Source organism: Zalophus californianus, chromosome 14 (assembly GCF_009762305.2).
Source record: "Zalophus californianus isolate mZalCal1 chromosome 14, mZalCal1.pri.v2, whole genome shotgun sequence".
NCBI classification, from domain to species: domain Eukaryota; kingdom Metazoa; phylum Chordata; class Mammalia; order Carnivora; family Otariidae; genus Zalophus; species Zalophus californianus.
In genome coordinates this window covers 43,735,393-43,857,288 of record NC_045608.1, presented here as the reverse complement: position 1 = coordinate 43,857,288, position 121,896 = coordinate 43,735,393, and the positions used below count along the sequence as shown (strand labels likewise).

The 121,896-nt window shown below is 37.0% G+C and overlaps 2 protein-coding genes across 4 annotated transcripts; one reads left to right on the top strand and one right to left on the bottom strand.

The window, feature by feature from the left end:
* The first annotated feature begins 2,042 nt into the window (after nucleotides 1-2,042).
* Nucleotides 2,043-49,989, top strand: USP14 (ubiquitin specific peptidase 14). 2 transcript variants are annotated; one of them, XM_027575285.1, is made up of 16 exons: nucleotides 2,043-2,260; nucleotides 6,433-6,578; nucleotides 9,105-9,137; nucleotides 19,970-20,074; nucleotides 21,127-21,230; nucleotides 28,122-28,180; nucleotides 31,237-31,367; nucleotides 32,558-32,638; nucleotides 33,014-33,099; nucleotides 34,646-34,760; nucleotides 37,211-37,276; nucleotides 37,427-37,519; nucleotides 39,177-39,305; nucleotides 45,994-46,054; nucleotides 46,580-46,687; nucleotides 47,310-49,989. In XM_027575285.1, the coding sequence occupies exons 1-16, from the start codon at nucleotides 2,245-2,247 to the stop codon at nucleotides 47,459-47,461; spliced, it is 1,485 nt and encodes a 494-aa protein (XP_027431086.1). In that variant the 5' UTR covers nucleotides 2,043-2,244; the 3' UTR covers nucleotides 47,462-49,989. The 2 variants fall into 2 exon arrangements, with proteins under 2 accessions (XP_027431086.1, XP_027431087.1); XM_027575286.1 differs by lacking the exon at nucleotides 19,970-20,074 and having other exon boundaries at nucleotides 2,102-2,260.
* Nucleotides 49,990-50,265: 276 nt separating this feature from the next.
* THOC1 (THO complex 1) lies at nucleotides 50,266-104,283 on the bottom strand. 2 transcript variants are annotated; one of them, XM_027575282.1, is made up of 21 exons: nucleotides 103,868-104,278; nucleotides 101,655-101,728; nucleotides 101,501-101,561; nucleotides 100,005-100,071; nucleotides 96,498-96,616; nucleotides 96,018-96,066; nucleotides 95,528-95,623; nucleotides 89,264-89,346; nucleotides 86,766-86,839; nucleotides 81,530-81,638; nucleotides 79,361-79,492; nucleotides 63,628-63,728; nucleotides 62,143-62,209; nucleotides 61,894-61,944; nucleotides 61,734-61,804; nucleotides 61,223-61,318; nucleotides 60,586-60,651; nucleotides 55,165-55,248; nucleotides 52,020-52,167; nucleotides 51,194-51,269; nucleotides 50,266-50,671 (listed from the first exon to the last, which is right to left on the bottom strand). In XM_027575282.1, exons 1-21 carry the CDS (start codon nucleotides 103,919-103,921, stop codon nucleotides 50,376-50,378), a joined length of 1,974 nt encoding a protein of 657 aa, XP_027431083.1. In that variant the 5' UTR covers nucleotides 103,922-104,278; the 3' UTR covers nucleotides 50,266-50,375. The 2 variants fall into 2 exon arrangements, with proteins under 2 accessions (XP_027431083.1, XP_027431084.1); XM_027575283.1 differs by lacking the exon at nucleotides 79,361-79,492 and having other exon boundaries at nucleotides 103,868-104,283.
* Nucleotides 104,284-121,896: the final 17,613 nt, after the last annotated feature.

The window sequence follows — 121,896 nt, the reverse complement described above, 5'->3', positions numbered from 1 at the left end:
TTTCCTTTGACACTTCCTTTTAGTTGCTAGTACTGGTCCACATACTCTGTTCCATTTGTCTTAAATTCAGGTTCTTGATCCTGCAGCCAGGCTAGAAGTTAATCTTACTGAAACGTTGGTCAGTGTGAGCTGAAAACAGACTTGTTCTGGAAGACTCTCTGGGCATGTATAGCATAAGTAAGTTCAAAATTGGTTGCTCTCACATCCGGTTCTCACAGCATCAGATAAATCCAGAGTGCCTACTGGACAGCCACGATTTCTGTTTATAGTCTGGTGGGGGAATACAGACATTAAAGAAACATAAGTTTGATGAAAGTTACTGGAGGGGAAAATAGGGTACAATAAGAGCCCAGTATAGAGGATGATTTGCAGGGTCATCCTTCCATCTTTAGGGCCTCCCTTACTGGGAACGTGATACAGGGCAACAAAGATTTTTCCCATAGAGGATCTATCCAATATGTTTTTAAAGTTATATTTTAGGAAAAAGAAGCCAAGAAAGGGACTCTTAACTATAGAGAACAAAGTGATGGTTACCAGAGGGGAAGGGGGTCAGGAGTGGGTGAAATAGGTGATGGGGATCAAGGAGTACACTTGTGATGAGCACTGTGTGCTGTATGGAATTGTTGACTCACTATAGTGTACATCTAAAACTAATACAACACTGTACGGTAACCATACTGGAATTAAAATTAAATAAAAAATATTTTATAGAAATATATGACTGACCATTTGGAAAATAGAGAACAAAGCTACCCATAGTCTGCTCTAACCATACCCTACAAAATCCCTCTGGAGTTTTTATTGTGTAATCTGTAATAGCTATTTGTGGCATACTAGGTGCAATGCTCTGTGCTAAGCATCTTCTATATGTAATCCTATTTAATCTTCATAGGAATCCTATAGATATTCTTGATTTCATAGAGAAGGAAACTGAAGTTGAGAGGTCACACAGCTAGTAATAACTGGATTCAGACAAATCTTTATGACCATTAATTTTAATTTTATGTACTTGCAATCATAATGCTCAGTAAGTTTGATACACCCTTTCCACTTAATATTACATACATCACTTTGAAAAATATTCTACAGCATCGTTGTGCTGTTTCCGTCACATTTTGGATCCTATTCTCATAGGTCTTGACGTAGTGAAGGGTGAAAACGACTCCTGATGTATATTCATGAAATCGGTCTGAATGGGTTGTAGCGTTTTGAAATGCGGAAAATTTTTGTCTTGAAATATGGACAGTTTCAACACTTTTGCAGCATTTGGAATCAAAATAAAGCCTCTATAAAGCAAGAAAGTACCTCAAATTTGACTTGAATTTCTTTGAAATTTCTTTCACTTATAGGTTCTACTTCTCATCTAGAATGCTTGACTTTACCTCTCCCATGACAACTTAGAGTTAGAAGAGGCCTCAGAAACCATCCAGTTGAAATCTCTCTTTTTCCAGATTGGGGAAACAGGTCCAGGACAAGTAAGTGGAGGGCTACGGGCAACACCCACCAACGCAGGGCATTTTTTTCTGCTATCTTACTAGCTCCAACCTAGAGTCTGACTGGTTGTTAGAAACGACAGTAATACATTACAATCAAGGCAGGCCTATCTCTGCAGTATTCAAAGCCTTTTGATACGCATTTTGTCACAAAAAAGAGCTGGGTATCTTTTGGTCAGTAGACAGACCCAGTGAGGGGTGGAGCAGGGCCTCTCTGAGCTCTTCTACTGGCTATATTAACAAGAAAAAAAAAGCCCAGCTCGAACTGAACCACTCTTTGTAAAGAAAGACTTTTTTAAAAAGACATCTGCGGGGTACCAGGTTCGCATCCAGCGGGGCCGAGGCGGAGCACGGCCAGGCCCACCCGGCGGAGGGAGCGGTCCAGCGCAGGGCATTGCGCAGGCGCAGGCGTGCACCTGTACTGGTGCAGGGGCCGCGCGCCCGCGCCTGCCGGCGGTCTCGCGCGGCTTCCCCTCCCACCTCCCTCAGCTCTCCACCCTCCAGGCCCCGCCTCGCCCGCTCGGCGCGCCGGGTTTTCTCCTGCAGTCGCCCTGTGGCTCCGCGGGCGGGCAAACTGCGTGTTGCTGCGTCATCGCCAGTGGCCGGTTTGAATGAGACTCTCGTCGCACCCGTGCTGCCGCCACTACCGCGCCTCTGCCTTGGCTGCCGGCGCTGCTTCATCGCGTCCCTTTCCCTTCGACGCCCTTGCCAGGCCCAGCCTTCCTGCATCGCCGCCGTCTCTTGTGCCGCCATGCCGCTTTATTCCGGTGAGCTCCTTCCTCGCCCTGCAGTTCCGTCCTGCGCTAGGCCTCTGAGGAGGCCGGGCCTGCAGGGCAGGCACCCGGCTGAGCACGGGGCGGGGGAGGGGACCGGTCAGGCATGGGTGGGGGGCACTGCGGCGTGGCGACGACTTGGCCCCTTTCTCTCTGCCCGCTATTTCCGAGCTCTACAACCTGAGGGATCGCTGTCCCTTCTGGCCCGGGTGGGTGGCGAGTGGAGATGGGGAGCACGAGTCAGCTCCTCGGAGTGGTGACTCTGCAGAATAGTTTTTGTCGCTGTCCTAGTGAGCCACGAGAGGTGAGGGTGTGTCCTCCTCAGGTACCCGGGACCAGGCTAGAGGTGTAGTGGGATTTTCTTGGACTCCTTAGTGGTAGCTGTGGAAGGGGAGGGTCAAGGAGGGGGAAGCCTGAGGTAAGGGAGGGATGGAAGGTTAGCTTTCATGGTGCTTGGGGTTTCTCTTAACAGCTCCCCATAGCTTACGCCTTGCTGCCTTTGGCTCAGACACCCATTTTGTACGAATTTCAGTTTTATCCCGAGGTAGACTGTGAACTTTATGCTTTGTTTTCATTTCATCAAACGTTATATTGGGTTTCTACGTCTGAATCAATAGTGTTAGCTTCGAGACTTAGGTGAATGCAAATACCCGCAGGCGTCATTTCCTTTTAAAAGGCGTTTGACAGTTTTTATTTTATTTTGCTTGAGGCAGTCCAAGGTATTAGCCGGGGATCACATTTGCATTTAGTTAATGGACCTTGCTGTTCTTAGTCTTATTCAAAATGGCACCTAAAACGTATGTGTTGACTTCGGTTCACTATGGATGTATGATTCATTGGCCATTCCTAACTCTATCATAATTCCTTTATTGAAGATTCAGCATTTTCAAAGAATGATACGAAACAAAGGAGTAATGTTTAATTTCGAGGTGGATTCTTGGTGTTCTAGAATCTTGAATGGAATGCTTTAATGATTGCTCAACCTCTTTGTAAAGCCAAGATTAAGAGTAGAATGGTACTTGAAATTTTCTATTTATGCACTGTAGAATTGAGGGGTTATTAATGAGTGATGGCGATAAATACCAGTGTATGCTAATACTTAAACACACTGGTAGACTCACATACAACACCACTAACCCCCCTCTTTGTTCCCCTCAAAAAATACTTATATTCACCAAACTATCTATCTTAACATTAAGTTTTTTCTTAAATATTTAACCGTATCTTTTCCTTATTTCCAAAATGAGAGAATTGGAGTAGATGTCTCAGGTTTCTTCTTTGACCTCTCCATATTCAGAATTTATATTTTCAGGATCTGCAAAAATCCCTATATTAAAATGAGAATATTTTAAGTACCATTTCATAAGTTTTAGTAGAAAATTAAATAGTCCGATTTGTATATGGTTAAGGATAAGTGCTGTAAAAATTAATGAACACCTGTATATCTGGCACAAAGCTAGTGTTTTTATACATGTTGCTTTGTGTTAATCTTCAACATAATCCTGTGATACTGGTATAATTCTCTTTGATGGGTATGCAGAAAGTTTAAGTAACTTGTTCATGGTGACACAGCTAAATCAATTTCAGATAGGTTCCTCTTCATTCCTTTTTTTAAAGATTTTATTTATTTATTTGACAGAGAGAGAGAGAGAGCGAGAGCAGGAACACAAGCAGGGAAGTGGGAGAGGGAGAGCAGGCTTCCTGCCGAGGAGGGAGCCCGATGTGGGACTTGATCCCAGGACCCTGGGATCATGACCTGAGCTGAAGGCAGACGCTTAACGACTGAGCCACCCAGGCGCCCCCCTCTTCATTATTTCTGATACTGTTTTGGTTTAGTCTTATCTTTTACTTGTACATTGTTCTCTGTTCCTAGTTTATTTAAAGATTACAGTTGTGCCCTCTTCAAACCCATTTTTCCCAGCTGCTGCTAGAGTGATCTGATGTTCAAACCAGACTAAAGTGGCCTTTATGGAAACTTTTCACAGATACTGTACTTCTATAACATTAAAGCCCAAAGCCTGTATGTTTTACCATGACTTACGTTATCTTTTGTGACTTGATCATTCACCAGCTTCTAGTTTCAGCTTCCTTCCCTTTTCTCAAGGAATTACTTAAATCTCAGAACACGTAATGTTTTATGCTTTTGATGTTTTTCTTATCTTTTCCAGGAATGCTTATATTTTAAGTGTCTAACACCTAATATTTTTCTTTGAGACTCAGAGTTGATAGTTAGAACCCAAAGTTACCACTTCCTCCAGGGAATCCTTCACTCATGAAGCATTCCTTTGTGATCCTGTAGCATTTATAATATTTATATTGTTAATTATTTCAATCCTTTCTCCCCCTTTTCTCTCTCTTATTAGATTCTAAGGTCATAGCATCTTCCCAGTGCTTGTCCTGGGGCTTATTGAATGAATGCTAAACACATTAATTGAACTAGTGAAGGAGTTGGGATTTGGAGTAAGGATTAGTTTTTATATTTTGGTTTTATTAGGAAAACAGGGGCACGTGGGTGGCTCAGTCTTTGAGCATCTGCCTTCAGCTTAGGTCATGATCCCAGCATCCTGGGATCGAGCCACACACTGGGCTCTCTCCTCAGCGGGAAGCCTGCTTCTCCCTCTCCCACTTCCCCAGCTTGTGTTCCCTCTCTGGCTATATCTCTCTCTGTCAAATAAATAAATAAAATCTTAAAAAAACCAAACCAGACAACTGTTAGTTGTGGGATTCTCATTTGCGTAGGTATGAAGTTTTCAGTGGAAATAAGCTATGTATATCCTTATGTTATTTTATGTATTTCAAAAGTTGGCTATTTCATGAGGCCAGTTGAAATTTTTTTATTATATGGTAAAATATATGTAACAAAAAAGTACTATTTTAACCATTTTTAAGTGTACATTTTTGGTGATAAGTACATTCATACTTTTGTGCGACCATCATCACCATCCACCTTCAGAACTTTTTCATGTTCCTACACTGAAATTCTGTACCCATTGAACAGTAACTCTCCATTTCCTCTTCCTCCCAGCCTCCTGGCAACCACCATTCTACTTTATGTCTCTCTGAATTTGACTACTGTAGATACCTCGCATAAGGGAAATCATAATGTTTGACTTTTTGCATCTGGCTTATTTTGTTTAGCATAATGTCTCCAAGGTTCATCCATGTTGTATAGCATGTATAAGCATTTCATTATTTTTTAAGGCTGAATAATGTCCATTTTATGTCTGTACCACATTTTGTTTATCCGTTTATCTGTTGATGGACACTGGATCACTCACATCTTTGAGACTTTTGTGAATAATGCACTATGAACAGGGGTATACAAATAGCAGTTTGAGTCCCCGCTTCACACTTTTGAGTATATACTTAGAAAGGAATTGCTGGATCATATGATAAGTTTAATTTTTTGAGGAACCACCATACTTTTTTCTGCAGTGGCTGTACTGTTTTATATTCCCATCAGGAATGCTTGAGGGTACTAGGTTTTCTACATCCTCACCAGCACTTGGTATTTTCTTCTTCTTCGTCTTCTTTTTTTAATAGCCATCCAAATGACTGAAGTAGGATTTCTGTATTTTTTAATGATTTAGTTATATCTTTGGATTCTTAATATTTAACCACCTCTTGCTTAGGAACCACACCTTTCAATTCTCCCATGGAACGTTTCTTATAATTCAGTATAATTCAGTATTCCTTAACCTGTTTTAAATATGCTTTATTTTTCCAAAAAGTTTTTTTTATCTTTCTGATTTTTCTTTACTCTTTCTATTCCAGCAGTATGTACTGATTTTAATAATTGTTAAACACATTTTGAAGTCTGAACCTTATTCTGGGAAATATTCCAGAGTGATCATATTTTTCTGAGAGTATTAGAGTAGGATTCAGAAGGCTTGAATATTTGCCAACTAGTTTTGTGACTGGTAAATCAATCATCTTCTCTTAAGTCTCCGTTTATGAAATGAGAAGTTGGATTGGGTTCAGTTAAGTTTTATTCAGGACCTACTACATTCAAGTCACTCCTGATGAGGTAGACAGTATGAGCATATAAAGAGGAATGACATAGGCTAGTTCTTGAAAGCCAAACTAATGGGTCCTCTAGGGATCTTCTAAATCTGAAGTCCTTTTATTTTATAAATGAAAAAAATAAATTATGGTTTTGCTTGCAGTTACCGTGAAATGGGGAAAGGAGAAATTTGAAGGTGTAGAGTTGAACACTGATGAACCTCCAATGGTATTCAAGGCTCAGCTTTTTGCACTGACTGGAGTCCAGCCGGCCAGACAGAAAGTTATGGTGAAAGGAGGAACATTGAAGGTAAAATTTAGTCCAGATTTTCATTCTATACTATTATATAATTAGTGGAAACAAACACCAGAAAATGTAGCACTTGAGGTTTTGTTTTTTTTTTTTTTTTTTTGGTGAGAGTACGTAGTCTATATGAATTTAAAACTGTCTTACTCATGTTAGGGTAGGAAAAAACATTGTAGCCATTTCAAAACACTGTGTTATAAAAGCATCATTAAAATTTTCATTTTAAAATGCTTTGTATCAGTGACTACTCCTAGGAGTCAGGGGAGTGAGGAACTTTCCATTATCTCTGTTGTTTGGATTTTTTTTTCTCTGAGGGTGTGTTAAAAGTATTTTATTTTGTTTAGATTAATACAAAAATCTATATATCCTTAGTAGTTTTCTGTTATGGGGCGGAGAAAATTTTATCTCTGTTAAAAATACGGAACAGTATGGTAGATTAAAAAAAAAATACAGAAGGTATTTTTTTACATGTATTCAAATGTTGAAATTCAGAATAGTTCAACATCTTTATCAAAGCCCCACTTCTGGAATACTGGAAAATTGTTAATTTTTTCTTTTGGCCTGTTTCATATTCTACCCATTAAAAAAAGGGCTCCTATCATTTAGGGTGTATCACTGTGTAAAAACTGTTTGGAGGTGGGAGAAAAAAATTTTTGTTTAAAAGGAGAACATAATTTTTCCTTTAGTTTCCTTGGAATGGTCATATTGACTACAGTTAGGAGTCTGTAAACTTACTGGCATCATTGGTGACGGGCCACAACAAGGTGCAAGTATTATTGTTTGTAAAACTATGGAAGTAGAGTTTTAAAAAAATATTATCCTCAAGAGTTTGGTGTGAAATGCCAAAGAGCTGTAGTTAACTTTAGAGATATGGCTTGGTTGCCCCTGTCAGCTGGGCAGTAAAATTGATGTTGGTGAAGAAAATATTGTTTCTCCTCCAAGTTGCAGTATGAGCTTTTTAGTCATTAGTGAACTTGATAATTGAATTTGTGATGAGCTGTGTACTGGTGATGTACTGTGGAGAATTAAAGAGAAATGGTATGTAAATGAAACTGACTATTAATAGCTATCACTTACTGAATAATTTTCTGTGCCAGGCTTTTATTTTCTTCAATTCTCAACTCTTTGTTTTCTAAAAATGAACGTAAATATATTTTAAAATTTTCATAAATGAGAAAACTTAGCATCAGAGAGATTTAAGTAACCTATAGCAAGGTACTGGAAGAGCCTGTGATTTATAAGTCAAGCCGATCTCGGTTCATTTTTCAGCTTGGTGTGACCTTAGATAAGTGATCTGAGGGAGCATATATAGTTATCATTCCTTATGATTAATAGAAATGGCCCTTAGACTGAGAAGGACATTTAGGAAGTTACTGTTGCACTTTGAAGCAGGATGTCCAAAGAGATAATTAATGGCACCACCAAATGGAAAAGCATATTGCATGCCTGGCATCTTGTCTAAGAAAGAAGTAATGTGGAAATGACTTTATCCTGTGAAGGGAAAGGGCTTAGCTGCAGTAGGCCAAGATATCTGGGGGCCAGTCATGGCATTAAAAAAAATTGTTTTAACTGAATATATTGAAGTGAAAGTAATTACTTCATAGATATGAAATTTAGGACTTTAAAAACATTTGTGGACACAGCAAATGTTATTAAGGGTTAGTTTGCCTCTGGTAGTCCTGGTATAACTAAAAAAAATTTTTTTTTAAAGAGTTTATTTATTTGACAGACAGCAAGAGAGGGAACACAAGCACGGGGAGTGGGAGAGGGAGAAGCAGACTTCCCACTGAGCAGGGATCCTGCTGTGGGACTCGATCCCAGGACCCTGGGACCATGACCTGAGTCAAAGGCAGATGCTTAACAACTGAGCCACCCAGGCATCCCGTCCTGGTATAATTTTTAATAGCACTTTCATTCTCAAGAATCTTCTGCTTTGGAGGCACCTGTGTGGCTCAGTTGTTAAGTGTCTGCCTTCGGCTCAGGTCATGATCCCAGAGTCCTGGGATCGAGCCCTGCGTTGGGCTCCCTGCTCCGTGGGAAGCCTGCTTCTCCCTCTCCCACTCCCCTGCTTGTGTTCCCTCCCTTGCTGTGTCTCTCTCTGTCAAATTTAAAAAAACAAAACAAAACAAAACTCCTGCTTTGGATAGTAAATTATATAATCATTCTAATTATGTAGACCTTATTTCATAAGTTACTCTTCATTCCTGTCACATAAGCTAATTATTAGTTTTGCTGGTTCCATACATGTAACAAACATGCAAAAAAATTAGTATCTGTCATTGTTTTTTAGTCCTTTTGGTACAGTTAGGTTTATTGTCTTTTAGTTTGTGTCTTTTGTAGTTTAAGCAACTGTAAGACTTACTGACTTTAAGACTGCATTTTTAAAGTACTTTTGATTATAGTAATTTTAAGTAAAATCTGCAAACAAAAAATTTATTCTATTTTGGAGTAGCTTAAATTCATTGATTACTAGAATATGTTCAGATTATACAGGAGTGGTTAAATGTTTTTCATTTGTTTTTAAAACAGGATGATGATTGGGGAAACATCAAAATAAAAAATGTAAGTATTATCATAAGAGCACTTACTATATTTCAGTTTCTTAATTATTACAAATGCAGTCCAAATGCCTTTTTTCCGTATATATATCCAGTTGTTCCAGCACTATCCTTTGAAAATACTCTCCTTTTCCCATTGACTTGTCTTGGAATCTTTTTTGAAAATCTGTTATAGGTTTACTTTTGGACTCCTGTTTCATACAGGATACATTTCATTATAACTTATGCTGGTACACATGGTCTTAGTGATTAAAGCTTTATAATAAGTCTTGAAATGAGATAATGTAAGTTCTCCAACTTCTGCAAGAATAGTTTAGCCGTTTTAGCTTCTTTGCATTTCCTTATAATTTTAGAATAAGTGTCAATTTTTACAAATGGACTCTTGGAATTTTGAGATTGTATTGGTTCATTGTTCAGTTTGGGGAAAATGGGCATTTTAACAGTACTGAGTATTAAAATCCTTAAAATGTTGTACTCTATTTAGGTCTTTATATTCTCTTAAACTGAGTTTTGTAGCTTCTTAGTGTAGGATCTTCATGGTTTTTGTTAGAGTCTCTGAACTTAAGGTTTCGTGGCTGTTAAACGATATTTTAAAAAATTTGTGTTTTCTGGTGTTCATGGGTAGATTATAAAAATACAGATCCTTTTCATCCTGTAACCTTGCTAAATTCACTTAATAGTTTCATTAGTTATTTTCTAGATTCCACTGGAGTTTTCTTTTTATGTACATGAGCATGTTATCTGCAAATAGAGGTATTTTTACTTCCTTTCCAGTCTTTATGACTTTTATTTCTTTTTATTGCCTTGTTTCTCTGGGCTATATTATTTTTAATAATACAGTGTTGAATAGAAAGTGGTGAGAATGGGCATCTTTGTCTTATCCTAGCTCATTCACTAAGACCTTTTAAATTATGAATGGCTGTTGAATTTTGTTAGGTTATTAAAAAGATCATATGATTTTCCTACTTTCTGATAATCTGGTTAATTTCATTTTTATTTTTATTTTTTTAAAGATTATTTGAGAGACAGAGCACGGGTGCATGAGCAAGGGGGGGGGAGGAGCAGAGGGAGAGGGAGAAGCAGACTCCCCACTAAGCAGGGAGCCCGATGGGCTCGATCCTAGGACCCTGAGATCATGACCTGAGCCAAAGGCAGACGCTTAACCGACTGAGCCACCCAGGTGCCCCTCATTGATTTTTTAATTGTTAAATGGTACATTCCTGGGATGTGCAACTCTCAGTTTTTTTGGTTTTTGCAGCCCCATTTATACTCTTAAAAATTATTATTTTTAAACCCCAGAGTTTCATATATATTAGTTATATCTATTGACGTTTACCATATTAGAAATTAAAACTGAAATTAAAAAACCTATTTATTTAGAAATAACAATGGCAAACCCATTACATGTTAATTTTATATTTTGAAATGTTTTCCCAAAAATATCGTGAAAGGACTGGCAGTGTTCTGTATTTCTGCAAATCTCTTGAAAATCTAGCTTAATAGATATAATTGAATTCTCATATTTGCTTTTGCATTCAGTCTGTTGTGATATGTTGTTTTAGTTGAGGTATATATAAGAAACCTGGCCTCACATAAACAGTTGGAAAAGGGGAGGTATCCTTTCAGATAAAATTGTGAACATTTTTCTTTCATAGTATATCCAAACTCAACATATAATAGCTTATCATTGGTTAGTTTGTGGTAGAAACCACATCAGTGACCTTTCGTGCATAAAAATCTATTTGTAACAGGGAAGGTGCCAAGTACATAGTGACAGATATAAAATTCTAATTTTCTCTCAAAAGCTCTAATTTTGTCATTGGCAACTATATGTAGTCAGTTTTTCCTAAGGCAGCAAGCTCACTTCATTTATTTTTGAGAAAATGTTGGCTAAATACTTGAGTATAAAAACCCATAATTTGTAGTTTTAAGTAAAAATGATATTCCATTGAAAAAGCAACTAGTCCAGTTTGCAACTCAGACATTTACACAAGCTTATCCTGAAGAAAATGATCATATTTTGGTATGCAAATGTGTTATTTCTTGATTATTTTCATATATATTTTATTGATTGGTTGATTTTTTTTTAGAGAGAGGGAAGGGGTAGGGGCAGAGCGAGTGAGAGAGAGAATCTTAAGCAGGCTCTGTGCCCAGCAGGAGCCTGACACAGGTCTCCATCTCACAATCCTGAGATCATGACCTGAGCCAAAATTGAGTCGGACATCAAGAGTTGGATGCTTAACCAACAGCTATCCCGGCGCCCCACTGATAGATTTTTAATAGACTTTATTTTTTAGAACAGTTTTAGGTTCACAGCAAAAACTGAGTGGAAGAAACAGAGCTTTCATAATATATCCTTTTCCCCACACATGCAGAGCCTCCTCCATTACCAACATCCCCTACTAGGATGGCACATTTGTTATAATTTTTCTTTTAAAGAGTTTGTCAGAGAGAGCATGTGTGCTTGCGAGTTCACAAGCAGGGGGAGCGGCAGGCAGAGGGTGAAGCAGGCTCCCTGCTGAGCAAGGACCCCCGATGTGGGACTTAATCCCAGGATCCTGGGATCATGACCCGAACCGAAGACGGAAGCTTAACCGACTGAGCCACCCAGGTGTACCACATTTGTTATAATTGGTGAACTTATATTGACACATCATTGTTGCCCAAAGTCCGTGGTTTACATTAGGATTCAAATCTTGGTGTTGTACATTCTGTGGGTTTGGACAAATGTATGATTACATGTATTTACCATTATAGTGTCATACAGAGTAGTTTTATTACCCCCCCAAATTCTGTGTGCTCTGCCTATTCATCCCTTCAGCCCCCTGACAACCATTGATATTTTTACTGTCTCCATTGTTTTGCCTTTTTCCAGAATGTCATGTAGTTGGAATCCTACAGTATGTGTCCTTTTCAGATTGACTTCTTTCACTTAGTAATATGCATTTAAATTTCCTTCATGTCTCTTCATGGCTTTGATAGTTCAGTTCTTTTTAGTGATGAATATAGTCCATTTTCTGAATGTACCACAGTTTTATTCACCTACTGAAGGAGATCTTGGTTGCCAGGACAAGTAAGTCTTTTTTGAATGGGTATTTCCCATTTCATAACACAGAATATCACAAAGAAATGTATTCAGAGGTTGAGATTTAATAAAATTAATCATTTTAACCAATTTATTTGATATCATTACTTTGATGTGTGCTAAACTATTAAAATTTTTAGCCTCAAGTGATTTTCCACCATTAGTGCAGATGTCAGCACAGTGAAAAAGGGACAATAACATCTTAGCATTATGAAAATAGTTTTGATCTTGCCCTGTGAAAGAATTTCAGAGACCAACAGGGGTTCACAAACACTTTGAGAACTGGGACAAACCCATTGAGTCATGATGTATTTATCTCATTTATGCATTGCTGGATTTAATTTTCTCATTTTTTATTTTTTTATTTTTTTAAAGATTTTATTTTATTTGAGAGAGAGAAAGAGAGAGAGCACACGAGAGGGGGGAGGGTCAGAGGTAGAAGCAAACTCCCTGCTGAGCAGGGAGCCTGATGCGGGACTTGATCCCGGAACTCCAGGATCATGACCTGAGCCAAAGGCAGTCGCTTAACCAACTGAGCCACCCAGTCGCCCTAATTTTCTCATTTTTTAAAAAAGATATTTGTATATATGTTCATGAGGGGTATTGATATTTTTATTTGGGGACATATTGCCCTCTTTTTTTTATTTATTTATTAGAGAGCACAAGCAGGGGGAGCGGCAGGCAGTGGGAGAGGGAGAAGCAGACTCCCCACTGAGCAGGGAGCCCAATGCGGGACTCGATCCCAGGACCCTGGGATCATGACCTGAGCCGAAGGCAGTGCCTTAACCAACTGAGCCACCCAGGTGTCCCTGCCCTCTCTTTTCTAAATGAGTTTGTGTAAGACTGGTATTATTTCTGTAAATACTTGAAATAATTTACCAGTGAATTTTTTCTGGACCTGGATTTTCTTTGTGGGAATTTGATTGATATTTAATTCCTTTACTAGATACAGGGTATTTAGATTTTCTGTTTTTTATGTCAGTTTTGATTAATTTTCTCTTTTGAGAAAATTTGCTTAAATATATTGAATTTATTGGCATAAAGTTGTTCATAATATCCAGACTTCATTAATCTTTTATATCTGTTATCTTTATTTGTTGAAGTCCCGCCTCTCCCCCCCCCCTTCCTGATATGCTTTTGGTGTTTTGTTTTTGGTCAGTGTTGCTAAGGATCTATCAATTAATCTTTTCTATTTTTTATTTTATGTATTATCCGTTTTCTACTTTACTGATAACTACTCTAAGTTATTTCCTTTTTTTCTACCTTGGGTTTAAATTGACTTCATTTTCTTTTTAAGGTGTGTGCTTAAATCATTGATTTTTTTTTTTTTTTAATAACTTCTTTCCTTATGTAGGTGCTTAAAATTATTACTTCTCTTTAATCACTTGTAGATACAACTTTAGATGTGCTATGTTTTTATTCAGTTAAATATTTTCTTATTTATGTTGTGGGTGTTTTGTTTTGACCCATGGATTGTTTAGAACTGTGTTGTTTAATCTCCAGTTATTTTGGTCTTTTTCTAATATATTTGTGTTACATAGTTCTAATTTGATTCTGTTGTAGTCCCATAACATATCGATATTATTTTGGTCGTCTGAGATTTATTGACCCTTTTTTATGGCCCAGAAAGCCTATGTTTATTATATGGTCCTTAATAGGAAAGGTTTGCCGACTTTTGGTATAAAGGGTGCTAAGACGATGTCTTTGAACTGCTGCTCTAGGATTTATATTCTATATCTTTAACTTATCATCCTCTGCCTTAAATGACAAATGACTTCAGGTATAGTGTAAGATTCTTAAAAGAGTATACTTCCATTTCCCTGGTCCTTGGTGCTATTGTTACACAGTTTACTTCCACATGTTAGAAATCTTAGACTTCATTCGTATTTTTGCTTTAAATAGTCAATTATCATTTAAAGAGATTAAAAATGTTTAAAACTCATATTTACCATTTTTGGCATTCTTCCTTTGAAATCCGAATATAAATTTCCATCAGATATCCTTTTCTTCTGTCTCAAGGACTTACATATTTCTTGCAGAGCATATCTATGAATTTTCTCTGCTTTTGTTTTTTGAAAAGCTCTTTATTTCACCTTTTTTTTGTTGTTTTTTTAAGATTTTATTTAGTCATTTGATAGAGACACAGCGAGAGAGGGAACACAAGCAGGAGGAGTGGGAGAGGGAGAAGCAGGCTCTCTGCTGAGCAGGAAGCCTGATGCAGGGCTTGATCCCAGGACCCTGGGATCATGACCTGAGCTGAAGGCAGACGTTTAACGACTGAGCCACCCAGGCACACCTCACCTTTATTTATGAAAGACATTTTGGTAGGTATAGAATTCAAGATTAACACCTTTTCTTTGAATACATGAAAAATGTCTTCTGATTGCATAGTTGTGGTCATTCTTTGTTCCTTTGCATATAATGTGTTTTGTTCCTCGTGATGCTTTTGAGATTTTTCTCACTGTTGCTTTTCAGCAATTTAATTACATGTTTTGGAGAGGTTTTCTTATGTTTATTCTGTTTGAGCTTCTTGGATTTGTGGGTTTATAGTTTTTACTAAATTTGGGAAAGTTTCAGCTATTTAAGCTTTTTTTCTGTGTGCCCTTCTCTCTCCTCTTTTTTGAGACTACAATTACAGATGTTGAGTAGTTTTGCCCATTGTAGAATTTTGGTCCCTTTTATTTGTGTTGCGTGTGGGTGTGCTGCGTGTGGGTGTGTGTTGTGTGTGGTGTGAGTTGTGTGTGTGTGGTGTGGCGTGTGTGGTGTGGGGGTGTGTGTGTGTGGTGTTTGTGGGGGTGTGGGTTGGGGTGTGTGGGTGTGGGTGTTTGGGTGTGGGGGGTGTGTGGGTGTTTGGGTGGGTGTTGTGTGGGGGTGTGGTGGGTGTGTTTGTGTGGTGGGTATTGTGTGGGGGTGTGTGTGGGGTGTGTTGTGTGTGTGGTGTGTGTGTGTGGGGTGTGTTGTGGGTGTGTGTGTGTAGGGGGGTGGTGTGGGGGGGTGGTGTGGGTGGGTGTGGTGGGTGGTGTGTGTGTTGTGTGGGTGTTTGTGTGTGTGTGGGTGGGTGTGGTGTGTGAGACTTCTGTTTTCTAAAACTTTTACAAGTTTTAGTTATACTTAGGTATATTATCTGTTTTGAGCAGACTTGTGTTTTTTGTTAAGTAATGGTGGAGGTGTATTTTTTTTTCATATGAGTGGTCAGTTGTATGAGCACATGTAAGTTTGTTTCTGGATTCTGTTCTTCTCTTGATTTGTATATGTACCTTTACATCGATACCCACTCCCACTGTCTTGATTATTCAAGATTTGAAATCAAGTAGTAGGAGTCTGATTGTTCCTCTTTTTCAAAACTATTGGCTATTCTAAGATCTTTGCATGTCCTTTGTACGTTTTAGACTCAGCTTATTTTCTACAAGAGTCCGCTGGGATTTTGATTGGAATTACATTGATACTATATATCAAATTGGGATGTCTTTTTAAAAAATTTTTAAACATTTTTTAATTTTGAGAGAGAGCCTGTGTGCATGAGTGGGGGGAGGGGCAGTGACAATAGCAGCAGGAGAGCGAGAGAGAATCTTAAGCAGGCTCCACGCCCAGCATGGAGCCTGATGGGGGGCTTGATTTCACAACCCTGAGATTATGACCTGAGCCAAAATCAAGAGTTGGACACCTAACTCAGCCATCCTGGACCCCCAAATTGGGACATCTTAATATTGAGTCTTCTAAAAAAAATTTCTCACAGCAGTGTTCTATATTTTTTTTCTTTTTTTTTGAAGGTTTTATTTATTTGAGAGAGAGTGTGTACATGAATGGGGGGCGGAGGGGGAGGGAGAAGCAGACTCCCTGCCAAGCAGGGATCCTGATTCAGGGCTTGATCCCAGGACCCTGGGATCATGACCTGAGCCAAAGGCAGATATTTAATTGACTGAACCACCTAGGGGCCCTGTTTTCTTTAATTTCCTTTGCCTTTCCCCTTTCTCCCTTTTCTCTTCAAGATTTATTTATTTGAGAGAGAGAGAACGTGTGCGCACTGTGCGCGTCAGGGGAGGGGCAAAGGGAAAGAATTTTAAAGCAGACTCCCTGCTGAGCATGGAGCCCAAGGGGTTTGATTTCACGACCCATGAGATCATGACCTGAGCTGAAACCAAGAGTTGGATGCTTAATCGACTGAGCAACCCAGGCACCCCTTTTATTTTCAATACAGGATCGTACACGTTTTTTTAAAAATGTCATTAAGTATTTCATGGTATTTGGTGCTATCACAAATGGTGTTTTTTAAATGTCGTTTTCTAATTGTTCATTGCTAACATATAGAAGTAGAATTAATTATTGTATATTGATCTTGTATCCTGTGATTTTGCTGATTTTTACATATTTGTTTAGGATAACGTAGATAGGATACAATCATGTTGCAAATATGAAAAAATTTTTTTTTTCTTTTTCAGTCTCCATGCCTTTTATTTTTCTTTTTCCTTGCTTTATTTCACTGGTTAGGATGTTCAGCACAATATTGAGTAGAATTGGTTCACAGTAGGATTTTTCCTGATCTTAGGAGAAAAGTCTCTAGATTTGGTTGGAGTTGTTTTATAGATGTTCACCATTAGTTTGAAGAAGTGCTCTATTTGTAGTTTGTTGAGAATTTTTATTCATGAATGGGAGTTGAATTTTTCAAATACTTTTTCCATATCTATTGCAAAGATCATTTTTTATCCTTTAATCTGTTAATGTGAAATACATTGACTCTTTTGAATAATAAACCAACTTTTCATTCTTGGGATAAACCCCACTTAGTCATTATGTATTTTCCTTTTTATATATTGCTGGATTCTATTTGGTGGTATTTTGTAAGGGATTTTTGTATTTCTATTTGTGAGAATTACTGGCTTATAGTCTTCTTGACTTGTCTTTGTCTGCTTTTGCTATCAGTGTAATCCTGGCCATATAAAATGGGTTAGGGAGATATCCCCCACCTCTCCTCTTTTCTGAAAGAGATTTTCTTTAAATGGTTCATAGAATTCTCCAGTGAGGCTTGGAGCTTTCTTTGTGGGAAGACTTTTCATTTAGGAATTTAGTGTATTTAATAAATGTAAGACTATTCAGATGTTACATTTTCTTTGACATCTGTTTTGGTAATTAGCATCCTTTAAGGATTGTCCATTTAATTACAGTCTTGTCAACTTGATTGGCATAATGCACTCTTATTATCCTTTAATTCTGGAGTCTCTAGTGGTGTTTTCTCTCCTTTTTTTCCCCCTGGAATTGGCAAATTGTGGTTTCTCTCTCACTTTCTTCATTATCTACCCAGAGGTTTGTCAATTTCATTGATTTACCCCCCTCGCAAAGAATCAACTTTTGCTTGTTCATTTATTATTTTACTGATTTCACCTCTTTGCTTTATTTCCTTTTACTTTGGTTTTAATGTATACTTTTTCTAGCTTCTTATGGTAGAAGCTTTATTTTAAGCCTTTTTGTTTACTGTTTATATCTTTTGTCCAGTTTTCTATTGTGTTCGCATTACTGATTTTTTTTTTTTTTACGTGCTTCTATATAGTGTAACCTTTTTTCCATTTTTTCCTTTTAAATTTGACTGGTAATGTTTTGCAGACGTTTTCAAGGTATATGTGGTAACATTAGTCCATTCATCTTTTATGTCAATTTTAGAAAATATTCCAGCAAAGCAAGATTCTTTTTTTTTATTCACTTACATGTTTTGGTAATTATATGTTTTACTTATTTATTTTAAAGGACTTTATTTTAGAGAGAGCGTGAGCTCATGTGTGCAAGTTGGGGGAGGGGCAGAAGGAGAGAATCTACAAGCAGACTCCTGGCTGAGTGTGGAGCCCATTGTTGTGGGGCTTGATCTCCCCACCCATGAGATCATGACCTGAGCTGAAACCAAGAGTCGGATGCTTAACCCATTGAGTCACCCAGGCGCCCTTTGTTTTATTTTTTAAGTCTTTAATTTGTAATTCATTTTGGGTGCTGAAAAGCAACAGTGGGGTGGAGAACTGATATTTTTTTCTAAATTATCCAGTTTTTCTCAACATTCTTCATTGTATAATCTATTTTCTTACCTTAAATGGCATTATTTTAGTCTTTATTCTTTTTTAGAAATTTCTTAGCTGTTATTATGGGTGTAAACTTGGTACATGAATGAATCATTTTGTAAAGTTTCAAAAAAGAATTAAATTTATTAATTTGGAATCACATCTTTACAGTAATTTTTCCTGTCTAGAAATTGTTCATGACTTTTCAATGTATTATTTAGGTGTTTTTTATATTCCTAAGTAAAACTTTATAGTTTTCTTATTAAAGTATTACATATTTTGTTACGTTTATTCTTAGATATTTACTGATTTTCTTTTCTATCATATTTCTAACAGACTATTTGCTAGTACATTGTTTAAATATTTGGTTTTTCTGAGAGAGTAGTCTTTGGAAAAAGATTCTTTAGTGATGGTTTAGTATTCCTTTGCTATTATCTCACAGAAAGTTTAAGTAAAAATAACAGGTGATAGAATAAAGGTTATTGGATTTCAGCATAGGTGCTCTCAGGACTGAGTTTGTTATCCTTATTTTCTTCTAAAAAATTTTTTTTTAAAGATTTTTATTTTTAAATAATCTCTACACCCAAACATGGGGCTCAGACTTAAAATTTTGAGATCAAGAGTCCATGCTCTACTAAGCCAGCTGGGCGCCTTGACCTTATTTTCTAATTTTAATCCTCATCTGGAAATTTTTATCTTCTCTTTTTTCTTTTTAAACTTCCACTTCTGGCTCTTTTTTTTTTTTTTTTTTAAATCTCCCTACTTTTCTTTGTCTTCTACACAGATCATGTTTATGTCTTCCAGAGTAAGTTATTGTTAACATTTCAGGATTATGTGATTTAGGGGACAGTATCTTCATTGTTTTTCTGTTGTATGGAATGTTACATATGTGTTGAATATGAATATTCCCTTAGGTTAGTAATGTAGAATTATAAAATTGGATATTTTGAGCTAATTTATGTGTTTGGTGTGATGTTTTCCAATAATGGAGGGTTGGGTGCTCTCAAAATAATTCTATTCATTTGTAAGTAATTGTTACAGTTATACAATAGACATTCACAGAAAGAATGCTATCTGCATTTTGTTTGTTATGGGAAGAAGTGATTCCACTAAATGTTAATGATCATTTCGAGAATGCCCTCCCCTCCAATATTATAACATTCTCAACTGTCTTTGTGACAGTATTTATTTTTCCCCTAGCTTCATTGAAGTATAATTTATATGGATTAAAACTCACCTATTTTTCGTGTACAGTTTGAATTTGGTTAGTTTAATACAGTCACGTAACCACCACCATACAATCAAGATACAGAATATCCACCATTCTGAAAAGTTTCCTTGTGCCCCTTTGCATATAAGCAGGTGACCTCTGGCCTGGAGCAGCTACTTTAGTACTTTTTTTTTTTTTTTTTTTTTTTTTACTGTTAGTGATTTTTAGTATATTGACAAGATTGTGTAACCTTCACCACAATCTAATTTTAGAACATTTCCATTACCCCAGAAAATAATAGGTGTCTGTTTAAAGTCACTCCCTCTTCCCACCTTTAGCCCTAGCAATCCCCAGTCTCCTTTGTGTCTCTGTAGATTTACCTTTTCTGGCAAATACAAGCATACAGTATGTTTTATTATTCTGTGTCTGGCTTCTTTCATTACACATAAACATTTTCAACTTTTGAGCATTTTTATGAAATTAAATTTTTTTTAAAACAGGGAATGACTCTACTAATGATGGGGTCAGCAGATGCTCTTCCTGAGGAACCCTCAGCTAAAACTGTTTTTGTAGAAGACATGACAGAAGAACAGTTAGCATCTGCGGTAAGATATACCACGTTTTATATATTTGATTGCTACAGGTACCAAGATGCCTTTCAGAAAGTAGCATCTAAATGTTTTAAAGATTTGGGGCGCCTGGGTAGCTTAGTCGGTTAAGTGTCTGACTCGATTTCGGCTCAGGTCATGATCTCAGGGTTGTGGGATCAAGCCCTGTGATGGGCTCCACCTCTAAGAGGAGTCTGCTTGAGATTCTCTCCCTCTCCCTTTGCCCCTTCCTTCCGCTCAAGTGCACACACTCTCTCCCTAAAATAAATAAATCTTAAAAAAAGTAAGTGTTTTGAAGATTTGATTGGTAATATCAAGGTGTATGCTTTTGTTTATTTTAAAGATTTTATTTATTTAGAGAGAGCGCATGCATGAGTTGGGGGAGGGGGCAGAAGGAGAGGGAGAATTTCCAGCAGACTCCACGCTGAGTGTGGAGCCTGACCTGAGGCTCCCCAATACGTATGTTTTTAGAAGTAAAACGTTTTATTTTTGAAATTGGCTTTTGAGGAGTCCTTGTCAGTGTAAAATCAGTGTCTTTAAAAAGTATCGGGCAGTGCTAACAGTGCTATTATTTTATGGGAAAAGAGGCTTATAGAGGATAAGTAGTTTAAATGCTGGGATGTTAAGTCTTAAAACTTTGCTGAAAATACATACAATTTATCTTTAACTGCAACATTGGTTTAGAAAACTGGTCAGCACACACTTGTCAAATGTCATTTTCTTACCATCCAGCATTTTTATAGTATTTTCTTTTTTTGAAGTGTTCTATGTATACTTTGTTACCCCATTCTAATGATAAGCTTTCAAAGGCAGGGGGCAAGACTGATTTGATTGATCACATTATTTTTGAGAAGGGAATTAAAACACAGAATGTTTCTCAACATAATGCAAGTGAACATTTCTGTTAGGAGTATAAAACATTGTTACTTTTGGGTAAAGTTGGAATAAATTGGTAAGAGTTGGTAAATTATACTTCAAAGTGTGAACTTTAATGATTTTATATATGCTATGTCATTTTATAAAAATGTGTTAATCCTTGTCCTTATCAGATGGAATTACCATGTGGATTGACAAACCTTGGCAACACTTGTTACATGAATGCTACAGTTCAATGTATTCGTTCTGTGCCTGAACTCAAAGATGCCCTTAAAAGGTAAGACAGAAGATAAATGTTGTGAGTCCTTTTGGTGGGTAAGGGAGGCTCACATTTGGATGAATAGTGTTTTGTGTATAAATGTGTGTATAATTTTTTAGCAGCTTTACTGAGATACTCATTTATTGTACAATTCATCCATTTAAAGTATTCAGTTAAATGGTCTTTATTCAAAAGGTTGTACAACCGTCACCACAGTCTAATTTTAGGTTCTTTTCTTACCCTCCGAAAGAAACCTTACATTCACAGTCACTCATTTTACCTTTCCCACCTCCAGCTCTAGGCAACCAATTTTAGTATATGTGCTGCTGAAGTGAGCAACCATTTATCCACTTTCTGTCTTAGAGATTTCCATATTCTGGACATTTCATATAAATGGAATCATGCAGTGGGTGACTTTTTGTGACTGGTTTCTTTTACTTAGCATAATATTTTCTGGGTATAGTCATGTTGTAGTATGTATCAGTACTTATTTCCTTTTTATGTCTGAATAATATTCCAGTATTAGTGGACATACTACATTTTGTTAATCTGTTCATCTGTTGATAAACGTTTGATTTGTTTCCATTTTGTAGCTCCTTTAAGTAACTTTACTGTGAACATTCAAGGACAAGTTTTTGTGCAGACCAGTTGTTTTCATTTCTTTTGGTTATGAGTGGCTTGCTTGGCCACATAGTAACTATGTTAAACAGCATTTTGAGGAGCTGCCAAACTGCTAGGCACCATTTTCTGTTCTTACCACCAATGTAAGGGAGTTCTAATTTCTCCACCTCCACGCCAGTATTGTTATTGTATGTCTTTGATTATAGTCATCCTAAGGGTAAAATGATCTCTCATTGTAGTTGTCGTTTGCATTTACGTAATGACTAGTGATGTTGAGCATCCTTTCATGTGCTTACGGGCTTGTATATCTTCTTTGGAAAAATGTTTAAGTCCTTTGCCTGTGTTTTAAATGGTTCCTCTTTTTATTATTCAGTTATAAGTGTTCTTTATATATTCTGGATACAAGTCCTTTTTCAGATAGATAATTCATAAATATTTTCATTTTGTGAGTTGTCTTCACTTGATGTCATTGTTTTGTAAAAAAAAATGTTTATTTTTTGATTAGTTTAATTTTTCTCTTGTGTTTTGTGTGTGTATCTTTTGTATGAAACCATTGCCTAATCCTAGGTCACAAATATTTACTCCTATTTTTTTTAAGAGCTCTATAGTTTTAGCTCTTAAATTTAGGTCTCTGATCCATTTTTATTCTGATCCATCTTCAGTTAATTTTTATGTATAGTGGGGAGTTGATATCCCATCCTCTTCTTTTGTAAATAGCTATCCGGTTTTTTGAGTACCATTTGTTGAAGACTACTCTTTTCCCTGTGGAATTGCCCTAGCACACTCATTGAAATTCATTTGACCATATGATGTATGTAATAAGATTTATTTCTGGACTCTTAATCCTAGATTGGAAATAAATACATTGATTTGTACTGATTTGTCCTAGTGCTAGTGAGTAATGGTTTTACAAAGAAGTAAAACTTTTATACCATTATACAGACGAAAAAAGAATAATTATCCATGTTTTGATAGCCTATGAAATAGTCTATAAATGAGAATCCCTTCTCAGTGAGTATAAATATGTAACTTAAAATATATAACTTAATTCTGACTAAATTTATTACAGCTGTCTTGGTATATACATTGCCACTTCTTAATGTAGGGTAGAATTGTAAACTACAATTTGGATTCTTAGCCAGCTTTATGAATGTTTTTTTTTTTTTTTTTCCTTAGTGGCTTGGGAAATGCTTTGATAGAACTGAGCAGTAGAGAGGAGAAAGGATTTTGCAGAAACCTGAGAGTAACTGAAAGTTTTCTAAATTTCTCTGAAGTGAATACTTGTCAGGTACCTCCAGAGTTGCCTAGATTGTAGCTGATGTAGTTATTAGTGTACAAGACACAGGACCTGTGTTCCAGGCACTTACAGTCTTAATTGAATTGAGAAAGGCTGTCAAGTTTGGGACTGTTTCAGAACTGCTTTGATGGGAAATGTTCCTCAGAGGTTTATAGTTATTTCTCCACTATTTTCACATGCCCATAGTTACTGATGAGAGATCTAATATCATTTTCATTTCTTACTCTTTTCTGTTAATAACTTTTAGGATTTTTTTTTTTTTATTTTTGTTTTTCAGTTTTCCAACAGGGTAAGTGTGGGGTTTTCTTTCATTTATCTTAGTGCTGAGTGAGCACTTTTTTATTTTTTTCCTTTTTAAGATTTTTTGAGAGAGAGAGAGCGCACCAGTAGGGGAGAGGGGCAGAAGGAGAAGTAGACTCCCTGCTGAGCAGGGAGCCCAATGTGGGGCTCTGTCCCAGTACCCTGGGATCGAAACCTGAACCGAAGGCAGATGCTTAACTGACCGAGCCACCCAGGTGTCCTGAATGAGCACTTTGATTCTAAGGACTCTTGTCCTAAACTGTGGACATTCTTGACTGTTATTTCTTGAGAAAATGCTTCTCTATTTTATATAACTTCCCTAATACTCTGAATAATAGAATTTCTGGATCTATTTTTCATGTTTTTTTTCTCTGCACTTTTAATTTTTTATTTTTATGTGCTGTGTTCCGGGAGAGTGCCTCAGTTCTGTTTTACATTTCACTGATTTGTGCATTAGCTTTGTTTCACAGCTGCTTATTTATCACAGCCTTTTCTTTAATCTCCTGTTCTTAATTTTGGATGATTCCTGCTTTTATTTCTCCGAGGCTCTGACGTACTCTTATTTAACCACCGCCACCCCCCCCCCCCCCCCGGCCAATTTGGTCCTTTCAATTTTAACTCTGTTCTCTTTAGATGTAAGGATTGATCTCTCCATTTGTTTGAAGATTGTGTACTTAGGCAACCACTTTCTCTTCCTTATGTTCCAATTGCAGATGATCTATGAGCAGCTTGCTGGGCAGCTCCCTGCCCTAGAAGGTAGCTACTTGGGACAGACTTGTCTTTATTCCAGGATTTCCTCTGTACTTTTTTCATCTGGGATACCTTCTAGCTTCTATTCCAAAGAGAACTCTTTCATGTTTTGGAGTTATTTCTCTGAGTTTTCTTTTTTTTTTTTTTTTTAAGATTTTATTTATTTATTTGAGAGAGAACGAGAGAGAGAGAGCACGAGAGGGAAGAGGGTCAGAGGGAGAAGCAGACTCCCTGCTGAGCAGGGACCCCCCGATGCGGGACTCGATCCCGGGACTCCAGGATCATGACCTGAGCCGAAGGCAGTCGCTTAACCAACTGAGCCACTCAGGCGCCCTCCGAGTTTTCTATAAGCAGAGGAGATTTCATCCTGTTGAGTTTTCTTGAAACCAGATGAAGTATTTTTTGAATGCTAAGTTTTTACAAGAGGTTGGAAACCCTTCTACTAAACTAACTTAATACAAGAGGACATGGATGGGTTGTATGTCTTTGGAAAAATGGCATTAACTGATAAAATAGGAAGGAAAGAAAATTTCCATGGAAGGTGTTTTACAGCTGGTGATGCTGAAGCTCATCCTTAAATACTTAAGGATTTTTATTTGGCAGGTTCTGGAGAGTGGGATGTATTTTATAAAGGCTAGAAGGAAAGTAGACTGGGTTAGCTGAAGAGGCAATGAGGGCCAAGAACCAGAGCTGCAGGTGAAATCTGGTTTGCTTGATGCTGCCCAATAGTGGAACCTCATGATAATGTAAGAGTTCTGAATTTAGAACTTAAAGTGAAAAATGTATATAATAAAAATTACCCTTAAATTCTATGAATTACTTACAAAAGACAGCATCTCATGGCCATATTTTTATCTAACTGGAAACTGGCAAGGCACCTTTTGGTAAGAACCACATAGTTTTTCATTAGCAATTACTAGGTTGCTGTTTTACTTGCATTTTCAAATTTGTATGATTGATCTGTTCTTGATAGAACTTAACTATAAAATTGGTGGGACCCAGCCCTCTTTTTTTTTTTTTTTTTTGCATTTTAAAGGTACATTTTCTGTGTCTTTTAGAGTAATTTTTTTTTTATTTATTTTTTTTTTTTAAAGATTTTATTTATTTGACATAGCGAGAGCAGGAACACAAGCAGGGGGAGTGGGAGAGGGAGAAGCAGGCTTCCCGCTGAGCAGGGAGCCCGATGTGGGACTCGATCCCAGGACCCTGGGATCATGACCTGAGCTGAAGGCAGACGCTTAACGACTGAGCCACCCAGGTGCCCTTTTAGAGTCAGTTTTTAAAATTTGTTTTCCTATGAATTTGTCCTTATGTCTTTAAGATATTTTAGCATAAGAGTTCTCTATTTTGGACCTGTATTTTCCCCCATTTTCATTTCTTATTTGGTATATGTATAGAAATTTATATATATAAATTTCCCCTTGATTATCTTGCCAGAGGTTTGTATATTTTATTTTTCACAGAAATCAGCTATTAGATTTATTCAGTCACTTCTTTTCATTGTCTGATTCATCCTACTTTTGATTTATTTGTTTTCCTTAGGCTGCTTTATTTTCTCAAGTTGTACACTTAGGTCATTTATTTGTTCTTGTGTATTAATGAAAGTACTTAGTTTTGAGTTTTTGCCTCTATTCCCTATTCATTAGATAAGGCTGTTCAGATTTTTTTTTTAAACACTATAAAATCTCTTCCTTTTGACCCCAAATTTGTTTTTAATTATTGATACAGCCATTAACATACAGAGAAGTGTGCGAACGAATTATCCCAGAGTGAACACGTATGTGTAACCAACACAAACAGAACCCTATCAGCTTCTAAAAATCCCCTCACGACTCTCCCTTCCTGATCGCTACTCCACCTTTCTGTTCAAAATTGTTAATACTAGTGTGACTTTTAACCTCATAGATTAATTTTACCTATTTGGAACTCTTTATGAACAGAAACCTAGATTGTGTTCATTTGGGTCTAGCTCATTATTTTTGTGTGTAGTTGTACATGTTTATGCTATATAGTGTACCACTGTACACTGTACTACCAAATAATTATCCATTTTTCTGTTGATGAATGTTTGGGTTGAGCATGGTGTATGATTGATGTGAATATTTCACAGATGATAGAAAAGTCAAGGCATACTCTTTTTGTAGGTGATAGGTATTAATAGACATTAAGTTGATGAATTATATTCGTTATATTCAGATTTTCTATATCATTCTATATCATTACTTAATTTTTATATATTATTGACTTGATAGAGACTAGAAAAGGTACTCTTTTTTGGGGGGTGGTCTGTAAAACCTCTCAGTATTTCTGTTATATATCTCAGTACTCTTGTCAATTCCTCCTTTCTAACAGTTTTTCTTTGTAAAGTTCAGTTGTTAATGTTATTTGGTTTATTGGATGGTTTTATTTTACTTAGGAATTAAATGTTGGCGTAACGAGAGTTTTTTGTGGGGGTATGGTATTAAATCACTCATGATTTTCCATTCTCAGTTATTAAAAAAAGATAATTCATTAGTGTAGCCTTTGCCATAAATGTAGGAATAGTTACTTAGCAATGTCACCCTGTAACTAGAAGGAGAATCAGTAACAGCGGCAGTTGTGTCATTCCATACTTCACTGATCTTTTGGGGTACACTTGCTTTATTAGTGCTTTATTTCAACTTCAGAAATGCCTTTTAGGTAGTTGTAAACTGAGTGGGAAACTGTTATGATTTTCACTTTTTAAAATGAACATATGTAATTTAGACATTGTTATGAATTGTATATTGAAAAATTAAAAAAAAATTTGAGCCATAGCAATTTCTAAAAGATCTAAAGAAACGAAAAAGAAAAACAGAACTTCTTAATTGGATATAATTTAACATATTTTCTCTGACCTCTTTCATTCTACTTAGCGCAGAGGTTTTTTTGTTTTTGAAATCAAAATATTTACATATAGTAAATACCAAATATCTTGTGTTTGGTGTGATCAGTTTTGATAAATGCAAATTCTGTGTTACCCATTTTACAAACTGTAGGACATTTCCCTCACCCCAGGATGTTTTTGTACTTGTACCTTTTCCCAGTCCTCATCGCCTCCACCACCCAGCTCTGCAAGCAGCTACTGATCTCTTAATAGTTTTGTGCATTCTGGAGGTTAAATGTACAGAATGTAATTTATTTTTGGTTTGGCTTAGTTCATTCAGCATGGTCTTTGAAGTTTACCCATGTTATTGATGGTGTGGATAGTCTCGTTGCTCCACATTCTTGCCAGTCTTGGTTGATTTCAGTTCTTTCATCTTAGTCCCTCCAGTGGGTGTATTAATCAAAGTGAATAGGCAGTAATTCCTCTGCCTCTCAATGTTTGATACTATCTGAGTGATAATTTCTGATCCTATGTCATAAGACATTGTATGAGTGAATACTATCGTTTATTTCCTTTGGATGGCCAGTCCTTTGTGCTGTTGTAAATTAAATGAGAATTATAAATTGAAAGTGAATTTAGAAGTCATTTAATAGAAACACTCCAGTATATAGGTAGCAGACGGACTTGAAAATTAAGTGCCTTATTTAATGTTACATAGCAAGTTAATGCTGAATGTAGGTGTATTGACTTTGATTTAATGTTTTTGACCTAAGGCTTTTTTTTATTTCTGAAAGCGTATTTTCTTTGTAATAATGGACATTAAGAGTGTACTTTTTTGTTTGACACTGTTTTCAGGAACTTTTTTTTTTAATAAGTTAGGAGAAAGAATTTAAAATAGGCTTCATTTATCTAAATTCCCTTTTTTTCTTAGTCATGCTTAAGGGAATAAGACCAGAAGAGAAGAAAATAGAAAGATGGGAACAACTCTGATAAAGTTGCAGTTGAAGATGTCATCATAAGCTCTTTTAATTAGTTTCTTCCCTTTTGAGTTTCAGAATGAATTAAATCCTATTTAATTCTGCCTTAATGTTCCCAGGTATGCAGGTGCCTTGAGAGCTTCAGGGGAAATGGCTTCAGCACAGTATATTACTGCAGGTCAGTATCTTAAATATACTCCTTTTTTGACAGGGCAGTGTAGTATTCAATAAATGTTATTTTTCACTTACAGTTTGTTTAGTAGCTTTCTGTTTACAAAATGTGTTTTGTAAAACATCTCATTAAAATTGGAGTATTTATACTTAAGCAACTTAAAGACTTAGTTTATTGTTCAAATTATAAACCAATGATATCTGTCTTTTCTGAAAAACAGTCTGGATGTTTTTGGATTAAAGTTAATTTTGGCTTTGGGTTCTATTAGTAAAATATATCTCTGGGGACATCCAGAGATAGATTTTATTGTAGTTGATGCAATCATTATAAGAGAGAGTCTTAGTGTAAGGATATCATGAATGAGGTATTAGGAGAAACTGAAATTCTTAAAGGCTAGAAATAACTTATTTCTTCATTGCATGGGACCATGTATTCTGTCCCCATTTGTTTTGGGCTAGTTTTACAAATGAATACTCTTAAGGGTTAGGTCGATAGGGTATTTTTATAGCCATGCCTTCTTGGGGGCAGGGGTTAACAATTTTATTGAGATATAATTCATAGCCCATATAATTTACCCACTTAAAGTGTACAATTCATTGTCTTTTAGTATATGCAGAGCTATGCAGCCATCACCACAGTCAATTTTAGAAAGTTTTCATCAACTTGAAAAAGAAACTGTAACATTTAGCACTCATCCTATTTTCTTCTCACCACTCCCAGCCCTATGCAACCACTAATCTACCGTCAGTCTCCATATATTTGCCTATTCTAGACTTTTGACATAAATGGAATTATACAGTATGTGGTCTTTTTTGACTGGCTTCTTTTACTTAGAATGTTTTCAAGGTTCATTCACATTGTAGTATGTATTAGTACTTTATTCCTTTTTATTGCTGAATGAGATTCTGTTGTGGATATATCACATTCCATTTGTCCTTTCATCCTTGATAGACATTTGGGTGGTTTCCACTTTCTGACTATTACAAATATTGCTGAAAACTTGTGCAAGCATTTCTGTGGACATAATGTTTTTATTTCTCTTGGGTATGTATCTGGGAGTGGAATTGCTCGGTCATATGGTAACTATATTTAACCTTTTGAGGAACTGCCAGACTGTTTTCCAAAGCAGTTGGCATCATTTTATATTTCTCCCATGAATGAGGGTTCCAATTTCTCTTGATAATACTTGGTATTGTCTGTCTTTGATTATAACCAGCCTAGGGGTGTGAAGTGGTATCTCATTGTCAGCTGTTAATTTGTAATACTATAAACAGTAGGTTTCTCTGTGTCATTTGGAGTTAGAGATTTTCCTTTGACCTTTGTTTCCTGAAACTAGATTTATTTGTTGAAGTTTTTAATGAGAAAAATATCACTTATATCTAGTTTACTTGATTGCTTGTGTATCTGAGAGTGACTCAGAATTTCAGCAATTCTCCAGTATCCTATGAGTCTTGTAGTGAAGGGATGAAAGATACTGTTCTTCATTTTTAAATTTTATTTTGTGCTAAATTATAAGAACAGTTCCAAGGATTCACCAGTTATTAACTTTTTGTCACATCTGGTTCATCATTCTCTATAACCATGTTCTTTATTTTCTGAACCATTTGAGAGTAAGGTACAGACATCCTGTCTTATTCCTAAATACTTCAGTATGTATTTCCCAAGTATAAGTACATTGATAACCACAAGAAAATTACCATTTTTCAAAATCTAGGAGTTTAACATGGATAAAGTACTCTAAAATACAAACTACTTATATTTTGGCAGTTGACCCAATATTGCCCATTATAAAGTTGTTTTTCTTTTTTGCTTTGGGAGCCAGTTTAGGATCACATATTGATTGCAGGTTGTCATGTCCTACTAGTCTCTTTTAATATACAGTGAGTGCATTTTTGACTTTATTTCAAACTAATGAAATACTTTGAGATGCTCTCTTTATGGGATATGTTAAATCTTAAATCATTTATTTTGAGTAATGTGTACCTTAAAGTGTTATTACAATTTAGCCTTTTTTATTTTAAGAAACATTAGATTGGTAGATAACGTGATTTTTAGCTGTCCCTCCCCCCCAAATTTTTTTTTAAAGTTTTTTTTATCTGTCAGAGAGAGAGCACACATGCACACAAGCAGTGGGAGCTGCAAAGGGAGAAGGAGAAGCAGGCTCTCCATTGAGCAGGGAGCCCGATGTGAGGCTCGATCCCAGGACCCTGGGATCATTACCTGAGCCGAAGGCAGACACTTAATGACTGAGCCATCCAGGTGCCCCCTAAAAATATTTTTAAACACCATGTTTAGTTGATTTATTTGGGAACATTTTATTAAACACTGGCTTTGTGTTGGGATATAATATTTGCTGGGCTTCAGTTTGTATAATAATGGTAGATAACATTTTACATATTAGCTAACAAAATAAGTCAAGCTAGGCTAGACTAGAATTTTGCCATACATGAGGTAAGGGCAAGGTGTGATAGCTAGGAAGCCAGCAGAGGAAAAGTATTCTGAACGTCCAGAGCGGGGCTGAGTCTATGAGCATGAGATTTATGAAGGTGAGAGAGGACAGTGAAGGAAAGATTTTGAAGAAGGTTTTTAGCTCTCACTAGAGTCAGGAAGTATGTTTAACAGATTTTAAAATTTCAGAGTTGAGTAGATGGGAACCAAGTACAGGCTTAAAGGGAGGTGGGTTGAGCGTGGTAACCTGATGGCCTGATAATGGCATAGTAACAGAGCAGTAACATTAGCCTATTTGATCCCTAGACAGAGGTTATGTGTTTTCTCTGGTGAATGAATATGCCCTGCTTTGTTTGGGAGACAAAGGCTGGCAAGGAGAGAGACTGAGGGGCAGGACTCAGAAGTTGTTCATAGTTAGTGATTACGTTATAAAGTCTGGTCAGTTCTTCAAGATTTAAAAACAAATCTTATTGGGAATTTGACAACTACAAAAGGAGTAGATACGCTTAAAAATATTCCTCAGCAGTTTTGTTTGTATTAATCTAGAATTAATTTACAGTAACATGTATTAAATATGTCACATTTATTAAAGCAGTGTTTGCTTTGTTTTTAAGCCCTTAGAGATTTGTTTGATTCCATGGATAAAACTTCTTCTAGTATTCCACCTATTATTCTACTGCAGTTTTTGCACATGGCTTTTCCACAGTTTGCAGAGAAGGGTGAACAAGGACAATATCTTCAGCAGGTAAACAGGGCAAGGTTCTGTGGTTTTCATTTTGTAAATGTAAAACCTAGGTGCTGTACACTTAACCATGTTTATTTGTATTTCCAAACATACTCCCAATTATCAGTCCTTTCTAGTTCACAACATCATTGTTTCTGGCCTAGAGTGGTCTGTTAACTATTACCTTGCTTCTGTTTTTGTCCTGCAGTGTTTCTCCACACAGCCTCCAGAGTCCTTTATAAAATGTAAACAGGATTATGTTGGTCCCTTGTTCGTTACCTCTAGTGATTTTCTTTCCCTGTCCTGAATAATCTAGCCCCTGGCTTCCTATCTGAGCTCCTCATGTGCCACTCTCCCCCTTGCTTACTTCTTTGGCTCTCAGACACACTGGCTTCCTGGTTATTTTTTAAACCCTTCAGTATCCTCTTTCGCAGGGTCTTTGCTCTTATTTCTGTGGCTCTCAGATAAGTGCATGGTTTGCTTCCTCACCTCTTTCCGGTCTCGTAGCTCAAATGTCAAGGCATCACAGAAGTTTTCTTGACTATCCTATTGAAATAGCACACTTCTTTCCCCTCATCACTTTCTGCTCCTGTATTGCTTTTTTTAATTCATAACTCTTCTCTTTAGATGAATTTGTTATATTTTGTTTATGTCCCCATTGAGAACTTTTTCTGTGTTGGTTACTGCTATGTGTCTAAAAAAGAGGATAGCAGGAAGGGCAGAATGAAGGGGGGGGAATTGGAGGGGGAGACGAACCATGAGAGACTATGGACTCTGAGAAACAAACTGAGGGTTCTAGAGGGGAGGGGAGTGGGGGGGTGGGGGTGGGTGTTAGCCTGGTAATGGGTATTAAAGAGGGCACATACTGCATGGAGCACTGGGTGTTATACGCAAACAGTGAATCATGGAACACTACATCAAAAACTAATGATGTAATGTATGGTGATTAACATAACATGAAAAAATAAAAATAAAACAGTGGTTAGCATAAGGAGGAGCTCAGTAAACATCTCTTGAATGAATGAATATTCTCGAATCCTCACTGTTTTGAAGATCCTATAATATCTAATTTGACTTAATATTTTTAAATTAAAAAAAAAAACAGCTTTCTTCCCCTTCCCTAAGGAAACAGCAGTTCTTTTGGAAGGATTTTGTAGATAAAACAGTATCAACAGCCAGGATTATTTACTTTTGTCATTTTTAAATTACAGGATGCTAATGAATGTTGGATACAAATGATGCGTGTATTGCAACAGAAATTGGAAGCCATAGAGGATGATTCTGTTAAAGAGGTAATTGACATGTTTGTGATTATAGATTTTCATTATACCTTGATAAGTATACCCCCCCGGCCCCAAAACTTGAAATAAATTCATCCTAATAGACATGTACTTGAATACTTTAGATGCTCAATCCGTAGTTGGAATTTGAAAGCTTGCATCTGACGCTTGAATTTATTGTATTATTTATTAAACTTAATTGATATTATTGAGCATCTGTGGTCTTTTGGTAATGTTTTTTGAACAGTAGAAGGATTTTACAGAAAGGGATTACATTTTAAAAAGCTTAAAATATGTATTTACTAAACTGGATTGTGTGAGGAAAAATATACATTAGTACCTATATGAAGTGAAATTGGAATTTTTATTTCATTTTAATTTTTGCAGACAGATTCTTCATCTGCATCAGCAGTGACACCTTCTAAAAAGAAAAGTTTAATTGATCAGTTCTTCGGAGTTGAGTTTGAAACTACGTATCCTTATGAGCCAAGATTTGTAGAGACTACTCATAACTTAGTAGAAGTGAATTGGTATCAGTAACATTGTTGACTGATTGGAGTGGTTGGTGGGGTATGTAGAAAAAATCTTCAGAGGCTTTTATGCCTAAAAGATAAAATGAAACTTTAGGAATTTGGAAAAATACCTCATCAGAGTAATCCTAAAGTTTACATAAATGTACACTTTAAGGGTATTATTTTTTCCTAAGAATATCTTTAGCAGAGTCAGCCTCATTAATTCACTTCATAGGGAATTAATTTTTAATTGTATGAAAGAGTATATCAGCCAGATTATATACATGAGATTGAACCAATTCATAAAACGTGAATTCAGAGGAGGACTATTTTCTAGGTCATGGGTAGAAACTGAAAGATTTCTGTTTATATATCTTTGTGTTAAAACCATTTTAAGACTGTGTAAGTACCAGCTTATATTTTTTTAGAGTTTATCCTTTTTTATTCATTACTCATATTGTTGGTAAGTGCATGAAGCACTTTATGTTGAGACAAATGTGGGGAACCAAAATATTTAAAATACCAGTGAACGATGCTAATTAATTCTTTTAATTCCAGTATGGTTAATATACAGTGTTATATTAGTTTCAGATATACAATATAATGATTCAACAGTTCCATACATTACTCAGTGCTCATCACAATCAGTGTACTCTTAATTCCCAATACCTATTTCACCCATCCCCCACCCACCTCCTTCATTCTTGTTGAGAATGGAATCATATGGTATTAATCTTTCTCTGACTTATTTCACTTAGCATTATACACCTTGGATCCATCCATGTTGTTGTAAATAGCAAGATTTCATTCTTTTTTATGACTGAATAATATTCCATTGTATATACCCCCCATGATCTTTATCCATTCATCTGTTGATGGACACGGGTTGCTTCCATAATTTGGCTATTGTAAATAATGCTGTAATTAAACACAGGGGTGCATATGTCTTTTCATATTTTTTTTTTTTTTTTAAAGAGAGAGGTTGGGGTGGGGGAGAGGGAGAGGGAGAATCTTAAGTAGGCTCCATGTCCAGTGGCAGAGCCTGACATGGGGCTCAATCTCAGAACTCCCAAGATCATGACCTGAGCTGAAATCAAGAGTCAGATGTTTAACCAACCAAGCCACCCAGGGGCCCCTAACACTTGTTTTTTGTGTTTTTGATTTTAGCCATTCTGACAGGTGTGAGGTGACATTGTGGTTTTGATTTGCATTTCCTTGAGGATGAATGACGTTGAGCATCCGTTCGAGTGTCGGTCATCTATATGTCTTTGGAGAAGTGTCAGTTCTCTTTATGTCTTCTGCCCATTTTTTTAATTGAATTATTATTTTGGTGTCATATAAGTTCTTTATATATTTTGGATACTAACCCTTTATCAGATATCATTTGCAAATATTGATGCTATTAATCTTAATACCATTAGGATAATTTATTTTATTCAACATACAATTTATTATATTAGCGCAGATTGATTACCTGTTGGTATATTCCTTATCTTATTTCTCAAAGCATGAAATGTACAGAATCTGAAGAAGAAGAGGTCACTAAAGGAAAGGAAAATCAACTTCAACTTAGCTGTTTTATCAATCAAGAAGTCAAGTATCTTTTTACAGGACTTAAATTGGTAAGATCAGTTACAGTTGATCCTCATTATAAATAGATTCTCTATTTGCAGGTGTATCTACTTGCTAAAATTTATTTGTAACTGTAACAACAGTACTTGGTGCTTTCATGGTCATTTGTAGACATGTTCCGAGTGGCAAAAGTTTTGAGTTGCCAGACACAGTCTCACCTGAGGTCCAAAAAAGTGATGCTCTCCCTTCTTGTTTCAACTCATACTGTTAACAAGTGTCCTTTTACTGTAATTTTAGTACCACAACTTTCTGCAATTTTGTGCTTTTTGTTGATTTGCTGTTTAAAATGGCCTTCAGGCATAGTGCTGAAGTGCTATCTAGTGTTCTAAGCCTGAGAAGGCTGTGTGTGAATGTTTATTAGATAAGCCTTAAGGAGAAAATAATGTTTGTTAGATAAGCTTCATTTAGGGATGGGTTATAGTATAGTTGGCTGTGAAGACAGAGTTATCATTAAATAGAAACACACATGACACAAGATTGTGTATTGATAGGTAGACAGAAGTGTTGTGACCAGAGGCTTGCAGGAGGCCTCTGAGGGTATTATAATGAGAATTTATTAGTAATGATGAGGTATCAACTGGGATTGTACTGTGTAAATCAGGCCACGTAGGCCCTCTGCCTTTGCACCAGTATTGCACCTGAGGCCCTGGAATGTAAGTGACTTCATTGCTTTGTCACAGAGCTGTGTCTAGAACTTGATTCTCTCATTCGCCAGTTAGTACTCTTTCCCCAGTTTCATACTACAGAATGCACTCTAATGAGCCGATTGATAAAATATAAGTTTTGCTTGCTAATTTAGTACTTTGATATGGTTTGGGAAATATGTACATGTTTTGAAGGATAGGCAATGAATTGGGGCAGGGAGTGCATTGATAAACAAGATAATTTGTCATCAGGGAGTTCCCATCTACAACTTGGGGTAAGATCAGTTAGGGGAGTGGTTGGTAAATACATAAGAGGCAAAGAGAGAAAGTAATATTCTCTGTCCTGTGATACTGAGGGGGAGTGTAGTGAGGCATACTGGCTTTTGAGAGAAGTTCATTTTAAAAGCTTAAAAATAATGGCTAACCCCTGAGAGTCCTATAACAAATTATGATGTGCAAATTTCAGGACATCAGAACATGAAACATAAATGTAATTGGAGAGTATTGAATGGAATGTTTTGGCAGGGACTCTTCAGGATGATATTTTTTTCTTCATAATTTTATAAAATTCCAGAAAAACTAAATGTACTTGGAGCTTCTAGGTGATAGTGGATTGGTGATAATATGTATAGCTTACCTGACGAATAACATCACACCAGATATGTGTTCTTGAAAAGCATGTATTTATGAGATGTATTGTCTTGCCCATTGTTTAGATGCTTTATCATCATTTGTTCTGATTATTCTAGAGTAATTTGGTTCCATATTTCTTTACCCTTTTGCTGTCGAACAAACTTGATTAAATGTTAAAAAGCTACATGGATGGTGATTCCTTCTGTAATGAGATTAGTAATTTTTGGAAATTAAAAAAAATTTTTTTACACAAGTAACATGCTTATAGTGAACATTAACAGTAGATTTTTAACTCTAATTTCTTGTGTATTAATGTTCTTACAAAGCAGAGCACATTAGTTGTGCTTTTTTTAATATTAGAAATAGTAGCTTATTGAATTCATTGAATGTAGAATGTATGCAAAATGGTTGTCCATGTTTTTTTACATGTACTAACTTATGTAGTTCTCACAACAGCACTATGATATAGATATTATCATCATTTCTATGTGATGCCCAGAGGGGATAACTGTCTTGCTCAGTGTCACATAGGCTGTAAAAAATGGAAAGGCAGACATGATGGTTAAGATATGTATAGTGGCTAAAGGCTTTTCCACATTTGTTAGATTAACAGGTTTTCTTTGTGATGACTTTTCTCAAATTTGAGAACAATTGGCTCTAGAAGGCTTTTATACATAAAGGATAAAGAACAGGGGTTTCCTACATTCTCATAATTGTCCTCCTGTGTGAGTATTCTAATAATCTGTATGTAGGCAGAAGCCATAAAGGCTTTTTTACAGTGTAAACTCAGAATCTGAGCAACATTTGGGTCACAATTTAAAACTTCAGACATTATTTACATTCTGAGGAGTTCACACCAGTATAAATTGATACCTTTTAAGGACTGAATCGTATCTAAAAGCCTTCCTACATTGTCTTCATTGAAATTATTTTTCAGTGGCATGAATCCATTGACGTATATTGTCTATTAAGGAGTACTAATTTTTAAAAGAATTAAAAATGTGATTCTAGGGGCACCTGGCTGGCATGCAACTCTTGATCCTCGAGGTCATCAGTTAAAGCCCCACTTTGGCTGTAGAGCTTACTTTAAAAAAAGTGTGATTCTATATTGCAGAAAAAATACTTTAAAACTAAAAACGTTTGGTCTTCTGTTCTTTTTTTAGCGACTTCAGGAAGAAATCACTAAACAGTCTCCAACATTGCAAAGAAATGCTTTATATATCAAATCTGTAAGTTTTGCATTCCTTTTGAATTTGAATCCATTTTGATGAAAGGTTTCAGTTAGTTAATTTTATGCAGTCTTTGTTTTTTTACCAAACATTAAAAACTTCTGTGGTATTTGCATGTGATAGGATTTCTTGCATTTTCTTTCCCCTCAGTCTAAGATCAGCCGACTACCTGCTTACTTGACAATTCAGATGGTTCGATTTTTTTATAAAGAGAAGGAATCTGTGAATGCTAAAGTTCTTAAGGTTAGTAATGAACTTCAGTATAATAAAATATTGTAATTCTTTGACGGCAATCCCCAATTCACAATAGGTTTCTTTCTTCCTTTAGGGATAAACTTTCTTTGAAATATTGTAAGTAGGGACGTTATTAACATTAGACAAGTGGTTCTTTTTTTTTAAGATTTTTATTTGTTTGTTAGAGAGAGGGACAGCATGCACAAGCAGGGAGAGCAGGAGGCAGAGGGAGAAGCATGCTCTCTGCTGAGCAAGAGACCCATGTGGGACTCGATCCTAGGACTCTGGGATCATGACCTGAGCTGAAGGTAGACGCGTAACTGACTGAGCCACCAGGCGCCCCTGTCCTTTTTATTTTAAATCATACACATGCCTGACTTTCACTACCAGCCCACCCCTAGCAGTTGATTAAGTAGGACCTGAAGTCCTAAAAATTTTTCATAAGATTCCCAATTAGTTCTGATGGATGCCCTCCACTCCCCAGAAATCCTGCTCTAGACCAGATCCTCAACTCCACAGATACTGACCCCAGCAGGTTTAGAGGATGGAAGTGTGGGGTAGGAGGCATGCTGCACTCTCTCGTGCTGTAGTTGTAATCTCTTGAGTAAGAGCCAGCCTTATGATGTAGCTGTTCTGTAGAACTGTAGCTCTGCTACATATCCACAGTCCGTGATCCCTGGGAGAGGTGTCTATAATTCTATCCTCTTGACCTGAAATTCATAATACACTTTCAAATATACTTACTGTTACATCAAAAACTAATGATGTAATATATGGGGATTAACATAACAATAAGAAATAAAAAAACCCCAAAAAACCCAAAAAACACAAATATACTCACTGTCATATGATAAGGTTAAATGTAGTTGGAGTATTTACAATGTTAACTTTATGTATTAATATTAGTTTTGAACCGTATCACTATTATTTCTTTGTAAAGGTGTATTTCGAATTACAAAAGTCATTAAGTGACCCCATTTGTAAATTGATTCCATTGTCAGTTTTAGGTATCCATTATTTTCACAGCAACTGTTGTGCTGTGTTTCTGAAATGCTTCTTTTGTCATATAAATTTGGTGACTCTTCTGTGGTCAGAGTCTTGGGTTTAATTGGAAAAAAAAGCTAAACAAATGTTTTTAATCTTAAAAAGTTAGAACCAGGTGCCTGGTTGGCTCAGTCAGTAGAGCATGCGACTCTTTAAGATTTTATTTATGTATTTTACAGAGAGAGTGAGAGACAGAGACAGAGCATGAGCAGCGGGGAGGAGGAGGCAGAGGGAGAGGGAGAAGCAGACTCCCCGCTGAGCAGGGAGCCCGATGTGGAGCTCCATCCCAGGACTCCTGGGATCATGACCTGAGCTGAAGGCTGATGCTTAAGCAACTGAGCCAACCAGGTGCCCCCCCTGACTCTTGATCTTAGGGTCATGAATTCAAGCCCCACACTGGGCATGGAGCTATTTAAAAAAAAAAAAAAAAAAAGTTGGGACCACATTGAAAATAAGCACTATGATGTTTTCAGCTGCATAGATTTGCAAGTGATTTTTATGAATTTTATTTTCAACTTCATTTGAATTATGAAAGTACTACTATAAAAGTATGATAGATATTTTAAATAAGTACCTTTATAAGGGTGTTTACACATATTCTTTCTTTTTGGTTTGTATATAGGATGTTAAATTTCCTCTTATGTTGGATGTGTATGAACTGTGTACCCCAGAACTTCAGGAGAAAATGGTCTCTTTTCGAACAAAATTTAAGGATCTAGAAGATAAAAAAGTGAATCAGCAGCCAAAGACAGTAGGTTCTTATTGCTGATTTAATCAGTGTTCAACAATTACTGTTAATCTCTTAGTAATTACTTTGTTAATCTCTTAGTAAAAATGGATGAACCTTTATTTTATTTAGCACATATACAAAGTTTTAGGTGTATTTTAGCATAAGAAAAAGAACTCTAGTTATGGTAAATAGGCCCTTTATGGTAGAGTAAGCTTAATATTTTCTTTTTTCCTGGATATCTGTAGCCTATATTTCTTTTATATTTATCTCCTCAAAGCATTTCACATAAAGTGTTGTCTAGTCTTTTCAGTGTATTTTATTTTCCTTGTAAGTCATGGAGTTATTTCTATTTTTAGATGGAATTAGTGGTATAGAATATTGGCTCATCTATGCCTATAGTGACAAATAAGTTGTATCTTTTTAATTTTGTATTTAATTTTTATTTAAATTCAAGTTAGTTAACATAGAGTACAATATTGGTTTCAGGAGTAGAATTCAGTGATTCATCACTTACATACGACACCCAGTGCTCATCATAACAAGTGCCCCTCTAATGCCCATTGCCATCTAGCCCATCCCCCACCTGCCTTGCTCCAACAACTCTCCATTTGTTCTGTATGGTTAAGAGTCTTTTATTGTTTATTTCCCTTTCTCTCTCTCTTCCCCCCCCCATGTTTATCTGTTTTGTTTCTTAAACTCCATATGAGTGAAATCATATGGTATTTGTCTTTCTCTGACTGACTGACTTCACTTAGTGTAATACACTCTAGCTCCATCCATGTCATTGCAAATGGCAAGATTTCGTTCTTTTTGCTGGTTGAGTAATATTCGCGTGTGTGTGTACACACGTCTTTATCCATTCATCAGTCGATGGACATTTGGGCTCTTTCCATAGTTTGGCTATTGTTGATGGTGCTGCTGTCAACATCAGGATGCACGTGTCCCTTCGAATCTGTCTTTTTGTATCCTTTGGGTAAATACCTAGTATTGCTGTTGCTGGGTTGTAGGGTAGCTCTATTTTCAACTTTTTGAGGAGCCTCCATCCTGTGTTCCAGAGTGGCTGCACCAGCTTGCATTCCCACCAACAGTGTAGGAGGCTTCCCCTTTCTCCACATCCCGCCAACATCTGTTTCCTGACTTGTTAATTTTAGCCATTCTGACTGGTGTGATAAATTGTATCTTTTAATAAGTGCTGCTTGTATGCCTGCTGTAGCTGCTAAAATCACAACCTGAGGAAACTTTGTATTTAATAAGTTGTATTATTTTAGGTTCAGATAGGGTACAGCTGAACTGTTGGATTTTTTTTTTCCACAATGAAAAAGATCTTTCCTGATAACTAGAAATATTTCCAGTGTGATATTATATATCAAATTTAAATTCTGCAAATTACTGTGTGTGTGTAGTGCGTGTGTTAGTTTTTTTAAACATTAAAATTTATTTTGAGATAATTGTAGAATCACATGCATTTATAAGAAATAATATGAAGAGGGGCATCTGGGTGGCTCAGTGCATTAAGTGACTGCCTTCTGTTCAGGTCGTAATCCCAGTGTCCTGGGATTGAGCCCCGCATCAGGCTCCCTGCTCAGCTCCCTGCTTCTCCTCCCCCTGCCTGCCACTCCCCCTGCTTGTGAGTGCACTCTCTCTCTCTCTGTCAAATAAATAAAATCTTTAAAAAAAAAAGAAATAATATGAAGAGATCCAGGTACCTTTTACCGTTTCCCCTGTGGTAATAGCTTGCAAAATAATAACACAGTATCACAACTTGGATATTGACTTTGATGCGGTCTAGATACAGTACATTCTCATCACTACAAAAATTCCACATACTGCCCCTTTGTAGACAAACCCACTTTCCTTTGGCCCCTGCCTCCTCTTCAGTTCCTAGCAACTGTTAACCTGTTTCTCCATTTCTGTAGTTTTGTCATTTTAAGACATGAAATGGAATATATATATATATAATACTATATTATACATATACTATATATATACTGTATAAATGGAATCCTATCATATATAACTTTTTGGGATTTTCTTTTCTCAGCATACATAATTCTCAGGAAATTAGTCCAGGTTATTTTGTATAGCAGTAGTTCCTTCTTTTTTGTTGCTAAATAGTATTCCATTATGCATATACCATATTTTGCTCAACCATTCAGCTATTGAAGGACAGCTGGATTGTTTCTAGTTTCATTTATTTTGAATAAAGTTGCTATATGTATTCATGTACCATTTTTTTTTTTAAAGATTTTTTATTTATCATCTGAGAGAAAAAGCATGAGCCAGGGGGAGGGGCAGAGAGAGAGGGAGAAGCAAACTCCCTGCTGAGCAGGGAGCCTGATGTGGGACTCGATCCCAGGACCCTGGGATCATGACCTAAGCCGAAGGCAGATGCTTAACCGACTGAGTCACCCAGGTGCCCCTCATGTACCAGTTTTAGTGTACACATAACTTTTCATTTCTCTGGAAATAAATACCCAGTAGTATAATTGCTAGATTGCATGATAGTAGTATATTTAATTTTTAAAGAAACTGTCAAAGGTTTTCCATAGGGACTATACCATTTTAAATGCTCATTAGCAGTATATGACTGATCCACTTTGTGCATTCTTGCTAGAATTTGGTGATGTCAGTATTCTTTATTTTAGCCATTTGTTTTTTTTTGTTTTTTGTTTGTTTTTTTTTAAAGATTTTATTTATTTATTCATGAGAGACAGAGAGAGAGGCAGAGGGAGAAGCAGGCTCCCAAGGAGCAGGGAGCCCGATGCAGGACCCGATCCCAGGACTCTGGGATCATGACCTGAGCTGAAGGCTTAACCATCTGAGCCACCCAGGTGCCCTATTTTAGCCATTTGATAGGTTTGCAGTGATATCTCACTGTGGTTTTTAATTTGCTTTTTCCTAATGGCTAATAATGTTGAGTGTGTCTCCATGTATTTATTTGCCATTTGTATATCCTCTTTGGTGAAATGTTTCTTCTTGTCTATTCATTTTCTAATTGTGCTATTTTTCACTCTTGAATTTTGAGAGTTCTTTATATTATAAATACTAATCCTTTGTCAGATACATGGCTATCATATATTTTCTCCTTGCCTTTGTCTTTATCTTTTCATCTTTTTTAGGGTCTTTTGCAGAGGAAAAGTTTTTAATTTTTAGGTAATCCAGTGTATTTTTCTTTGGTTGTTCTTTTGGTGTCTTATCTAACAAACCATTGCCTAGTCAAAGGCCACAAAGATTTATGTCTGTTTCTCTTATAAGAGTTTTAAAGTTTTAGTTCTTCCCATTTAGTTCTTCCCTGGTTTTTGATCTGTTTTGGGTTAATTTTTGTGTGTGGGATGAGGTGCATATCCAAATTCATTCTATTGCGTGTGAATATCCTGTTCTTTGCCCACTGAATGGTCTTGGTACCCTTGCAGAAAATCAGTTGACTATAGAGATCTATATATCTGGACTCTGTTTTATTCCACAGGTCTTTATATCTGTCCTTATGCCAGTACCACAGTCTTGATTACTGTAATTTTGTAGTAAGGATGTAACAAAGTATGAGCCTTTCAGCTGTTCTTCTTTTCAAGGTTGTTTTGGCTCTTATGAATGCCTTGTATTTCCATTTTTTTAGGATCAGCTTATGTATTACTTCAAAAAAAACAATTGGAATTTTGATAGGATTGCAGTGAATCTGTAGATAATTTGGAAAGGATTGCTATTTTAACAGCATTAAGTCTCGGCAGTCCATGAACTTCATGTCTTTGTATTTATTTGTATCTTAATTAATTTTTTAACAATGTTTTATAGTTTATAGTATATAAATCTTATACTTTGGCTAACTTTATTCTTAAGTATTTTATTCTTTTTTGATGTTTGAGTAAATGGCATTGCTTTCTTAATTTCATTTTTAGATTATTCTTTGTAATTGATTTTTGTATATTGATCTTTGCTGAACTGGTTTATTAACTGTTTCTTTTTTTCTTCTTTTATTTTTTGAAAGATTGTGTAGAATTAGTGTTAATTCTTTTTTAAAGGTTTGGTAGAACATTGGTAGAAAAAAAGCAGCCTGGAGATTTTTTTCCAGGCATTTTTAAATTAAATATTTGACTTCCTTTGTAGTTATGGGCTATTCAAATGATGTATTTCATATTAGGTTTGTTTTGGTACTTTGTTTTCATGGAATTGATCTGTTTTATCTAGCTTGTCAATTTTGTGTTGTAGAGTTGTTCCTTGTATTTATTTATTTATTTTTGATGTCTGCAGGGTCTGTAATATCTGTCCCCTGTTTCATTCCTGATATTGGTAATTTGTCTTTTTTTTTTTTTCCTTTGTCTTGTTAGAGGATTGTCAGTTTTATGATCTTTTCAAAGAACTGGCTAAATGGATTTTTCTCTTTTTCTGTAATATTAATGATTTCTACTCTTCTGCTTGTTTGGGGTTTATTTTGTTCTCCTTTTTCTAGTTCTTAAATTGTGGGAGCTTAGATTTTTGACTTCAAACTTTTCCCTAATGTATGCATTTAGTGCTATACATTCTCTCTCAGCAGTGCTTTTACTCTGTCCTACAAATTGTTATATTGTATTTTCATTTTCATTCTGTTCCTTGTAATTTTTTTTTTAAAGGTTTTATTTATTTGAGATGGAGAGAGAGCACAAGAGTGAGAGCATGACCAGGGGTTGGGGAGGGGCTGAGGGAGAGGAAGAAACAGATTCCCCACTTGGATCAGGACTTGAGCTGAAGGCAGATGCTTAACCAACTGAGCCACCCAGACACCTCTCTATTCCTTGTATTTAAAAAAAAAAATCTCCCATGGGACTTCTCTTTGAATTTGGATTATTTAGAAGTGTCTTGTTTAGTTTCCAAATATTTGGAAATTTATTATCTTGCTGTTACTGCTTCTAGTTTGATTTCATTGTGAGAGAACACACTTGTGTGATTTAAATTCCTTTAAATTTGAAGTTTGCTTTATGGCTTAGGATGTGATATATCTTGGTATATGTTCTGTGGGTACTTGGAAAAAAAATTGCATTTTATGGTTGTTGAATGGAATGAATGTTCTGTAGATGTTGATTAGATCCAGTTGGTTGATGGTGGTGTTGCATGTTCCTGTAACCCATGCTGTTTTTCTGTCTAGTTCTATCAGTTTTTGTGAGAGGAGTGAGGAAGCTAAAATTGTGGTTTTATGTGTTTCTCCATTCAGTTCTGTCCACTTTTGCTTTGCATGTTTTGTAGCTCTGTTATTTGGTGCATACACCTTTAGGATTGCTAAGTATTCTTTTTTTTTTTTTTAAGATTTTATTTTATTATTTATTTGAGAGAGAGAGAATGAGAGATAGAGAGCACGAGAGGGAAGAGGGTCAGAGGGAGAAGCAGACTCCCCACAGAGCAGGGAGCCTGATGTGGGACTCGATCCTGGGACTCCAGGATCATGACCTGAGCTGAAGGCAGTTGCTTAACCAACTGAGCCACCCAGGCGCCCTAGGATTGCTAAGTATTCTTAAGTGGAGTGACCCTTTTATTATATGTGCTGCTGAAGCGAGCACTGGAGTGACCGTTTTATGTTATGCAACGTCCCTCTCTGTCCCTGGTAGTTTTCTTTACTCTGAAGTCTTCTTTTCTGATACTATTGCCAATGCTGCTTTGTTTTTGTTAATGTTTGCATGATGTCTTTTTGTATTCTTTTACTTTAAATTTGCCTGTATTATATTTGAAGAGTTTCTTATAGACAGCATAGAGTTGGTCGTGTTTTTTAATACACTGTTAATCTCTTATTGCTTTATTTAGACCATTTACATTTAATGTAAGTTGATTTGTTAGTTAATTGTGTTATATTTTGCTTTCTCTTTGTTCTGTTTTTCACTTCTTTTTATTGCCTTCTAGGTTATTGAACATATAATAGAATTCTAATTTGACTTATCTACAATTTTTTAAAGATCTTTTTCTTTGTATGCCTTTTTCTATGGTTACTCTAGGTGTCAAATTTTAATACAAAAAGGAATGGTTGACTTAATTGCCATTTTTTTGTTGTGGGAGCCTTTGACTTCTTGTCACTCTAGTGATCTTTAAACTACTTGCATTGTGTTCATTACCATTATAGTTTTCAAGAACTTTGTGCCCATATGCCTAGATAAGTTTAATTTTTTTGTATTACACACTGAAATGGGTTGAGGCAGGGAATTCCCACCAAAGATCTTTGTCTAAAATAGTGAATCATCTCTTTCAATATTAGGTAAATATTTGCTGAATTAAATATTTCAGCTCATTTAAGCTAAGTTCATTCAGTTCATTTGAGCAGGTGGCCATGTCTTAGTAGGTTTAATGTTAGTTGCAGTAATTCCACTTTTCTGTTTCATTGAGGTATCTTTTTTTTTTTTTAATCCTATGTGGTCTGATAGGATTTTGGTAAAAATATAGAATTGGGTTTTCCTTTCCTACCCTAGAGCATTGTTTGTACTCTTATATTCACTGATATGCTGTAGGTTTAGAGGCTTATAGTTGGTCCTAGAATCAGAGGGTCTGTTACTGTGCATACAAGATTGTATATTGTTGAAGTATAGCTCCTTTGGGTTTACAGTTTTGTGTTAACTATAGTTATATCGTTTTAGTAATTTGTAAGGTAGTGTTTTGTATTGTAGTCACTAAATATTTGTGGAAAGAATATTTATTGAATAGAATACAAATTTTATTTCCAGTATCATGATTTAAAATTAATTTTTTTTCCTCTCAGAGTGACAAAAAGAGTAGTCCCCAGAAAGAAGTTAAATATGAGCCTTTTTCTTTTGCTGATGGTAAGTGGAAAAAAAATCATTTCAATTGAGTTACTGTGTGTGTGTGTTTAAGGTAAAATTATTGTCTTGGCACTTCTCTATTTTTTTTCAGATATGCTTTTTTAAAAAGAATCATTTTTTTAATTAAAGGTTTTTTTAAATTTATTCATTAGATAGAGAGGCAGAGGGAGAGGGAGAAGCAGGCTCCCTGCTGAGCCGGGAGCCCGATGTGGGGCTCAGTCTCAGTACCCTGGGATCATGACCTGAGCCGAAGGCAGACACTTAACCATCTGAGCCACCCAGGTGCCCCAGAAAGTCAGATTTTTAAAATACAATTTACCTTAATTAGACACACAGTAAAAATCAGTCTTTTTAGGATGTAGTTCTATGAATAATATCATACATCTTAAAATATCTTCCATAAATCCTTAACTTTGAACTGTAGTATCTTATTGAATTCTAATAATAGGCTAACCTATTGCTACCTAGCTGGAGAAATCACGTCTCTTCATTATCTAATATTGTTGGATTTACATCTTTCTTCAGACATTGGCTCCAATAATTGTGGATACTATGACTTACAAGCAGTGTTAACACATCAGGGAAGGTCTAGCTCTTCAGGCCATTATGTATCATGGGTGAAAAGGAAACAAGGTAAGGATTGTTTTTTTTTTTTCTTTCCCAATAGTTAATTTAACAGTTTACTTAGTACAAATTTTTTGCACAGTGGTTTTCAAACTTTTTGGTCTCAGAACTCTTTTACATTCTTAATTGTTGAGGTCCACAAAGAGCTTTTGTTTGTGAGGATTTACTATAATAGAGATTAAAACTGAGAAATTAACTCATTGGAAACTGACAGTAATAAACCCATTACATAAATAACAAAGATAACAGTATTTTCCAAAACAAAAAAATAGCAAGAAATAGTATGGATTTGTTTTTGTAGGTCTGCTTTGTCTGGCTTAATAGGAGACACCTGTTTCTGCACTCAGTCTCTTGCTTTATCACACATCCTATGACTTCTGGAAAATTCCAAAGCACACTTGAGAGAATGAGGGAAAAAGGCAAATAATACTTCAGTAGTGATATAAAAAAAATTGTGACCTTCATGGTACCCCTGAAATGGTCTTGAAACCTGAGTAGTCCCTGGACCACACTTTGAAAAATGATAGTATAGCAGATGGAATACTGCTGTGCATAAAATTACTCAGTACCTTTTTTGAAATGGAACTGAGAAAACATGTATGATATTTCATTTTCTTCTCTTGTTCTTTAGATGAATGGATTAAGTTTGATGATGATAAAGTCAGCATCGTGACACCAGAGGATATCTTACGGCTTTCTGGTGGTGGAGACTGGCACATAGCATATGTTTTACTCTATGGGCCTCGCAGAGTTGAAGTAATGGAAGAGGAAAGTGAACAGTAATCTTCATTTTAGCTATTTATGTTTAGGTGTGAAATAAATGTTACTTGTTGATCATTTCTATAATTCAGAGCTGTAGAGGAAGATATTTAGGTGGTTTTATGTGTTTCCCCTCTCATGTGGAACAAAAGAGGGTGAAGCAGACCACTTTGTGGATCAAACTAAAAATTACAGAAAAAAAATTGCCTTTGGACTGTGTGGTTGCAGGAAGACATTTTTAAAAAGCTTATTTCTTGCATTAATTTTTAAAAATTCTGATTTGAAATGCCTTTCAGCCATTACCTTCCGTGATAAATTTTTTCTCCCTGCCTTTTTCAGCCCAGGATTCAGCAATTAGATGTTTATTGCACACCTATTACTCTCTTTGTTGTTGTTGTTCTTGCATGGTTCAAACCACCGGTGATTCATAGCTGCCCATCCTTTGCCTTATCTAACAAAAATTTTGCCAGGAAGGTGGAAAGGAAGGAAGTGTTGCTCTCATTGTGTTACTCAGTGCTGCTGCCCACATCCCATGGAAACATGGGTACAATCAAGTATTTGTCCAGCCTGACTGTTGCTGGCTTTTCATGACTTTAAAATAAATTGTGATCAGTAATAGTACATTTGATTATACATTCATTATTGTGTCTCTCTGATGTACTATGGTTTGTATATTTAACTTTGCAATGGTTTTGTAGTAATCAACCTTAAAAAGTTGACAAGCTCTCATTGCTTATTTTTAGAAAATGAGGATATTTAATAAAAAAAAAAAAGAGGGACTAACAGCTTCTGACCTCAAGTCTTTTGTCTACTGAGTGTTGGAGCTTGGGTTAAGTTTAGGTATATTTAATATCACACAGTTGCTGCAGGTTGTTAGTTTTACTCTGCTGTTAAGCATCCATTTAAAAATGTTATCTCTTCTGCCTCACATTATGTTCTGTTTAAAAGAAATATAAAGTTGTAAAAGTAACGGAGTTCTTTGGATGCTGAATGCAACGATGTTTATTGGTCTATCTTTTCTTTGGCTCAGTTTTTTACTCGTCTGTTCCCAAAATCTTGTGTATCTCAGAATTGAATAATAGCAATGATTTTTAAAGTGATGGTAAAAGTACCAAGAGTAAGTGGTGTTTCAGTATGGTAGGTTTCTTACATTTTAATATATTCTAATTCCTCATCTTTGTTTCAAGAGCCTTGATTGCTAGACAGAGGATAGGAAATTAGCTCATTTGTCTCTGATTTTGAGTTAGGTATATAAAATGAAGCTTGGGGGATTATCATGAAATCACCTCTCTTAACCCTGTTTTCATGCTCTGCAGAGCATAGCACCGGTAACTATTAAATTCCTAGAGAATAATGGCCAATTTCCTCTCAACTTTGAACAATGTGATAAAACCTGAGAACCCTAGGAGATAAAATAAGCATTTCAGGGAAACTTATTTGTAAATAGCTTCTTCAGCTAAGTGGTGATTACTGGCAATCATTATTCCCTTCGCCTTGGCGGAGGGTGCAGAATAGAATAAGGAAGAGGAGACCATAAGAAGTGTAATGATTCTTAGATATTGCTATGATGCTTGTGACTCTGCATTTTTTACTTATGGTCTTACTTGGTCTGAACAATTTGGAGGACATAAATTTAGCGATTAGAATTGATTTCTGACTTGCAGGATGCTGTAGCTAGTAGATGAGGTAGGTTTAGAACAAAGTGTATGTCTTGTATGGAGTTAAGATTTTTAAAATTGTAATTCCTTGTTTTAAAGATGGATTTCATTTTATTTGACCCAAATAAGCATTATTCCAAAGATTTTTTTTTTTTAAGAAATTGGACTTATACCAGTATTTTAAACTACTAAGGCTATTTGAGTTCAGCCTTGCATATAAGGTCTTTGAGAAGGGAGAGTGATCAAGAAAATGTCTTGATTTTTGTGTGCCTTATATGCTGTGCCATGAGCACTGAGGCCCTTTTGATATTAGAGCTGTGGTGTATCACTGCTGGACTAGCCAGTGAAGTTAAGTCCAAGCAAGAACATTTATGGTGTAATAAGCACTTAGGTGTATTGCGCACTTAGTAGCCTTTCAGGATACAAAACATACAATGATAACCTAATGTTAGAGCCCTACAGGGTAATTATGCTTATGTGGGAATGGGAAAAGTAGATGGTACTGTCTCCAGCCATTATTACATAGTGCTTTACTGTTTATAGATAGCTTTCACCTATATCTCAAACTTCACATCAATCCTGGAAGTATGTCTCCCTATTTAAGGACTTAGGATTTTAGACTTCACCCTGTTTTTTTTCAAGTTGGGGGCTGGCAAACATTTTCTGTAATGGGTGGGGTGGATAGTAAATATTTTAAGTTCCGCAGGCCACAGTCGTTGTCACAGCTTTTTAACTCTGCTGTTGTAGCATGAAAGGAGCCATAGATACTTAAATCAGAGCTGTGTGCTGATAAAATTTTACTTGTAAAAACAGGTGGGAAATGGGCCAGTGTTTACTGATCCTCTGCTTTAAAGCATAAATAAGAAAGACTAGAGCAGTCATGTTTCAGAAAGTCATTCTGGGATTTTTAGAACAGCAAGTTAAATTTTGTAACTATTAATGGCATGTAGGAAATGAAGTTGGCATAGTGTATCTTAGGAAACACCATGCTCCCTAAATATTGCTTACTGACTTCATTATAAGTATTTTAACAAAAAATATGTGACCTTGAGGTCGCTTTATTTTGTCCATTTTCTCAACCTACTCCCTTCGCCTGAAACCCTGAGGTCAGTTATCAAGAGCCAATACGCCTTCTGTTGTTCGTGGAGCACCAGCCAACTGTACAACAACTGTTATAAAAATGTTTATTGTTTACCAAAACCATTGGACCTCTTATCAAATGCTGCTTGGTAACAAAATCTTATCACAGTTTTAATAAAAAAAAGAAAGAAAGAAAGAAGCTAACTATTTGTCTCATTGTCATTAGTTAGACTTTCTGCAAGGTCACTTAATCCGGACTTATTCAGTGCGTTCATCAGATTCTCAGGTGTTGCATGTATTCCCTCTTGATCTTGCCAGGCGACCAGTAGCTGCTTAGCTCTCATCTTCATGTCTTCGCTGTCACACTCAATTTGTCTAATTTCTGAGTCTTTCATTTCCAAATAGGGAGCCAGGATCTTCCATTGCTCACCCAGTTTACTGGCAAACACCTCTATTTGTTCCCCTGTTACAGGTTTGTCTCGGCGAACATCAGGGCCTAGAAAACAGAGGAGATGTAAATTATGTACAAAGCGTGAGGACATGTACAATTCAAAATATACAACAGAACAGGGAAGAAACAGGGCCACTGAAATACTAATTACCTTTCATAAGCTTTATTTTAAAAGTAAAAATTCCTTTCTATATTTTTCATGGGGTGAATATTGTTCTTATAGTCATGATCACTAGGTGTCAATACTTCTAAAACTAAAGCTGTTGGCTCTGTTGTAATTATGAAGGCCTCCCCTGAAAGCAGGTGCTCTCTTCTACCCCCCCCCAGCCATTAACAAACAGGTGAGTCACCTTCAAATCTAAGTACTTTCCTTCCCATCCCTTCCAAATTTTATTGCATAAAGTATAATATTTTAAAAGTTGTCAAGCAATGTTTAAAATTCCTCACTATAAGAAATAGCGGAGATAAATGGTAGAGGTTGAGAAGTAGATCAAATAACGTACCTCTCAACAAAGAACCCCAATCTTTTCCAATTTTGTAAAATAGCCAAGAAAATTCAATTCTTACTTTCATTTTCCTTCAGTAAAGCATCATTATCTTCCTCATCTTCATCCTCACCTGTTTTTATTTCTTCAGAAGGAGGCTAAAATGAGGAAGAAGAATGTTTAAAAGAATGCCAACTTGTAAAATAACGGGATACTTTTGGTTTAGATATGAGTGGTTGAGATTCCACATTACAGGGCACAGAACTTGATCCTTGAGCGTGTTAAATGTGAATGTCCGGTAAGGATCACAAATGGGATGGTGTTAACCTGGAGAAGGAGTGGACGGGAAAGACTCCCCGCCCCCCACACATGGGAAGAAGGGAGAGCCAGTAAAGAGTATGGTAAGATGATTTGCAAATATCTAGCATATAGTAATGATGGGCTGGAGAAAACTAGGGGAGCAATTGGGTTCTTAAAAAATTTTTTTAGTAATTTTACAATATAGTTATTACCATATTGTAGTAATACAATGAGAAAATTGTATTGGAAAGGAGAACAGAGTAGAAAGGTAGGTCAAGGTACCTACTGCTACCCGTTAGAGATCCTGTCTGATAAAAGACAACACATTGGCAAATAGGAAAAATTCATGTCTGAGTTTACAGGTGAGATGATTGTTTAACCAAAATACTGTGGGCTTTAAAATTAAATTACATGCTTTATAAGAAATTTATCAACTTATGTACTTCCTGTAAATCTACACTCAAATGCATTTTTCCTTATTCTTAAACATGAAGGTTTGTGGATTGTTTTTTTCCACACGATAAACTGTAAATTCAGCTTAGTGATAGTAGATAGTAGTTTTAAATAAGATAACGAAGAATATGAAAATGTTGATCTACATTACTTACTGGTAATTCCTTTGCTAGCTTTATTACCATGTTTTCGAGATATTCTGGCAGACTTTTAAATTGCTGATTGGTTGGCTGGAAGAAGTGAGGGCTTCTCCGTGCTAATAGTCTCAGGGCTCTCCAACCATAATTGGAATTGTTCACAGCCCTAGGAAAAGAAATGTCAGTCTTGTAATTTATGGTTTTTTATTTCTATATGCCTTCCAGTTAGTGTATAGAGTGTCACATGGCAAATTACATTAAGTAGCTGAAGGCACCATTCTTTTCATTCTGATCTTATTCCTAAAGAACCTCTGAGTGTGCAGTACACTTATAAATTAACACTAGAAACAGCAGAATCTGATGAGGCAGGTTCATATGCAGCAAACACATCTGAAAAGTTTAATACACATTTTACTTAATTTAAAAAGTCAATTAGTATGTGTATAGTAATAACTAGGTGTTCTGTGTGTAGGACAGTAAACATCTACGTCTTCAGAAAAAAAAAATTAATAGGCTTACTATATTCAGTGAGCTGATACCCATACTGGCAAAGCCACCTGCAGGTGTGAATTTCAGAATATAAGTTCAACACTGAGTTTTGACCATATTCAATCAATACATCATTCTCCATTTATATAAGCATCTCATTTTAGTTTAATTCCAAACTCAATGAATAAAAATGGTTCCAAAGCTAAAAGGGAAACCTCCAATAGCCACCCCAGTGAGCAGTGATACAGAGTGATACATAGTAAGATGAGAAATGGAAACCTCACAAATTCTAAAGATAATGTTCCAGAACCAGCCAAGCTGGAGAAGAATCCAGAGCACAAATTTACTCTGTGAATTTTTGCAAGTCATTTGGAAGATTCCCCCTAAGTTCTTAAGGGTAGCAACCTGGTTTATTTAGTCCTCCTCTTACAAATGAGCCTCTACTTTTAGCAAGTGCATAACTACTCCTACACTGGTCTTGCCAACTTAATGTCATGGTACAAGGCTTTGCCTGATCCGTTAACCAGCCTACCTCTCTGACACATTTCCATTTAAGCAGTTTGTCTTTTAAGCATTTTCAAAATTCCACCAGTTACACATACAAACTTTCTTACTCTCCAGAAATCCATACCATTCAGGTTCTTAAACCAAGGTTCGTGGAGAACTCTCATTCATTCAACAAATACTTGGTGAGCTGGGCACTCAGACCTTAGGGGTACCCTGAAGACTCGAGACACTACAATCTTGCAGTTAAGAGCAGGGCCCTGAGGCCAGAGTGATTTCCTGGCTCTGGCATTTACTAGATGAGAACTTCAATACATGATTCACCCTCTCTCCTCACTTTAACTGTAAAAGGGAGATAAGGGCAGTTTCTACCTTAGACGTATAGGTGGTAAGTACTTAGGGAGGACCAGACAGTGAATGTGGAAATGTGTTGGCAAGCATCATTACTATGGATAAACACAAGGTACAAGAATTTCACACAGTGGTAAGGGATAAGAAGAACATGAGAAATGGGAATTTCAGATAGGGAGGAGCTTCTGGGCCAGGGAAAACTGCCCTGAGACAGTATCTGAGAGGAGAGCAGAAGTGAGCCCACACCACAGGAATAGCTTGGGGAGAAGTGGAAAGACCTTTGAATTGAAGAACAGAAACCTGGCTGGTGTAGAGCAGAAAGAAAATGAACAAAGAGGAGACGTGATTGAAAGAGTAGGCAGCAGCCAGATGGGTCTTTTAGGTCCTGGTGAGTTTGGATTTCATCCTAATTTTACCAGGCAGTCACTGGAAGAGTTAAAGCAGGATATCAGACTTGTGAGTTTGAAGATCACAGTTCGCATGCTGGAGAACTGACCAGAGCATCATTAGTTAAGAGATCACAGTAACTAACTCGTAACTAGTCACAAGGTCACACGAGTCAGAGCACTCTATTTCCTGTGTGCTAGCTACATGTCCTGTGTGGCTCAAAGTGAATCCTCTTATTTTATCCTCAGAATAACCTCATGAAATGGGTATTACACTATTTAGCAATGAGAAAACAAGCAGAAAGGGGTTATAGTAGCCCTAGACGCCTAGCCAGTGAGTGACAGTGTCTTGGGATTGGAACCCAGGCAGTCTGATAAGAGGGTCCTTGCCCTTAAATGATGACACCAAAATGCCTATTTAAAACCATGGGGCTGGGACTCCTGGGTTGCTCAGTCGGTTAAGCGTCTACCTTCGGATCAGGTCATAATCCCCGGGGTCCTGGGATCGAGTCCCGCATCGGGCTCCCTGCTCAGCGGGGAGCCTGCTTCTCCCTCTCCCCCTGCCTGCAGCTCCCCCTGCTTGTGCTCTCTCTCTCTCACAAATAATCTTTAAAAAAATAAAATAAAACCATGGGGATGGGGTGCATGGGTAGCTCAGTCAGCTGAGTGCCCAGCTCTTGGTGTCAGCTCAGGTTATGATCTCAGGGTTGTGAAAGTGAGCCCAACGTAGGGCTCCACCCTCAGCGTGGAGTCTGCTTGACATTCTCTCCCTCCGCCCCTCCCTGCTGGCACGCTTTCTCTCTAAAATAAGTAAATAAAATCTTAAAAAAAAAAAATCTTTAAAACCACAGGGCTGTGTGGTGTTGCCTAGAAGATTAGATGAAAAAGCTGAGACTGAGTCCTGAGGTTACTCCAAAATCTGGGAGCCAGCTGAGATGCAGTGAGGCAGGAGTGTAGTTTAATGGATGTCAAGAGAAGAACACATTACCTAAGGAAGGAGAGACAAGTGGTGAATGCTGCTGGGAGGTCAGAAAAAGATGCCATGACCTTGAGGAGCACTATTTCAATGGAGGGATGGGGAGGCCACCCAGTGGCAGTGAGCTGACAAGAATGGGAGGTGAGGAAATGAAGGCAATGGTTATCAACACGTCTCGGGAGAGACACTGATTTGAAGGGGAAAAGAGGACTGTTGGGAGGGAGGTAGGAGGCCCAAGGCATTGTTCTTATTTTTCGAAACAAGTGTGATTCTACTTCGTGTTCGTCAGTGGGCATGGTCACTGAAATCAGGAGTGTGCACTAATGTGAACTTGGTACATAAATTCACCTAAGAGGAAAAGTACTACCCTATCAATGGTCTCCCTTAGTGTTCTAATGTACATACAATTCCTAAAAAAAATACTGTAGAATGTTAGCGCATAAGAAACACTACTTACTTGTATTCATTTTCAACCATGTTTTCAGGGTCTGCCTGTTCAATGGCTTCCTCAAAGAATTCCTCCAAAGTTGGCATGTATTCCCTGGGTGTTAAAAAACAACTAGTGAGGATCATGTGTGTTCGTTCTTAATAATAAAATACTCCTAAAACAGTGGCATTGAAAGATTCTAATTATGACCCACACTTGAGTTAGTTACATTACTTAGGAACCCAGATTTTTAAGGGGGTAAATGACTCAAAACTGAACTTCTCAAAGAGGACCATAGAGGGGCAGTTCGGTGCTACACTGTGTCATATACTATACTCCATGTAACCTAACGGTCACTGGGCTCCACACTAATATTACTGGTCACACGGACGGCTGGGGCTTTCACAGCATTTGAACTTCCCCAGCAAGGAGGAAAATGTCACATCCAGTGTCCACATCCAAGAATGTTTTTTCCTTAAGCCAGAATTAATAAAACCCACACTAATAACCAGACCATACTGAGATTTAAAGAGTTTAACTGTGAGCTTATTTTAGGTCACTCCCATGACAGCATGGTTGGTTTTTAATTGGATCTTTCTGGAATTTGGTTTTAGAAATAAGATTTTGGTAGCCAAGCAAATAAACAAGATCCAAGGGTCTGGTTAGAAGACAAGTTGACTAACACTAGAAAAATGGGCTCTGTAAGGAAAACTCAAGCACCCAATCTTACAACTTTCAGTACAATAACACACTCTCTAACTGGTAAACATAAGAGGGCTGGAAGGTTTCCTTGGAGTTTACCACCACTCTTTTATATGTCACGCTAGACAAAGCAAGGTGACACTAAAATCCCAACCATACTATCATTGATCAGTGTTTGGAACCATTTATTAGTTTAAAAATTACTATACAGTTGACCCTGGAACACCACTGAGCTTGAGCTATGTGGGTCCACACTTATTTGTGGATTTTTTTCGATATAGTACTCTAAATGTATTTTTTTCTTATTTTAATATTTTCTCCAGCTTTCTTTAGTTAAGAATACAGTATATAATACATATACAAGATGTGTTGATATTTTGTGTATCAATCATATCACCTGTTTATGTTATCAGCAAGGCTTCCAATCAACAGTAGGCTGTTGGGGAATCAAAAGTTACTTGTGCATTTTTTACTGTGTGGGGGTTGGCACCCCGAACCCTGCGCTGTTCAAGGGTCAACTATACAGTGATCAATCAAGACTAATTAACAGAATGAACCTCCCAGGCACTGCCATATCTGACTTTTACAAACTACAAATACAACTCTCCTCTCCGATCTCATTCTCTTTCCCCAGAGGTGGCCACTCTTCAGAAATTGGTATTTATCACTCCCGTTTTTTTTTTAACTGAGCGTATACCGTTTTGAAGCTTTTCAAACTTTTATAATGGAACCATGCTTGTACCTTCTACAGCCCTGATTTTTCTGAAGTACGCCTGTCTGATACAGTAGTCCTCAACCTCATTCTGGTGCCCGATGTACAGCGGTCCGCTACACGAACGTGTCACACGTTATCCATTCTTCCACTGATATTTAGGTAGTTTCCCCATTTTTGCTATGACACTGCTAAACGAACATTCTTGTACCTGTCTCATTTGTGCAGGTGAACTAGTTTCTTTAGACATTATGGTGTTCAAACTTCCCCTACAACTCACAGTAAGGAATTAATTTTATATTACAACCCAAAACACACACATAAATGCAAGCATGTGTATCAAATGTAAGTAAAGCTAACGTTTCACAAAAATATATTTTCTATTTCCCTAAAAAAAAAAATGTTGGTGGCAACTAATAAACTGACTTCACAAATCACTGATTCTCAACCTGAAGTTTTAAAGGAATTACTTTAAAGATCAACCAACCCAGGAGTGGAATTGTTAGGACGTAGAGTATGCACATCTTTGACTTTTAGTTACTGCCAAATTGTTTTCCAAAGTGGCTGTACCAATTTAGGCTCCCACCAGCATCACTGGCAAATTATTTATTAAAATTAACATGTAATGTATTTGTTTCAGGGGTACAGGTCTGTGATTCATCAGTCTTACACAATTCACAGTGCTCACCATAGCACATACCCTCCCCAATGTCTATCACCCAGTCACCCCATCCCTCCCACCCCCCACCGCTCCAGCAACCCTCACTTTGTTTCCTGAGATTAAGAGTCTCTTAATGGTTTGTCTCCCTATCTGGTTTCATCTTGTTTCATTTTTCTCTCCCTTCCCCTATGATCCTCTGTCTTGTTACTCAATTCCTCGTATCAGTGAGATCATATGACACTTGTCTTTCTCTGATTGACTTATTTCGCTTAGCGTTAATACCCTCTAGTTCCATCCACGTCGATGCAAATGGTGGGTATTCATCCTTTCTGATGGCTGAATAATATTCCATTGTATATATGTACCACATCTTCTTTATCCATTCATCTTTTGATGGACATCTAGGCTCTTTCCATAGTTTGGCTATTGTGGACATTGCTGCTATAAACATCGGGGTGCACGTACCCCTTCGGATCCCTACATTTGTATCTTGGGGGTAAATACCCAGTAGTACAATTGCTGGATCATATGGTAGCTCTATTTTCAACTTTCTGAGGAACCTCCATACTGTTTTCCAGAGTGGCTGCACCAGCTTGCATTCCTACCAACAGTGTAGGACGGTTCCCCTTTCTCCGCATCCCTGCCAACATCTGTCGTTTCCTGACTTGTTAATTTTAGCCATTCTGACTGGTGTGAGGTGGTATCTCATTGAGGTTTTGATTTGGATTTCTCTGACGCCAAGTGATGTTGAGCACTTTTTCATGTGTCTATTGGCCATCTGGATGTCTTCTTTGCAGAAATATCTGTTCATGTCTTCTGCCCATTTCTTGATTGGATTCTTTGTTCTCTGGGTGTTGAGTTTCATAAGTTCTTTATAGATTTTGGATACTAGCCCTTTATCTGGTGTGTTATTTGCAAATATCTTCTCCCATTCTGTCGGTTGTCTTTTGGTTTTGTGGACTGTTTCCTTTGCTGTACAAAAGCTTTTAATCTTTTTTTTTTAAAGATTTTTTATTTATTTGACAGAGATAACGAGAGCAGGAACACAAGCAGGGGGAATGGGAGAGGGAGAAGCAGGCTTCCCGCGGAGCAGGGGGCCGGATGTGGGACTTGATCCCAGGAACCTGGGATCATGACCTGAGCCGAAGGCAGACACTTAACGACGGAGCCACCCAGGTGCCCCAAAAGCTTTTAATCTTGATGAAGTCCCAATAGTTCATTTTTGCCCTTGTTTCCCTTGCCTCTGGCAAATTATTCTTACCCACAATTCATACAAAATCCCGATGCATTTAAATTATTGAATTTCTTGGCTATGAAGCTGCCTGCTTTGGTTTTTAATCTGATGTTTCTAGTTACTACTGATGTTGAGTATTAAGATTTCCACTTTTGAAATTGTCTATTTCTTTGTCCATTTTTCTACTGGGTTGACTTCTCAGATTTGGCAGGGATCTAAATGTACTAATTGGCTTGCTAGCATTTTTAAAATTTTCCTAGTTTTTAAAAAAATATTGGTTTTGCTGATGCTATTATTTGTTTATCTTACCGATTTCCAGATTTATTTTACTTTCTTTGTAATTTACTTGGTTCAGTGTTACTTTTTTTTTCCAAGTTTTTATTAAATTCTAGTTAGTTAATTTACAGTGTAATATTAGTTTCAGGTGTAGAATCTAGTGTTTCATTACTTCCATACATCGTCCTGTGCTCATTACAAGTGCCCTCCTTAATCCCCATCACCCATTTAATCCATCCTGCCACCCACCTGTTCGTTCTCTCTAGTTAAGTGTCTGTTTTGTCTTTTTTTTTTTGTTTCCCCCGCCGTGTTCATCTGTTTTGTTTCTTAAATTCTACATATGAATGAAATCATATGGTATTTGTCTTAGCATAATACACACTAGCTCCATCCATGTTGTCGCAAATGGCAGGATTTCATTTTTTATGGCCAAATAATATTCCATTACAGACACACAAACATCTTCTTTATCCATCAGCGGATAGGTAGACTCTTTCCATAATTTGGCTTTGTAGATAATGCTGCTATAAACATTGGGGTTCGGTGCTGGATTCTTAATTTTAACTCTTAAGTTTATAGACATTTAAGGTCGTAAGTTTTCTATTTCTCAAAAGTTTAAACCTATAATACATTTATCAGTTAATTCTGTTTTCTAATTTACATTATGATTTTTTTTTTTAAAGATTTTATTTATTTGAGAGAGAGCTAGAGTGAGAGAGCACAAGCAAGGGGAGCTGCAGGCAGAGGGAAAGGCAGAAGCAGATTCCCCACTGAGCAGGGAGCCTGATGTGGAGCTCGATCCCAGGACTCCAGGATCACGACCTGAGCTGAAGGCAGCCGCTTAACCGACTGAGCCACCCAGGCACCTCCTTATTCATTAATTATTTCCACCTGTGTCTAGTCTACTATTTAACATGCCTATTAAATCTTATAATTCGATGACTATATTTTCTTATTGCTAGAATTATTACTTGTTTTTTCAAATTTGCTTGGTCCTGAGAGTGTCCTCTTCCTTTTAAGTTTCAATTCCTTGTTTTATGTCCTTAACTATCTTAAATATACTTATTTTAAGCTGTATTTACTTGATGGTTATATTAAGTGGTTGTCTAACTTCTGTTGTTTGTTTTGTTTGTTCTATCCCCTGATCCTTTCTCATGGTAGATTGTTTTCTTGAACGTTTTAAGTTCAGATGGTTGAGTACCTTCAGACTTTTATCTATAGGATCCTTGTGTGGCTTAGGTTGAAGGTGTGACCTCCAGAAAGCTTTGTATCATCACACTGAGACATCTAAATTCACCCCCTTAGCGAAGGGGTTCCTTTACACTGCTGGTAGTATAAATTTAAACTGGAGGACTCCATGACAGCAGACTTGTGGTTATAATTTCTCCGGGTGTACTTTTCTCCTTTTCACCCATACCCCAGTTAGAAGTGGACAAGCTTGTTTCCTGGGCCAGTGATCAAGTCCTTCCTCCCCAGTCTGCTCTTCTTTTTATGTTTAGTGTAGTGCTTCAAGGGCTTCAGATTTATTCAAAGGAAACTCAGTTACAAATCTGTGCAGGCCCAAGGCCTTACCTTCTGACCTTTTGTGGCTCTTAAAACCTAAGTTCCCTGGTTCCCCAAAGTGGGAAGCATCTGCAAGCTTCCCAGCTAGAAGCAACCATATTGGCTCATACTTTGGTTTTCAGTTCCCCCTTCTTTTGTGAATTCATATTTTTCTGTGATTTCTAAAATTATTTTATCAACATTTCTAGGTGTTTCATGGTGGGAAGCCATATTCTGCTATGCCAAAGTCAACCATAATAAATTAATTTCATTCACTTAACATTTGAGAAAAGCAGTACCTCATGTGAAACATTTTAAACTTGCCTTGTCTCTGATTTGCAAGCTTCCATATTATCAGGACAGAGATTCCAAAGCCTTGTTAACTCCTCACTACAAAACAGACACATAAATAAATACATTTTTAATGGACATCATCCTCATATGCCGTAAAGTTGTAAAAACACTTAAATAGTGAATTTTTAGGTGGTGATAGAATGAGTTTTAATTTTTCTCCATTAATTTTTGGTATTTGGCAAGTTTTCTATAGAAGTATATATTTAATGATACAATCCTTTTTTTTTTTTTAAACATTCAAGCAGAGTATAGAGCAATGAATAATTAACTGGAAGGTAACAGAAATTGAAGGATTATGGTACCTTGCAGCAACCAGAAGTGAGCTGGATCAATCTAACAGTGACTGTATTGTCTATGACATGGAAAACGTGGAACAGCCTAGAGCCATGGATTTGGGAAGCAGGAGACAAAATGGAAGCTTATCTTTCTGCATGAATTCATGTAATGGGCCCTTGAGACTGAGAGCGTGTGGTCTGTTTTAATCATCTATGTATGTACCAAACACCAAAAACACGAAAAACACATACACTGGGGAGCTCTTACAGTAACATCTTCAAACTATTAAAAAAACGAATACCATCCCACATATGGAGACAGGTTAACCTACTTTCCCATCAGAATCTTTTTGTTGGGTCCTTTCCCTAGGAAGTCCTCTGGTGCTGTTCTCTTGCGAGCTACTCTTGTCGGCTTGGTGTCTGATGTTCTGTGGTGAATGAAACAAACTGGAATTACAAATGGATAGCACACATAAAAAGTGTTTAATGTAAAAGAAAATTCAATTATTGTTTTCTTCCTATAAAAATATAAAAGCTTCCTATTATTATAGAACACTCATCAGATAGAAGACAAAAATGCCACACCAGGGGACAAATTACAAGGAGTGGGTATATAGCATTTTTTTCAATAATAATAATTTGTTCTGGGAACTTAATGATAAGAAATCTGAGGTGAAAGATTCAACTAGAAGTAAATCAAAATGGTTGTATGCTTACAGAGTTCAACCTATACTTTTTAATACGAAATATATACATATATACTTCTATACATCATGTAAAATAATCACGTCAAACTGTATTTTGAAATGCCTTTCTTCTCATAGTGCTTGGGTATATATTTACCTTTCTTTCACAAAACTTGGGCAGCCTTCATTTTTCCATGAGTTCCAGTTTTCTTCAGTGTTTAATATATGCTGGAAAAAACAAAGACATTACATTTGTATAATGAAGGCCTTTGAAATTCTATTTGGTGCTAAGAAGACTGTAAATATAAAACACATACCTCTACCATCTTTGAAAATCGTTCTCCATCGGGGGGGTTTTCAGATAGTAGCTGTGATTAGAAAGAATATACTAAGCTTTCAACAACTTTCTGCATCATAGGAGTGGTTTGTAGGCAGAGGACCAAGAAGTGTTCGTGGTCTTGTACCTGAGCTTAACTTTATCCTTATTTTCCTATTTGGGGCTGAAACAAAGAAAATTCTAAATTTCCATTTTGTTCAATCATGGGTTTGTTGCATGTTGAACTTACTTGATAAACTGATTTTGTAGTATCTTCAATCCAGAGTGATTGCTCATCAGTTAAAACATAGTTTGAACTAGGAAAAAAAACAATAAAAGCATGCTTGAGTTATAGCAATGTATATTCAATTTTAAGGCTTATATAATGTCTTATAAAAACCCAAGGCATGTAACAGATAAGTTAACCATACTAGTGTCAAAAATTACCAAGATAAGAACAATCACAAATGAGGGGATTATAAGAGAAAATTCTTGCACTTCATTTAGGATTGTTAGAATTGAAGACACAAAGGTGGATGAGGGAGGATGACACTCTTATCAGTCTGATTAACTATGAACAGAGCAATGAGTGTTTCCTAAAATAAGAAATTTAATGTGGAATGAAAACCTCTGAGACAATATTAACATATTCCTCTCCATGTTGCACATTCAGATATATTCCTTTAAAAGGCAATCAAAACACAATGAATAAAAAACTCCCAAACCTTAGAGAAAGCTGAAGGCAGACCCAAAGTGTTAATGGGTGCCTTTAATTCAGCTCTCACTAGCACTGGATGCTTTATAGCCAGCCAATAATAGTGATAGACTACTGTGCCAGGATCTGAGCACTTTGGACACATTATTCATTTAATTCTCAGAATGAGGATGTGTGCGTATTAAACAGAGACCATACAGATAAAGCTTGAATTCAAACCGAGGTCTGGCTCCAAAGTCCTTGATCTTCCTACCATGCTATATTAAAACTCAACAACAGAAGGATAAGAAATAACATTTTGAGTACTTGCTATGTGTCATCTTAAAAATCACAAGTCTGAAACAGCTAAATTGCACTGAGTCATGAAAGTGGGATTCAAAGCCAGCAGGTAGTAAAGGCACGTTTTCCACACAACTAATAAATGCAACATTGCTTTGCAAACTTAAAAATGCCTTTGAGTAATGGTGAACTTGACTTCAGTTATGGGTAGGATAAGAGGAAGTGGTCTATGCTACAGGTGGAGGTACTCAGGAAGTAGAGGAACTGATGAGGTTTTCTGAAACCCCAAAGAAACTGGAACTCCTCTGTTCTTCCAAGATTTACTTCACTTTTTTGAGTTGTAACGTCCTAGACCACTCCACATCTCGTGAGAGAAGTCTTACAGGCTTAGTCGTCCAATCAGGTTTGGAGAAGGCCTGGGTGAGGTGAGCGGGGTAATGGTAGAAGTCTGGAACAGAGATGCACCCACACATCTGAGGACCCCAGGAACCCCAGTGCTCAGCAGGAGAGACTTCCACTGACAGTAGATATAGTCAACACCTTCTCTCTGAAATAAATATCCTAACATCTAGAATCTCTAACAAAAGCCCCTGATTCTCTAGTGTTGCTGCAAAAGGAAGGTTTCAGGGATGTGACCCTCATGCATTAAATGTGTCTGATACATAAAAAAAATATATCAGTACGTGAGTCCTCTTTTAGAGAGGACTGTTTAGAAATCATTTACTACCCATATTAACTTACCTTTTGAATTTGACCTGCCCCTTAAGATACTGGAATAAAATGAGATACTGCAACAAGATGTGTCGACGAAAGTTACTGTCACTCAGTTGTAAATCCATCAACTAGTTGAAAAACAAGCACACACACACAAACACAAAACACAGTAAATTCAAGTTTTGCCTAAAGGTACAGGTTATGCTAGTACAGAAAGGAAAGATTTTAATTAAAAAAAAAAAAAAAAAAAACGTTCACGGAGGGCTGAGTATGAGGCATTACTGCACGGGCCCTAGGACACTGGAGCAAAGGCTTCAGATTTTTTAACCATTTTATCCCATGAGAAATTTAAATGGTGGTAGATAGCACTATTACATCTGTGGTCCTGAAGTCAAGACAAAGCAAAGCAGAAATATACATAGGTAAAAGTATGGCTGCCACTTGCTCACACAGAAAGCAACAATGGCCAGAGCGGTCCATACACAGGTAACAAGGGATGCTGCTCATTTCTGTAGCCCTACGAAGTGCCTGCAACAGAGCTGGTGCTCGGTAATAAACAAGGAATTAAAGTGAAAAAATCATCTGTGAATTAAGTGGACCATTTCCTTGTATTTTAGAGAAAACTATCATATTTGTATTATCACAAAATCTGCATTAGAAAGGACTTGAAGGTCCCTTATGAGGAAGTTCTTCAACAACTGTGCCCCGAGGTGATCAGGAAGAATGGCCTCCAGCATTAAGGCTGATTATGTCCCCAAAGCACTGCGGAACGCTGGAGTCCATATCCACAAACGTGTGCTGCTTCGGCCTTCCAGAGCTAAAGCAACAATGGCAAGCTGCCTTATTTTAAATGGATGACCAACCTGTACGATGCCCGAAAGCCCTAGGAATGGAATCCAGTTGAAGGTCCCAAGTTCCTTTGGCTATGTTTCCATTACCCAACATTCACTAGCCACTTCTTCCTTTTTAAACGTCATTGGCCTTCCAGTCTGCTGTGCCTCCCCTTTCAGGATTGACTCTGATTCCGTTATTTACCAGATTAACTACCTCATCCCAAATTGAATGGCACAACTCCCCAACTTCCTTTCCTGCAACTCCTGGGTGACTTCATCATCTCCACCCAGGCTCTCAAGTTCCTTGACAGTTCCACAGACAGGCATAGCCTCTACTGTGGCCCCGCTGCCATGGCCAAAAGCTCGAGCACAGCTGCCCCAGCTCTGAAACCTTCAACTCACAATCCTCTCACTATAGCCTCCTATTCTTCCAGTCTCACTCAGCTGTCCCAAGACCTGACTGAGACCTTCAGTCCCTTGAACCCTCTATTTCTACCTGTCAGTCCCCTTCTGTTTTTACTGTAACCCTATTTTGGTTGAGATAAGGGGTCAGCAAACTTTTCTTAGACAGTAAATATTTTAGGCTATGTGAGCCAAGGGGCATATTATAAGATGTTACACAGGTACTTTTGTAAACATTAAAATGAAAAAAAAAAAAAAAAAAACACAACAAAAGAAGCAGTGGGCCAGATTTGGCCTGTGGCTGCAGTAAGCTGACCCCTAGTCCTGAGTTTTTGGTTTATCTCTTTAACCACTCTGTCGCCAACTTCCTCAACACCTTTGTGCCACACTTCTGTCACATCTACGGTGCAAACTGGCAACCCCGGATCAAATTAAGTTACTCACCTTCTATCAACACTAAGGCTTCCCATGCAGGCTGCAGGTGGAACTGCCTGAAAGAGAATACACACCATACAGCTCTGCAGATGGTAGCACCTCTATGCTGCTGCCTCCAACTTCAAACTCTGGTCTCTACTTGGCGAGCTTTCTCTATTCTCCAAGGCTCTTATTCTCTGCTCTGCTCCACAGCAATTACTGCAAATCCTTTTCGACTTAACACAAACATTACTTAACTACCCTCTCACTCTCAGTACATAACTACTGACATCTTCAATGAGAAAAAATTCATTAAACTGGAGTTTTAGCTTCACGCACATCCTTGCTTCCTCTGTCTTGACATCTTCATTGCTAAAGGTAACCCTTCCATCTGGACATCCCAATCTCCCTACGTTAACTGGGACCCATCAGTTAACTGTCCTGGTGCCTGTTATCTCCCACCCTTTCTTCTTTCCAAGCTCTTTTCCATTAGCATTAAGTAACTTCTCTCAAAGAGATCCTCAGCCTCCCCGCATCCTCCCTGAACAGCCAAACTTCTTCAAAGAACTGGCTATATTCACGGTTTCCAATTCATCCCTCAACCTGCCAAAATCTGTGGCTTCCTGGTTCACCAATTCACTGACAGTGTTTTTGCCAAGATCACCAATGACTTATTTGTTGTTAGATTCAGTTGAACAACCCTCCCTCGCCCACCCAACCCGGCCCCATGAACAGTCCCCCCCCCCACTCCTCATCCTACTTGATATGCTTGGATTCCATTGAGGTCATACTTTTCTACTTTTTCTCCAATCTCACTGGCTACTCTTCAATCTTCTTCCTCTTCCCTAACTACCCCACCCCTTAAATTTAATTGGTTTTCTTGAGGATTCAGTCTGAGGTTTTCTTTCCTTTCCTGTCTATATTTTTCCTTGAATTAACACATTTAAGCTGGTAACTATACTATATACCAAATCTATACTCTCAACCTAGATTGTGTTCCTAATCTCCACATCTGTATACTTAAAGAAGCTACTACATATCTCTATTTGAATGTTCAACTGACACTGGATCAGATTTCATATTCAAGGGAAAACACACCAGTTTTCCCGACAAAGCCTGCTCTTCTCCACTGTTGGCTAATTCAGTAAGAGGCTCCACCATCCATTTGCCTAGGCAACTCTAGGAAGACTGCCTGGAAAAAGCACCACTATATACCACAGGAGTAAATCTCTAGTTGGAGTGCGCAAGAAGAAAGAAACAGGAGATACCAAGGCTCTAAGCCCAGTAAGAAACTGGCCTGTCTGAAGACCGTAAGCAGTTCAACCAGTTGGGAGTGAGGATAAACAAGCCTCCTGGCTTGAAGAAATGGGCTGAAGTGGCTAGGCACTGTGTAAGAACTCTTCCTTTATCTCAGGCTTTAAGTCCCCCCACATTTATTTATGTTGGAAGATAGTTTTTGATGGGAACAATGGACTGAAAATAGGAGTCAACAAGACTGAATCAGAGGTGGGAAGGGACCAGTGTGATCATTCAAGCTAACTGCTTCACAGTATGCTTATGAAAACTAGGACCTCTGCAAGATCACAAGGCTAGTTTGTGACAGAGCTGAGACTAAAACTGACACACTCAACTGTACTCTTTCTTCCATAACATATATTTTCTAAGTTCTACTTTTCTTTGGTTATTTAAAAAAGTACACCATTTATATCATGCAATGGGTCAAATATTTCTTCGTTGTCTTTGTTTCTTGAACAAAGGCTTTTTATCATCCTTAGCTTTTACTGCACATCTCAGCTCAGGCCTCAGCATACCTGATTATTATTCTAAACCTAAAAAGGATCCTGCTAGTCTTCTTAGTTATCTTCATGTACCTTTCTGTCAATGAACTACATGTAAATAATATTCCTGGTAAAATTAAACTGAAGTATGAAATCTTCCATTTCTGTCACTTTACAGAAAGTACTTTAAAAATCTGTACTAGAAAAACTATTAAGAGCTTTCTCATTAAAATATTACTGATTTGCCATTAACACATTACCTGTATCAAATTAGGAAAATTTTAAATTTTTCATAAAATTTAAAGGTACATTTAAGTAATATATCCTTAAAGTACTCAAGTAAAGGTACAGTTAAGTAATATAACATTCATGTCCCCCTATCCAGTTATACATCAAATCCTAACATTTTTACTTGTTCCACATTTGTCAAATAAATAGTTATTACTGAAACTGGTGAAGCCTCCTCTGTAACCTCCCTCTCCCGCTCCCCCTCTTTCCCTCTACTATGGTAAATGCTACCATGTATATGGTGTTCATGATTCTCATGCATATTTTATACTATTACTACATAAGTAGGTATCTATAACATATTGAGGTATTTTGCATGTTTTCAAACTCTAATTACATATTATTCTGCAATAAGCTATTTTCACATGACATTATGTTTGAAATTTATACAACTTAATACATGTAGCACTAGTGCAGGGGTTGGCAAATTTCTGGAAAGGACCAGTTAGTAAATTCTTTTAGGCTCTGTGGATCATACGGTCTCCGTCACAACTACTACTTTCTGCTGTGGCCATGCAGAAGCAGCCACGGACAACACCTGGATGAATATACAGCAGCAGTGGGCTCCACTAAAACTCATTATAAAAACAGGTGGGAAGCCAGATTTGCCGACCCCTGCTCCAGTGAACCCACTTTCAGTGCTTTGTAGAACTCTACTGCATACTGTGATTTACCACTCAGTCTCCGGCTTATGAACATTCAGGTTGTTTCCAAACTTCCACTTACAAATATGTAATTTACAAATAATGAATCTTATGTATTTCCTTGTGCATGTGTATGATTCTCTAGAGGCCACATCTAAGAACAAAAGTTTTAATTTTGCTAATTATAAAATTGCTCTGCAAGTGGTTGTATCAATTTATACTTCAACCAGCAGTGTATCAAAGTGTCCTTTCCCACAACTTTGCCAATACCATTTATTGTCAGGCTTTTTTGGTTTTTGTCAATTTGGTAAGCGTGAAACGATCTCATCATTTCAAATTTTTTGGCTACTAGAGATGGTTAGCATCTTTTATAAGCTTTTCAGCTATTTAGGTTTCTCTAGCTGTAAGCCACCTGCACATACCATCTTTCCAGTTTTCCACTGGCTTGTTTTTAATGTTCAGAATATTAATCTTCATCATACAGGTGATAAATATCTTTTAGTTTGTGGCTGTCTTTTCAATTTGTCTATGGTATCTTTTACTATTCCATACTTTTACATTTTTATATTAAATGTATTGGTCTTTCCCCTCATGACTGGTGCTTTTTGTGACTCAAGTAATCTTTCCCTACTCCGAGTGTACATATTTTACATATACTTTTAAATGTTTCAAAGTTTTGCTTTTCTCATTTAGACTTTTAATTAACCTGGAATTGAGCTTTGTGCATATAACAAGGTATGAACTGGATTTATTTTTTTCCATATGGATGACTTGTCCAAGCAACATTTAATAAGAATAATCCATCTTTTCCTTGCTAATTTGTAATGTAACTTCTTTTGTGTATCAAACTTTCTACAGTTTGTGCTTTCTAATGTTCCAATGTTTTTCCTTCTTTATACTGTACTAATATTTACTTCACTGTTTTAATTATTAGACCTTTACGGGTTTTAATCTCTGATAGAGCAGTTGTTTCCAACTTCTTCCGATTTTTCTTACTTCCTCTTGGCTTTTTCGTAAGAACTGTAGTATCAACTTTTAAAGTTACCTCAAAATTCACATTTGAATTTGATTCAAAATACACTAAATTTATGTGGATAAATGGCACTGGGTTTTCCTATAAGTGTACTCATACCTCTCCATTTTTCTAATTTTCTCCATGGCATTAGTTTTCATTGCTAATTTGACTTACATTTTGTAATTGGTTACTTGTAGGAACACCATTGATGTTTCTCTTGTAACCTTGCTGAAGCCTCTGTAATTCTACTAACAGTTTGCTGGTTCTCCTGGATTTTCTCTGTAGACAATTATATTGTCTTCGAATAGGGACAGTTCAGTTTTTTCTCTTCAGTAATTATAGCTCTTATTTTTCTTACTGAAATGACTAGGTCCTCCACTATTATGCTGAACAGAAATATGGTTAGTAGACATCCATGCCTTGTTCTTGAATTTACTAGGAGTATTTCTGAAAATTAGATCATTATGTATGATACTTGCCACAGGGTTTTGATTAATTCGTTTAGGTTAAGAAAATCCCCTTCCACTTCTGATTTGTTTTTGTACTGAATATTAGATTTTACTGTAAGAATTTTCTTGCATCTGAGATGACTGTATAGTTTTTAAATATTTAAACCTTTAAACCTTAAGGCTGTTAATTTGGTATTAATCTTTCTGATGTTGAACTTACATTCCTAGGATAAATCCTATTTAGTCTCTACTTAAAAAAAATAACTACTTTAGATTTGTTGAGTTAAAAAAATTTTTTTTCATCTCTATTTGTGAGATTGATATATATACTTTTTTTCCTGTTCTATCCTTATTGGGATTTTAAAGTTACATCAATCTCATATTAAGGACCTGGCTGCTTTTCTTCTTCTAACCTCTGAAAATTTTCACTTACAGTAAGAATCGTCTATTCCTTGAACTGCTGATAATATGTGAGGAAAAAAATCTGAGCCTGATATCATTTGAAAGATGTCATTTCGACTACAATTTCTCTAATAGTTATTTGTTTATTCACGTTTTCTATTTCCTTGTGAGTCTGGTGATTAAATTTTTCTACAGAGTTACTATTTCATTAGATTTAAAAAGGTATTAGCAGAAGTTGTTCAGAATACATTCTCTTACATATTTTCAGTATTTCTGTACTTTCAATTATGCCCATTTTTATTATTTATTAATCTTACTAATATTGTTTACTGGTACCTTTTCACTTTTTTTGTCAGGCCTGCTCTATACAATTTTTATAAAACTTGTTTCTATACAATTTTTCTTTAAAAAATGGCTTTTGGTTTTACTAAAGTGTTCTATATTTTCTTTGTTCTACTTCATCAATTTATGCAATTATTATAGTTACCTTCTACATTCTTAAGATTCTGTACCTAGCTTCTTGAACGGTATTCTCAATTCATTTGTCATACTTAAATTTTCATTAATGCATTTAAAGCTGTAATTTACTCTTCTGACTTTATTTGTAACCCACACATCTGACATTTAATACAGTTTTGCTATACAATATCTTTATAACAAATACAGAGTTTCCATTTTGATTTCCTCTTCAACTCCTGGGGAAAGCTTTTCATGTTTCTATTTATTTACCTCCTTTTAAGCCATCCTTTTGATAATTCTAATTTAACTGCACTATGGCCAGAGACTATGTTCTGCATGATAAAGAATCTTTCAAATTTGCTAAGATTTCCTTTATGCCTAGTACACAAATTTTGTGAATGTTCCATATGTATTCAAACAGAATAATTACCTCTATTTGTTGTGTACCGGTTTCCAAATATACTACAATAAGCTTATTACTTTTATTGTTCAGATCTACCATACACTTCTTAATACTGGTCTGCTTGATCCATCAGTAAATCAAGATTATTTTGGTTGTTCAAATCTTCCATATACTTGGGGCGCCTGGGTGGCTCAGTCAGTTAGGCAGCTGTCTTCAGCTCAGGTCATGATCCTGGGGTCCTGGGATCGAGCCCCATGTCCGGCTCCTTGCTCAGTGGAGAGCCTGCTTCTCCCTCTCTCTCTGCCTGCCACTCTGCCTACTTATGCTGTCAAATAAATAAATAAAATCTTAAAAAAAAAAAATCTTCCATATACTTACTAATTTTTAGTCTGCTCAACCCATCAGTGTTGATGAAGGCACTTTAAAATAACCCATTATAATTGATGATCTGCCAACTTCTCATAATTTTACAAGTTTTTTCTTTTTTTTTTTTTTAAAGATTTTATTTATTTATTTGAGAGAGAGAGAATGAGAGAGAGAGAGAGCACGAGAGGGAAGAGGGTCAGAGGGAGAAGCAGACTCCCTGCTGAGCAGGGAGCCCGATGCGGGACTCGATCCCAGGACTCCAGGATCATGACCTGAGCCGAAGGCAGTCGCTTAACCAACTGAGCCACCCAGGCGCCCCTACAAGTTTTTTCTTAATAGATTTTGAGTGCATATGAATTCATGACATCTTCTTGGTGACTCATTAATGTAGTATCCTTTATCCTACTTAAGCTTTGTGCCTTAAATTCTATTTTATTTGGTATTTATGTAGCTTTTGTTGTTGTTGTTGGTTCTCGCTTGGTGTGTCTCTTTCCACCCTAACATTTCAACCTTTTTGAATAGTTTTTAAGGCATATATTCTATGTGGATGGAAATTATAACAGTGTCCCATATTCCATTTGTTAAATTTCTCCTGTGTTCTTTACCACATAAGTTTTAAGCTACTTAGGTCTATTTTTCTTCCCTTTTTTTTTTTTTTTTAAAGATTTTATTTATTTATTTGACAGAGAGAGAGACAGCAAGAGAGGGAACACAAGCAGGGGGAGTCGGAAAGGGAGAAGCAGGTTTCCCGTCGAGCAGGGAGCCCAATCCCAGGACCCTGAGATCATGACCTGAGCCGAAGGCAGTCGCTTAACTGATCCACCCAGGCGCCCCTATTCTTCTTCTTTCTTAATGCAACCCTCTGGAATTACAAAGCTCAGCTATGTACTGCAAATGAAGTAGGAAGGGTACAATTCTAAGACACAAAACTCTTTAAAAGGAAGCTGCTGCTCCCTGGAAGACAAATATACCAATGACAATTGAGTACATGGAAAGCTGAAAGCCATCTGTATAGATGTGAATCTATGTTTTACTCTTGAACCTTTAGTGAAATAGGCTCCTACATGCCTTATCTGAGCAGTTAGAATGTTTCCTTTCCTTGGAATATAAGTGTCCTGTATAATCTCTAGTTTGCCTAACAACTTCTGATAAAAATAATCAATCTTAATATTAATAATTTAACAATTTCTTCTGTTCATTGAGTATTAGGCTCTTTTTTTTTTTTTTGTGAAAGCCCACTGAATTGTGGGTCAGGGAGCAGGAAATCAGGCAGCTGTCTTTCTGATGCCTAAGTAGTATGGCTGCAGGAATTGCAGATTTCTCAAAAAAAGTAATGAGTATATTAGTATATTGTACAAAACTCTAGTCAACTGTGTGTCTTGAGAGATTTCTAGAAAAGTAAAAATCTCTCAAGTATACTAGAGTTCCTTCTTAAATTGTTTAAAGGCACCACTAAGTTTTTTTTTTGAGAGAGCACGTACATGTGCGGGGGGTGGTGGTGGTGGTGGTGTGGAGGGGAGAGGGAGAGAGAGAAGCTCAAGCAGCCTCCCCGCTAAGCTGGAGTCTGACACAGGGATTGATCTCAGGACCCGGAGATAATGACCTGAGCCAAAATCAAGAGTTGGACGCTTAACCGACTGAGCCACCCAGGTGCCCGAGCACCACTAAGTTCTTATATTTCTGGGAGAGCTGTGAAAAACTCTTCTTAGACAATTAAGAAAGAAATAAGCCAAAACTCCAAACGCTTTGAATATTTTTATCCATTTTCTCCCCAGACTGGGAGAAATATAGGTTCCAGAGTCATTATTTTAGAAAGAGAGCCATCATTTAAACTTTTTAAATTTTCAAATGTTGGATGTTGAATTAGAGTTTAGCAAACTAAATTGTAAAATAGGTATTAAGGAGGGCACGTATGGCATGGAGCACTGGATGTTATACGCAAACAATGAATCATGGAAACTACATCAAAAACTAATGTATGGTGACTAACATAATAAAATTAAAAAAAATTGTAAAATAGTTTTCTACCTGGAATAGGTTCATATATCTTATTCAACTAAATTATCAAAAATCTGGTTTCTGAGTAGAAAAAGAATATATAACACTAAATTATAAACTTAAATAGTACTCCTATTTACTAATAATTTTTTTTAAACTTTCCTTCAAAAAAAAGTTAAAAAAATGAAAAATCTACTTTTAGTTTAAGGATCTCAGTGTCCCTGCTGAGTTACAGGATAAAGAAAGGTATGTTCACAGTTATGAATATACTACTTCATGCTTTTGTGTAAATCGTGGCTATGTAAAATGAGAGCTGTCATTTCTAAAGGAGCAAACATTTTAATATTATTAATTATTAATTTCTATTAATAATTAACAGAAATGGTTATTAGTTTCTATTACTCTGGCTAATGACATAGCAAGGTTGGTATTTTCTCATTCTATCTTGCTTTTATCTTTATCTTATCAATTAACCAGTCTCCTCTGCCAACTCTTTTAGACTTTGTCCCTCTTCAGAATCAGGCTCCAAATCCATGGCCTACGTTGGCAGGGTACCTTTTGTACCATTTCTTTAGCCTTTCCTGGATGGCTGCCTGGCAGCATCAGAGAACAGACTTTTTTATCTTGCTTGCATAACCATAGCTTGAATCACACACAGAGGGGATTCTAAAAATAACAGAGTGATGAGTATGCTCTAAATTTTCCAGTATGCTCAATGATATTTAAAGAGCTACCCTATTTGTCAGGCCCACAAAGCACAGAAGTGTCACAATAAAGAGCACAGCTCATGCCTCCCACTTTGATGACCACTTCAGATAGATTTTATTCATATAAAAAAAGTTAATCAGATAAAAAGGTTTTAGAAACTGCATTTATCTTTTCAGATAGGCGGGTGCATACCCACATGCTAAAATTGACGTGTCAGCAAAACACTTCAAATTGCGAAGTTTGTAAAGCCCTAAAGATTCATCAATGCCTTCACTGCCCATAGCAGAGATAGGCAAACATCCAAATAAAACTCTGAAAAATAAAGTAACCCAAAAGTTTGTACATAATTCAACTGACGTGTCTAGACACATTGTCTATAGTTTATACAACAATGAGATCTATAACCTGGTCTCTCTCCTCAGGAAATATTAATGGTAGGCCAATAAAGTTTCCATTTACTTTCCATTCCTCAGTGGCAACCCAAGGCCCACCACTGATGTGCCTTGTGTTTGATTATTTCAAAGCCCAAATCAAGTCTGTCAAACCATTTTAATCACAGCTGTGAGAAGCCCTATCAGCTGACTCAGATGAGCAGTGTCAAGATGTAAGGCTTGATGACTGATTTACATCAAGTTTTGTTAGCAGAAAATGCCACTCCAATCCTGCTGGGAGCTGCTGAGTCCTTATATGATTTTTAAAATGTAAGACCTTCTTCCATCTTGGAACTAAAAGAAAATGTCAGCCCTTGCCTATTTAACAGCCTCTGCTATCAACTTTCTTCTCTCAAGGCACAGGGTCCAACAATCTAGTTTCTATTTAAATTTCAGACCATGATAATGACCTACAAGAACCTCATTGTAAAGTCCTGGAATTTGCTGGACAGCTGGCTCTATCTCTGGCCTGCAGACAAAGAAAACTAAGCTGGGTTCTAGAGCTGTCCAAAAATTTCCCAGACCTGTTTAAAGGGAGGCTCCCATGAAACAATTAATGAGACAAAATTATAGGATACGGATTAGCCTGTTTGTTCCTAAGTAAGCTGTAATATGTGTCATAAAGGAATAGACCCATCTTTGCATTCACTGCAAAGATTCAACCTCGGATACCTCTCAAATGGATACAGAAAGTACAAAAAAGTTAAGGCAGAACAACTTTCTGCCAGGAATGCTTTTTTAAATGACCAAAAGTCTTTCAGAGTTCCACATACAAAGCAGGGTCTGGATAGGTTAATTTTCTTTTCTCCATGAACAAGAATGGCCTTAATGACCACACTAGGATCAATAGTTTGGGACTCTGGGCAGCCACCCTGGTTACTGCTGGCTGCCAACTATTCCACCTGATCTTTTCCATTTGGACACTGAGTCTCAACTGTAGAACAGGAGTTAGTGCTGTGAAGAAGTGGGCAATCCTGATGTCTACACCTAGTTACTAGTAGTACTCTTTTCTATGAGAACTCAAAGATACCAGAATACATTCTTTTAACTATCATGTTAATATCATGGTACTTAAATATTTTAAAATGTTTCTGCTTTTACATGCTACATAGTGCTGAAGGAGGAATCTCTATAATACCAGTGTCTTTCACGTGGGTATGATAAATTGGACAATTAGAGGTGAAATTCTCCCTTAAATATTTCTGAGTATGACTCTGGACTAATCTTAAGGAACAGGTACTTCTCCACCAAAAAAACCGAAAAGAAACAAAAAACCCCAAAGTCCTCAGCACTACATTTAGTGACTGCTATTGTTGAATTATTTTACTATGCTAACAAGAAAACTGTGTTGTTAGAACTTAGTGTTTGCAATCATACCCAAGGCAGCATAAAAAAGTGGCCCTTGAAAATTACAATACCACTTGTTTCTAGAGGAAATATCCCTCTTTGAGAAAGAAGGTATGATAACTTACAAAGACACCTACTTTATTTGTAGAACCCGTGCCTACCTGTGGTTACCATATAACTGGCCTGTCTAGGACTATAAAGGTTGTATCATCCTTTCCATGCACTGATCCTGATTCTCCCTCCCTAAGGAAAAGCATGATTACATTCATGTAAGTGAAACACAATGCTTCTGGGTAATAACATTCCCATTAGATGTGTGAGTATATCAAATGGATTTAAAACATCATGTAAAGTATTATAGAGATGTGGAAGGCTTCTTTTAGTGGAACAGTAAAACTTATAAATAAAATGGTGCCTACTTTTCATTAAAAGTACAGGTAATGCACTACACATATTTTCACTTGGATACTGAGTAGTAAACACTGGAAATACACTGTAAAAATATGAAGAATGTGCAAGAAGGGTTCTTACACAGATCTAAATTTAAGATAAAATTGTTGCTTGAGAGGCAGTAAAGAAGAAAACTGAAAACACAAAACATTACATGCTTCACATTCTATTTGTTACAATTCTCTGTGCCTTTTCTCTTTTCCATATTATGAAGTATGAATCTTCTCAATAAGTAATAGAACTCCAGGGCTTACCCTGGAAAGCTCATGCTCTCCTAACTGCTAGTCAAAGAAAGCTCCAGAGTTAATAAAGAAACTACTCAGAGAGCCAGTTCTGAGACAAAGTGGTCAATGGAAACCAGTACAAAGGCACAGATTTTATACTCTAATGTGGAGATTTCTCTCAGTGTGTATTCTTATTGTTTTCTATTATTAAAATAAAATGTCCTTGGAAATGTTATTTATACAAAGAACTTTAACAACATCCAGTTTTAAAGCAGCTGTCATGTCCTGAAAAATGTTACCTGTAACTCCTAAAAGTATACAGAACTTTCACTGGTTTTATTTTGGAAGTTTTTTGCCCCAGTATTATTTAAATAGACATCTAAGCTTTCTGAAGTGTGTCTTTAGGAAGGTTCTTTGTTAAAGCTAGAAGAACTTTGGGATTTTCTTCCCCTCTTCTAAATAGGGTAAAACAAAAATTTTGATTTTTTTTAAAGATTTTATTTATTTATTCATGAGAGACAGAGGGAGAGAGAGAGAGGGGGAGAGAGAGAGTGAGAGAGAAAGAGAAGCAGAGGGAGAAGCAGGCTCCCAAGGAGCAGGGAGCCTGATGCGAGACTCGATCCCAGGACCCTGGGATCATGACCTGAGCCGAAGGCAGACGCTTAACCATCGGAGCCACCCAGGCGCCCAAAATTTTGATTTCTTTATTCAACCAAAGAGTTTTTATGTTTCAATTAATAAATATGGTCAGATTTTAAAAAATCCATTCTGATAATCTGTTTTAAATCTGTTTACACTTGCTATTATTGCTATATTTGGACTTATTTCTGCCTTTCTGTTTTTTTTTTCCCCTCCCTTCCTGCTATCACTTGGGTTTACAAAATAGTCTGTATTCCTTCCTGTGCCCCTTTTAGCTCTTTGCTGTTTAAGAGCTACAGGTTGTTTTCTTTTGGTGGTACTCTTTTACTATATATGATGAAGTCTAAAGTCATTTAGTATTTTTTTCCTCTGCCAGAAGATTATAAAGATTGAAGTATATGCTTAAATTGCTCATTAAACATCTGTTTTTCCTTCCCATGTTATTATTGTCATCTAGTTTAAATTCCACAATAGGAATTTTTAAAAATCAGTTTTTATGACATTTTTATTTTTAATCAATAAATTTACTGTTTTTCAATTTTTGTGGTCACCACTGCTTTCTGCATCCCACTCCTTTCTAAAGGTTCAATTTCCTTCTTCCTGGAGAACATCCTTTAGTTTAGTAGTTTTTAAGAGGGTCTTGAGTGGTGTTTTTCTGGTCAATGAAAATGTATATTTTGTCCATTGTCTTGAATGCATTTAGCTGGGTATGAAATTCTAGATTGATAGTCCTGTCCTCCCCCCTTAGTACTATAATTCTTCACTGTCTTCTGTCCTTTCTAGTATATTTGTCTTTTTTTCCCCCTTTGGTGGTTTTTAAAGTTTTCTCTTTATCCCTGGAGTTATAGCATGATGTACTGAAGTATGAATTTAATTTTCATTATCCTGCTGGTAGTTGTAGGATATTTTTAATCTGAGAACTTGGTATTACCTTTAATTCTTTTCAATATAGTTTTCCCACCATTCCCTCTATTTTGTTCTTTAAAAATCCTATTGGATATTTGCTGGAATTTCACAATCGACCATGCATTGCTTTTAACTGCTCCTTCAAGTTAACAAAGAAACCCCACCCCCACTCCCTGTTTCTGCATGTTCTAGGTGAACTTCTTATCATTATCTTCTGGTCACTAGTTCTCTTTTCATCTATGTCCAATCTGTAGTTTAATTCTGTGTATTCTGCTTTGGTTTTGATGATCACATTTTTCATATCTAAGTCTCTCAATTAGTTGTCATATTCAACCATTCTATTTCATTTCTGCCTGTTTCAGCTTCACAATTTATTCATTCTCAGTGGATGTTATATCATCAATTATCTCTTTGATAATCTAAAATATGTATTTTAAAGTTTTTAAAGTCATGGTCAAGCCATCTATCTGGAATAAATATATGTATATCCCAATAGTTGATTTGGTTGGTGATCTTTCCTAGTATTGGATTTATGAATTTTGGAATTGCAATGTATCAATGAGAGCCTTTTGCTTTGTTTACTTCTCCTTCTTTCTCCCAGTATACATCCTTTCTTGTCAGTAGTTTTGCATTTGCTTCTACCAGAGCCCCTGGAGTCAAGTTTGGAAAAAGTCTTGTGATGAATTTCTGAAGCCAACTATTTCATTGGTATATTGTGTATATCATATATCCGGTCCAGAGCAAGCCGACACAAAGCGTGACACAAAGCGTGACACAAAGCTGTGTCTTTGTTATCCCGTGACCCACAGCTTCCTATGAATCCACAGCCCTGGGCAGAAGATTGGTAACATTTTTTCTTAGCTTCTTTTCAAAAGTGGGTAAAGTTCCACCCCAGTTCCCGGCTTCAAGCAATGAATCTGGCTCTGGTCCCTGGTCCCACATGAAACACACCTGGTGTCTATCACCTTGTAGCCAAACTCTTGGGTGCCACCACCTGCTCGGGATGAGGCCAGCAGGCCTGAGACTTCAGTTTCACTCACTACTTGGTGTTTCTAGTCCATTAAGGTATTTTTCTTGTTTCTGGAGGGCCAGCTTTGTCTTTTGGTTTTCTCCTTTTATATTTTACTTGTCATCTCTATGTGTTTGGAGCAAAGGGAGTAAGTCAAAACGTACACTTAATGTGCCATCTTGACTGGAAAATTTACATAATCCCTTAGCATTGTATCTGAACAAAATTTACTGATTAAACTGTATAAATAAAATTATCAGGGAACGTTTAAACCCCTATTTGTACCTAAATGACAAACTAATTACAAAATACTGTTTTCATAAATGCAAATTAAATCCTAACTTGAGGTTCAAAATATATACACCTAAAAACAATTAAACTGCAAAATAAGCCTACAAAACAGACAATGCAGAACAACTTCTTTCACCTCTGGAATCAAATCAGTCTTACTTGTGCAAGGAATTCACAGGACTCTCAAACTAATACTTATCAGCTTTAACCAAAAATACACATTTCTATGAAACTTAAAAATATCAGTTAAATAGAAAAAAAAGACCACTATTTATTATGCTTAGTAAAAAAGAAAAATTTATACCTTTTCACTTGTTAAAAATTTTGCAAAATATACATGTTCTCCTCCTGTTTTTAATTCTTCCATCTTTTTCCTGGAGGCCTGAGTATCATCTAATTTATAACTCTTAAAAACAGCTAGAACTTCTTCAGAATACTGCAAAGTAAAAATACCAATTAGTTTTATTTGGCATTGTTGCCCAATAATTTTTTTAGTGCCTTTCTATATCAAAATACCTAGAATTTACTTGTAGTTAACCATGTATGCACACTGTAAAGCACATTAAACAAGAAAAAACTATGATGGCAAAATGGGATTAAAATTACTTGGTATGAAGAGTTCATGGTATTGTCAAAGTAGGAATAAACTCTCTACTCCTGAAGAAAGGTAATTTCTTATGCAGTTTGTGTAAACGGCAAACAGAGAAAGTGATGCTTCGAAAGTACACAGAAATTTGCCAGTGAAATTAGATGTTTAACCAGCTATGGAAAATGCTCAAGCATTTCTTGTGCTAAACGCTGTGACCAAATAAAACAATGATGTCAAATCCTAACCAGTTGGGGAACAATTCCGGATGATTTCTCACTTATCACTTAATCTGAACACATACCATGCTACTTTTAAGAGCTACCTATTTACCTCGGATTTTGACTACAACCAAAAAGGACAACTGATATTTAAGTAGCCGAGTAAAAGAAATATAGAGAATTCTTATAAAACAAGGACTACCCAGTTTTTTTTTCCTGATAGTATGTTAGACTTTTTTTTTTAAGATTTTATTTTTAAGTAATCTCCACACCCCAAGTGGGACTTGCACTTACAATCCTGAGATCAAGAGTAGCATGCTTTACTGACTGAGCCTGCAAGGTGCCCATAAGCTTGTTAACCTTAAAAATAAAACTACCATGGGCACCTGGGTGATAAAGTCTTAAGCCTCTGGCTCTTGGTTTCAGCTCAGGTCATGATCTCAAGGTCCTGATATGGAATCCCACCTCAGGCTCTGTGCTCAGGGTGGAGTCTGCTTGAGATTCTTCTTCTCCCTCTGCCTCGCCTACTTGTGTTCCCCCTCTCTCTAAAATAAATCTCTTAAAATAAAATTAAACCGCCAGTTATTTCACCAGCAAAAAAAATGGGTTTATTTGGTAAGAGCTAAGAATTGTAATCTGGGACAAGCAAGCTGCAGGTCTGGGAAAACAAGGACGAATGCTCTTTTATAGAGGAAAGAAGGAGTCAGGAGGGGCTGTTATAAACTAAAAGTCCATTGGAGTAAACTGGGAGTTCCAAGTATAGTGGCTTCTCATTGGCTGAGCTGTGACTGCCTCTCATCGGCTGGGCTGTTGCTGGGAGAGGAAGAACTCTTCCTTTCTTCTGTTGGGATAGTAAAGTACTTTGACTGGCAAGGTCCATCTCTTCCAGCTGGCTCTGTAAATGACAACTAGTGCTGAACGTGAGAGTCTCCCTGCTGGCTTCCTGAGTCCATTTTATTTTATTTTATTTTTTAAAGATTTTATTTATTTATCTGACAGAGAGAGAGACAGCGAGAGAGGGAACACAAGCAGGGAGAGTGGGAGAGGGAGAAGCAGGCTTCTCGCTGAGCAGGGAGCCAGATGCAGGACTCGATCCCAGGACCCTGGGATCATGACCTGAGCTGAAGGCAGCCGCTTAACAACTGAGCCACCCAGGCTCCCCATTCCTGATTCCATTTTAAATGAGGTTTCCTTCTATTAATTTTCATAGGCTATATGGCTCATATGGTCTCAGTTACACGGCTCAAGTCTGCCATTACAGCACACAAACAGCTACAAGTATCAGCATGGCTGTGTACCAATATAACTGTCTACGAAAACAGGCAAAGCCTGGATTTGGCCCAGAGCCATTAGTTTGCAACCCTTGTTCTAACAGGATACTTGAAATAATTTTGTGCAAAGACAATATATTTGACAAAAATTCATCAATTCATGTTGACAATACTATGTAGAAACAAACAAAAAAACCCAAGGCTGTAATTATGAACTTTTAAATCCCTAAATCATTTATAAACTACTCCACAAAATCAGTGGTTGAAATTATGAAATAGGAATAAAAATGTACGAGGTAAAATTAATAAAAAGTATGCTGGATAAGAGTCAAGTTTTGCCTCTGCCATTAACTGTAAAATATTGGGTTTTGGGTAGTCTATGATTGGCAACTCACCTTAAGAAAAGTTTTCCATGAAATCTTCTCATAGCATTGCACAGGGTTCCTGAAGTAATCCTGAAGTGACCAGAATTTTCGATACAGGTTGTAATCAATTGGAATGGAGCTAATAAAATAAATGTTATGTTAAATAAATCACTTAAGTTCTTTTAGAAATATCTAAGTGTTCCTAACTTTTCTTAGGTCTAGTACCCTTTAAGAAGCTGACGAAAGCTACAGCTCCTTTCCCCAGAGAAGTGCATATTCATACAAACTTTTATAAACAATTTCAGGGGATTCATAGACCCTAACAAGGCCCACTTTATCTATAGTGGTAGAACCCCTGAATTGTGGCCCAATACATGATTATTCAGAATTAAAGACTGTTTCTCAACCTCTCTTGCATCTAGGTGTGGCCCTGTGGTTCAATTCTGGCTAGTTGGGAGTAGAAGTCATATGTGCAAATTTTGGGCCATGTTTTTCCATTTTCCTTTTTCCCTTTCTGCTGGCCAGAATGCAGATATGATGATGAGCCACATGGACTATAGAAAGAAAAAGCAAACACTAAGAGATGGTGGGACAAGAAGTTAGGAGGAACATAGGTCCCTAGACAATCTCCCAGCTCTGAACTGCCTGTCTCCAGACTTTTCCATAAAAAAGAAATCAACTTCCACATTGTTTAAGGTAATGTCACCTGGAACCTATGCTAAAAGCCACAGCATGACACAAATATGTAAAATACATATCAACTCAGTATTATAAAAATAAGCCTTTTCTTTAGTGTCTTTATTACAGCATTACTAATTCAACTTGCATTTTCACTGTTACAAATCTGCAGTGTCAATACGTTCTTTTAATTTTTAAATTTACCAAAATTATATTATGTTTTAATTTTAAAAGTTAAACATTTCAAACTTTTTTACCCAAAAGATTTTTGTTTTTAACAAAATCTTCTATATCATTCAAAACAGCCATTATCAAAAATGCTTTAGGTATTGACTACTTCATATCTTCAAATATCCACAAAAATTTTCAACATCACCTCTGTAAAATTATTTTTATTTGTAAACACAATTGTGTACTACCTTCTATTCTTTCTAAATAAACCCTAATAAACTGAATCTATGGATTACAGTTAGCATTTTTTTCTAAACATCACAGCCATACAAGTGTCCCAAGAAGACTGTAATTTCATGTGGGAAACAGGAAGGGGGTTTAATGGTCACTATGATATTAAGAGTCTTACCTTCTCTATTCTGGTCAATAATAGGAAGTAAGTAATCTTCCACTCTTCATCTTTGAGATGGATATATTTTAAATTACTTTAATGACTAGGGAGTATTGGGGGCCATATCATAATGCATTTTAAAGGATTATAGTAAAGTAAAATGAGTATAATTTCTGTCATGTACTTTTTAAGTTTTTTTGGGGGGAGGGTAATGTTTAAAACTCTGAAAAATGCCTTACTTTATATAAAGGAAGGTTAGAGTAGAAAATAAATTAAAAAATAATTTGCTAGTGTAAAAATCAGTTTTCTACAAAAATGTCTGAAAAGGCATTAGTTAAGAATGACAAAGGGAAAAGTAGTTTAGTATAACATGGAAGCACATGTGATGAACATTCTCACCATATGTGACTCTAATTCACATACGGTTAAGATTACAAACTACAAGTTGGTATCATAAAATACCTGTTTAAAGAATTTTATTAAATTTATATTAACTGCCATATCAATTTAAAAAAAAACCACATACATCCAAACACATAGTAACAGATCACTTATCTTACATTCACACTTCTGACAACTGTTAACTGTTTGGAACAAAGCTATGAACTTGACAATAATTGAAAAAGCCCTTGGTCTGCAAGGAAATAGCAATCACAGAGTGCATGCACTTTATTTTACAAGAGAGGCTTGAAATTATGCTTAGGTACTTACCCAGATTACAGTCACTTTGAATTATGTATAAAGGTAAATATTTTGCTAATTTTGATAAAAGAACGCTAACTTTGCTAGAGCAATTACTAGTATCTGAAACATGTGGATCTTGCTTCAAATCAATAATGAAGAATACTGACAACTTTTAAATGACCAAAACCCAGCTCCTGCCAAAAGTTTTATCAAGAACCAGCAGTATTTGAAAGAATCTAATGGGCATGTTAACTTTCACTCTTTCTACACTTTTCCTAGTAACAACTCTGAAAACAGGAAAACAATGATCTGGACTTCAACTGACATAAACTATTTTCTGTAACTGAAGCAATTTCATTGATTTATAACAATAAGATTATAAGTCTGGGTTTTCTACAGATCAAGTTAAAAAAAAAAAAAAGCCACACACACCAAAAAACCAAAGCCACAAAAGGAACATTTTCCAAAATGTGCAAGTAAATTGGAAAAAGAAAAAGCTACATATAAAATGATTTACACCCAAGAAATAATACTGTAACTGATATATGTGTAGTTCTACACTTAATGTTTTTGAAACAAAACTGCTTTTGAAGATTTTATATAGTTTTATACATATATAGTTATATGCACACACACACACACAAACACACAGTGTTACTCAGTTACCACATATAAGAATATAATAAACACCTCCTGAAATGCAGTATAAGGAAAGTTTGCCTGTTAAGAAATGGGACACTACCTCTAATCAGAGAATGAGAATTACGTAACCAGTACATGTTCCATTACTGTCTCAGTTGCCAGAAAACTCACATCTTAATTTAATGCTTGATACTAACAATAATCTAAGGTGTTAATTATCATCTCCTACTTGTAAAAGCTTCTGATCTCCTTTTATTTTTAGTTGGCCTAGTATTTATTTGAGGTGCTTCACAGAAGAAATTTTAAAGTAGTATTAATATATGACTACTAGGAAACTTTTACAGTTGAGGCACTAACATTTAAAAAAAATCCTGTCCTCTGAAAGTTCCAATCCATGCTGTGCCTCCATGGCTTTTCCTTCACGTCTAAACATCTTGAAAGAGTTGTCCACATTCAATGTCACCACTTCTTTACCCTCCTTTAATGTTCTGACCCACTGCAATTTGCCTTCTAACTTCACCTTTCCACAGATACATCTGGATTCTGTATTTATCCACACAAATCAAATGTGATTACTTATTATATATGCAAACCATAACAAATTAAGATGAGGTTACTGTCTAAAAATAGAATGTTTTGTAACTATTTTAACCAAGATGTTCTGCAACTTGACATATTTTTTTTAAATGTTGAATTAGTGATTTTATAGAACATTACATTGGAATTTTTTTTTTTAATACAAAATTTTTTACTGGTGTAGTTGAGCCAAATCTGAAATGGACTTCCTACTGTAGATACATGGGTAATGTGCTCTTCGTAAATTACAGTGCCTAAGACAATCTGGTGATACAGTTGGTCACAAAGTAATTTCCCAATCTCTTCCTCCATTCAAAAAATAAGTGAAGGGGATTAAAAAGTAAAACTTGCAGTTTTAAAATAAGTAAGTCACTCAAATGTACAGTATAGCATAGGGAATACTGTCAAAAATACAATATTGTAATCGTATGATTGACAGACGGTAGCTAGACTTATCCTGGTGATCACTTCCTAATGTGTATAACGTTGAATCACTATGTTGTACACCTGAAACTAATGTAATATTGTATGTCAACTTCATTTCAGAACAAAAAAAAAAAGAGAAAATATAATGATTGTGACAGACTGAGAGGAAGCTGAGTGCTGAATCCTGTTTAAGTGATTTTTCTGCATAGCTTATAAACAATTTTATATATTATATATATAATGGAACTACACATATATATATAAGCTATATAAACATAGCTTATAAACAATTATAAACTAGCTTATAAACAATTAATGGGGCTGACATATCTATAAAGGCTTCAGCAGAGTCTAACTACACAAAACTGCACTGGGCAGTTTGTCTTTGGGGGCTTTTTTTGTATTTCAGGTGACCTGTTATGTTGGAGCCTACTACCTTGGTCCTTTATGTTGCTCAGGCCAGACCCCAAAAGTATATTCTATCCATAAAGTACATGAACAAATAGGTCTTAAAAAAAAAAAACAAACCCAAAACACAGATCTATAGCTAGTAATAATAGCTACTGAATAAACACTGTTCTAGTGCTTTCCATATATCACTATATGTAACATTAACAACTATGGTAACAATAAGGATAACTACATTGTACCTTAACAGACCATGTCCAAGCAGCATCTCATTTAATAATCTCAACAAGCAGGTAGGTGGCATTACTACATTTTAAAGACACTGAAACTGAGTTGCAGGGAAGTTAGGTAACTTGCTTAAGGTTACACGACTAGGACTGGAATTCAGCCTGGAGCCACACTACTCTCGATGCTTCTTTGGAGATATGTGTTTGATCTGAAATCTGGGATGCCAGGAATATGTCTCCCTGTGCAGATACTGGAAACGCTTCTTTTTCTTTTTTTTTTTTAAGATTTTATTTATTTATTTGACAGAGAGAGAGACAGAGAGAGAGGGCACACAAACAGGGGTAGTGAGAGAGGGAGAAGCAGGCTTCCCGCTGAGCAGGGAGCCCGATGTGGGGCTTGATCCCAGGACTCTGGGATCATGACCTGAACCGAAGGCAGATGCTCAACCCATCTGAGCCACCCAGGCACCCCTGGAAACTGTTCTTGATCCTCCAGAAATTCAACTGCAACTGATGATATAACTTTTGTCACCTCAGACACCTGGAAGTGAAAATTTTCCTTCATATCTCCCTTTTTCTCTTCCTCATTGCTTCTAATCAGCATTAGGAAGAGATTATTTGGAAAGAAAGCACAGAGTTAGCAGATGAGATAAGAAACAGGAGATGGGAGTGGGAAGGGGAGAAGATGGAAAGGAGGTTACTTATTCCTCCTACTTCCTTAAAAACTCAGCTCATTATCCACAGGCACTGGGTCCACAAAGTTAAATGCAAGGAAAAAGGGGAGGAGTGCCCCGGTTGCCTATGGCTGGCTTTCCAAATGTTAGGAATATGCATAAAGTAGGCCATGTAAATAATGAACTGTCTGCACGTAATTTAGAAACCAACTAACAGAGCCTATTAGTGATTTAGGATTTATAATTTTAAGTAATATACATAAAAAATACAAATAAAAGAAATCTTTAAGCATAATTTCCTTCCTTTGTGTATATGCTGACACTAGTAGTTGATAAGTCATTAAGGTACTAGTTTTGTAAATCACGAACTCTGAACTTCTAAAACTCACCAAGTTGTTGGAGCTTCATCATCTCCCATTTCACCTTCTTCTACGTCCATTCCTTCTTCTCTATCCTCAGTGTGCTAAATTTAAAAAAATGTAGTGTGTTACAAAGCAGTTGTCAGGCAGAAGACACGATGGAATAATATCATTCACACATAACTGACAAACACTGTTAGAGAAATCTAGTTGCACTTCTGTCTAGACTTACAGTTAATCTTTAAGGCAATGGCAATTCTATGTGACAAGATCTGAGAACTCAAGAGCAACATGACAATGATATAAGATAGTCATGAAGATATAGTAGAAAGTTTTAAATCAGTATTTCTCCAAACATGTTCTGTAGATTCTCTATGGGAATAAAGGGTCTACAGCAAAATAAATTTTAGAAATATATTACAATGACCTTTTAGAGAACCGAGATTATTATATTAAGAACTCTAAGAATTGCAGTAAATGACTCGAAGTATACTTAAGTAGTTTTGTCCCCAACTTTAATTTGACCGTAGAAATTCTCCCCAACCCAACAGAGAACTCTTATTATTGGGGAACACTTTAGGATTTGCTGAGTGTCCAGCTCTATAGTGAGAAATTAAAAATAACAAGTTTACATGAAATAGTCTAAGAAGTACCAAAAGATATGTACCGGTGAAAGACAAAATTTTTAAAAACCTTAAGTCAACATCATTTCCAAATTGATAATAATTACATTTAAAGGAACAAATTACATAAGATAATCTAATTTACAGTGAGATATTAGTTATATCTAATTGATAATTTTTAAAACTTCATAACTTGTTCCTAAATGAAGAACAAGTGTTGAATGTCCAAAAATTTGCCAACTCTGGACTGTCTTCTGGATATACCATAAATAATCTTTAAAAATAAAGTTGATTATACCTGATGTTCTTCTAAAAAATCAGTGGGCAAATATGGATTATTTAACAAATGGTTCTGAGATAACTGGCTCACTATTTGGAAAAAATAAAATTATAACTCAATCTATTCCATATACCAACATTCATACTGGATTAAAGATTTAAAAGAAAAAATAAACCATAAAAGCATCAAAAGAAAACAAAAGGGCTTATATATTCTTCTGGAGTGGAAGCCTTTAGCATGACACAAGACCAGAAACAACTAAACAAAAGACCAACAAACATTAATATTATATCCAAATTTAAAAGTTCTATACAGCAAAGACGCCATAAATAAAGTTGTAAGAAAAACTATAAACCGAGAAAAAAAAATCAACAAAAAGGTAGGCAATGAATTAATAATATTCAATATGAGCTTCTACACATCAGTAAGAAAAAGACATTTCAAAAGTAAAATGGGCAAATGGCTTGAATAGGTAATTCTCTTCCTCATTGCTTCTAACTGGCACAGAAGAAAAGTAAATTCCAATAAACATATAGTAGGTCCCTCAACTTCACTAATAACCAAGGATGTAAGTCAAAACAAAGATTTACTTTTCAAGTATCTATCAATTAAGCAAAAATTTTTAAAAATTGGTAATTCCCAGGGTTGGTGTGATGCTGTGGGAAAATGGGCAGGCATTCTCCCAGTGCCACTGGTGATGATATAAATGAGTACAACCTTTCTGAAAAGTAACTGGTCAACAGCTATCAAAATCTGATATATGCATACATTTTGACACAATTTCATTTATTGGAATTTATCCTAAGGAAACACCTGCATAATTTATTTATTTTTATTTTTATTTTTTTTAAAGATTTTATTTATTTATTCACGAGAGACAAAGAGAGAGAGAAAGAGAGAGAGAGAGAGAGAGAGAGAGAGAGAGAGAGAGAGAGAGAGAGAGAGAGAGAGAGAGAGAGGAAAGCAGAGGGAGAAGCAGGCTCCCAAGGAGCAGGGAGCCCGATGCGGGACTCGATCTCAGGACCCTGGGATCATGACCTGAGCCGAAGGCAGGCTTAACCACCTGAGCCACCCAGGTGCCCCAAACATCTGCATAATTTAGCAATGATATATACAGTACTATTCATTGTAATGCTGTTAACAATTTTTCACTATTAGAAATTACCTAAATGCCCACTGACAGGATTATGATAAATATCCACTTAGAAGACTTAACATGAACCATTAAAACACTAAGATCTAAATGTACTGATGCAGAAATGCATCCATTTCATACTGTTAAAAGAAGAAAGTGAATTTCAGAATATGTATTGTATGACCTCATTTTTGGAATAAACTACACACACACAGTAAGTCCTGTAAAGACAGACAGACCATGCTAAGAGTGGTTATCTTTGGGGCCTTAGATTACGGGGTAGTTGTACTTTCTATTTTAAATATTTCTATTTTGTGTGCATTTTCTACACAGAATACACATTATTTCTTTAAGTTAGAAATAAAGGTTTTTAAGTTTTTCAGTGACTTAGAAGACCCATTCACAGGAGTTATCTTAGTAATACACTTATAAATATGATTAGATATTTATAAGTTTTTGTTTATAAGGTTGGATTTCTTATCAGCCTCACCTTCTGACCCAGGGTGCTTTCTTGCTCATTGGTATTGAAAACAGTGACATTTTCCAGATTAAATTGACTCTGCAAGTTAAGACCTATTAAATAGAAGAAAAAAAGATTTTCAAAGCAATTCCACCAAACAACTAAGCTTAAGACTATAACTTTGTTGTCATATAACCAAAACGTATAAAATGATAAATCCATAATTAAACAAAAGATCAAGTCAGAAATACCACCGCAATTGATTTTCAAATCCTTTCTAAAAGTCATTCTTTAAGGTGCCTTTAGAGTATCCAGAATTCTACATACATTATAACAAATATAGTTGTCCTTGTTATTAATGGTCTAGAAAAATTTCAGAGTGCAATACATAGTAATTTATAATTTCGCTGAAGCACAAATAAAAATTGTATTAATCAATATTCATATGCTGTATATACATATAATCAATACCGTGTATGTTGTATAACATATACAGTAAATATACTTTAGCTAATGAGAGCTTTCTCACTGTCAAAGAAAAAACTTATAAACGAGCAGGAATAGGGGCGCCTGGGTGGCTCAGTTGGTTAAACCGCTGCCTTTAGCTCAGGCCATGATTCCAGGGTCCTGGGATCGAGCCCCACATCGGGCTCCCTGCTCATGCAGGAAGCCTGCTTCTCCCTCTGCCTGCCGCTCCCCCTGCTTGTGCTCTCTCCCTCTCTCTCTCTCTGTGTGTCAAATAAATAAATAAAATCTTTAAAAAAAATAAATAAACGAGCAGGAATACTGGTGCTGGATTAAACTCAGAAGTATCAGTATGAAATCATGGTTCTTGTTGTTGGTCATTTAAAAATACATACATAGGCAGATACAGAAGTAAATATAGATGTATATGCATACATGGGTTAGTATACATATACATATGTTTCCCAGCTCTGTCCAGCAACAGAACCCAGAAGGAGTGATACTCCACTAGTAATGAGCAGATCTGGGGCCCAGATATTGGGGGCTTCTAAATACCATTCTTAAATAAAAGGTATCAGGCTCTCTGGAGAAGTGGGTGATTCTAGGGGTGGGGTAGAGAAAACAAAAGATGAGCCCAGATTCTCTTCTCATACCAGGAAAACATAAAAGAGCTCCCAGTGGGCAAAACTAGAACAATCTGAGCGAGAAACTAAATAATTATACTATGGGACTGTAACCCAGAGAATAAAATATCTACAAATTCACACTGAAACAGATGACTGAATTAATAAGTAAATAAGTGAGAGGAAACAACTTTTGCTTTTGAAGAATCCCAAGTAATACATGTAGAAGGCATAAGAGAAATAGAAAACCACCACCAAGGCAATCTAAAAATTATTGCTATAGGCAAAATTCACTGATGAATGCTAAAATTAGTGGGCAAAGGTCTAAAGAGAAAAAGAGTATTTGCAAAGCCTCAAAGTATTTCCCTTCAAATATTAATTACGAATGTAAAAATAGTAACTTAGCAACAGAAAAATATGGTGATCAAGGATACCACCACCAATAACAAGACATATCAATATCATGTTGAAATGATGCACCAAGTAGGGCACAGCACCTCTGTAGTCTTTCCCCAAACCCATACCCTCAATCTAATTATGAGAAAAATCAGACAAACTGAAGGGCATTCTGCAAAATACCTGATCAGTGCTCTTTAAAAGTGTCAAAGTTATGAAAAAAGCAAAGACTGAAACTGGCGAGAGTAAAGCAATGTAGCAACTAAATGCAATGTGGGATCCCTAAACAGAAAAAAGAAAAACATAAAACTGGTAAAATCCAAATAAAGTCTATAGTTAACAGTGCTGTACCACCAATGTTGATTTCTTAGTTTTGGTAACTGCACCGTGATCATGTAAGAGGCTAACATTAGGTGAGGGTTATTCAGATACTCTCGCTATTATCTTTGCAACTCTTCTTTAAGTCTAAAGATATTTCAGAACAAAAAGTTAAAGTGAAAAAACCTATGCTAGATCAAGTCATTAAGCTAGTGAATGAATCTGGTTGCCCGTTTAGCACTGACTACTAAAAGTCTGTCTACTCCCTATTTATTATTCAGTATAGCACACACCATAATTACACCAAAAATTTCAGTCATACTTCACCACATGCTAAATTACATGCTGAACTGGCTTTTTGAAGGTCTTGGGATATACCCTAGTGAATGTCAAGCATCTACAAATGTTTAAAAAAGATAGTATAAGAAAATATCTCAAAATGCCAACCTAGCTTATGTTAGGGTGGTAGGATTAATCATAAACAGCTTTTTTCCTTCATTTTCCAAATTTTCTGAAATAGGTTATATTATTTTTATAATTTAGAAATTAAATGTAAAAATATCATTTATAGCATATAATGTCTAAAGCTACTTTAGCAATGTTATTACTTTTTCAACCAGTCAATAAGAGAAGGAAAAAAATGGTTTCTCTATGTCTCGCCAATTTAGTAATGCTGTACATTGAAAAAGAGGTCTAAAATGTTCTTTAAAAAATGATGAGATCTACAAATAAAGGGGATTAAGAGGACACTTATCTTGATGAACACTGAGTAACAGAATTCCTGAATTATATCATACACTTGAAACTAACAAAACACTGTTAATTATACTTCAATTAAAAAAAGAAAAAATAGAAAGAAAAAAAGCTATAAATAACATACATTTGAAATTTTAGACAACATTCACAAATTCCCAGGGCAAAAAGTTACCAAAACTGTCTCAAGAAAAAATGAAAAGTCTGAATAGTTCCAAATCTGTTGCATAAATCAAATCCATAGCCACAAAACTTTATTGTGGCTGTTTCACTCGTAAATTCTACCAAACATTCAAGAAAGAAATAATAACAATTACTCCAACTCTTCCAGAAAAGAAGAAAAATGTGAAAACTTTCAATTCATTTTATGAAAGTAGTTTAATTTGCTATAAAAATCTAACAAGATCATCATAGGGAAGGAAATTTACAGGCCACTCTCCTTCCTGAACTAAATTCACATATCCTTAAAAAAAAAAATTAACATTCCAAATCCAGCTACATTTTATAAAAAGGCCATATCACAACCACATTTAGATTATACAATGTAAAAAAAAAAGAAAAGAAAAGGATGAGAGTGGAAGCTGGAGATAACCAGGAAGGACAAAAACAAAAAGGAAAAAAAAAAGGCTGAGAATTGAAACCTTGTTCTTAAGTCTTCTACAACTTCCAGAAAAGAAACTACAAATTAGTAATTAGGAGGGGGCACACTTGTTTCACAAAACACAGTCTTCATTTATCACAGATTTAAATGGCAACTAGGTGTCTGGCATTGTTCTAGGCACAGAGAACAAAGAAGTAAACAACACAAACACACTGAAAATGCCAGATGGTGTTAAACGCTAAGAAGAGATTTGAAATCAGATGGTGATAATGGTGACTGCGGTGGCAGGTTTAGATTAGATGCTCAAAGAGAGGCTCCCTAAGGAAGTAAAATTGAGACTAACAGCAAAAGTCAGTAGTGTGACAAAAAAAGAACAAAAAGGTCTACAGAGGGGAGAGTTAGTGCCAACACCCTTAGGTTCCACTGACCCTGGTATTTTGAAGGCATCAAGGTGAGATGCCAATTCAATGGAGAAAGAATAGTTTTTTCAACAAATGATGCTAGGACAACTGGGTATTAACACACAAAAGAATGAAACTGGACTCCCACCTCACACCATACACAAAAATTAACTCAAAATGGACCACAGAGCTAAATCTCTTATAAGAAAACACAAGAATAAATCTTTGCGACCTTAGATTAGGCAATGATATATACAAGGTATAAACCATGTTCACAGTGCTGTTCTAGGCAATGAAGTAAAATTTTTTTTTTTTTAAAAAACAGTAAAGAGCTGACAAGAAAGTAAGGGATATGTGGCAAACATCCAGAAGGCAAGTAAGATAAGCAATGCATCATCAATACTTAAAGCCACTTCTGTCTTGAGTACATCTGCCAAACAGAATTATCAGTTGTAAAATTGAGCTACCCTTTTCGTAGCTTCCTGAAGCTAGAATTATAAAGCAAATCTGGGCCCAAAAAAGGTGGGGAATCCAATAAATCCCACCCCAACCATCTTCAAGGCTGAGAACCTATAGGGCTATAACCCTCAGATTAAAATAAACCAAATTATAGTTCAGCGCCAAGTCTTCTCAATGTTCGAAGGAATAACAGGCCTTAAACTGGGCTGAATTAAGGTAACCGTGGAACGGTGATAGCCTCCTTCTAATAGGTGCCTGGCAGGAGCAATGAAAACTCTATCTGGAGAAAAGTATCTATCCTAGGCCTCAAAACTAATCCCTCAATATTTTCTCAAATATAACACCCAATACTAGCCAGATACACAAACAGATAAGACATCCTGAGGAACAGTAGAAACAAACCCACAAAGACTTAAGGTACTGGAATGATCAGATCCATAACAATGCTTACCCTGGTTAAAAAACTAAAGCACAAGTTTGAAAACATGAGCAGGGAATAAAAAACTAGAAAGTGACACAGCACACTTAAAAAAGACCTTCAACAAGTAAAAAATAAAATACAATGAAAACAATAAAAACTAAAATTAAAAACTCATTTAGCAGCTGATCATTCATAGTTTAAGAAAGATAGTGAACTGGAAAACTGTTCTGAAGAAATTATTCAGAATGCGACAGCTAGAGATAAATAGATGAAAACATAGAAAGAATAAGAGACAGAGGACACAGGGACAAGGTATCATAATGTTTACCAGAGTTCCAGAAAGAAAAGAGAGGTATACACAATATTTGACGAAATAATGGCTAAAATTTTTACAAACTGGATGAAAGACACTAATCCACAGATTTGAGATTCCCACAAATCTCAAACATGATAAAGAAATCCACAGTAAGATACATCATAGTACAACTGGAAAAAAAAAAAAAAAAACAACCAAAAACCCAAAACGAAGAAAAAAATCTTAAGAGCAAAGAGAGAAAAAAAAAATCTAGATTATCTTCAAAGAGGTTAGACTGATATTTGTGTTGTCTAGAGAACAACGGAAGACAGAAGGCAGAGTAATGATTATCTCACACATGATGAAATCCTCTATCTAGTGCCAACCTAGAATCTTTTACCTATTGAAATCATTCTTGAAGAATAAAGATTTTCAGACAAAACACAGACCTGCACTAAAGAAAAATCTAAAGGGGAAATTTTTCACAACTAGAAGGTCAGAAATACAAGCAGTAAATAACTTAGAAATCTAAATTAATCTTGATCACATTAAGTAGGAAAGAAAAAAACCCACAGATCTAGCATGACAAAAAAGAAAACACACAGAAACCACTGCCATCATATACTATGGGTCTCACTTCATGCAGGCACCGTTGTAAGCTATTCATGTATTTTAATTCATTTAATCCTCACAACAACATATGAAGTAGGTGGTATATTAGCCTGATATTAAGGGAAGAAGACCGAAGGAAAGAGGTATTAAAATCTGGCATATGTGAACAGAATGTGGAGAGCTCTGGAGAACTGGTTATATTCCATTTCTGGAGTTTGACAGTGGTTACACAAGGATTTAATTCGGAATTATAGTCTACATTTATTTTATGCACTTTTCTATATGAATGTTATATTTCACAATAAAAAAATGGTAAAAGAAATGAAAGGAAATAAATGTGCCTCAATAGTAGTTACTGTGAGGGAGAAAATGGAAGCAGAAAAATTGGCATACATTATAAAATGAAATACAGGCATGACAGTTCATACCTACATATGTGCGATTCAACTACACATTTTTATTATTAATAAGCTTGGAACTTAAAGAACCAACTGTCAAATTACTATGTTGTACATCTGAAACTAATATGTCAACTATACTTCCAAAAAAAAAAAAATCAATGACTTTAAGGGTTACTTGTATTATACATTAGCAACAGTATAACTATTAACCAATCAAAGAAAATAAAGTGACAATTTTCTATGCTTTTAACTTTATAGAACTCAATAATAATGATGATGATAATTCTTGATAACACTTCTAGAGCATTTACTATATGTCAGACACACTAAGTGCTTTAAATATACTAACACATTTAAGCCTTATAATCCTATGAGGTAGATAATATTACCTCCAGTTTATAGAATGGGAAAACTGAGACACAGAGAAGTTAAAGAACTTGCCCAAGGCCATAGAGCCATTTTTCTTGTTATCATCACAGCAGCTCCTAATCCATTAAAAACTGAAAAATATTTTCCTTCAAAGCATTTATTTAATGTATAAAAACTTACCTGATTTCTCAGATAAAGGGAAAAGCCTGGCCAAGAAGAGTTGAATTCGTCCACAGAAGACTGTATTCTGGGATTTTGATAATCTTCTCAAGAGATCTAACAATATATGGAAATGAAGGTTATAGGAAATCATTCTACGTTTATTACAACTATACCCAAATTTGTTAATCAGTCTGTCAAGAGTATTTCCCTAAAGCAGTTCTCAAAATTGGAGTAGAAACTATTATCCCAAAAAAGCATCAAAAAAATTAGGAATAAAACTAATTTAGCATGGGCAAGAAAAACTTCACTGAATTTTTTTTTTTTGGTTTTATGTTTATACCCAGAACAGGAACAGTTTAATTTAAAGTGAATGATCAGTTTTAATAAAACAGTCTGTTATTTAAAAATGAAGATACTAATCTATTTTTAAAATTTCATCACTTGTGTTTAACTCAACTACTAGCCACATTTGTTTTAAAAAAAAATCATTTACAATTGAATTACTTACCATTGCACATACGTAGTAAGTAATTTTTCCCAGCAGAATAGAATGTGTTCTGAAATTAAGACAGAAATTATCACTACTGTTCAGAAGTTGTTGCACTCTTCAATAAGTCACAGCAAGTAAGACATTAAAGAACACTGACATACACTGAGTCTACTATGCCACTTTTCACTTTTTCCCCCACAAATAGCATTTTCAATTAAGTATATGTTCACATATATAACAAAACATGATACTGTTTTAAACACGTGAAAGTGTGCATTTTCAAATTAATTGTTACTACTCAAATTTTGCACTTCAACTTTTTCTACACCATGACTCTTACTTGGCCCCCTCAAGACAGCAGTACAATTCCCTCAGAAGGACAAACATTTTGGCAGTCAGCAATACTAAAATATAAGCAAAAAAAAAACCAAAAAAACTATCTTCTGAACTCTGGATCTACAGAAATATATTAGCAGAAAAAGAAACTAAGGCACTTACTGATTTCCAAGTAGCAACATTTTTTTCCACAAAAGTGAATATTGTGTCACATTGATCCAAAGGAAGACAATCCAAAACATCTCCCAACAATACAAAAGGTGTAGATGCGGTACAAATACCTTCAAGTGGAGCACAAGCCAATTTAAAAGTTTAAAAAAAAAAACTGTACAGTAAAATAGCCCATGCAAAATAATTCTGAAGAATATCTTAACAGTATACTTAGTGACTCCTAGGAAATTTTTAAGAGACAAGAAATGGAAGCAACCTAAAAGTCTCCAAATGGGTCATACTTAAGTAATTTTTGGTATGTGCACTCAATAATAATGATGATGATAATTCTTGATAACACTTCTAGAGCATTTACTATATGTCAGGCACACTAAGTGCTTTACGTATACTAACACATTTAATCCTTATAACCCTATGAGGTAGATAATGTTACCTCCAGTTTATAGAATGGGAAAACCGAGACACAGAGAAGTTAAATAACTTGCCCAAGGCCATAGAGCCAGTAAGTGGTAGAGCTGGGATACGAACCCAGGCAGTCTGGCTCCACAGTCTGTTTTCTTCACCACTAAGCTATTCAAAAGAATATAATGCAGCCAATTAAAAACGATGGTTATGACGACTATAATAACTTGGAAAATGCTTATGATATAATGTTAGGTGAAAAAGGCAGGATTCAAAACTGTATGTTATTATGGTTACAACAATAAAAGTTTTTAAAAAGACTAGAGAAACAAAAAACATATACCAAAATGAATGGTAGTTTTTTAAAGTAGAGGAATTATGAGTAGTATTTTCCCTTTTGCTCATTTCCAAATGTTCCATAATGTTGCTAAATATCTTTGTGATTTACCTTCAAAAAAGGTAAAAAAGTTTTATACTGATTTCAACTATTAAACATTTAAAATAAAAGCATCGTTTGAGGGGAGAGAATGGTATAGTAAAAAGTCGTTTATTTCAAAATTCAATGTTACTTAACTAAAACAATAAATTAAAACATTTTTTAAAGAAAAGGTCATTTGGACTGGCTAAACATACTCCCTGCTCATTCTTCCTTCTATTTTAAGGTAACAGTAATACTTGGTTAAGTGTTTAAGAAAAGTAGCCTTTTAAGCCTTGTACGCAAAGAAAATATCTAGGGAGCACTGTAAGCCCCAAACACTGCAGTTAATATAGTATGTTCAAAAAAAGAAAGTAATATATTCAGCTCTACTCTGCACTGGTATGATCACATCTGGAATATGATATGAGGGAAACTGCCAAGAACCAGTGGGTGGCATAAGGAAGCAGATTTTAACTCAATACAAGGGAAACCTGACAAGATTATCTAATAGAAATCAAAACAGTAAGCCCCATCCAATCGGCATAGATGCTGGATGACCACCTGCCAGGAACATTACAGAGGCGGGGCAGGATAACCAGAGATAAGAATGGGCTAGGCAACTGCTGAAGTCCCTCACCACTTAAGGTTCTGAGATACTATATGTCCTGTACACCTAAGACATTTGCAAGGCATACTCCCTGCCTGTAGTTGCAACATAGTTTGACATAAGTTAACTCAGAATTATAGAAATTAAGAATTACCTAGATTCCACTCCCAAAGATTCTGATTCAGTAAAACTAAGCTAAGGTTTTGCAATCTCATTTAAAAACAGAGATTCACTGGTAATTCTGATGAACTGGACTACAGCATGATCTCCCAGCATTTTTTCACAACCTGCGCCCCAGCCTCTGAACGCCTTCTTTGCTTCACCTTAACCTTGTCCACAGATACTCTCTTCAGTTCCCAAGCACCTTGCTATGTTGATACTTCTATGGTTTTGTATACAATGCTTTTTTCTACCTAGTCTTCCTCCTCTCGATCATGTGGCAAATTCCTGCTCCATCTTTCAAAGCACACAGTAAATACCAGTGCATCTAAAAAACTCCTGATGCCTTTGAACAGGCCACCCCATCTATATTTCTGAAGCACAGTATGAGTAAATTATAGCATTTATCATAGCTTGTTTATTTTTATGTAGACTATGAGCTTTCTGAGGGCAGGCATTTTTGTACTTTTTAACCAGTAAAGTGTCTGACACTAAACAGAAGCTCAATAAATATCTGCTGAGTTGAATTTAACAAAACATATTTATGGATAATTTGAAAACATGTCACATAAAGAATACAATAATAATCTCTCTCCAGAAGGACAGGACTTTTCCCCATCCAATTAAAATAAAAAAGCATCTAAGCTTTTATCATAAGTCCTTATCTTTCTCAAATAAAGTAGAAGTTCTAAAAATAGACTGTACAACTTTAAGAGTTAAAAATATTACCAGTCTACAAGAGTAATACATCAAGGTAATCAATGAACTAAGCAGACTGCTGTTTGACAGAAACTGGACAAGGAACACTCTGCTGCAGAACTTATTCAAGTATGCTGAAAGAATGAACATCTTGTATAAAAGTTTAACATGTGAAGTAAGAATTTATGAATTATGCTTAAGTTCACAGAATAGCTTGCTGCTACACTAGCAGACCACTTTTACCTTGAATGTTCTAGTTTTTGTAGGAATAGGTATCAAAATAAATATGTAAGTAATGCTTTGCAGATTAAAAGGCACTTTTCATATAAATTGCCCGAATTAATAAGTATTTCAACTAAATTTGTTAGAGTACTGATGAACTAGTTTTTCAGTTTCTTTATGCAAATATTTAATGAGCTCCTACTATGTGTTAGGCACTGTGTACTTCCTATACGCCTTTTTTAGTCTTGAAACTAGCCCCCACTGCCACTGCCCCCATTTTAACAGTCCCCTACCTGTTGTCCTGCCAGCAGTCTCTCCCGATCCCACTCCTCCTTCATAGCTCCGTTAGCATGGTATACAAAGCCCTTTACAAATGACCCTAAGCTACCCCTCCTGCTTCCTTCCTCACCATTGTCATCATCCTCCCACCCCTCTGCTCCATGCAACTTTTTAGCCAGGCTGAACTTGCCTTTACATAGCTATGTACTCCTTTCTCTTTCTGCCTGACAAATCCATCATCCCTCACATCCCAGCTCCTGTTACAGCTTCCCTTCTAAGACCTTCCTGATTCCTTCAGAGTTTAGAGAGTCACTTCAACCACACTTCATTCCCACTTCACAGTAATTATACCTCAGTAAAAAATGTACACCTGTTTCTTCCATTAGCCACTAGGCTCCTTATGGGCAGGGATATGTTTTCTTTACCAGCGAATCTTTTAGTCCTACCTCGGTACCAGGCACATAGTAGATGCTCAATAAATATTTACTGAATGAATGAAACAACTGGAGAACAAAGAAAGTGCCAAAATGTGTGCTGTATACTAGAGATGAGAAGTGTGAACTAATTTCATTAGGACAACTTCTTGGCAAAGGTGGTAGGCAGAATTTGAAAAATGAACAAAATCAAATAGATGGAGAGGTACAGAGAGAATAACTTTTAAATAAAGCATGTCACGTCCATGATTACTTTAGAAAAACAACACTGTACTTACCTTCAGTTACTCCCCCAATAGCAAGAGAAATAATAGCTAAAACGTTTTCACATGATGAGTGATTTATCTACCAACAGAGGAGAAAACAATTTAATTTAGGGGCCAGAGTCCAGACTAGTTTGCTAACAATAAAAACATATCCTCTGACATTAAAGTATCAGAAATCTAAGATAAACATATTTCTTAAAGAAAATAAAATTACTTTCTAAGATGAAAATACAAAAAGTGAATAACAGTAATAGAATCATTGTTAAAAAAGATCAAGTAAATAGGGGGTGATTCACTTAAAATCCAATGGTCTTAGGAAGATGGTTACATTAGCATGATTATGGCTACAAGCTAATCAAGTACAGAAGCACTGAGGCTATAACTCAATCAATGGCACAGGGCAAATGGAGGGCCAGGGGAATTAACTATACTGGTGCAACGAAGTGTCTGAGGGTTTTAATAGAAGGGAGGTAGTGCTTAGATTCCATAACATTATAGAAACTAGCATTTTTTGAGTGTTCATTATGTATTGTTTTATACAACCTTGAAAGAATGTTATATTCCCTCTTACAAAGGAAATTGAGGCTCAGAAAAGCAAAGTAACTTGCCCAATGCCTCACAACATGTAACTGACTAGGTCTGAAGAAGAGGAAAAAAGTGAGTTTTGATAGAGAATTGTTCAAAAGAAAGGACACTGTATTATGGCCATTAAAAAAGGATCTAGCTTGGGCGCCTGGGTGGCTCAGTTGGTTGAGCGACTGCCTTCGGCTCAGGTCATGATCCTGGAGTCCCGGGATCGAGTCCCACATCGGGCTCCCTGCTCAGCGGGGGGTCTGCTTCTCCCTCTGACCCTCTTCCCTCTCGTGCTCTCTGTCTCTCATTCTCTCTCTCTCAAATAAATAAAATAAAATCTTTAAAAAAAAAAAAAAAGGATCTAGCTTCTTGGGACACAACTCTCACTTGACCAAGAATAAACTGCTGAAAGTTTTCCCTTCCTTTGGGTGCCCCACTAATGGTAAATAAATTCAGAGTTTTCATGTTTAGGTTAAAATTTTCTACTGAAGTTGGATAGGCTTTGGTTATTTTTGTATACTAACTGATGAGGTTGCCACAGGAAAATGAGGGCATGGAATCCAATTCCCATGCTGAACATCCTTGGACTAGACCTTCACGCTACCAAAGGTGGGTCACTGTTTATAGAGCAATGTGAGAGGGTCCACCTTCAAATTCTAGTTCTGGCTCAGGAAAATCTCATATCAACTTTTCTTATATTCACTTGGAGAGAGCTCATTTGTTAAACCAAACCCTTAAATTGCACTTGGGCTGTCAAAATCCTTAACTATTACATAACTCCTATACTATGATCAAGTCAGCTTTCACAAAGTAGCAAGCTCACTATAGAAAAAATAATCTTGTTTAAATATCCATTCTGAGAATAAAAACAATTTAAAAAATAACACTGATTAATTTAGCAGCCAAATTTTAAGAGTAAAGAAAAACATACTTACAATTTCTTCTTCTAGAACACCTCTGAAAGCTTGGTCAAGGGTACATTTTTTTTCATTTTCACTATTAAAAACAAAAGACACCTACATTTTTTAAACAGCTCAAGGTAAGTATAAAGATCTTGGCAAGTGTATTTCGTGGATATCAATGCCTTACCTGCCAGGTAATTGGCTGAAGGTACTCAACAATGGCTTGATATTTTTGTTGTTCAGGGCCTCTCTGGTAGACTTCTAGAAAAATAAAAATAGTATGTAAGTGGAAAGACAACACTCATCAATATTATGTTCAATTGGAAATGCTTATACTTGGAAAAAATTACCTATCAGTCATTACATCAGTAATTCTTATTCAAATACCACTAAATGATACAGATCCTAATCACTTTAAACTTGACAAGAGCTTGCCAACTAGATTTTCTCATTCCAGGCTTTCCCTCCTACCATTTCTTTAAATATCACATTCATGAGAATATTCTGCCCTTTTTTTAATCTCCAAATGGCTCCTTATTTACAGGCTTTGGTTTTAAAATTTCATAGCCCCCTCTCAGGTCCTTAATTTTATCTCCCTCAGTCTATCCAACCTTCTTTCCCACAACCGCCTAACAGTCTCCACTAAGGTCTAGCTATTTTTTTCATTATTTTCTATCAAGTTCACTCTAGTGTATTTACTCACTGTTCTTCCCACCGGCTCATGCAAATTCTATCCATTCTTCAAGACCCATCTCAAGCCCCACCTTCTCTAGTTTGCTCAGCCCAGTCCCCGACACAGTCAATATTGAATACTTGTTAACTGTCTTAGTCATAATTCAAAGCCAAAACAATAAAAAGGGATTTTGGCTCAGTAGGTAGAGCATGTGATGCTTGATGTTGGGATTTTAAGTTTAAGCCCCCCTTTGGATGTAGAGATTATTTAAAAATAAAACCTAAAAAAAAAAGAAATATGAAAGACAAAAATATTGCAAAGTCATTCATTCTGTGGAAATTCACATGCACTTGGAAAGTCATCTCATTACCCCCAGGAGTCTGATTTACACTGGAAATGTCCATTCCCAATTCTGCCAAGAGTAGACAGTATAATGTTGGGCATATCTCCTTATCTCTTTGTGCTTCAATTTCCTCTTAAATAAGGGGGCTGTTGTAGATGCTTATTACTAACAACAACAGTGGCATCACCTGGGAACTTGTTAGAAATGCAGACTTTCAGGCTCCATTCCAGACCTACTGAACCAGAATCTCCAAATGATTCCACTGCACACTGAACCTTAAGAAGCACTGCGCTAGATGATCTCAAATTAAACGGTCCCATCCGGGACTAATATGATACTGGATATTTCTAACAGTTACTCTTAGCAGAATTTCAGAGCACCAGGGATTACAGAAAGAAAACGACTCTAAAGACATAAACAACATATCACCTGATTAACAAACAAACCCTCATTGTATGGGATAAAAAAAATAACGTGCACACAAGAAAACTTTTTATTCTGGCGTCACTAGAACTAGGTAAGCACAGTTAAATATCTGAGTAGTTGAATCATGCCTTGAAATATTGGCGCAAATGCTAAAAACAAATACAGGCAAACAACTTAAAACTGGGTTCTTCATGCTCTGATGGGCAACATAAAAAGAATACTGGGTCTGAAGTCAGAAAACCAGCGAAGTACATCACCTTACTTCTGGGGGGGGGGGGTGTGGTCTCAAGTTCTATCTCATCTATCAGTATTAACCGAACTTTGCCTACTTCACTGTGCTATTCTGAGTTAAGGTAACACGAAAACACTCTCTAAGGCGTTTCCCAAATGCTCAAACTACTCTTCCTCATTGTGTAAGAATAAAATGACATCCGACAACAATTCCCAAGCTGATCTGTTTGCCTTTTCCTACTTAGGATCTCCTCGTTAATCTCTTAGGAGTCAGACACCGAGGGTTAAAGGGTGGTGAATGAGCGGCCGGAACTACCACCTGGCAGCTAAGGAGGCGGAGCCGGCGCCAGTTCTCTGGGCTAAAACCACTCGCGCCCTCACCCTTAAGCAATTTTGGAGACACCTGTCTGGCAAGCGAGCACTGCAAAAGAGCTCGACCGCACCGGAGGTAGTCTGCGGCTGAGTCCTCCACGCGGGCCACAAAAGCGCCCAGAACGCCGGGTTCAGAGACCTGCGGGCAGAAGGACGGCGGCGGACAGCACACGACCCACGGAAGGGGCAAGTAATGCGTCTTTCCCACCTCCCAGCCCCCGACGGGGCCGGGAACCGACATCGCGGCGTACACACCTCAGTTCCCGCTTTACCACAGGGCAAAATTCGAGTATTTTCAGGGAGACGAGGAAAAAGAGAGGCGGGTTAAGGCCCCACCCTGCCACCGTCCACTCACCGTAAACCGCGTCCGCGCTTCAGGCAAACTGAAGAGCGGCGGCGTCGGAGACATCTTCTCGGCGGCGCGTGCCCGCCACCGCGCTGCGGCGCCCGCCGATGACGTCAAGCGGGAGCAACGAGATTGCCGTCTCCGTGCGCGGCTAGAGCGGCCTATGAGCCGAGGGGTGGGCCCGCCGGCCTCTGGGAGCTACTGTGGTGAGAGTTCAGCCGGGCGTTGGAAGGCTGAGTCGGCCACACTATGCTAAGTTCGGATTCGTGGAGAACCCTAGGGTGACAGCTCATGGGCATCCTCGCCCTGTAAGCTCGGTGCTGCCTGGCGGGAAATAGGCCGGGACGCGCACCAGCGGTGATTTTCCTGCTTAGGGGAAGCCGGGTGAATGACGGCTAGTAAGGCTTACTGAGTCGCGCGGGAAGGTAACCGGCCTGGGAATCCAGGGCAGGTGGGTTACCTGGAAGTGCCCCACGCTGGGAAGTGTTGGCAGTGCCCGTGATTTCAGTCATTCTTCCTGAGGGAGTGGTCTTAGCTACCGCCTTGCTGAGTAGTTCATGGACCCTGTAGTTCACTGGGCTCTGTGGCTTAGGAGCAGTTCCCTCTTCTGTGAAATAGAAACAATGCTGGTTTCACAGGACAGTCGAAAAGCGCGAATGAAATAATGAAAGCAAATGTAGCTTCTCTGGGAATATGAGTATCATTATCAATATCTTAGTATCCGTTAACTTTGCTGCACATAGAAGCCTCTGCTGAAAGAAAGACCGAAGAGGAATGCAGTACTCGGCGCTCGTTTGAAAATGGGTGGCACTGCGTCCACGGTAGAGGCACCCGTTGCAAAATCCTCTTCTCCTTAGCAACTTCCTCCCTTGTCTCCTGACTGGAGAGGCTTGACCAATGAAAAGCCAAGAGGCAGTAACTTTCTCAGTTGGAATTATGCTGTGGGGAAAGCAGCACTGACCTAAACGCTCTTATTCCCTTCCATGTGTACCTGCTCCCTTCGTGGACATCTAACGAGAATACAGGAAGTTTAACCAAAAGATAACTTTGCATAGTCTTGCCCTTAAGTGGGAATTGTGAACAATGGTGGCTACTTGAAGCATTACAGTCTTCTTTAAAATTAACAGAATCATTCAGGTTTGTATGATTTAAATTCCAAATTGGCTGAAAAACCTGGTATTAATTGATTTAACAGGTAGCTGATGTAATAGGATTATTATTATATTACAGATGATTATTAACTATCTGGAGCACAACTAAGACCTGAGAGGTAAATAAATTTCTCTTTTTTACGAGAATCCAAACATAAGAGCTGGAGTTTCTTGACTCATTCACTAAATCCCAGTGACTTAGAATTTTGTTTATTCAGCAAACATCTGTTAGGCACTTTGTACACAGTGGACAGTATTTGGCGAATGAATAATAAATATTTGAACAAATGTTTGAATGAACAGAATAATATAGCTTAATTCTTTTTTGAGGAACTCTAGTTGACCTAAAAGAAATAACCACAGTATACAATTTCTATCATAAGTAATTTAGATAATAGCTGCTATAAGTGATCAAAAGAGAATCAATACCATATGTGGTGGTCAAGGAACCTTTGTGGAGAAGACAGACTATGAGCTGGACCTTGAAGGATTCCAATAGATGTAGGTAGGAGTAGCAAAGAGTGAATAGGAGAAACCTTCCCAATGGAAGGAATGGTATCAGCAAAAGTGTGGAAGGGAGAAGGCACAGTGAAAAATAGCCGTTTATTTTGACTATAACATTCTGCACAGAAATAGGGCTGAAGAGTCAAGCTGGAACTAGATTGTATTAATGTTTGAAACCAAAGAATGTTAAGGGTTTAAAAATGGCTTTTATAGGGGGCACCTGGGTGGCTCAGTCAGTTAAGCGTTTGCCTTTGGCTCAGATCATGATCCCAGGGTTCTGGGATCGAGCCCCGCATTGGGCTCCCTGCTCTGCGGAAAGCCTACTTCTTCCTCTCCCTCTGCTGCTCCCTCTGCTTGTGCTCTCTCTCTCTCTCTCTGTCAAATAAATAAATAAAATCTTTTTAAAAAACAGCTTTTATAGCAAGTTATTACTGGCAGTATATTTTGGAGTGAAGAGAGAAATGAACATGTTTTGCTGCTAATGAGTGAAGCAACACCAGATGGAAGAGTAAGAAAAAAAAGTAATCATCAGGTGACAATGGAGAGTTATTGTTTAATGAGTGCAAATTTTAGCTTGGGATGATGACAAAGTTCTAGAGATGGATAGTCATAATGATTGCAAAACAATGTGAATGTACTTAATGTCACTGAAGTGTACACTTAAAAATGATTAAAATACTAAATTTTATGTATATTATACCACAATGAAAATTTAAAAAGAAAACCTGTTTTTAAAAAGGCAGCAATCTGGTGCTAGATAGCTTAAAAAAGGCAAAAACATCAAAAACATTGGTATGATCTTGAGAACTCAGGATAAGGTTATATTCAATAAGGCCAAGAAGTAGAGAATGTATTTTTGAAAGGTGTGCATCAAAAAACATTATAGCAAAAATATTTTAGCATTTAGATCATGTTAATAAATGCTTTATAATTCCAAATGCACTTGACATGTAGTACTGCATTTGATCCTCTATATGATATTTTGAGGTAGGTAGTACAATTATCCTACAATTATTTCATCCATGATGACGCAAACTCAAAAGGATAGGGTTCCTGATAGAGGCAATCAGCAAAATAAGACCATCCAGGAGTTTTGATTCCAATTTCGTGCTCATTACACTATGTTATATTGTCACAAGTAATGCTCAAGTTTTAGTGAGTACCTCCTTATGACACTTTCTTGTAGTATTTCTATTCCCTACAATAATATTCCACATAATTATATAACAGTGAGAAAACAGGTTCATCTGTCCTAGCTCACATGGCTAGAGAAAGCTAATTTAGGATTTGGGCTGAGCTTTAATCCCAGAGCCTGTATTCTTCTCAAGTCTTAACTCTTGAATCATTACCAAGCCACAGGCCTAATTATTGTCCCATAAATTATTTCCTTATAGTCGGATAAAGGTGAGGATCATATTGTCATAACAAAACATTACGAGTTTTCAAAAGTATGTAATAACACTCAAAGGGCAGACATCCAATGGCACACAACAACTTCACTTACAGTTATTGAGCACCTGTTTTTCTTAGCAAGGTAAAGTGGACCAGGGACTGCTTCTCTCAGCAAATACCCTCCAATGAGGTTTAGATAAGTTCAAAGCATTCACATCACAATTCCCCTTCTTTTCTTTGGTATACTGTCACTGGGATTCAAGTTACCGTTGGAGTGATGACAGAAAAGGACCAAGGAAGCAGCTTCGTCTTCTTTGTTCTGGTCTTTATCCTCTAGTCTGGGCCTAAGGAAATGCTCACCAGTTACATTAGGATGTTGGATTGTAGCTTTTGCTGGTTCAGGTTCTGGACCCTGCCATCTTTCCCTTTCTCTTTGTAACTTGAGTGGATTGAAATAGAGAACTGATGTTTGAGAGGAAAAAGTGAGCAAAAAGAATGAGACTCCTGCATTTGGAGAGGAGTGGAACTGTGAAGAATAAAAATGGAAGAGGGATGGCACTTTGTACATATTTGGGACTTAATTTTTGTGGAAAAAGGGGAATTATATGAAAACTTTGGCTACTGTATTTTTTATAGGGTGTTGGCAATTTTCAAGCATTTTATATTGTTCATATTGTCCTAGTCATTCGATACATATTTATTGAGTGCCTACTATCTACCAGGCACAAGTACAATGTTATTGGATTATATATGTAGTATTTTATTAAATTGTAAGTCCTGTAAATGTCATTGTCTAGTGTACATTGTAAAATCCTGTCTGGTAAGCTTGGTTGGACCACACAGACGAGCATAATTCAAGGTGAGAATAGAAGTCACAGAGATGGATGAATGGATGACTTCTTGCCCTGCAGGGTAAGCCTAGCTTCCCTCCACGGTTAGGCAGAGATTTTGCCTGAAATCGTACCATTGCTTGGCTTGTTCCCCTTTCCTGTCCTGATTCTCTCTCTCCCTCCCTTACTGGCTTCTCCTGACAGCACCTAAATGATTTGCCCACAAATTCTCACCATAGGGTGTGCTTCTGAAGTTTCTGACTATGTTAATTTGGGTCTACCAAGAAGCAGACACCAGCACAGGATTAGTGTGCAAGAATTTGTTATGAAGGGAGCAGAAGTAGGCAGAAAAGCCTCTGGACCACAACGTGGGATGGTACCTGTAGGAGGAGAGAGGGAAGGAAAGAAGCATAGGTAGGAGTTTCTAAGTGAAGTGCAACTCCAAGAAAGGTCTGACCTTGCCAATGAGGAGGTCCTCACGTCAAACTTCTTCTCAGAAGAGTCTTGCAGTTTTCCAGAATGAGCCTGAACTAAGACCTCTGCCATGCTCAGTCATTGACTAGAAGCAGCCCTCGGAAAGTCTGGCCTCCGTGCCAGCGTGGTGGATCCAGACATTAGCAGGTAGGGCTGTCAGTCATTTGTGTACCCTACAGCAAAAAGATCTGAGTGGAACATTTTCAGGGCCACTACAGTATCCTAGGGTATTCATATAATGTTTTATTCATTCATTTTTGGAAAATATTTTCATTTATTCTCAAATAAATATGAACCAGGCACTGTGAACAAAACAGAAGAGTCATTGCCTGCATGGAGCTTTTATTCTGTGGGAGAGTAGATTTTTTAAAAAAGTGAATAAAAATAGAATTTCATTGGGTGATAAATGCTATGCAGGAAATAATAGCATCTATTGAGTGTGGTTGTGTGCTTGAATTCTAAGTGCTTTACATCTGTGAACTCCTTTTAATCTTCCCAGCAAACTTATGAGGTTTACTCTTATTATTCCCAGTTTACAGGTGAAGGGCTTGAACAGTGCTGAAGTAACTTAGCCCCATGGTCACTCAGAATCAAAGGAGTGTGAGACTCAGGCAGACAGTGCTTGAGCAGTATGTTAATAGAGTTGTCAGGAAGGACTTCTCTGGGGCGCCTGGGTGGCTCAGTCATTAAGCGTCTGCCTTCAGCTCAGGTCATGATCCCAGGGTCCTGGGATTGAGCACCGCATCAGGCTCCTTGCTCAGCGGGAGGCCTGCTTCTCCCTCTCCCACTCCCCCTGCTTGTGTTCCCTCTCTCACGTGTCTCTCTCTGTCAAATAAATAAATAAAATCTTTTTTTAAAAAAGAAAGGGCTTCTCTGAGGGAGTCATGTAAGCTAAAACTTAAAGGATGGAAAGGCATTAGTTGTATTTGTGAGAGTGGGATTTGGCAGGAGAAGGCAAGAAAGAACATCCCAGGTAGAAGGAACAGTATGTGCATGGCTTGTGTTAGGAAGGAGGTTAGCATATTTGAGAACTGAAAGAAGGCATCATGGGAGCTAGAGGGAAAGCAGTGGACAGTGAGGTTGGAGAAATGGACAGGGCCAGATTGTTCAGGACCTTGTATTTCATTGAAGTTTCATTCTCCTCTACAGTATACTCTAGCCTTCTGGAATCTCACTGAACACACGAAAGTTTATTTTAAAATTTCTCTATTTTTTGTGTAAATTGTTTCAGAGGAGAGTCATTTGCTTTCATTGGCTACCTTGCTTCCACTCTGTGGAGCATCTGATTTCCTTCATGTTACTGGTGATTTTTCATTATGTTTTCATGTTTATAAATGAAGGTCAAGATGGCCCAGTCCTAGGAGCTATAGCAGGGGCTCTTCAGTCCCTACACTTCCCACCCCTCACTTGCCATTCCCACCCCCCTTTCACCCTATTCTTGTAACAGACAAAACGGTGGTGGGCATATGACTGGGCCTAGCTACCTAGCTAGCAGTAAGTCTTTGAAATTTTTCTTCTGTGTCTGGAAAATATGGCTGTCATTAGTCAGAGTTTTCTTTTATAAATAACAGGGAAACCTACACTGGTTAATGTTTTGTAAAGTAAGTTTTTGGGAGGGTATCAAGAAGTTAATACAACAAAGGCTAGAGATAAATCTTGGGCAGGACTCAATGGAAGCAAGACATACCATCAGTCTTGGGGCGCCTGGGTGGCTCAGTTGGTTAAGTGTCTGCCTTCGGCTCAGGCTGTGATCCTGGGTCCCCGGACCAAGCCCTGCCCCGAGTTGGGGTCCCTGCTGAGCAAGGGCGGGAACTGCTTCTCCCTCTCCCTCTGCCCTTCCTTCCCGCTACTGCTTGCTCTCTCTCTCCAATAAATAAAGTCTGTAAAAAAAAAAAAAAAGACATACCATCAGTCTTAAGATGCCCCTGATAATGCCATCTTCAATGGCTTGGCTCTGCTCCTGGTTTATGTGGTCTGTGGACACCTGCCATCACATCACTGAACACTCACCACCACACCATGCTGCTGCAACTGTCCTGTATCACCTCCAGTCCTAAAACTTTGCACCTCTTCCTCTAGGTTCGAGATCATGGCTGGGAGTATCTGATTAGCTATACTCAGCTCTTGTGTTCATGCTTCAGCTTCCAGAGAAGATGAAAAGTGATATTCTTTGCTTCCAGCTTCTGTAGTGAGCTCCATTTGGAATTTCCCTTCAATTGGAAAGGGTCTTTGGGTGCCAAACAGTCAGTAGAATGATATCCATTGGCCATTCTGGCTGCCTAGTACAATTTTCTGTTACCTCAGGGGCTGAGGTGAATTTTGAGTTAATGTTGCCATCTTCCTTATCACTTGGACTAAGCCCATCTGCAGAAAGAGAAAATGCGGCCAACACACAGAAACAGATGATGGGCTATAGGAAATGAAAAGAGGAGGAGAAAGATGTTAGTGGGGAGGAGAGATGCAGTGAGGAGAGAGAGATGGGAAAGTGTTGGGGAAAGATTAATTGCAGAAGAGTTGGAGCACTGCTCTTTTTCATGTCAGATGACTGCTTCAGTGCCATCTTCACAGAAATAATTCCCTTTTATAATCGTTTAATGCTATTTGGAGTTGGATTTCTTTTGTTTGCCATCAAAAAGATCGAATCAGTGCAGGAGCTGAGGTGGGTTTCATCTACAACTGTGTAAGTTATTGTTTGGTTTTCTTTTCATTTCTCAATCCCACAAAGAGGAGGCTGGGCCACCCCTCTGAAGTTCTGATTTTCAAGTGATCCAGTGCGCTGGAGATTATGATCTAGCAGGTGTGTACCTTTATTACCTCCCAGGAGCCAGGTGAAGTCTGTAGTTGGATTTTGCCTTAGAGCAGTGGTAGATCTCTTTCTGGTTGCATCGGCAAGTAGTAGGCATGCCACCTCTTAGGTAAGGCATGACTTGAATGGCTGTAGACATGAATATGAGCCTATCATTACATGACCAGTAAGTGATCTGGTAAATAGGATTCCTTTTCTGTGGTATTGGTGACACTAAGACCTCAGTTTATCTCAACAGAGCTTGGGAAGTTTGGGAGAGGGATGGAAAAAGAGTGTTTTGGTTTGGATTACCCCCCAAAATAAGCCAAAGACTTATGTCCACATAATTTATTTGAAACGTGATCCAAGGAAGCAACGGAAGTAGGAAGAATGAAACAGAGGAGGAAAAAACCATTACAAAGCTACCTTATAATGTTGGTCACTGCTGCAGGTGAATGGAACTCAATGGCACTGGAGTCTTTTGAGAAGCTGTATATAATGTGCCTCAAAATTGCCTGTCCAAAGAAATGGGAGGAAAGCATTTATGCATTGACTTTGAGTCTCTAGTCATCAAAGGCTGACTTGAAGGCCATTGCTGTTGTGCATGCAGGAGGACATAGAAGGTTCCCACAGGGGTTCTTGAAATAGCACAATATTGGAGAAGTCTTCGGGCAGAACAAAAAGATGTATGATGCAGCTGAATCGCTGTGTGGAGCTGGCTGTCAGCAGTGGCGAGAGTAAAAAGTGGGTCCAGGGGATATGAGACAGGACCAAGGGATGTCAATATAAGGGGAGGAAATGTGCTGAATTCTTAATCATACTTAAGGGGAGCCAAAATATTTAGTTGGGTCTTAGCTAAGTACAAAAAATATAGATTAGATTTAAAAACATAAATGATAACCATTAGTAGAATCTAAAATAATATGTATGCCCCCAGATCACTGGAGAAAAATAATAAGAAGAAACAAAATAAGTTCATATTAACAAAAGTTAGAAGACCGGGAAACTGCAAAAGTCTTCTCTTCCCTCCCTTCCCCTCCCCTTCCCTCCCCTTTCCTTTCCCCCTCCCCTTCCTCCCTCTCCCTGTCGCCCTCTCCTGCTCTCTCCCTCCCCCTCCTCCTCCCCATACTTCTCTCTCTCTCTCTCTCTCTCTCTCTCTCTCTCTCTCTCGTGTGCGTGCGCGCGTGTGTGTGTTTAGATGGAGAAAGAGCGTGAGCATATGTATAAGTGTATACACATGTATATATAGTAAATTAAAAATTATGATGGTAGAAACAAAAACATATACATCAAAGGAGGGTTGGATCTAGCCTGAAGTTTATACAGTTTGGGAGAGTTGGTCTTTAAGAAGAATAACACAAAATTACAAATACAAATTAGATATGAAGTGAATATTTATTTGGAAGGAGGAAAAAATGACAATCCATTACGGATGTCACAAACATCATGAAATTGAAAGTTAATATTAACTACCTGATAATCCCTCCATAATGCTTTCTCCTGCATTTTTGAGGCAATAAATCTGACAACTTTTTAAATTTTGGAAACTTTTTGTGAAACACAACTTACCAAAACTGTTTTATGAGCCTAGCATAATTCTGATTTCACAATCTTAGAAGTATATTATAAGAAAATGAAGTTACAGACTAATGTCCCTTACGAACTTAGGTACAAAAGTCCCAAAAGAAAAAACTCAAATCCAGCAATATGTCAGAATGGTGAGTGAATACATCATAAGCAAGTAAGATTTATCTCAGGAATATAAGTTTGGCTTAATATTTGAAATATATGTAATTCATCATGTTATCAGAATAAAGGAGAAAGAATATAAGCATCTCAATAGATACAGGAAAAGTGGTAAAATTCAAGATCCATTCATATTTTTTTAAAAGATCAGCAAACTAGGAATAAAAATGAATTTTTCAATCTGATAAAAGGTATCTTAAAAAATCTTCACCTAACATAATAATAGTAAAATATTTAAATCTTTACCCCTAAAATCTGGAAGATAATGATGTTAACATTCATCACTCTTATTCAACATTATAATGAAGGTCCTAGCCAATGCATTAACACAAGAGAAAAACAACAAAAGACAAGAATTCAAAAGGAAGAAATAAAGTTGTCTTTATTTGCAAATGGCATGATTTTTTTTATGTAGGAAATTCAAAGGTATAAAAAAGTATATAAAAATTAACTATTAGTACTAATAAGTGAGTTTAGCAAGAGTATATAAAATCAAGAGCTATAAAATCAATCTGTAGTTTTATTTCTTTGTAGTAATCCTAAGAATTTGGAAAATAAAATTTAAAATAAATACCATTTTTAATAGCATAAACCCCATCATATACCTAGGAATGAATTTAATAAAAAAATTTTTAAAACATTGCTGAGATAAAGAAGACATGAATAAGTGAAAAGACAAATGATGTTGATGGATTTGAAGATTCAATACTGAAAAGGTTTCAATTCTTCCCAAATTGATCAATTGATCAATTGGTTCAATAAAATCTTAATACAAAATCCCAGCAAACATTCTGTAGAAATTGGCAAACAGGTTTTAAAATTTACAAAGACATGCAAAGGACTTAAAGTAGCTAAGATAATCTTGAAGAAGAACAAAGAGATTTTCTATAAAGCTATTATAATAATGTCAATAAAATAATAAGGAAAAAAAGTAGACCAAAGAAACAGAAGAGAGTCTAAAAATAGACTCAGACAGTTGGCCACTTGATTTTTAACAAAGGTGTAAATGGAATTGGAAAAGGAAGATCTTTTTTTAAAAATTTTATTTATTTGAGAGTGAGAGAGCTCACATGACTGGGGGAAGGGGCAGAGGGGGAGGGAGAGAATCTCAAGCAGACTCCCTGCCAAGCGTGTAGACCAAGGTGGGGCCAATCCCATGACCCTGAGATTATGATCTGAGCGAAAACCAAGAGTTGGATGCCTAACAGACTGAGCCACCCAGGTGCCCTGGAAAAGGAGGATCTTTTTGAATGACTTTGAAAATTAAGTGAAATAGAGAGTAGAAAAACCATAGAAAAAAATCAGTGAAACTAAGAGTTGGTTGTTTGAAAAGATAAAATTGACAAACCCTTAGCTTGACTAAAAAAAAAAAAAAAAGACAAAATCAAATTAATGAAAGAGAAGATGTTGCAATTGATGTAACAGAAATAAAAAGGATCATGAGACTACTATGAACAATTAGATACCACCAGACTTGCTAATCTATAAGAAATGAGTGAATTACTAGAAACATACCAACTTATCAAGAATGAATCATGAAGAAAAAGTCTGATCAGACCTGTAACTAGCAAGGAGATTAAATCAGTAATCAAAAACCTCCCAATAAGCAAAAGCCCAGGACCACATGGTTTTACTGGTGAATTCTACCAAACATTTAAAGAATTGATGCCAATCCTCAAACTCTTCCAAATAATTGAAGAGGAGGGAACACTTCCACATGAGACCAACATTACCTTAATACCAAAACCAGAGAAAGACCCACAACAAAGAAAACTATAGGTCAATATCGTTAAGGAAGATAGATGCAAAAATCCTCTACAAAATACTAGCAAACCAAAGTCAGTAGCATTAAAAGGGGTATACACCACGACCAAGTGGCATTTATTCCTGGGATGCAAGGATAGTCCAACATATGCAAATCAATAAACATAATAAATACACCACCTTAATAGAATGAAGGATAACAATCATATGATAATTTCAATGGATGCAGAAAAAAAATTTGACAGTCAAAAATTCAATACACTTTCATGATAAAAACTCTCAACGAATTAGGTATAGAAGGAATTTACCTCAACATAATAAAGGTAGTATATGAAAAGCCCACAACTCTCATACTCAGTGGTAAAAACCTGACAGCTTTTCCTCTAAGCTCAGGAACAAGACAAAGATGCTGGCTGGTTCACAAGCTCCTCAGGATCTGAAGGATCTGAAACTGGCCCCCACACGAGGAGGGCAAAAAAGACTGAAGAAGGAGGCAGGCCACTCCAGATTTGTAGGTGGCAGGTTTAATAAGAAAGGGGACTTATACATGAAGCTTGACTTGGATGGCAGCAAGAAGAGTATATCTCCATACCTGCCCAACAAATCTTAAAAGTTTATATAAAGGCTATCTATCATGGTCTATCATGAGGCTATGTTCTTGGGGCAGCCTCAGGGAGCAGGGAGGCCAAGCAGAATGCACATTCCATGGACAGGGGAGAGGGTGAGGAGCCTGTTATTGCCAGGTCCAGCTCAGGAATCAACTGGCTGTTATGTTACCTTGATGACCTCTCCTGACACTCTACCCTTTGTGACTGGCTTTTACAATCTCACAGGCCCCCTCTTCTGCAATGGGCCCTGAGCAGTTGGCCAAGGGTTTCCCTGGCATGGAGGTGGCTATCCAGCTGCATTAGTGGCAGATGCCACAGCAACAATACAGGCATATTTAAGAGAAAACCCAGAAAAAGACAATAATTTTCAAAATCAGTGACAATTTTTTTCACCAAGAACCCAATGATCTGACTTATTAAGTTCCTTAAGCTAGAGGGTCAGATCACTCAGGGCATTTACTTGTGTCCTCATGGGATTTAAATAAAGATGACACATTAGCAGGCTTATCAGGTATGAACATACACAACATTCTGTTTGGGTAATGGCACAGGTGACTCATGATGCAGTAATAATGTCCAAGGCCATCCTATTTTGGAGGATAGCTTTTTTCATTAGAGACATTTCAGTGTTCAGTAAGGACAGGCTTTGTTGACTAACATTTAAGGATTGTTGGGTGAATTTAGGAAGAGCTTCTATATGTGCCATAACATCTTCCAGGAGCATGGAGGGAACAAAGATAGTGGCCAAGTAACCCTAACAGTAGGTAACAGAACATGCCCACCTGGCCATGAGAAAAGGGAGGTTGGCAGTTTTAGGAACTTGACATGGTTGTTCCTACCATACATGTTGGCTGGGGGAGACAGCACTGTCAGGTGTGAGGAGATGGACTGGGGCCAGGATATGCTAGACCAGGACCCTCACCTTCTCCTCTCTTTCAATGGTGCATGTTCCATTTTAGGTATAGTGTGTTTCAGCAGGTCCAGCTTGCAGCAGGACAGTAAGATCCCAAGGGAAATTGAGTAGTTTCTCTTTACCGGGGGGTGTAAAGTTACCCATTCCAGTGGGGTGTCCCATTGCAAATTCTAGTAGGTAATACCTCTCTCAGGTGTGATGGAGCTTGGTGTTCCCAGGAGCCTAGCATGTTGATCCACGGTGAGAGTCAGGGCAATGGTTATTTCCCATGACTTTCATACCTTTACGGTATTGGGTGCCTTGGCAGAAGTCCCCAGTCTGCTATATGGGACAACAGGCCCTAATGGTTGATCATTCAGATATATTAAAGCCTGAGACAGTACTTTAGGTCATCTGACCAGGTAGCTTTACTTATTAGTAATTTAGTCCACTGCTTTAATATTCTGTTTTTCCTTTTTACCAACCCTCTTGTTTCTGGGGAGATGGAACCTCTATTTAATGTCATGGTTTTTTGCCCAATCGTATACTTGATGGCCTTTGAAATATGACCCCTGATCACTGTCTAGTTGATGAAGGTATCCATACATGGTACTCAGCTTCTCTAAGCCTCTAATGGTGGCACTTGGTTTGCATGGCGACTGGGAAAAGCTTGGGTTGGGCAGATGTGGTGTCCACACAAACCAAGACTTATTTAGAACACTTACTCAGAGGGAGGGAGGCGGTATAATCCATTTACAAATCCCTCACTGGCTCGGAACTCTGGTGGATGGCCCCAGACTCTTTTGGCAGTTGCCTTGGGCACTGTTTAGAATACACAGGGCACGCTGCTATCACATTAATCAAGTCACCGTACTTCAAGGGCAATTCAGCATCCTTAGCAACATCCATCCCACCTGGGCACTGAGGTGGCCACTCTTTCTATGCATCCAATCTGCTGTATCTTCTGAAGGGTTGGTTGCTAGGGCTTCTACCCAGCCTAGGGCTTGTACCCGAGTTAGGGCATCAGCTTCCTGATTGTCAGTGCCTTATGAGCCGGAACATGGAAGACAGTGAGGACCACGTCAGGCTCTTACAGAGGTGGACCCAAATGTCCCCACAGACATCCTGACCCCAGAAGGACCCACTCATGATCATCCATCCCTTGGCTTCCCTATGTCCAAGACATAGGATTAATCTCAACTGTTGGTATAAAGGTTTAACGGCCAGGGCTCACCATCCAAACCATTCTGAGTTCAGTTCACCATCTACTGTGGTTTCTTCTTTCCTAAGAAGCTCCACCTGGAGGAGTGCTATGTACAGTGTTAGGAACTGTTGCTCTGCAGGGGTATGTTGGATTTCTGTCCCCTTCCAGAGCTGGGACCAGAATCCTAGGGGCACTCTCCCTTTCTTTTGTCTCTGTCACAGTGTCTGACCCATATCTCCCAGAGTCACATCTGGGAAGACATCTAACTTCAGTGGCAACCCTCCTTGGGAGATGCCCAGAGCTTTAATCAGCTATACTAGTATTTTTGTCTTCTCAAGGGTGGTTTACTGCTCTGATCCCCACTCCTGCATGTGCCCTTTCTTTGCCAGGGACAGAGACACCATGCCAGATGGGGAATAAAAGGCTTCCAAACCCCCAAATCCTTACAAAGGCTTGCACCTCTTTCATCATTATAGGGGTTGGATAGGCTTGTACCTTATCAATCATAGCTTCTAGGACAATGCAAGTCTTAGTCAACCAAATGACTCCCCAAACCATATGGGCCTTGAATCATCTGGGGATTCACTGGCCATCCTTCTTCTCATAGATCCTCTAGCAAAGCCTGTAGGGTGTCCTACTGCAGAGGCAAATCGTCATATGTTAACATTATATTATCAATGTAATGGCTCGTTTTACTGATGTGGGGAAGGAGAATGGGGACAGGTCTCAAGCTACCATCCCGTGAGATATGGTGGGACCATGTGCTTTAGGGAAGAAGAACCTGAAAGGTTTATTATTTGTCCCTCCTATATGAATGCGAATTGATGTTAGTTATCAGAAAAAAAATTCTTTTCCACAAATCTTGCAGATGGACTTTTACAGGAACACTTTCTTTTGGTCAGAGCATCAGAGTAAAACAGTAACTGTCTGTAAATGACAAAGACTTAAAAAATGGCCATGGTTAAAAATCTGATGAGAGTTCATTTTAATGTAATTGACAAAGAATTTTTGTTGTTGCTGTGATACACATTTTAAAATTATGACTAATAACATTATACCAGGATATACCAGATTTTTAGGAATTTCATAAAAATAAGAAAGAAACTTTGCATCACTTCTTATTTGACAGTACTTTCCATGAGATTTAATGTATAAAAAGTTACATAGTTATAAAAACTTAGCTCTTTTAATGGAGAAGACTCTGTTTTCTTAAGTATTCAAAGACCTGATAAAGGCAAAACAGAATCTTTTTTTTTTTAGGCAAATTACATTAAGGGTAAAGAAAAACCTTTTTAAAATTTCTTATTAAGAGCAGACCAATAATCTAAGAAAACTTTGTCCTTTTAGTGGAGAGAAAACCAAACTATAATTTTGTACCGTGTACTTTTGGTATTAAAATTCTCTCTCTCTCTCTTTTTCTTTTTAACCCTGTGGGGAGTGTTTTGGTTGTCTCCAGGGGTTTACGTTTCAAAGACATGATAGGATTTACAGTCTCAAGGGACAAAGAAAAAGAAGTTTTCTCTCTAATTCTTTCTAAGAGTTTTCTGGTAATTGCTATTTAAAATTTTCCCTTATATTAGGGGTCAGTTGGCTTGGACGTGAGTCCATTTCCTCATCAATCACCACATCTTCCTCTTCCTTCTCATCAATTTCCCAGAGATTCTATCTCTTAGCATCTGGATCAGGCTTTATCCAAAGCATCTTGTGCCCTCCTAGCTTTGCAAAAACACTTGTAAAATAGTCTCCAACTTACTACCCTGCTCTCCCATTTTGTCTGCCAGTCCCAAAGCTAGCAGACCAGGGGACACTTGCACCTCCTTCTCTAACCTTAGCTCTTCTAACTTTCTAACTTGAGCTTCAGCCTCTAGTTGGGCATGGTGACCAGCCCACTGTGGCAGCCATGTTTCCCTTCTTTGCTGCAGTGTGCTATGTGCAGTTTCTCAAACAAGCTCATTAAAGGAGCCAGTGTTCTTTTGGTGTTCCTGTACTCATATGGCGGTCCACAAGATTCAAATGTACAGCCTATCCCACCCACAAAGAGGTCAACGGCCAACTTGGGATTTTCCCCAAGGATGCCTCTTTCCCAAGGCCTGTTTCTTTGGTTTCCTGGCTGGCTCAACAATTGGTTCACAAGCTCCCTGGGAGCTTCCCAGGTATGATCTGAAACTGGCCCTTATATATGGAGGGCAGAGAGAGACTGAAGAAAGAGGCAGGTCACTTCAGATTGGTAGGTGGCAGGTTTAATAAGCAAGGGAACTTACATATGAGGCTTATCTTCAGTGGCCACAAGAAGAGTAGATCTCTGCACCTGCCTGCCAAGTCTTATATGGATGCCTTAACTGGTTTTAGTTACATAAACCATCCAGATGGTCTCAACATCACATCACTATCACAAAGCCGTGTCCTTGGGGCAGCATCGAGGAATGGGAAAGGCAAGCAGAGTGCACATTCCAAGGACAGGGGCAGGGGTGAGGAGCCTCCAGTTACTGTCCAGCCCACAGATCAACCAGTGGTCACTGTTTCTCGATGACCACTCCTAACAATGCCCACTCACAGCACTCCTATACAGTGTAGTACTGGAAGTCCTAGCCAGAACAGTTAGGAAAGAAAAAGAAATGAAAGGTACTCAGGTTGGAAAGGAATAAGTAAAATTGTCTCTGTTGCAAATGACATGATTTTGTATATAGAAAACTCAAGGGACTTGACCAAAAAAGCTGCTAACACTAATAAATGATTTTAGTAAAGTTGCAGGATATAAAATCAATATACAAAAATCAGTGGTATTTCTATGCAGTAACACTGAACTGTCTGAAAGAGAAACGAAGAAAACAATCTCATTTATGAAAACAGAAAAAGGAATAATACTTCAGAATAAACTTAACCAAGGAGATGAAAGACTTATACATTGAAATTATGAAACATTGATGAAAGAAAATTAAAAAGATACACATAAACGAAAAGATGCCCTATGTTCATGGATTCAAAAATTAATATAATATGTGTACTACCCAAAGTGACCCACAGATTCAATATAATACCAATCAAAATTCCAATGCCTTTTTTCATGGAAATAGAAAAAAATCCTAAAATTCACATGGAGCCATAAAAGACCTGAAATAGCCAAAGCAATCTTGAGCAAGAATAAAACTGAAGGCATCACATAATGTATGTTTTCAAAATATATGGTAAAGTTACAGCAATCAAAATAATATGGCATTGGCATTATAACAGTCATATAGGCCAATTGAACAGAATAGAGAGCCCCCAAATGAATCTATGCATATATGGTCAACTGATCTTTACCACGGATGCCCAATATTTACCCTAAAGATACAAATGTAGGGATCCGAAGGGGCATAAACACCCCAATGTTTATAGCTGCAATGTCCACAATAGCCAAACTATGGAAAGAGCCTAAATGTCCATCGACAGATGAATGGATAAAGAAGATGTGATATATATATATATGCATACACACACACACACACACACACACACACACACACACACACACACACACAGGAATATTATGCAACCATCAAAAAACCGAAGTCTTGCCATTTGCAACAACGTGGATGGGACTAGAAGGTATTATGCTAAGCGAAGTAAGTCAATCAGAGAAAGACATGTATCATATGATCTCACTGATATGAGGAATTTGAGAAACAGGGCAGAGGAGAGAGGGAAAAATGAAATGGGATGAAGCCAGAGAGGGAGACAAACCATAAGAGACTCTTAATCTCAGGAAACAAGCTGAGGGTTGCTGGAGGGGAGGGAGGTGGGAGGGATGGGGTGACTGGGTGATAGACATTGGGGAGGGTGTATGCTATGGTGAGCACTGTGAATTGTGTAAGACTGATGAATCACAGACCTGTACCCCTGAAACAAATAATATATTATATGTTAATTAAAAAAAAACTAGAGATGCCCAAGATACACAATGGGGAAAGGATGGTCTCTTCAATAAATAACATTGGGAAAACTGGATGTCCATATGTAGAAGAATGAAATTAGACCCTTATCTCACACCATATACAAAAACTAACTCAAAATGGATTAAAGACTTAAATGCAAGACCTAAAACTAAAAAAAAAGCTAGAAGGAAGCATAAGGAAAAAGCTTCTCTTTTTTAAAAAAATATTTATATATTATTTATTTTAGAGAGAGAGAAAGAGAGCATGGGGGAGGGAAGAGCATCAGGAAGGGAGCTTCTTGATATTTGTGTGGGCAATGATTTTTTGGATATGACTCCAAATCACAGACAACGAAAGCAAAAATAGACAAGTAGGAGTGCATCAAACAAAAAAGCTTCTGGGCAGCAAAGGAAACAAAAGAGTAAAGAGACAACTTATGGAACAGTAGAAAATATTTGCAAGCCATACATCTGATAAGGTGTTAATATTCAAGGTATATAAGGAACTCAACTTATCAGCAAAAACACAAATAATCCAGTTAAAAAATGAGCAAAGAACCTAAACAGACATTTCTCCAAAGGAGACATAAACATGGTCAATAGGTATATGGAAAGGTGTTTAACGTCACTATTCATCAGGGAAGTGCTAATCAAAACCTCAATGGTGGGGTGCCTGGGAGGCTCAGTCAGTTAAGCATCCAACTCTTGATTTCAGCTCAGGTCATGACCTCAGGGTCATGAGATAGAGACTCCTATCTGGCTCCAGGCTCAGTGC

What these genes read in the sequence shown, in the direction of transcription:
- USP14 (XM_027575285.1), top strand. An exon ending in AAGGACAATATCTTCAGCAG is followed by an intron (nt 31,368 to 32,557) that starts GTAAACAGGGCA and finishes TTTAAATTACAG; the next exon opens with GATGCTAATGAATGTTGGAT. An exon ending in TGAATGCTAAAGTTCTTAAG is followed by an intron (nt 37,520 to 39,176) that starts GTTAGTAATGAA and finishes GTTTGTATATAG; the next exon opens with GATGTTAAATTTCCTCTTAT.
- THOC1 (XM_027575282.1), bottom strand. Translation starts at nt 103,921, where the DNA reads ATGTCTCCGACGCCGCCGCTCTTCAGTTTGCCTGAAGCGCGGACGCGG. An exon ending in ATGTTGCTACTTGGAAATCA is followed by an intron (nt 96,067 to 96,497) that starts GTAAGTGCCTTA and finishes TCTTAATTTCAG; the next exon opens with AACACATTCTATTCTGCTGG. An exon ending in CTTACTACGTATGTGCAATG is followed by an intron (nt 95,624 to 96,017) that starts GTAAGTAATTCA and finishes ATATATTGTTAG; the next exon opens with ATCTCTTGAGAAGATTATCA.